Below are 144179 nucleotides of genomic sequence, written 5' to 3'. Positions count from 1 at the left end.
AGAGGGTGAAGAAACATACATAAAAAAAGGAGTTCGAAAAAAACTAGACCAAAGGTTCCATGCAACAACTTGCCTTAAGAATAATGACAAAAGCATCAAAATAGGTAGAAACGTTAAAAGAAGCAAAAATAAACTAAGAAGAACACGAAAATAACAAAATGCAGAGCTTGAAAAAACAGATGAATGCGTTTTATAAGAAGGGGTATTGCGTCTAGAAATAAATAGGGTTTAGCGAATTTTATAATTAGGAAGGATAAGCTAAGACAATTTTCATATTGTATAAATCATAAGTAGGGTATGCGGTCATTATAATTAGATAGGTAAAAATCATAACATTTGTAAAAAGCGGAAACAACGGTACGATGCGTAAGACGTGACACCACTGAGCCAACACTATCCCGTTCATGGAGAACCGGATGCAAGTCGTAAAATAGATCCATGCAACCGCATTCGATTGCTGCTCTCCACGGCCTAGAACAAAACAGCCTCGCCGACAACGTTACGATCGAGGACGCTCGTCTTTTTTTCCCCGGAGGAATTATGGGATGCGTTACCCCAGCTAAGCTCCTCGATCACCACATGTAAACCTAAACTTCAATGCGTATCAACCGGGGCGATGCAAGCCACGCGAGGTGCAGAGCGTAGCGAATGTCAGGATCTCGTTCTCTTTTGGTGAATAAACGCTCGACGAACAACACGAATATAATTATATGTTAAAAATAACATAAGTACACAGAAAAAAAAATCTTTCACAACGGATCCAAAAACAAAATGGTTAATTGAAGTGCAATTCTTATACGCCCTCCAATAAACGTTGCGTAGCCCTGTAACCGGGCCATTTTAACTAGTACTATCAAATGAGCCTTTCTCATTATATGAAACTAATATAAATGCTAATTTTAATTACAGATTTTGGTTTACTCGTAGTTTTCTTTCATATGTTTTAGTTTCATAACATGAAGCGATTTTTTTAATGTAAAATATATGGTTTAATATATATAGCCATAATAGGACCCCTCTTATAGCCATATTAGGAAGACTAGTGCCATAATTGGTACATTAAGAAGCAGAAGTAATTTGAATTTTTCAGCAATTAATGATTAAAATCAATCAAATTAAAAAATATGTGCAGGTTTTACACATTTCAGACATCCAAAATGCATTGAGGAACGTGAGATTGGGTAAAAGACGAATTAATGCAGCCGCGAAAAGTGCGTATTGATGACAAACTATGTCCATAATTGGTACACTTACCCTACTTATTTTTATAGAGACTTTGAGGTCTAGCTCATTCGCCTCTTTTGGTGGATTATATATCATCTAGTGACATTGTCTCTTTCAGGTAACTTATTACTTTCATTTCTGTTGTTGTATCATTCTGTAGGTCGTGTTCCGATGTTGTATTGATCCAGCAATTGTCTCTTTCAGGTAATCCATTACTTTCGCTTGTAGTGTGTCGTTTTCAGAAGCTGTACGGTTTGCTTTGGTAAGTTGGTCTGAGTTGAGTTATGACTCTTATGTTTTCATATTTTATAGAACACACGATCAGGTGCATGTGAATACGAACACTCCAAGCCAACGGAGCGATTTTTTCGTAATTCCGGATTTAATAAAAAAGCTACCATCATTTGATGGTAATAAAAAACAACAATTGGCTTGGATTTCCAAAGTTGAAACCACTCTGAATATTTTCAGACCTATAGTCTTCTTCTTCTTCTTCTATGGCTCAACAACCGTTGTCGGTCAAGGCCTGCCTGTACCCACTTGTGGGCTTGGCTTTCAGTGACTAATTGGTTCCCCCCCATAGCACGATAGTCAGTCCTACGTATGGCGGCATGTTCTATTTGGGGATTGAACCCATGACGGGCATGTTGTTAAGTCGTTAAGACCTATAGTATCTGCCGGTATATTTAAAATGTACGAAATTGACGTATGTGGAAAATGAATAGGAAAGGCAAATGATGTCGTCTGCCAAGAGGGAAACCCTCATAAATTCCATGAGATAAAGGCAATATTAATAAATTCGGCGATCGCCAAGAAATTTCCACTTACAAATGCCAATTATCGCAATGGAAATTGACTAAAAATATGGCAATACACAAGTATTATCATGGTCACAAAGAAATAGTCGAAAAAAAAATTGCTAAACAAAATTCATTATTCAGCAAAAATTGGGAAGCAATAAGTCATTTTATAGAAGAAGATTCGTTGGCCGCATTTATGGCAGGCCTGCAAGACGATTATTTTGGCTATGTACATGCTACTCGACCTAAATACGTAAATGACGCTTACACATTTTTATGTAAGCTTAAAAATAAACGTGATTATGATGCAAATGTGCAGACAGGTTCTAAAACATTTTTCAATGAAAAACCGACCATTAAATTTACAACATAATTCGCGTTATCCAAATGCAAATCGTACACACACTAACACGGTAAAAAAAACATTACACTCCTATGGAAACGTACACAATTTGCTCAAAGCTAAACCCTTAATAAATCAACAAATAATCATGAAATTTTGGAAAACAATAGTGAACAAAACAGTGATGAAAATTTTTGCTTTGCTTCAGAACCGAAATTTCCGGAATAGCCCTGAACAAGCATAACTTTCTTCCTTATATTAAAATTTTAGATAAATATCATCAAAGAACATAACATATACGTATTGATTCTGGTGCGAATGAAAATCTATTACGATAAGGAATATTAAAAACATCACAAGAATGTCATCATACATCCGTAAAGAACATGTAGGGGAAGGTAAAGACGGACACTGCGGGTAAGATGGACACTTCTCATAAATGCATGAAAAAGGCAATTTTCGTGTAATTCAACAATGTACAATCCAAACTGAAGGTAAAACAACACATTTGGGAACATTTTACATGTAATATATGCGAAATTGGTTAAATTCATGAACAAAACAAATTTTCAATCGTACTCACCTTTGTGGATCTAATTTGTTTGCTGCGGGTCTTAAGCTCTGTAACTTGCATTGTTTATATTTTCAGAAGTTTTTTTTACATAAACGATTTGTCATGATTGTTAAGCAAAAAAACTGGCGAAAGAACGAGAATGAAGAATTGAAAAATCTTGTTTTCTGGTGGTTCAAACATCCTGACACCAAAGCGGGAAAGACGGACACTTTGTCATAGGGAAAGATGGACACCAAATTTGTTGAGTTATTTTACTTCTTATATCAATTGGTGATGAATATATTGCTTGAAACATTTCAAATAAGGGTATTTTGAAGATATAAACCATTACGCAACTAGAAAAGGTAATAAATAAGCGAGAAATGAAACACCGGTCAAAATAGCAGTCATGCGTTATGATATTACTCGCTCGATGCTGATGAGGTTCTTCACTCAATCCAATATTTTGTTACGACTTGGACAACTTTAATAAAAAAAGATAAATTACTGATATCAAATCGTTCAGGAATAGATGAGAGATTCTATGGGTTTACAGATTTCAAAAAGTTCAATCTTCAATATAAGAAATGGCTGGACCTATTCACAAGCCCCTCAAATATGCTGTGGTCACGGACTTTCCGCGGAATAATTTCCTAAAGCGATGTTTTAAATTGTTGTTCTGTGAGCTGGTGCAACCTCCACTGTTAGTGCGCGATATTAAAAAAGATGCCTTAGATTCTGCATTCTACGTTCTATTAGAAGCGGTGCTTACAATTCCTAAATTCACGGCTGAATGAATCGTCGTTGCAATTGACCAAGAATTGGTTTATAAACGTACCAGGACGTGGAAAGCGATAGAATTTGTTAAAATACTGTAAAACTTATGGAGATGTTCTAGCTACTTTTTACTACTTTCGGGTGCACGTAATGAATCGGCTTGTTGCTCGCTTGGTGGTCACTCGTAGAAGAAGTTTTATTTTCTAACGTAAAATATAATTCTAATCCTATATCCTATATGGTAGTAGTGCAGTCGTTAGCTATGTTAGTGTTAGTGAGTGAAAGAGTGCTACACGTTACGCGCGATGCGTTCTGTATGTGTTAACTATGCGTAACGCGTCTTAAGGAGCGGTTACACGTTGTGTCACCACAAACTCTTCACTTTCCAACGTTTTCTACAGGTGTCCATCTTACCCTTCATGGTGCCTATCTTTCCCATATCAGGTGTCCGACTTACCCGATCATTTCAAAACTGCACGAAAAAAACATGTTTTTCATTCACGTAAAAAACGCAAAAATCAATGGAAACTTTAAAGTTTCTACACATTTTCTGATAAAACATGAGTGTAAGATAATGTATGCACATTTTCATGGTCGTTGCACCTATATATCCCTAGATTTTTACCATTTCCCTTAACGTGTCCGTCTTTACCTACCTTCCCCTATGGTAACTTTACATTTTCCTCACAAGGCGACACTTGAGATCAAAGTTGCCCACTATCGAACTTTACGAAAAAAAGTTTCACGATTTTTTCGATGGTTTAATTGGTACGGAAACATTATCAACCCTCGAATCTATTCTTAACTATAAAAACGAAACTTTAACTTTACTGAATCAAACAATAGAATTTCATAAACACCCTATAGAACCATTATCAACAGAATTCTTCATGTTGAACTGTTTACCTCACATAGAAGAAAATAAACTAGGTGATCAAATAAAAACAGACCATCTTAATGAATTTGAAAAGATAAAACTGATTCAAACAATTAATAAACACAAACAAATTATTCACGAAGAAAACGAAAAGCTGTCCGCTGCAATTAAAATGAAACATCATATTAAAACTACAACAGATAAACCTATCTACACAAAGTCATATAGATATCCACACGCTCATAAAAAGATACAGTCAGTCCAAAAAGTATTCGTCTAGCTCAGGTATGTCAAACTGGCGGCCCACGGGCCGCATGCGGCCCGCGTCGATTCTGAATGCGGCCCGCGAGAGTATTTTGAGAATTGATAAAAGCACTGCAAACCATAAATCTGTTATTACTATTTGTCAAAGTGTATTAAATTTTCAAGAGAAGAACAATCCTTTTGTTGGTATATTTTTCGAAGCTAACATGAATGTACTTATAACATCTCATAAACTTATTCTACACAAAGGTACATTTCAATCGAGACCCTTAAGAATCATTGAATCGAATGCAAGCTCAGTCGTATTATGTTTCGATTAAATTCTGAATATTAGCATAATTTTGTGCACACTCGATTGCACATTCTGTATGGAAAAAAAAATTGCGTCAACTGTCTACAAACGAAAACGGAATGAAAATAACTTGATACACACTAGGAAATTTTTCAACAACTAGTCATTGATTGTCGGAATCGCATCCACGGCTCAAAACCATTTCCGATCATAGCTATTCCAACTTCGAATCCGGCCAAATCAAACCAACAGTTCCGTTCGGAGCCGTCCGAAGCCTATAGAGCCGTTTAGAGCCATTCGGAACCGTTGGAGTCATCGGTTGTCCCGCCGAAATTGACAATCTTCATGCCCCCGACTGCCAAGTAAAGGATTCATCCGAATCCGAATTTTTTCCCACTTTAGAATGTTACATCATTGATATTCGATTGGAGCCTCTTCTGTTTTTTGTCATAATCATGCCACCGTAAATGTTAATAAAAATGATTGTAGCCAAATTGAAATTATTTGTACCCAACATTCTGCAAGACGAATTAATGTTATTTCCAACCTCCCCAAAAATCAAAACCAAAAGCCTAAAGGATTTAGATTAAGGATAAAAATAATCGAAATGCCTAAGCTTTGCAATACAAAGCTTATTAATAGATTAGCTCCCACAGTCCTCAATTACTCAATTCGCAAATCATCTCCCTTTAAGTGTCAAAAATAGAATTGCCGATCTGTATGGGATCACACACCACGACTCTTCGTGAGATAAAATTATCGTAATTTAAAAAAAAGTTATTCGTAAAATACGGGTTCTTGTTATAAGAAATGAATATATCACCAGAACACTTGGAACTTGGAAATTAGCGAAAAATAATGTTTAAACACGTGTTATAACAATTTTTCTCTTGATCTGTCAAAAAATTGTAAGAAAATATTTTTGTTATTCATCCAGTGATGGATAGCTCGGATTGTTTGAAAAAGAATCACTGTAGGCTGCTAGACTTCTCCTACTTAAGTGAAAAAGTGTGTTTGACAGATATTTTCTAGCAGAACTGCCGTAAGAGAACGGGAGTAATGAAAAATGTTCTATTTTAATAATAACATTGAAAGTACATTAAAAATTTTTCTCATATAAAAAAGAGCACATATAAAAATAACATCGCGAATTTGTAGATAACAAACGATTCCAGATAAGAAGCGAGGAGTACAAAAAGACAATTTGTTTAACAATAAAAATCTAAAAAAGTATTTTACATAAACATTGGGGTATATTTTCCATTCTCAACTTTGCGGCCCGCGAATCACTGAAAATTTGTACTAGCGGCCCTCTGATGAGATGAGTTTGACACTGCTGGTCTAGCTGAATATTTTGCAGAAATAGGCGAATTATGGCCGCAACAGGCATGAGACGATAAAAGTAATGATGAGGTTTGATAAAGGGACCATCAATACACTCGTTTTGCCAAAAAATAAGCATTTAAATAGTGCAATATCAACCAAAATACATAAAAAACTAAAAAAATCGTTTGATGGGCGCGCAAAAAGTATTCGTCTATCAGACTTTTGGCGTAATATGCGTATGAAAACAAAGGTTATGGAATCAAAAAATGTCCTGATCTTGTTTCTTATTGCATTTATGACTATTGGTGACTACTTGCAAAACGCAAGAACTCATTTGAACCTTTAAAAAGGCGTATTTTTGATCCACTCATCCTACAAGACTTGTTCCAATTATTCTCTGGTAGAAAAATGGCATTTCCAGACTACGTGGCCAAGTTCCATTGGAAAAATGGCAACTGATATCATATTGAGAGTCTACTAAATCATTTTCATCAGTTTGGTTTCAGCTGGTTTGGCGTTTCGGGCAAATGACAATGCCCTGTATGTTCTCCAGCTCGACTGTTCTTGAAACATGTGATACATTTTAAGTAAAATTTCTCAGAACTGGGACTCAAAGTACTTAAAAACTGCATTAATATGTTTCTCCATCTTGTCTCCTATCAATTTGAATCATTTTTTTAGTTCAACTTTCCTCACGGAGTCCTAGTATCATGACATCATGGTGCTACCGTTACACGAGATTTTGCTGCTACATCTTAGTAGACAGTTTTCGCTATGGTAGACGACGCCCGAATAACCTTGGCGATTTAAACATGTTTTAATATGTTAGTAGAGCTCAATTTGAAATAAATTCCAGAATTATTTGATGCACCTTAACAGATTTGGCCACTTTCTGTGTATGATATTATTCAAACAAAACATGTTTGTAACAACTCACTCATTCAAGCTATTAAATGACCAGCTACGATGAAATGCAGCATGACCCATCAAACAAATGTGAACCATCTCTTTTCCTGATCTTATTGGCCATCACAAAATGCACTGATTTCTTGGTAAAATTTGATTTTTTGGACATTAAGGCCGGGCTACATTGATCGTACTCCGTAGTGTAATTTTGATTTTCACTAGCGCATCTGGCGGCGGCTGGTGGAAGCTTTTTTTGGTCGTCGGGGAAATGGTTGTGTTGGATCTCAAAGATAATTTGTTTTTTCACCGTTTTTTGATGCGAAAACTGCTGAAATACTTGCACAACATATTTATCTATCAATTACAAAGCTTTTCCAGTTCAGTTAAATTAAAAAACATGGAAAAATAACGTATTTTCTGAAGCGGCTCCAAATTGTTTGGCAAAATGCTTCGGTCAGCCGCCGCCAGATGCGCTAGTGAAAATCAAAATTACGCTTGAGAGTACGATCAATGTAGCCCGGCCTTTAAACCGCTTCTTTCGTTAGATTAACCGTCAAGGATGGCTGCTTTCATGGCAGTTTATCACACAATTAGTGTCAGAAAAATGGCCAAACTCTGATCAAATGAAGGAACAAGGCCTCCCAAACATTTTGTAATCTTCAAAAATTAGTAGGATAGGTTATGCATAAGTTAAAGATACGTTTTTTGCCATCATGCTCCAATCATTTAACTCCCCGCCTTTAGTGCCTCTCTGACCGCTTGAAGTGCAATTGAAACAACAGAAATGCATTAATTTAGAAAGAAGTCACCAGTAGATTGATAATAATAAATTTAATTCACGTCTACGTAGTGTTTGTCCAGTGTAAATGATTAAAAAGCTAGATAGACGAATACTTTTTGCGTGCCAATCAAATGATTTTTTTAGTTTTTATGTAATTTAGTTGTTATTGCACTATTTTAATGCTTATTTTATAGCAAAACATGTGTATTGATAGTCCCTTTATCAAACCCAATGATTAATTTTACCACCCCATGCCTATTGCGGCCATAGTTCCCCTTTTTCTGTAAAATATTCAGCTAGACGAATACTTTTTGGACTGACTGTAGTTAAAACGCAAATTCAGGAAATGCTCACCAGCGGGGTTATTAAATACTCGAATTCACCTTGGAATGCAATTATTTGGGTCGTCTCAAAAAAAAGCGACGCTACAGGAGCAGAAAATTTTTGAGTGGTTATTGACTATATGAAACTTAACGACGTTAAAATTGACGACAAGTATCCGATTCCTCAAATCGACGATATTTTCGACAATCTGGGATAGTCAGAATATTTTTCTACCTTCGACCTAAAGAGTGGTTTTTACCAAATAGAACTGGAATCTTCGTTAAAAGAAAAAACAGCATTTAGCACAGAATGTGACCATTACGAATTTTTGCGAATGCCATTTGGCCGTAAGAATGCTCCTTCGACTTTCCATAGGGCAATGAACAACATTATAGGAGAACTCATAGGTGTATCTGATCTGATGATGCTATGTGTATCTAGACGATGTGATAGTCTTCTTCTTCTTCTTTTGGCACAACAACCGCTGTCGGTCAAGGCCTGCCTGTACCCTTCACTGCTTACACTTCTACACTTCACTGCTTAGTTTACATCCATACAATGGCATCCGCTTTGGTTATGGAAAACGCAACGCCGACTTAATTGTTAGTGTTTTACAGGGTTTCGAATCATATAATGGACTACTTGATCTACTCGGTGGAATGTTTGAAATGGTAAGGGGATGTTTGCAACGTTGCTATGGAGGTTTGCAGGCATATAGGGGAATCTGTCAAACACTTAGGAGAAGTGTGCAAAACAGCTATGGAGTTTTGCATCCAACTATGGAGCGCTCGGTTGTAGCGCTGTAGAAATTGAACCTAGATTTTTTCAAAAAAGCTCCGCGTGATGATTTAAGAGTTTGGAGTGATTAAACACATGTTTTAGGACTCTTAGCAAGAAATTGTAATTAATCCGTAATACAATTTATTCGCAATAACTATTCATTATGTAGCTGTTTCCTACGTCCTATCCGATTACTATCCGTGTGTTCAAAGTATAATCAAAGTAATCTAGGATTAATTTCTACAGCGCTACATCCGAGCGCTCCATAGCTGGATGCAACACTCCATAGCTGTTTTGCTCACTTCTCCTAAGCGTTTGACATATTCCCCTATATGCCTGCAAACCTCCATAGCAACGTTGCATACATCCTCTTACCATTTCAAACATTCCACCGAGTGGATCAAGTAGTCCATTATATGATTCGAAACCCTGTAAAAGGTATCGAAAAGAATGATACAAATTACAGTGTTGGGTCTTTGTCGTACACCAACTTTATTATTACGCACTATAATCACGCACAGATAAACGGAACGGAATAACCTCACGAGCGTACAGTTTGGCGGTCGGAATGATAGAGAAAGACGATCGCCCGGTGCGATCGTTTATCCCTGCTCTCCTGTGGTTCGTGGATGTTCGGTCCCTACGTTGTCGTCCTGCTACTCCCTATCATTTCTGGTGCCATCTAGAGGACGCTAGTATAACGTCGTGATTGCACTGCCGGCGCTGACAGTGCTGAACACAAAAACGTAGCGCCTTACGGGTACGCGGTATGTGGTATGATCACCATAACAGTCAGAATTTAATAATTGAACTTTTTCCGTGGTCTTTCAAGTTTTTTCTATACATGGGCCAATTTTTTAGTTTAAGCATAGCTAAAAAATGTCTTCTTCGTGTAAGTTAAGTTTTCCAAAAAGTGGTCCAAAGAACTGTCCAGCAAGCCTCAACGTCAGCAAATAGGTGGCATACTTTAGGTAGCCGCCAATGTAAATCCGGATGTATGAAAACGTAGCGAGAACATTCATACAAAAAAGTAGCTGAAACAAATAACCTATTTTAAGGAGTAACGGGTCATGCCGGCCTATACAGGCTTCCGATACTTATTAACACTTAGCCGAATAGTCAATCCTTCCTAAGGGCGACGGTCCATGGGATGGGCATGTTGTTAAAACGACCGAGTTGACGATAGTACCGCGGGATTCTTCGATACAACAAGAAATAAAAATAGGAAAACTGGACTGAATGGCTGAATTAGTGAGTCAGATTTAGGTTACTATTCAGGTCCCGAAATATAAAAGGGAGCAGTATCAGGGACCGGAACCGGATCTATTCCATGACTGATAAGGAATCTTAATCAGTTCAGGATCAGTATGGGGTTCAGTTTTAGTACCGGAAGGAATATGTTGCAGGATCTGCATGGGATCAGGATCAGTTCCAGGACTGTTATGAGTTCAGTGTAAGTTCTGGTGTGGGTTCGGGATCAATTCCAAGGCCGGTACGGTTGGAGCCGATATACCGGTATATATATATATATATATATATATATATATATATATATATATATATATATATATATATATATATATACAATTTCAGTACCGGTAGGGTAAATGTAGCAATAGTGGTACAATTTGTAGGAGTACAGATGTGCTTTAATAGATTTAAAGTGTCGGAAAGGTAAATTTATGAATATTTTAATACATAGCAATTGGAATATGTTTTATCATTGCAATCACAACCGTTTTTACCATGAAACAAATTTAAAAAAAAAAGTTGTTCCTATGATGGTTGTATGGTTCCTATAGTCGTCGTATTGTGTTACTATAGTGTTGGTAACCAAAGATTCCTCAAAAACTGAGTATGAGGCCCTTCACGATTCTAGTCAGTTTTTGGTAGGGAGTTTGACAGTTGGAGGCTGAAATCATGTAAACAATACAAAACAACCATCCATACAAAACCACATAAAAAACTAGCCTGCAATTTTCAGTCTAGATTATTCTAGCCTCAAAGCTAGGATTGGATTTGAGTACCTGCTCGAAAACACGGTGTTGTTTACATTTACCCCAAGGTGCATTAAAGAGATCACGTGGTGGAATCTAGAATCAAAGTGTATGTAGTGCAGGTGGTCTCATAGCATGTTTTTAAAACCAAATTTGAATATCACTTTTTAACAGAATGGGTTAAAACTTTTGTTCAAACAAGCTTTCTTGGGGCTTGACAAATACTCAAAACACTCTTAAAATCTTCATTCAGAAGCAGAAGCGATAAAAATGTATATATGTATATTATACACATTTAGATAGCTGCTCGAAAACTGCTTAACAATGCAAACAGCCGACAGGCTGATATTTCAGCTACGAACTTAAAACGGAAAGGGCCGGAAAGGGATATAACCCGCCACGCAAACAATGAGACCCCAAATTTTGAGTGATTCAGGCCGAGGGGTATGAGGAAGCTTGAGGAAGCAAGGAGAAACGCGCTGCGATGAGAGTTCGCATTCTGTTTTACACGCGCGCTTCACTAACACCAATACAAATACCGTGCTTTGACGAGCCGTCTGTGAATGTGTGTGTCTTCTTTCAGCGAGCTCAACTTGGAGCTGCTCGTCACATCGTGTTGTCTCGCTTATACTACAGCATCGAACCATCGCTCTTACGCGTACAACACCACCAGTACAGCGCGACGCTTTGCCGGAGATGGTTGTGCGCGTTTCGTTCTAAGTCCCGCGCGCAGTGTTTGTGCGTTGATGCGCATTTCGTTATAAGTCTCGTGCGCCGGTGTGGTTTGGTGAAGTGTGCAGTGAATAAACAGTGTGCACAGACGCACATGCAGTGCGTGGATCGACAGGTAAGAATTTACTGAACAGAGTCAACGCAGATTGTCGACAAGTTTCCCGCAGCCTGGCTCGACCCGGTATGACGTCATTCGTGAGTATGAAGGATTCTAAATGTGTACTTTAGTGTGTACTTTATGTTTCAATAAAGTGTTTAATGTAATAAAAAATGACAGTGTTTGTGTTTAGTTTTAGAATAAGTGCATGAAAGAAAACGAAAAACGAAAGAAACAACTATCTTTACATGTGTTGGTAGCATGGCTCGAAAGAACACAAACACATTGAGAACTGCAGAGCGCACCGTGCGTTACGGGTGGGGAGGGGGATGGCTCGCGCGAGGGTGTAACTCATTCGTCGAAGAGACACTGTATTTCGACAGCGTCACTCAAATCACTCAAAAAATACACTCATTTTGCCGGACGGGGCGGGACTTAGAACGAAACGCGCACAACCATCTCCGACAAAGCGTCGCGCTGTACTGGTGGTTTTGTACGCGTAGGAGGGGGGACATACGGAGCGATGGTTCGATGCTGTAGTATAAGCGAGACAACACGATGTGACAAGCAGCTCCAAGTTGAGCTCGCTGAAAGAAAACACACAGATTCACAGACGGCGTCTGTCAAAGCACGGTATTTGTATTGGTGTTAGTCAAGCGCGCGTGTAAAACAGAATGCGAACTCTCATCGCAGCGCGTTTCTCCTTGCTTCCTCAAGCTTCTTCATACCCCTCGGCCCGAATAACTCAAAATTTGGGGTCTCATTGTTTGCGTGGTTAGTTTTGAAACTGTTTTCGTATAAATAGCAAGAATCACATCCATAATATTGATTTCTTACATAATTGACCGTAAAAAATGTGTAAATTTGAGAGATAAAAATATTGACTAAAACTGTATTAAGACTGCCGTCTACCCATGCCAGGAAGTGTGTGCGAACTCAATTAGATATGCGAATTTCGGCCTTTTTTGGTAAATTACTTACAGGAAACTCATTTCTCCTGGAAAAATCTAAAATGTCCTATTTTTACTAATTATATAATTATGGCCACTATAAGTACATCCCTGTCTTGTGTACCTATAATGGCACTATGGTAAAAACATATAAAAATGCGTAAATATGTTGTTAAATGTTGTCATTTAAAGCGCCTACAAAAATATGAGTTTCGTTATAAAAACCTAAGTATTTTGGAAAATGTTCACACATTTCACAAAATATGGGGTTTTTTTGTCACTTTAATGGAATGGCCCAATTTTAAAACTTTTATAGCCTTTTTAAAAGACCAGACAACATTTCACAAGCGCATTTTAGAGCCATACCACCACTTAATGAACGTTTACTCTATATGGTCTAGATATATTTCAGATCCGGTATGGGAAAGGGATTAACTTCACAATCGGTATGGTTTCAGGATCAGTTACAGGACCAGTAAGGGGTTAGGACCACTTACAGGATCTCATGATTAATCCTAAACCTATACGGGAATAGAATCCTGTCCAGCACCAGAATAAGTTCTATAAAATTTTAGGTTCAACCTGGGTTCGGGATATGTCCCAGGAGCTGTTTGAATTATAAATCATTTTCTTTTAATCACTTGGAATTTAAACCACATGTAATTTGCGTTCTCTTTTAAGAAATCCGTTGCACGCATTCTTAGGTTATTATAGGGTAAATGTACCAGTATTGGGCAGGTTAGTGCAGCAGTTTCACAAAAACTGCTCGTACACTTACAATTTTTATTACTTTTCATGAAAGTGACATTAGTTTGAACGATAAACTATCGTATTATGATGTGCTATTTTTTATTTGCCGATTTAAATGTATTTTTTACAGATATTCGTGAAAATACAAACACTGTTTTTGTTCCTATTTTCGGCAGTTTGATCCTATTTTCGGCAGGGTTTGCTCCTATTTTCGGCAACGCGAAAACGTGTCGGAAAATGTTTTAATATATGGCAATAGATAGACAAAAATGTTTAAAACAGTTTCACACTCTCACTTTCTTAAGATTGGAGTTGAAAAGTATTTAAATTATGATTTTTATGTTGCCTGTTTTGGACATTTTGCTGGCAATTTTTTTTTTTACATTTACTGTGTACCTATTGAAACGACTAAACTACTTTTTCGGAAACGCACTACTTCTATTATTAAATAAAATCAACGTTTCTACTGCAACACTTTATTAACTTCCACTTAAATCCACCACCAGAATGAGTCCGCGAAAAATGTTCGCGTCTTTTCAACCGCCATCGCTCCGCCGAACCTCCGATCCACGAGCCCGCACAGTAGCCGTCGATTTTGATGCGGCCGCCTTAAGACGCATCTACACGTATCATACCGATATCTACATCTAAACGAAGCTTAACTGATCGATATTTCCTTATCGTAGCGGCCGAGGTCGCTACACTATTTTCGGCAGCATTTAAAGAGAAAAATAACTTGTTTTTCGTGATTTTAAAATTCCAAGCGGGCTAGAATAACTGCTGCAGGCATACAATCTTTCATAAAAAACACACTTTAATTGTGTTAGTGCTCTGGTTATTTTAATAATGAAACCTGCCGCACTATTGGCTGACAGCAAATCTGCCGAAAAAATGTGAACTCCGCACATTTTGTTTGATATTTTGAAAAATATGCAAGGAAATGATGTGATACTTCGTACATGAAGAACAAATGAGTATATCTTTATTTAAAAAATATGTGTGGAGACTATTTTCAACGCGTTTTTTCGTAATTACACGTTTTTAGTTACCCTTCCGAAAACAGTCACACTGCCGAATACTGGTGCTAGTATTCGGCTAGTTTATTAAACTAGTTTATTAAAAAAAATTCTAAAAATTCTAAAATCTTTCGGTGGAGTCAAGAATTAGAAAATTATGTATTTATTTATTTATTTATTTATTTAAATCAAAATTATCGGGCAGTATGCCTAAATAACTGAATGCTTACAATGTACATGTTTAAAGTATGGCCCTAGAACTAACTTGAATTTACTGACGCAGCTGACTAACGGATTGATTGAAATCTGCTGATAACCCTAACCTATTATAAACATCATTTTGAGCAGTGGATAATTGGCACCAAAACCAGTCGATCTAAAAGGGCTTCTTAGTAGCTTTCTACTTCTAAGACCTCTAGAGAGAGTAGAAAAGCAAATAAAATTTAAATTTTAATGTCAGGTGCATCAAAATCTCCAATTAATAATTTGTGCATAAAAGTTATTTGAGCAGTAGTTCTCCTATGCTGTAAAGTCTCTAAGCTAAATAATAAACAGCGAACATTATACGAAGGACGTGGAATTTGGTTTAACCAGCCAAGACGATGAAACATAACACGTGTGATTTTTTCTGATTTTTTTTCAATTTTATCTATGTATGTAATCTGATGGGGACACCAAACTACACTGGCAAATTCCAGGATGGGACGGACTAAAGAACAATATAATGTTTTTAATGAACAATCCTAATAGTTTAAGAGCTTTAGTGACGATACTTTGATAATGGCTAGATAAACTAAGCTTACTGTCTAAAATAACTCCTAAGTCCCGAACCTGAGAAAAACGTGGAACGCTGTCTTCATTGATTTTGTAGTTATAAATAATATGATTTTTTTTCTTTGAGAATGTTTTACAACTACATTTGCTTACATTAAGTAACATTTCATTATTAAAACACCATGCAGAAAAATAGTTTAACGAGTCTTGTAACATTTCACAGTCGTCAGAATATTTAACAGGTAGGAACATTTTAAGATCGTCAGCATATAATAACAATTTAACATGAGGAATAGCGAACACGACATCGTTAATAAATATAATAAATAGTAAAGGTCCTAATATACTCCCTTGAGGAACACCAGATAAATTATCGAATGTGGCAGATAAGCTAGTTCCTATCTTAACGTTAATACAACGATCAGTTAAAAAACTTCTTAACCACTCAACAACATTTGTGTGAACACCTTCTTCTTCTTATTTGGCTCAACAACCGATGTCGGTTAAGGCCTGCCTGTACCCACTTGTGGGCTTGGCTTTCAGTGACTAATTGATTCCCCCCCATAGCAGGATAGTCAGTCCTACGTATGGCGGCGCGATCTATTTGGGGATTGAACCCATGACGGGCATGTTGTTAAGTCGTTCGAGTTGACGACTGTACTACGAGACCGGCTGTGTGAACACCATACTTTGATAATTTAGATAGCAATAGAAAGTAATTAACCTTGTCAAAAGCAGCGTAGAAGTCAGTGTAAATGACGTCAACCTGTAATCCCTTGTCAATATAGGAGTGGCAAAAGTTAAGTAAGCATATTAGATTGGTCTCGATCGATCGTTTCGACATAAAGCCATGTTGAACATTAGAAATTAACGGTGAAAAAGCTTGGAGCATATGACGAGACATTATGTTTTCGAACAGTTTACTGCACGCACATAATATTGAAATTCCTCTATAATTGCACACATTAGTTTTATCAGATTTTTTATAAATAGGAAACATTCACGATGATTTCCAAAGACGCGGGAGCCATTTCCATTGCAAGGGGAATATTGTAAGGACCAGGTGCGTAGGAAAGCTTCAACAACGAAATAGCAGATTCCACCTCATCATCGTTGATTAGTGGTGTGCATAAATTAACCTCAACATTTATGAAGGATAAAGCCGATGTTGAGTTATAGTCAATCGTTGGTGTACCGTCCCGTGATCTTCAACATTTGGCCAAACGTAGTGCAGAATTTGTCCATGGTGGATGACCACGAACCGTTGGATGAATTGTTCAAACGATTCATTAATTTGAGAAACAAAATTCAGCCACACTGTCTTTCATGTCGTCATAATCAGTGATAGAGTCCCAGTTGACTTGATTAAGTGCAGAAACGAGATCAGTGAAATCAGTTCGTCTAAAATTGAAATCTGCTTGACGTGGGGGTTGAGATGACGGTATACTGCATTGCGGGAGCGTGAAGTATGTAAGTAACGCTGGATGATGTCCATCAGGTTCAACAATACTTTCGATGCATAATTCGATTGGCCTCATATAATAAGCAACTTTGTCATTCCCAAACACTAGATCTAACATATTGTTATTGTGGTTCAGAACAGTGTTAAGTTGGCGGAGACCTTCAAAGCTTAGTTCATCGTTCAAAATTATGATTATGATGTGACCTATAAGGAAGGTAAAGCAAACGTAGTCACCGATGCCCTTGTAGAATATCTGCTATACAGAACTTATTAAAATACACACTATCAGCTATAGACACATTGTAACACACATCGGAAAGCCAAATCACACCATTGCAATACATTCATTATAACACTTCAGCAAATCAATGCACACCATAGCAACATACCTAGACCATACTGTCCATAGAAAAAACCATTGAGACACATTTATCGAAAACAACCGAAACGCGCAACATAAGCAATTCAAGCGTTACTGCAGCAAAGTGGACAAACTAGGTGAACCGAGAACGCATAGCAACTTATTAAGTTGTTATTGTTATTGGCTGTGACAGCTATTCGAACAGCATGTTTTCGAATCATCCGTTCGAATGGCGCAAAGCTTTCGAAATGCTTCTAAAGCGAGACAGCCGTTGGATAGAAGAGCATAACCAGTTTGCGCATTAAAGGGACGAATCAGAAAATAGGTCGGCCGCGGTCAGCATAAGGGTCAACTGAGGTCGTTAAGAAAAGGGACGCGCGCAAGCGTAAACAAAGTTAGTAGCAAAATCAAGAGCAAAGGAGAAACTGCGGAAAACGTTTTTTAAAGTTTCGAAATATAAAACAGTTCCCACTATTAAAAGGAAAATTTCGCCAAGAGTTTTATTTAAGCCCTTTACTTGATTGATCGTTGCAACAATAACATTTCATTAGGACAAAACATATTCAAAAACCAAATGTACGAAACCCATAACATATCTTGAGTAGAAATAAAACCAATTCCGACCGTGGCAAGTCAGATTCGTTCGGACTGTCAGGATAGGACTATGCCCATCCAACATCTATTGACTTCTCATTTAAAGAGTTTAGTTTTGTCCCCTACCCAAGTTAAGGCCTCTAAAAAAACCAACGTTTCCAGTAAGGGTACGCGATGGTACGCGTTGATCAGTTGTGATGGTACGCTCATCACATTACATGGCGACCGTAACTAACTTCCGAACATACTACACCCTTATTAGGAAACTAGAAATGAACAACAATGAGACCAACTCAGATAATGTATTGCAAACAACACATTCAGATACGAACACACGCCATTCCGCAGAGACTTCAAAAGACTTCTTTCTACACTTTACCGAAAGACCAGTGAATTCTTATAGAAACCAGATATTCTTCAAACTAGCGCAACAAGAACAAATTTACGAAAAATCTCCTTTTCCCAGACACCATAGAACAACCATTTGTAAAAATTCATTTATTTCCGAGGAGATTGAATTGTATCTGAGGAAATTCCACGATGGAAAACAAAGCACAATATACGCCCCTGAAAGCCTGTTACAACTGATCCAAGAAGCATGTAGGACATATTCTACAGATGTACTTTCTCATTTGGTAATAGCTCCGAATCTTGTCGAGGGCGTCGTGTTAGACGACGATAAATACGAAATCATACAGCCAGCTCATAATCGTGCGCACAGAGGCATCCAAGAGATCGAGCAGCAACTGAAAAAATCGTATTATTTTCCTAAAATGGTTCAGCATATTCGAGAATATGTTAATTCCTGTAAAATATGTGCCCAACACAAATACATATAATGTTTGGCCATATGATATAAAAATTTCGCCAAGCCTAATAACAAAAGCTCCGTTAGAAAGAATCCACATGGATATTTTTGGCATAGACAAGAACTATTTCTTATCGTTTGTGTGTGCATTCTCTAAACATTTGCAACTCCAACGGCCAGGTAGAGAAAACGCACAGTACAATTAGAAATTTTCAACACAAATCAGCAAAAACTTACATCACTCAATACAGCCGATAACATTACTGCTTACTATATCTTTGTACAACAATAGTGTACATTCGGCAACAAATTTCACACCTAGCGATATATATATATATATATATAGAATATATATATATATATATATATTCTGTTACTTAGTGTTGATACATTTTGAGCACTTACATCTTAGCTCTTTCTCTTCGTTATTCATTTCCATTTTCTTTTTTGCTTCTTCTAGATTGCATATTACTTTATCAAATATCTCTGTTGAGTGAGTCATAATTATCCTAGGGTCTAATGTGTTGGTTTGATTAAACACAATTTCGCTAGGTGTGAAATTTGTTGCCGAATGTACACTATTGTTGTACAAAGATATAGTAAGCAGTAATGTTATCGGCTGTATTGAGTGATGTAAGTTTTTGCTGATTTGTGTTGAAAATTTCTAATTGTACTGTGCGTTTTCTCTACCTGGCCGTTGGAGTTGCAAATGTTTAGAGAATGCACACACAAACGATAAGAAATAGTTCTTGTCTATGCCAAAAATATCCATGTGGATTCTTTCTAACGGAGCTTTTGTTATTAGGCTTGGCGAAATTTTTATATCATATGGCCAAACATTATATGTATTTGTGTTGGGCACATATTTTACAGGAATTAACATATTCTCGAATATGCTGAACCATTTTAGGAAAATAATACGATTTTTTCAGTTGCTGCTCGATCTCTTGGATGCCTCTGTGCGCACGATTATGAGCTGGCTGTATGATTTCGTATTTATCGTCGTCTAACACGACGCCCTCGACAAGATTCGGAGCTATTACCAAATGAGAAAGTACATCTGTAGAATATGTCCTACATGCTTCTTGGATCAGTTGTAACAGGCTTTCAGGGGCGTATATTGTGCTTTGTTTTCCATCGTGGAATTTCCTCAGATACAATTCAATCTCCTCGGAAATAAATGAATTTTTACAAATGGTTGTTCTATGGTGTCTGGGAAAAGGAGATTTTTCGTAAATTTGTTCTTGTTGCGCTAGTTTGAAGAATATCTGGTTTCTATAAGAATTCACTGGTCTTTCGGTAAAGTGTAGAAAGAAGTCTTTGAAGTCTCTGCGGAATGGCGTGTGTTCGTATCTGAATGTGTTGTTTGCAATACATTATCTGAGTTGGTCTCATTGTTGTTCATTTCTAGTTTCCTAATAAGGGTGTAGTATGTTCGGAAGTTAGTTACGGTCGCCATGTAATGTGATGAGCGTACCATCACAACTGATCAACGCGTACCATCGCGTACCCTTACTGGAAACGTTGGTTTTTTTAGAGGCCTTAACTTGGGTAGGGGGACAAAACTAAACTCTTTAAATGAGAAGTCAATAGATGTTGGATGGGCATAGTCCTATCCTGACAGTCCGAACGAATCTGACTTGCCACGGTCGGAATTGGTTTTATTTCTACTCAAGATATGTTATGGGTTTCGTACATTTGGTTTTTGAATATGTTTTTGTCCTAATGAAATGTTATTGTTGCAACGATCAATCAAGTAAAGGGCTTAAATAAAACTCTTGGCGAAATTTTCCTTTTAATAGTGGGAACTGTTTTATATTTCGAAACTTTAAAAAACGTTTTCCGCAGTTTCTCCTTTGCTCTTGATTTTGCTACTAACTTTGTTTACGCTTGCGCGCGTCCCTTTTCTTAACGACCTCAGTTGACCCTTATGCTGACCGCGGCCGACCTATTTTCTGATTCGTCCCTTTAATGCGCAAACTGGTTATGCTCTTCTATCCAACGGCTGTCTCGCTTTAGAAGCATTTCGAAAGCTTTGCGCCATTCGAACGGATGATTCGAAAACATGCTGTTCGAATAGCTGTCACAGCCAATAACAATAACAACTTAATAAGTTGCTATGCGTTCTCGGTTCACCTAGTTTGTCCACTTTGCTGCAGTAACGCTTGAATTGCTTATGTTGCGCGTTTCGGTTGTTTTCGATAAATGTGTCTCAATGGTTTTTTCTATGGACAGTATGGTCTAGGTATGTTGCTATGGTGTGCATTGATTTGCTGAAGTGTTATAATGAATGTATTGCAATGGTGTGATTTGGCTTTCCGATGTGTGTTACAATGTGTCTATAGCTGATAGTGTGTATTTTAATAAGTTCTGTATAGCAGATATTCTACAAGGGCATCGGTGACTACGTTTGCTTTACCTTCCTTATAGGTCACATCATAATCATAATTTTGAACGATGAACTAAGCTTTGAAGGTCTCCGCCAACTTAACACTGTTCTGAACCACAATAACAATATGTTAGATCTAGTGTTTGGGAATGACAAAGTTGCTTATTATATGAGGCCAATCGAATTATGCATCGAAAGTATTGTTGAACCTGATGGACATCATCCAGCGTTACTTACATACTTCACGCTCCCGCAATGCAGTATACCGTCATCTCAACCCCACGTCAAGCAGATTTCAATTTTAGACGAACTGATTTCACTGATCTCGTTTCTGCACTTAATCAAGTCAACTGGGACTCTATCACTGATTATGACGACATGAAAGACAGTGTGGCTGAATTTTGTTTCTCAAATTAATGAATCGTTTGAACAATTCATCCAACGGTTCGTGGTCATCCACCATGGACAAATTCTGCACTACGTTTGGCCAAATGTTGAAGATCACGGGACGGTACACCAACGATTGACTATAACTCAACATCGGCTTTATCCTTCATAAATGTTGAGGTTAATTTATGCACACCACTAATCAACGATGATGAGGTGGAATCTGCTATTTCGTTGTTGAAGCTTTCCTACGCACCTGGTCCTTACAATATTCAAAATGTATCAACACTAAGTAACAGAATATATATATATATCTATATATATATATATATATATATATATATATATATATATATATATATATATATATATATATATATATATATATGTATATATATATATATATATATATATATATATATTTATATATATATATATATATATATATATATATATATATATATATATATATATATATATATATATATAAATATATATATATATAAATATTTATATATATATATATATATATATATATATATATATATATATATATATATATATATATCTATATATATATATATATATATATCCATATCCAAGAAGCATATTCTTTTCTAGCATATTTATATATATTTATATATATATCTGACAAGAAGCATTCTTTTCTGGTGTTGGAAACGCCATCAGCTCACATCCCCACTTCACCTAAGGAAATCTCATAGTGGAAAATGCCGGACGTGGCATTATCTGACGCCAACTTTAATTTGCCTGGGCATATCGACATCGTCATCAGAGGCGATAATTTCTGGGAGCTTCACACCGGTTGCAAGCGCTCTATTGGCAGAGGCAAACCGTGGCTGGTGGAGGCGCACTTCGGCTGGGTGGTATCCGGCAACACGCAGCACTCATCAACTGGCCCGCGGGTGTGCCATCTCGCAACACGTGACATCCCCCTGGAGGAAATTATGCAGCGCTTTTGGGAAAGCGAAACCATAGCCGAGGATCCTGTGCTATCGGTCGAAGAGGATGCCTGCGAGAAACACTACACATCGACAACCGTTCGTAATTTGTTATTTTTTATTTGTTATTTATTAATTAAAATTCAACGGACCGCAAGTGGCCCACTTGAAGCGAATTCATTTACATTCATTCATTATAACATAGTCACATTTCGGTCATTCATTTGTCACGCTTAGTCTTAAGTAACATAATTAACATGTAAAAGGTCGCACGACACGAATACTATTTAACAATGCGGTGCGCGACATGTCAGGTTGATGACTCAGATAAGGTAATTCAGCGGAAAGGTATGTTGTTAGTTTCCCTTTTAATCCTAATCCAAATGTCGTTTTAGGGGAATCTAAAGCAACAGCCGATCGTAGACTCCGTTGTATGGAACGTCGTTTGGTGAATAATCCTACAATGAGAGACGAATATGTTAAGTTCATGCGGGAATATGAACAGTTGGGTCACATGAAGAGACTTACCGGTCCGGTAGACGATTCGACTCAGCATTATTACCTTCCTCATCATGCCGTGGTAAAGGAGTCGAGTACTACAACGAAGGTTCGGGTCGTCTTTGACGCGTCGTGCAAGACGTCCAGTGGCTATTCCTTGAATGACAGACGTTTGGTCGGTCCAGTCGTTCAGGACGATCTGTTCTCCATCATTCTTCGGTTCCGTTTGCATGCCATCGCCCTGACTGCTGACGTGGAGAAAATGTACCGTCAGATTCTACATCACCCTGACGAAAGAAACCTGCTACGTATCCGATACAGAGAGAGCCCTACAGACGAGATATCCACCTTCGAGCAACAAACAGTCACGTATGGTACAGCATCTGCTCCATTTTTGGCAACTAGAACTCTACGGCAGATTGCTATCGATAACAGCGACACATACCCGCAAGCTGTAAACGCTGCTATAAATGATTTTTATGTGGATGATTTGTTAACGGGATCAAACGACATTAACGAAGCCATTGAAATGCGCACACAAATTTCACAAATGTTGGAATAAGCAGGATTCTCACAAAAAAAATGGGCATCGAATCAGTCAGAAGCACTAGTAAACATTCCTGCCGAAGACATAGCAATCCAACCAACGCATGAGTGGCAAGAATCAAACCATGTTTCCACACTTGGAATCGTTTGGGAACCAACAGCAGACACGTTTCGGTTCCGTATTGATATGCCTCCTATCACAACCATAATTACCAAAAGGCTAGTTTTATCCGGTTATTATGGTTATTTATCCGGCAGGCCAAGACCGCAAAGCGGTTGTAGCGCCGGATAATTCAAAATTCAATTCAAATTTTATCCTACATTGCTAAAATTTTCGACCCTCTCGGCTTGCTTGGTCCTATTATCATCATTGCGAAAATGTTTATGCTACAGTTATGGGCGCTAAAGAAGGATGGAAAGTCATTTGACTGGGATAGCGAGCTACCATTACACCTACAACGTGAATGGTTAAAATTTCATTCAACCTTGGGATCACTCCGTGATATACGCATTCCACGTTATATTTTCCAATGCACAGCTACAAATGTGCAAATACATATATTCGCAGACGCTTCACAATTAGCATATGGTGCTTGTTGCTATATTCGTGCTGAAAGCATAGAGGGAGTCAGTGTTCGATTGCTAACGGCCAAATCAAAGGTGGTAGCTTTATCTAATTCAAATTCGATCGCTCGATTGGAATTGTGTGCAGCACGATTGGCAACAGTCCTTCATCAGAAGGTGCAACATTCACTTAAAATTTCTTCTACTACTATCTGCTGGACGGACTCTATGACGGTACTACACTGGCTAAACTCTGCCTCCAATCGATGGAAGCCATTCGTAGCAAACAGGGTTGCTAAAATGCAACAAACACCTAACATACAGTACTGGAAACATGTTCCTGGCATCGATAATCCAGCTGACGATATTTCGCGCGGTATGACGCCGGAAAAAAACTATTAGTGTGTGAGCGCTGGTGGCACGGGCCACATTGGTTATCGCGAGGCATGGAAGAATAGCCACAAGATCCACCATCACTAAATGTGTCAGGGAACGCAGAAGAGGAGAGGTTGGCATCACGGATTGCAACAACATCAACAATCTGCGAGTTTCGCAACGGATTATTTTCACGGTATTCGGTTTACCACAAGCTTCAACGAGTTGTTGCATATTGCCTGCGCTTCATTCATAACATAAAACACCGCCAGCAAACTAAACCAAATGCGAAATCCGTTCCACTACTCACGGTCGATGGGCTCACACAGGCAGAGCTGAAATTGTGCTATTTGTCACAATTAGACACATTTTCCGATGAAAGACATTATCTACAAAAAGGCAAAGAGATCCCTAAACAGTCTAAACTGAAATGGCTATCACCCTTGATCGATAGTGAGGGTATCCTATGCATTGGTGGCCGGCTCAGCAACGCACAGCTGGCAGATTCAACTAAGCATTCTATTATCTTATCTGCAAAGCATCCATTATTGGCACTACTGGCAATTTCAGTGCATCTACAAAAGCTACACACCGGGCCTCAAATGCTTCTTACAACGCTACGCCAACGATTTTGGCTCACAGGAGGTCGCAATTTGTGCAAGTCGGTGTACCACAGTTGTCACTCTTGTTTTAAAGCTAAACCTACCCTCGTCAAACAAAGCATTGCTGATCTACCAACGTCAAGAGTCACTCCAACTTTTTTGTATGCGGTGTAGACTATTGTTGACCAATATACCTAAAGGCAACTATACAAAACAAGAGTCCAATCAAAGCATATATTGCGATATTTGTATGCTTTTCTACTAGAGCCGTTCATATTGAACTCGTAGCCGATCTCACCACCACATCATTTTTAAATGCACTACGCCGTTTAGTTGCACGTCGCGGACAAATTAGTGAGCTACACTATGATAATGCCACTACATTTAAGGGAGCATCACACGAGCTGAACCGCATTTACAAAATGCTCAAGCGGTACCAGACGTCGATCACACCGGAACGCCAGACAATCGATTGAAAGAGTACCAGTTGGTGCAGAAACACATGCAAAACATTTGGGCTAGATGGTATCCGGAGTATCTTCAACAACTGCAAGCGCGTGCCAAACATTGCAACGGGCAATCGGTACACTGGTGGACATAAAAATAGGAACTTTTTTCTGTGACCGAAAGACATAGTTCTTGTCAGAAATATTTGGTAGCCCTGAAAAGGACTGTTTAAGTGGTTGTTGGGAGGAGGTGTTGCGGTGTTCCACTGAGCGAAAACACATTCTAACGGTCAATCTGGTGACCGTTATTCGCTATCACTTCCTGACAGCGTTTGGCCATATCGCCGATGAGATTACGGCATTCGCTTCTGTCCATAGATCATCGGCTGAACGTGCAGGCTGGTTCTTAAGCTGACGCTTGAGAGTTGACCACAGATTTTCAATCAGGTTGAGGTCAGGACTCAACGCAGGCCACGGTAGAACTTGCACATCCTGGTTTGCCAAATAACATTTAACTGTTCGCGATGTGTGCTTAGAGTCGTTATCATGCTGAAAGATGTAATGCTCTTCGTCTCCGAATTGTTGTCGGGCGTATGGCAACATCTTACGACTAAGTATTTTTCTATACCCTTCCGAGTTCAGTGTCCCGTTGATACGGAACAAAGGACCCGTGCCGTGCCAGGAGAAGCAACCCCACACCATTACGTGGCCGCCTCCGTGACTAAGGGTTTTTATCGTATTTTTCGGATGATACGCCTGATTAGGAAAGCGCCAGACGTATTTAATGCCGTCCGAACCATCCAGATTGATTCTGGACTCATCCGAAAAAATGATTTTGCTCCACCAAAAGATGGATGCAGCTAAATGTTCTTCGGCAAACCGAATGCGCGCTTCTACGTGGTGCGGCTGCAGCATACGAACCTTCCTCGGTCTCCGGGCACAGAACCCAGCGGCGTGTAAACGGCGAGACACCGTTTTCGCCGAAACTTGCAAACCAAGCTCCTGCTTGATACGAGGGCAAGTTTTGAAAGGATCCGCCCTGATCATCTCAACAATCCGCGCGTCAACGTCGGCCGTTGTTTTTCGCGGACGACCTGTCGATTTACCCGTAGCCTCGCTACGAATGGCGTTGTCCACAAACGTCCGCGAACGGCCGAACGTTTTGCAGATTGTCTTGATTGGCACGTTCTCACGATACAGCCCCTGAATGTGTTTTCGCTCCTCTGGTGTGCAGTGCTTTCCGCGACCCATGATGATTTTGTGGAATTTTTAAACAGCAACCTTTCACCTTGACCACTGATGGAAGAATGAAGCGCAACACGATTTGGCTCTCCTTTTATACTGCCGCAAAACGCTGCCGGCACTCAAAACTCAGATAAGTAGCGCACCAAAAATGAGAGTATAAAAGGCAAAATTCGGCTATTGCAAATTCAGTACGCCTCGAACTGTTGGCGATGACACACCTAGTGTATGCAAAAAAAAACACACAAAATTTTTTTTCCTATTTTTATGTCCACCAGTGTATCACTGCAAGAAAACCAGCTTGTGATCATCAAGGAAGACAACATGCATCCTACCTCGTGGCCGATGGGCCGCATCGTTGCAGTTCACCCAGGTAAGGACGGAGTCGTTCGCGTGGTTACACTGCGCACAGCTGCCGGAAAACAAATCGTACGCGCAGCTAATCGTTTGGCAATTCTACCAAACCCCGACGTACTCAGCAATTTGGAGAAGAAAGGAGACACTGGCACTGAGTTACGTAAACTGCCGTGAACTACACTATATTGTTTTTGTACACACCGCACTTGTTTACGTTTGACACTTGTCAGTGATAGCAGGACAGGATACGTACATACACACATACACACACGTACATATGGAACGGAAGCTAGAATCAACGCATTCGCTCTACGCTTGGTTAGCTTTTTTTTATTATTTTCATTTTTCAATTAGTCTTGAATTTTAAAGGTGGCCGGTAATGTTGGATTTTGGGTTAATATAAATATTTCAAATATGAATTTAAATAGGAAAACACGCAGGAATTAGAAGGAACTAAACCATAGGATATAGATAAAACTACTTGACTAATTAGGACTGCATGAAATGAACTGCTCGAACTACACGAATGAACTTTGTAATGACTTATGTAATGAACTATGGGACAAACGAATACACAGTTGCATACAAACCGGCGATTAAGGTGCACTCTTTTCATTCTCATCAAATTTATACTAAGCTCACAGTCCAGTACTTTAGTGAATATATTTCCTAATGTGAATATATTTCCTAGTGAATATATTTTCCTAACCTATATATATATATATATATATATATGTATATATATATATATATATATATATATATATATATATATATATATATATATATATATATATATATATATATATATATATATATATATATATATATATATATATAAATGACGTTTGACGTTTAATTGTTCGGCCGCATTTCCGTCGTGCTCCGTGATTTTTCAATAATTCTCTTGTGTTTTCTGCGTCGCATCGCATTGTTGCCTTTTCTACGGACTATTAAACTGTTTAACATCATCGCTTCGTCTTGGCGAATTGTTTAGTTGCATCACAACTGTGGTTTCCTGCTGTTTTTTCCTGCTCGGCTTAGCAGTGTTGTGCTGTGATTACGCGTGATTTCGCGATGGCGGCTATTTGCTTCTCGTGTGCTGAACCGCTAGAGGCCACCGGCTGCATCATCAGTTGTGCATATTGTGACGCTACGTTCCACCGCGGCTGTTGCAAATTGCCCCCGAGCTGATTGACGCAGTATTATCCAATGTCGACCTGCACTGGAGCTGCATTGGCTGCACTAACATGCTTAAAAATCCGCGCTGCCGTTCGGTAAAAGAAATAGGCGCCCAGGTCGGTTTCCAAGCCGCCCTCAACTCAGCTGTAGCAGCTATTGGCAAGCTCGTTGAGCCTATTGTCGCCGAAGTTCGCAGTGGTTTTACCCTCCTTCAAACTGCATCCACGCCTCACAATCGGAACTCTGATCCTCGACCAGCTACTGGTAGAAAGCGGAGGCGTATAATCGAGGATTCGGCATCTCCTGGTGTAAACAAAATTGTAAACAGTCGCGGCAACACCCTTTGTGCCGCGTCATCGCCAAACGCATACACCAACACCACGATTGCCGTCCAGCCGGCACCTACACAACCGCATGAACTGGTGGGAACCGATCCGTTATCATCACCGCTTCAAGCTGCACCTCGTGAGCCATTCACAGATAGGATCTGGATCCGCCTATCCCGCTTATCAACGGCCGTCACTGTGGAACATGTGGTCGCTTCTGTAAAGCGTCGCTTAGCCACCGATGACGTTATAGCGTATTGCCTGCTGAGAAGAGGGGTTAGTGTGGACAGCATGAATTGGCTTTCATTCAAAGTGAGGGTCCCGGCTATCCTTCGAGATGCGGCACTCACACCATCCACCTGGCCCGTCGGTATCGGTGTACGTGAGTTTTTTCAATCCCGTCAACACGACCACCAAACCTCATCTCCTATAGCCACCCGAAACCGCTTTACTACACGCACACCAGCTACTAGTACTGAACACCGCTACACCACACGCACACCAACAACGACTCACCGTTTAGCCGCACGCACGTCTACTCCACCTGATCCTGAAACAACATCATCACAACAGTGTCACCCCCCGGTGAATGATACCTTGGAAGCACCCAACTCAACACTTGTTTCTGGACCGCCCCAAAACCACCGTGCTTCATCTCCGCACCTACACCAGTCTACAATCGATCGCTTTTTTCTCAACTAGACGAAGTTCCGCTCATTGCACGCAACAAACACGCCAAGCCTCATGCTCTGACAACGCAGCTCAATTGACTTACCGTTTACCCGCTTTATCCAACCGCCACAATGACAACGCTACCTCTGAGTATTTAAGCTGCTATTATCAAAACGTTAGAGGTTTGCGTACTAAAACAAAAGAATTTCACTTAGCTGTATCGGAGGCTGACTTCGACCTCATCGCACTCACGGAAACTTGGCTTGTTGACAACATTCCATCTGCTCTTCTCTTCAACAACAACTTCTCTGTTTACCGCTGTGATCGCTCTCTCAGCGGCTCTAGCTCTCGCGGTGGTGGTGTTTTGCTAGCCGTTTCTAACGCATACGAGTCGATAGAATTACCTTCCCGTGATCGTTCTCTCGAGTATATTTGTGTGCGCGTCGCCTGTAATAACGCACATCTGTACGTCATGGTAGTATACATTCCACCGCAGCTTAGCTCCGAGATATCGACTCTTCGCTCTCTACATGATTGTATCAGCAGCTTCACTCTCACACTGAAGCCTTCGGATCTGCTGTTTGTTATTGGCGATTTCAATCAGCCTAGCATAAGCTGGTCCACAGCTGATCCTTCGTCCTCGCCAGCATACTCATCAATCACGCACTATGAACCAACTGCGCGCTCACTGGCCAACAACACCTTTGTGGATGGATTTAAATTTAACGGATTAGTGCAACTTAATCACATCAATAATTCGCACGGACGCATGCTTGACCTGCTCTACGCTAACAATGCTGCAGCTAAATTGTGTTCGCCTGTCTTTCCAAGTGTTGTTCCGCTTGTACCTCTTGACTCCTACCATCCGGCGTTAGACTTCAATATACGTATTAACTCGTCGACCCGACGCAATTCGACGACTCGACAAAACTCGACGACAACCGCATTTTATCGTTATAACTTTGCTAAAGCTGACTATGTGAAACTGAACGACATGATATCAATGTTTAACAATAGCTTTCATTGTTCCAATTTTATTTCACTTGACGAAGCAGTATGTTCATTCTCGTCCTTCATGCTGCAAGCCTTTGTTGTATGCGTCCCAGTTCAGCGTCCTAAACCTAACCCCCCCCTGGGCGGACCGCACACTCAAACGACTCAAACGTGTAAAAAGAGCTGCTTATCGTCACTACCAAACGCGCCGCTGCCAAAGATCTCGCTCGATCTACTTTGACACGCACTCTTTATACTGCAGCTATAACAGGTTTCGATATCGCAGATATTTGAGTAAAATTCAACGTAACCTCTGCAGGTGGCCTGACTCGTTTTGGCGCTTCTACAACAGCAAAACAAAATCCACGCATACACCGAAATCCATTACGTACAAAGGAGCAACAAGTGCCAACACTAATGAAATGTGCAATCTCTTCGCGGATCGCTTCGCAGATTGCTTTTCACCGGCCATGAATGATACCGATACCATTGATGCTGCTCTCGTCAACACTCCGGCTGGAGCAATTAACATGAGCACTCCTTTCATCGACAGTGAGATCGTTTTATCTGCCCTAGCGCAACTAAAGCCTTCCTTCGCTCCTGGACCCGACGGAATTCCTTCTACCGTGCTGAAACGCTGTCAAACGACAGTAGCACCTATCCTTGCAAAATTGTTCAATGCATCGCTAGCCAATGGCTACTTTCCTAAAGCATGGAGGAAATCTTGGATGGTTCCTATTTACAAAAAGGGCGACAGGACAGATGCCATCAACTACCGGGGTATTACATCCTTGTGTGCTATTGCCAAGGTGTTCGAACTAGTGATATACAAAAATCTGCTACATGCATGCCGCAGCTATCTAAGTCCGTATCAACATGGATTCGTGCCAAAAAAGTCGACTACCACGAACCTGGTTGAATTTGTAACCTATTGCACTAGTCAAATTGATGCCGGAGCTCAAGTCGATGCAATTTATACCGATCTAAAAGCAGCATTCGACTCTCTTCCGCACGCAATTCTTCTCGCTAAACTCGATAAGCTAGGAGTTCCCAGCCCGCTCGTACAGTGGCTTAAGTCGTACCTAATTAATCGCACATACATCGTGAAAATTGATAAGCACATGTCCAAAGAAATAGTCAGCAGCTCGGGTGTGCCACAAGGAAGCAACATTGGCCCGCTTCTCTTCATATTATTTATCAACGATGTTACCCTCGCTTTACCTCCCGACAGTATCAGTCTGTTTGCCGACGACGCAAAAATTTTTGCGCCTATTAACAACACAGGTGATTGTACATTCCTGCAAGACTGCATCGAAATTTTCTGTTCGTGGTGCAAGCGTAATGGACTGACTATCTGCATCGAGAAATGCTACTGTGTGTCTTTTAGTCGATGCAGGAGCCCAGTGACTGGGACCTACTTCATGGACGGCACTGCAGTTAATCGACAGAATCATGCCAAAGACCTGGGCGTTCTGCTTGACTCTAGTTTGAACTTTAAATAGCATATCGATGACGTTGTAGCCAGAGGAAATCAATTACTTGGCGTGGTTATCCGGACAACTAATGAATTCCGCAACCCCATGTGCATCAAAGCTGTGTACAACTGTATCGTTCGTTCGGTTCTGGAATATTCGTGCGTAGTCTGGAGCCCAACTACCGCTTCTTCAATTGCTCGAATTGAGGCGATTCAACGTAAGCTCACGAGATATGCCCTACGCCTACTTCCCTGGCAGGATCGCAATAATCTTCCTCCGTATGCTGCGCGGTGCCGTCTTCTAGGCCTTGAACCTCTTTCGGTCAGAAGACGCAATGCACAGTGTTCTTTCATCGCTGGATTGCTAAATGGCTCTATCGACTCATCGCCATTGTTGCATCGAGTCGACATCTATGCACCATCCCGAACACTTAGGTCTAGAGAAACTCTACGGCTCGCTCAACCCCGTTCCAGTGCTGGTCGGTCAGACCCTATGTTCCGCATGTCGGCTGTCTTCAACACTGTCTCGGATTGCTTCGACTTCGACATCTCAACTCAGTGCTTCAAGGAACGTCTCCGGCTTTTGCCGTGGCCACAGTGAATTGCGATGCAAGTCTTGTTTTTGCTATGTATTTTTTTTTAATGAACTGTTACATCTTAATTAGGCCATACGGCCCGTTGAAGATTAATAAATAGTAATAATATATATATATATATATATATATATATATATATATATATATATATATATATATATATATATATATATATATATATATATATATATATATATATATATATATATATATATATATAGGGTTTCACACTTTATCTCAAGACCACGGGACCCCTTCCCGAATCTGTCTTAGCCAAAGCCAAGATTGCGGTATGATGCTTGAAAACGTTGATGATACCTGAATTCATCGGATGCAATGCTGAATCTGCGGCACATTTCTCGAAACACACTGGTCCGCGCTGAGGACATGCGGTCGAATATTTGTTTACACGGATAACCTTTGTGTACATCAGTGTACTGAAAACTGTGAATTATTTTTTCGTGTTTTTACCAGAAAAGATTATTTAAACAGTTCAAACTACTTTCTTAACACTTGTAAATATTTTAATTAAACAAATATGCATTCACTCATTTTATTAAATTGTCTTTTTTTGGTAAATAAAAAACGAAAAAAAACGAAAAAACGAAAACCTGTTTAGTTTCGTATGACCCTAGAAATTCGCTTGCCAATTTTTTGCCTGCCACAAACTTTGTTCGTTTTATCGCTACTAGATCGCCTACACTATACCCTGGCTCTGTCTTTCGTTTTTTATCGTACTGCTTTTTATACTCTAACTGAGCCCTTCCGATTGCTTCTTTCGCTTCTAATCTTATTTCCTGTCGTTCTTCCTCAAATCTTTCGTACATTTCCTCCTGTATTAGTTTCTCCAATTCCCCTGTTATAATATGTCTCATTTCTACTCCAAACATGATCTTAAAAGGTGTTTTCTTAGTTGATGCATTAAAGTGAGAATTCAAAGCTTGCTGGACTTGGTCAACCCATTTGAACCATTTTGTCGAATCTTCCGCAGAAAGTTTTGCTAAAGCTGCTATTACTGTTCGGTTTACTCTTTCTGCTTGACCGTTTCCCCTTGGCACACCGGTGGTACACACTACATGTTCTATTCCATTTTCTTTTATAAAATCTGCAAAAACTAATGAAGTAAAGGCTGCTCCTCTATCAGTCACTATACGTTCTGGACTTCCAAAAATCGCTGTCCAATTTTCTAGCTTCCTAATCGTTTCCTGAGCATTAGTTGTTTTAGTGGGGTACAGCCATTCAAATTTTGAAAATCCGTCCACCACTGTGAGAATATATTGGTATTATTTTCCTGTTGCATCCATGGGTCCGACATGATCTACATGCAATGTTTGCAAAGGTCTATCTCTTTCTCAATGGGATGCAAATATCCTTCTTTATTCCCTAACTTTTTATTGTACATAATGCACCGTACGCAGTTATCAATTACTTGCTTCAATTTTTGTTCCAAATGAGGTATCCACTACTTTTGCTTCAACCCATGAACAGTTTTCTGAGTGGCGAAATGTCCATTACTATGTTCAATACTAATTATTTCCTTTTCCATCACTTTAGGTATAACTAATAAATCAATACCGTCAATAGTTTTAAAACTAATCCGCCTTTTAGTTTATAAGATTCGTAGGGCCTGCTAGCAAGTATCTCTCGTATAGCTTTGATAGTTTCATCTTTCTTTTGCGCTTCACCTATTTTCGCTGTTACATCGTCGTTCACTATCATTACACGCACAGGATAACGACTTAAACAATCTACATGTTTCAATCTGGTTCCTGGCCGATGTTCCGTATCAAAAGTAAAGTCTTGTAAATATACTACCCACGACAACACTTCCTGAGGCACTTCCGATTTTTGAAACGTTTGCTTAAATGCAATACAATCAGTCACTAATTTAAATCGCATCCCCAACAAATAATGACGAAATTTTTTCACTGCTAAGTAAACCGCTTTCGCTTACAAAACGTAGCTATGCTTTTTCGCTTCCGCATCTGTCGTCTTCTTACTCCAAAACGCTACCGGGTGCAGCTTTCCGTGAAAACGCTAGAGTAACACCGCACCATACCCTTCCTTCGACGCGTCTGTATGCACTTCCGTCTCCGCTTTCCTCTCGTACAGCCGCAACACCGGTTCACTCGCCAAAATCTCCTTCAGCAGATTAATAGCGTGCATCTCTTCGTGACCCATCACGAACACTGATCTTTTCCGGACTTGGCGAAATGGTACCGTTTTCAACGTAGTGTCCTAAGAAAAACACTGACGACTGCATAAACTTACACTTTTTCCAGTTCACCGCTAGCCCGTGCGCCGCTGCCGTTAAAAGCACTCGTTTCGTTTTTAACAAACATTTTTCCTCCGATTCTGCGTACACGATCAAATCGTCCATATAGATTTCTAACACTCCTTCGTTGATAAGATTTAGAAACACATGGTTTACAAAACGCATAAAAACTGCAGGCGAGTTGCACAACCCAAAAGGCGCTCGATTAAACTCGTAAAAACCCTTTTTCGTTACAAACGCGGTGTATTTTTTGCTCGCCTCCTTGATCGGAACATGGAAAAAACCGTTTTCCAAGTCCATCACTGAAAACCACTTTGCATTCTGGAGCTTCTGCAACACTTCGTCGATCACCGGGATTGGAAACCCATCTTTTAATATCATCGCGTTTAGTTTCCTAAAATCCACGCACACGCGATTGCTGCCGTCCTTTTTTTTACCACCACTACGCGACTGGCAAAATCGGACTTTGTTAACCATTCTTCTACCTGATCGTCAACCGCTTTTTCTTCAGGGTACGCCAAACGCCCTGGCGTGTGTCGAAAAGGAACAATGCGCTCGTTCGGTACTATTGTTAACTTCACTGGACTTTGAACAATCTTACCTTCACAACGTGCTTCTTCATATTCACTCACAATACTCGCAATTGTTTCACGAAACTTGGGTGACACAGTTATTTTATCCGGCTCGCACAACAACACTTCACTAATACACTAACTCTCTTCCGCGTTATTATTACTGGGGCGTACTTTTATACCCTGTTGTGTTACCGTTGCTTCCATGTCTTTTAACGCGTCTCGCCCAATGACTGCGTCGTATCCCATGCTGCTGGCGGGCACCATATAGAATTGTATTCTCTGATGAATGTGTTGATCGATTGTCACGTTAGTTTCAACTTTGCCCAATGCTGCGGTTCGTTTTCCACCGAACCCGTTGAAACACATTGTTGTTGGTGTGACGTTCAAGCAACTTACTGTGTTTTGTGCTACCTCGGACAAAAGGTTAAACTGGCTACCCGTGTCGAACAAAGTGTTCAATTCTTTTCACCGATCTTCATCCTGATCATTCCTCCTTTGTCGCTGCTGATCAAATTTGCGTTCCCCGAAAAATTGGGTCTTTCGCTGCACTCCCTGGCTCGGTGCCCTGGCTTGCCACACGCAAAACAAACTGGCCCGGCTGCTTTGTTTGGGCAATCTTTGACGATATGTCCCGTTTTACCGCAGCTACGGCATTTCATACTGGCTGGAGGTGCATATTTTGTTTTATTACTGTCAGGGTTCTTAGCAGGAATTTGACGTTTAGATCGTTGCTCGCGAATTTGCTCTGCCAATTTCTCATAAGTTCGCATTTGGCTTTTCAGTTGTTTAATCGTTTTTGCAGCGATCAAACAGGTTTTGTTCATTGGATCATCGTCTATTCCTTGTACTATGTACTCACAAAGGGATTGTTCATCGACATGTCCCTTTTTCCCGGTTTCGCACATAGATATATTCTGAACATGATTCATCCGACTTCTTTTTTCTACGGCGAAGTGATTCGTGTACCGTTGCACTGGACACTTTCTCCTCGAATTCTTCCACAAGCGCGTGCTTCAAATCGATCCACGACGATACTTCCGGAATGCTTCTGACAAAAGCCTTGGCTGCGCCCTGGAGAACTCGTTTTGCGTAAATGAGCTTGTGAAGATCATGCCATTTGAACAGTTTGCTACTTGTCTCAAACTCGATCACCCATGCGCATACGTCTTCCTTTCCGGAGAATGTAGGCAAATAATCCTGTACATCTTTGAAGTGAATGGACACGCCCCGGGCCTCACGATCTACGCTCTCTTGTGACGACGTGCTTGACCCTTCTACCGCATCCAAATAATCACCCACCCTCGTGGTGTCCTGATTTCCACTTTCACTGTGCTTCACTATTCTGCCAGCTAATTCCTCCTTCGAACCGCTTGTGTGTAGCCCTAAGGCCTCACACCTTTTTACCAAGCCGACTCGGGTAAATTGCTCCATCAACTCTTCGATGCTCGCCGGGATATAGCAAAATTGCGTTATCCCACTTCTGACACCAAATGTAAAGAATCGAAAAGTAAAAAACGCTCAACACAGACACTTGTTCCTCTTGCAGCCAAAACAATTCTGATGTTTTATTCCAAATCCATCTCCTTTTATAGACATTTTATTGGTCGCGTTCTTATCACTGTCTCACTCTTGTTTCCCTCTGTTTCTTTCTACTTTGCCTGTGGTACATTTTACTGCGGTACGTTTGTACAGCGGCACATCCAAGCAAAAATTGAACCTAACATATATTTATGTATATATATATATATATATATATATATATATATATATATATATATATATATATATATATATATATATATATATATATATATATATATATATATATATATATATATATATATATATATATATATATATATATATATATATATATATATATATATACCACCACTAAATATATAAATATATATATTAGTGTTGGGCATTGTGCGCGAGTGCGCACTGTGCGCACAGCACACCTCAATGTGCGCTTTGCACAGCATACTTTGTACTGTGCGAGCACACTTCGCGTGCGTGCGCACTCCGCACTTTTCGCACACTTCGCACAGTGCGCGTACTTTTCGCACACACTCTCTCTTTTTCTCTCTCTCTCTCTCTCTCTCTCTCTCTCTCTCTAATGATATGTCATTGGTTGCTTTGTGTACGTTCGACATACATTTGACAATGTTGTTTTGAGATTTTACGAATTGGAAATTAAGCTTACAGTTGAAGCTTGAGTCAGTTAGAGAAACCCCGTATTTTACAACCTGGTTTGAGAACCTGTACGACAAAAGGCGGTTTGTCAAAATATGCTCAGTATTACACCACCTGACTTCCTATAATATCCCGCTGCGCAAAGCGACGGAAGAAATCATCCCGTTCGGAGAATTTTATCATGCCTTCTTTTTCGGCTCCAAAGGCAAATTTGTCAAGCACCTCATCGAGCTACCCGTCCCTGGCTCCGCCTCATACCCCTCGCATGAACGCGCTGTCGATGGTTTGGATGTGTGGGTGCGTCAGATGGCCAAAATGCCGTTAACAAACATTGCGGCGATGAAGTTGCATTTTCACAAATCAAACCAAAAAAGCGCAATGAGTTCAAACACTGCAATATAAAAATGACTAAGGAATCGCTCGTTTACGCTGGAGGTTTTGCTGTACAACGCGCTGAACCCTAATTCGCATTGACACGTTCTGCCTGACGCTGATTTTCATCAACTTTCCTTTCTGCCGGCATCTAGAACGCAAGCTGATTGTAAACCGGCATACTGGAAAGTCCACTGGCAGTCCCTGGCAGCGGCGGATCTAACGGTAGGCGGACTAGGCGGTCGCCTGGGGCCCCGCCGATTTAGGGTCCCCGTAGATCGCCATTCTGTAGTATGCCGTATGGACAGAGTACTAGCGAGAAGGGCCCCCGGAAGGATGGCCGATGGGGCCCCGAGGTTGGCGAAACATTTGCACCCCCCCCCCCCCCCTCCGTCAGCAAAAATGTTAGAGTTTGCGACAGATGATTTGTGAAGGATGTGATTTGCGAAGGGGCCCCCGCTGAATCAATTGCAGCCCCCCCCCCGTCAGCAAAAATTTAAGAGTTTGCGACTGATGATCGAAGGGGGCCCCGACGGCACTTCAAGTTTATTGTTCAATCTCCCAACAGCAACTTTAGTGCCGCTACCACCCCCCCACCCCCACCCCCCACCAACAATTACCATTTACAGAGGGCCTCAACTCGTCGTTCCGCCTAGGGCCCCCGATACCCTTGATCCGCCACTGGTCCCTGGGGCCTGCCATCGAACTGAACGTGCTAAGCATTAAGCATAACTTTGTTACACTAAGCTTTTGCTTTCGTATGGTGTAGATTACACAGATATGCTGAGGCATCTGCGCGTGGATGAGAGCGTGCATGTGTGTGCAACACTTTCGCCAAATGTTTTTTCTTCCGGAATGTTATGATCGATCGAAGCAAGGTGTTCATGACAGTGGAGGAGTGGGGGAATCGGGGACGCCCTAGGCGGAAAGACGAGTTGAGGCCCCTGTAAATGGTAGCTGATAACGGGGAGGAGGACCCCCTGGCCTACAGCTGTTATGAGATTTAACATTATACTTAAATTGCCGGCGGGGGGGGGGGGATTGGCGATGGAATCCCTACGATCATCGGTCACAGGTCCTAAAATTGTTGTCGGCATGAGGGATGGGGGGGGGGTGCAGATGGTTCTCTAGCGACGGAGCCCCAACGACCATCTTTCCGGCGGCCCTTGTCGCTAGTACTCTGCATACTACAGACCAAGGTGGATTAAAAATATCAGGTGGTGGATTAGGGCCTTTGGGGGGTCGCCATAGTTGAGGGACTTTACGTCATTTTATAACCGTTAACTATTGGTTTCCGCACACAAAGCTTAGCAAATAGAACAGAATTCTTTGTTATTATGTGCATTTTTGTGTGTCTCTTGGTTTTATCGAAAAAATGAGATATATTAACAAAAGATTTGATGATTTGTTTACGCACGAAATTTAAAATCATGTGAGTAAGAGTTCTAATCTCGCGTAAATTGTTCATGCGGCTCGTAGATAATCAGGAATTAATGTGAAAATTGAAAAAAAGTAATGCTTTCTTAATTTTTATCATCAAAAATGTCGAAAACACAATGAATTATAGAATAAATTCACGGAATAACACAAAATAAACACTTTAATCCATGTTTTAATGTTAAATAAGAACTCGCGAAGTCCAAAATATATTTTTAAAGAATGTTTAATCGAAAAAATGGGGTAGATAAATTATATGAACAAATTTAATAAATGTAAACAAAGTTTGAATCCTGGGGACCTTACGTCAAGTGACGAATTGTCAAAATGCACTAGAGTCCACCACCTGATATTTTTAAATCCACCTTGCTCCAGACTAATCCAGAAATCCAGACTAGAGATCTTCGGCGACGTATAAGGCGTCTACCGTTAGATCCGCCGCTGGTTCATGATGGTGTTTTTTTGTTGTGGACGTGCATCCTTCCTCCTGCCTGCAGCGTATGCATCGGGAAGGAGACAATGTGGCAGTATGTAAGTTACCCGCTAGATAGGAGCGGTCCCGCGGCACCGCAGTCATTCCTCACATCTGCATGCCCGTCGTGGGTTCTAACCGCGTATGAACCGTCCACCGTTACAAGAGCTGACTTATCCGGCTACGTGGTACTCTAGGCCTGAAAAGGCCGGCATGATCGCGTAGGCCATTACCCCAATAATAGTAATTATAATAAGAAGAAGAACTTAGCATAGCAGTCCACACTCGGGGAAGGTTTTTGTTTTGACTTTCTTGCTGCCGGGTCTACTGCTGTGGCGCGACAAATGCACGGAATGCACTCGACCAAAACATGAACCTACCGATCCGAACCCATTCCAAGGCATTGCCGGTCAATCACCGTCATGATAACTACTCCAAATCAACAAGCCATCAGATTCTGGACGGACAGGTGCAGCACCATTCGCGCACCGTAGTAAACAAATCCAGAATCCCCCTTTGTATGGATTCAATTCAAAATGTTGTTTCCACTTGCGTCCGCTAACTGAATTTGAAATAAATGTGCAATATATCACACGCACGTTTGCTTAGATCGTGTGTCTTTTTAATACCCCCAACAGCAGAGCCGATCGCAAAGATACCAATGCCAATGGTTGTGTTGTCTCTCAGGTAGCGAGATCGAATATGCATGGACTGTAGCCGCAGCGGATGAAAATGTTTGCATCAGAATCAAATAGTTTTGGGGTTTCCAAACGCACGCACACACACAAACACACAAACACGCGCGCTCAAACTCACACACACACACGCGCACGCACACATGCACGTACGCGCGCACGCGAGCACGCACGCACGAAAGCGCGCACGCCAGCACGCACCCACGAAAGCGCGCGCGCGAGCACGCGCCCCCGAAAGTCGCGCACGCGATCACGCACCCTCCGCCATCCCCCCCCCCCTCCCGCACGAGCAAGTACGGCTTATCGGAAGAAAGGCTGATTCAGCTATCTTGCGCATCCTCATCCAAAGGGCCGGGCGGGGAGGGGGATCGCGGCTTGGTAGAGTGAACGGTCACTGTCCCCGTGCTGTGGGTGTGCGTGTGTGTGACGAGATCCAAAAACTCGAGACAGATTTCTGTACATTTAAAACAAATATTTTATTGTCACTATACACTGTGCTACATGATGCTTAGAAGGTCGTTGAAGCATCAAACATGTTCAAATTAAAAAAAAATTTGATTGGTGTTAGACGTTCTCCTACGCTTGTTTTAAATAGGCTTCTTCACCCTCGATTGCCACGGGCATCGAATGGTCTCATCAGCAGCGGCACGAAATAAAATAAACCATCAATACACCGATAACACTTTAAATCCCAATCCCGCTTCTCCCGCATCGTTTCAAGGTCACACACAAATTAATAAATGCTAACACCTACCAATAACAATACACAACCGCAATGCACATATATGAATCAACGCATACACCGCAACACCCAATCAGCTGGCGGCGGAAGGCATAGTCGGAAGCGCAAGTAAGGCAAGGCAGGGTGAGGGAGGGAGAAGAAGCGGATGAGAAAATGGGCGCCAATATTTTTAATTTTTTGACTGTTTTTTTTTTTGCTCCGCAGCCTAAAATAGTTCGTAAATTTCGCCCATAGAGTTTCCCGTTTTGGAACCTTTTCGCAAGGTACCCAACGACCTGTCGTAAACGCGCGTTTTGAAATATGTAAGATATTGGTTTGGGTTTCAACCGATCGCGTTCGGTTCGGCAAGCAAAGGATAAAAAGGGCGACAGGACACGTAGAAGGTCTCTAAACCAAAAGAGGGAATCGAAGACTAATTTTTTTTCAAACGTAGAACAATAAATCGTTTCGGCAAAGAATTTACACCGCGTTGGTTTACATTTCGCAACAGGTCGCTAAACCTGCGCAGGCCTGCTCAGGAAACTGCTCGAATTTGCACTGCGGGGGCCCTCTCATCGCAGCATCTCGTCAACAGTGCTGGTTACAAATCAAGCTTCCTTCCTGCTCTTTCTTCATCGGTGCAATCTACATACCCCCTTCTCTCGCCAAAAATCAAAATACGCTCAGTGCACTTGATGCAACGATCGATATTATAGTGACGAGATGAAAAAATATGATCGTATGCTGCTTTTTGGAGACTTTAATCGAGCGGATATTTCATGGATACATGACACAACACATTAGTATTTTCGTGCACAAGTTTCCCCTACATCCGTTGATGCGTTTTTCGACATTATTCGTTTTTATAACATGCGTCAGCTCAGTGGCATTTTAAATTATCGGAATGTTCAATTAGACCCAATTTTCTACTACTCTCCTCATGATAACTATGCGTCTCATGTCAGTGTTCCTTCATTAGCCGCGTCTCCTCTATTACCTGAAGATCAGCATCACCCAGCATTAGAATTGTGTACTTCTATTAATCACACATCCGTTAATCAGTTGTCGTCTCATGTTAGGAGTAATACAGGGAACCTCAATCGCTCATATAATTTCGCTGGACGAAGCGGTCTCTATTTTCACACAGCTAGTGTCTTCAGCTTTCCCGTTGTGCTGTCCTTTACGTAAAGCCCATACTTTTCCTCCCTGGTTCAATTCAATCCTTGAATCCATGAAACGTGATAAGCAGCGCTACTTACGCGACTATCGGGAATACCGTAATCCATACACTAAACGACTGTTCAAATATGCAGCAACGGCGTATCGCATTTATAATCGGGCCCGTTATAAGTCCTACATAGCTTTCTTGCAATACCGATTTACTTTTCACCCAACACAGTTCTGGAGCTATAGCTCTTCCCTTCGTAACAATCAGCGTCTGCCCAGTACCATGTCTTATGGTTCGTCAATAGCATGTTCCGAACAAGAGTTTTGTGCACTTTTCGCTGATCGCTTCTGCAACGCCTACTCTGATTACATCAATGGTGAGGAATTGTTAGAGGATAGACTTTCTACTACACGTCGCGATGTTTTGTGTTCCCGTTCCCTAAATTGAACCGTCGAAAATGTTGCAACAGCTATCTTCTTCTTCTTCTTTGGCTCAACAACCGATGTCGGCCAAGGCCTGCCTGTACCCACTTGTGGGCTTGGCTTTCAGTGACTAATCGATTCCCCCCCATAGCAGGATAGTCAGTCCTACGTATGGCGGCGCGATCTATTTGGGGATTGAACCCATGACGGGCATGCTGTTAAGTCGTACGAGTTGACGACTATACTACGAGACCGGCAACAGCTATATTGTCCTTAAAACTTTCTTATTCTCCTGGCCCAGATGGTATACCTGCAATCATCCTTAAAAAGTGCACCAACGCTATTGCTCCCATAATGACATTCATTTTCAATCTCTCCTTTCAACATAAATGTTTCCCTGTTCTATGGAAAACAGGTTGGCTACGTCCTATTTTTAAAAAAAGGCAGTAAATCTGAAGTAAGCAACTATCGTGGTATTTCCTTACTTCCCGCCAGTGGCGGATCAAGGGTATCGGGGGCCCTAGGCGGAACGACGAGTTGAGGCCCTCTGTAAATGGTAAATGTTGTTGGGGGGGGTGGTAGCGGCACTAAAGTTGCTGTTGGGAGATTGAACAGTAAACTTGAAATGCCGTCGGCTCCCCGTTCGATCATCAGTCGCAAACTCTTCAATTTTTACTGACGGGGGGGGGGGTGCAATTGATTCACCGGGGGCCCCTTCGCAAATAAAATCCTTCACAAATCATCTGTCGCAAACTCTTAAACTTTTGCTGACGGGGGGGGGGGGCAATTGTTTCGCCAACCTCGGGGCCCCATCGGCCATCCTTCCGGGGGCCCTTGTCGCTAGCACTCTGTCCATACGGCATACTATAGAATGGACATCTACGGGGCCCCTAAATCGGCGGGGCCCCAGGCGACCGCCTAGTCTGCCTACCGTTATATCCGCCGCTGCTTCCCGCTAGTGGTAAGGTATTGGAAATCATCGTTCTTTCTGAGCTTTTGTTTTATCGAAACAGTATATAACGTTTAATCAGCATGGATTTATGACAAAACGTTCCACTACCTCTAGCCTTATGTCGTTCATATCCAAATTGTTCCAGTACTTGGATACAGGTTACCAAGTTGATACAGTGTATACTGATAATAAATCTGCTTTTGATAGAGTATCTCATAAACTATTGTTGATGAAGCTCTCTAAATTAGGCTTATCTACGTCTTTCGTTCACTGGATTGGGTCTTACCTCTCTAACAGAAATCTTCATGTAAATTACGGATCGTCCTTTTCTTTACCGTTTTACAATTCCTCTGGTGTCCCTCAAGGAAGTGTACTGAGTCCCCTCTTGTTTCTGTTATTCATAAATGACATTAGTTTTATTCTCCCATCTCCTAACCAACTTCTATATGCAGATGACATTAAAATATTTGTTCCAGTGATGCAAGAGGATGATTGCAGCGCACTCCAATCTCTCCCTCTCTTCCTGGTGTGCGTCAAACTTCTTAGAGCTCTGTTCTAGTAAATGTAGCGTCATCTCTTTTTGTCGTCGTCATTTCCCTCTTATTCGCAATTAGGTTCTTAATAACACTGTTATCAACAGGGTGTCACGTGTTCGCGACTTAGGTGTTATGTTACACGAAAGGCTATCATTCGATAGTCATCTTGAATTGGTCATCGATAAAGCTTATTCAAACCTTGGCCTTATTTTTCGCATGACGTCGGGCTTCATTGATTTGAGGTGCCTTAAGGCATTGTATTGTTGTAGGTTGGAATAACAAACTCGAAGGCGTGCAAAAGCGCTTCACTAGGTGCTTATATTGTCGCCTCTTTGAAAATTCCACCACCACATTACCGTCATACAGTGATCGTTGCATATTATTCAATCTCGACAACCTCGAATCTAGACGAACTAAAGCATGTGTGTCATTTGTCAGCAAATTGTTACTAGGGAATGTAGATGCTCCAGACTTGCTTTTCCAACTTAGTTGGTATGTTCCTTCCAGGTGTTTAAGAAATCCGACTGCTCTTGCAATACCTTTCCGCAATACAGCGATTGGCATTAACGACCCATGGCTAATTTGTTTGCGTCAATTCAATGAACATTACCGTGATTTTATTTTCTAATTTTATGTTTCGGCTCTTTGTTATTCTTTCTAATTATGTCTCTGTTATTCTTAATTTCTTTTTTGTTTTAAATATTTTCTTCTTATTCGCTGCTTATTTTCCTTTCACTATGGATTTCCATTCTGTTACATCCTTTTCTATTTCCCCTTAGTTTAGTTAAGTTACAATTAGTTCAGTACCAATAGGGCCAACTAGGTTTTAAGCAATTATATGTTCAACCCCAGAGGCAGACATATTGAAATTAATAAATGAAATGAAATGAAATAAGCTGTCGAAAGAGGCAAACTTAAAGTAAACGCTAAATTACTGTGATATATCACTTTGTTTCAAAATGAACAGTCGCCTGTTCGTTGGCCTTAACAAGCATAGCAATCAGATTTATTTGATGTATTTGATAAATTGATCAGATATAGTAAAAATTAATTAAATTAATTGGTGTTCTTGTGCGACTTATTTAGAATTAGTTATTAATTTATTTTGCAAGCACTGACGCAATACAGGGTTTCGAATCATATAAGGGAATAGTTCAATCACTTAGGGGAATGTAGCAAATCGGAAGGGGAATATTGCATACAAGCTGTGGATGTTTGCAATCACTTAGGGGAGTTTTGCAATAGATTAGGGGAATGTTACCTTAGGGAAACACCTTAAAATATTTTCGTCAATCTAACTAACTTATCATGTTTAATTATGGCTCCGCAGCAGGATTTCTTTAGTTTATCATGTGTACAGCAGAATTCCACACGAAAACAACTCCAAACGATGTTTTTAAAAAAACATCATCGGTATCAATTCCAAGCTTTTTACACCGGCACCCACCGTCTGATGACAGCTCCCCAGTACGCTTGCAACATTCCCCTAATCGATTGCAAAACTCCCCTAAGTGATTGCAAACATCCACAGCTTGCTTGCAACATTCCCCTACCGATTTGCAACATTCCCCTAAGTGGTTGAACTATTCCCTTATATGATTCGAAACCCTGTATTATCATTATTACCAAAAGAAATATTTTGAACCTGTGGTTGCGTTAGTGATATGACCTGATTAGTTGTATATTGCAACAAGTTTATTTGTTAAATAGTATAACAGCAGTTTTTAGGCAATATATTGGTTTTAGGAAAATAGACTATAATAACACGAGCACTAGAAAACGAAACCAAACTTAAAATTACTATATATACAACCAGCTTAGATAAAGTGGTCATCTTATAAGTAAGAAGAGAGTATTAGTATGGAACTGTTACCATATTAAATCAGTGAAATAATACCTTAACGTATTCCTTCAACTTGTAGCGACCAGAGTTCCATCTGGTGCATACACCTAGAACCACGACCAAAAATGTTCGACGGGCGAACTAGAGCGAGACAACCAGTGACAGCACGCTTCACCGCCTCGATTATCCGGTGGCTTGCTACACACATTCTCTTCTCCGGCCACTCTCGATCGAGCAACAGCAATTTTCGCGTCTCTCCCGAACTCACCGTTCCGCGGCTTAGTAAAAAAACGAATAAACCGAACTCTAGTAAAACGTAAAACGTAGTTCGCAAAGCGTGTTGCGTATCATTTCTTTAAAAAATTAGGGACCACATTCATGGCGCCCCTAAAACTGGTAACCCCGAAGTGATCCGCAACCGACGCCGTTAATTCGTACGTGAGTGTGTGTGTGTACTACGCATCGCAAACTTTTCCATCGAGCTTTTGACGGCTGACGCAATCGACGCAATTCCTGGAAGCGGATCGACGACATTCTCCGCTGGTGGTCTCCTCGACGCCGATTACCGCCTCGCAAGCTGTTTCTACACCTCGTGCTACTGGGAATTTTTTCCGTTTGTGTGCGCTTCCATCTACGGGTGCGATCAAGAAAGAAGACACCAACGTCGAGTTGCGCACGCAAATTATCCAGCCGTAGCAGTAGTGACACATCGCCGCCATCACGATTTTTTCGCTCGAAGGCGAACCCGCTTGGATCCAGCCGCCAATAAAGACAACGCCGCCATTTTGTGTGCACCATTTCATTCAAGTGAGGAAACGCCAATTTTTCCACCCGAGAAGGAAGACGACGCACGCTGCTTCTGAAGCGTTTGCACACCGATCGACCGCAACGACGACACCCTGGTTACGTGAACAATTAAGGTAAGATCCACCCTTTTTATTCACTACTAACCCCGACGCGGAAGGATGCAGCGTAGCCCGCAACAAGGTGCAGCGCCGGTCGCCAGCCCCGCAGCTGGACTCCCCACACCGAGTCTACACTTAATCGATATAACCCCCCTCGCTAGTGACGCCTCTACCGACATTCCGGAGTTCCAAGTCGAGACCGTGAACGCCATGCGTCTCAAGCCGCCCGAATTGGATACTGCTGACATCCATACGTTCTTCTACGCCTTGAAGAACTGGTTCGACGCCTGGAATATTTCTCCGCACCATCATATTAGACGTTTTAACATCCTGAAAACACAGATCCCTACGCGAATTCTTCCCGAGTTGCGTCCCATTCTCGACAGCGTACCAAATACCGACCGCTACGAATCCGCGAAGAAAGCCATCATACAACATTTCGAAGAGTCTCAGCGAAGCCGCCTACACCGTTTGCTATCCGAAATGAGCCTCGGCGACCGTAAGCCTTCACAACTGCTAGCCGAGATGCGGCGAACAGCAAACGGTGTAATGACCGACTCCATGTTGATCGATCTTTGGATCGGTCGGCTGCCGCCCTACGTTCAGTCCGCCGTAATCGCTTCCTCTCAGAACGCCAACGAGAAAGTTAAGGTGGCCGATTCAGTGATCGACTCTTTCGCCTTGTACAATCGCTCCAAACCTTCGCCGAGGTACGGAATGAGGAGGTTAACCGCCTTTCACGACAGGTTGCCGAGCTGAGTCAACGCTTAGAAACTCTAATGAACCAGAACCAAGCTCGTGAACGCTCACGGGCCCGCTCAAGCTCTCGCAATCGCAACACGAACCAGGCTACTAATCCTAACACTAACGGCTATTGTTTCTACCACGACCGATACGGACAGCAAGCGCGTAACTGCCGCGCTCCGTGCTCGTTCAACAGCCGTCCTCAAAATAATGGCACTCCTATTACTTCTGCATGACGCAACGCGGGAGACGTCCAGCTTCTAGTCGATTCGATATCATCGGCCAGTCATCGCCTTATTATCAAAGGCTATAAAACTAACCAACCCTTCCTTATCGACACCGGCCTCGACGTCTCCGTAATACCTCGACAGCACAGCTCCGTTCCTTACAAACCATCGACCATGAAACTATTTGCCGCTAATAGTACGCCTATTCAAGTGTATGGAGAGTCACTCTACACATTGGATCTTGGTCTTCGACGAGCCTTTCTGTGGAACTTCGTGATCGCAGACGTGGGTACCGCAATAATAGGAGCCGATTTCCTCCAGCATTTTCACTTTTTAGTGGACCTGCGCGACAAAAGCCTCGTAGACGCCTTAACCAACTTACGAACGCCTGGTGTTCCTGATCCACATCCTGGGGAGCCAACCGTAAAGGTGTGCGATTCGACCTCGCCAATCGCCACCTTGTTGAGGGAGTTCCCTGGGTTGACTGCACGGACCGCGCCCGGAACGCTCCTGCAATCCGACGTCACGCACCGCATAGAGACTACTGGACAACCGACCTTCGCCCATCCACGTAGGTTGTCCTCCGAAAAATATGCTGCAGCTCGCGCCGAGTTCGAGTCTCTCGTACAGCTAGGAGTGTGCCGACCATCTAACAGCAGCTGGGCCAGTCCTCTGCACATGACGAAAAAAGCAGACGGGACGTGGCGACCCTGTGGCGACTACAGGACCCTCAACGCGAAAACAATTCCCGACCGTTACTTTAAACACAGTTTGAGTGCGAGAGCGTACAGCCACAAGGTGAAAGTTTTAGTTGAACTATTTATTCTCCTGAAGACAAATACAAATAAATCCAAATAAAATAGCAATAAAACTTTAAAACGGTGTCACCTGCTGCTCGCTTCTCTCGCAACTGGCTTGAAGCGCGTGCAACCGTTTCCCTGTCATTTTCCCTAGCTGTCATTTGCACTTCATCTCGTTTATACGTCCGGGTTGGACTCATCAATAGCACTGCCTTTTCCTAACATTCCCCCGCCCGTGACCAACCATATTTGGTCACCCTAAGTTGCTATGTTGAGCAGTGTTAGCTTAGCTACTGGGCTCCTAACTGCTCCTGTATTGGTGCGTACCCACGCTTGCCTTATATGACCATCAGGTCCTGCCATAATTCGCTCAACTATTCCTTTCTTCCACTGGTTCCTGATTGTTCCATCCACTACCAGTACCAAATCTCCTTTCCTAATTTCCCGCACGTTTTCAAACCACTTACTCTGTCGCGAGATCACCGGTAAATATTCCTTAATCCACCGCCTCCATATTCCGTCGAGCATATGCTGCGCTAACTTCCAATTTCCCTTCAAGCTATCCCTATAGTTCGTAGGTAACACTGGCTGCTGCTTTACACCTGAAGAACTCCCTAACAGGAAGTGATTCGGTGTGATTGCCTCTTGGTTCTCCGGGTCCAAGGGAACATAAGTCAACGGTCTAGAGTTGATCATCGCCTCTGCGTCTAAAATCACTGTCTCAAACGTCTCGTCGTCGGGTGCGTGCTTTACCTCCATCACCGTGCTAATCGCCGCTTTTACGGAACGTACCATACGCTCCCATACGCCGCCCATGTGTGGAGCGCCAGGCGGGTTGAAGGTCCAACGGGTGTGCGCATTCGTGAAAATCGCCGCCAGAGTTTCATTGCGCTCCTCGATCTCCCTCCGCAGCTGCCTGCTAGCACCCAAGAAATTGGTCCCGTTGTCGCTGAAGATTTCTACCGGTGCACCTCTTCTAGCCACAAATCGTCTTACCGTCAACACGCACGATTCCGTCGATAGACTGTGCACCACCTCCAAGTTAATCGCGCGCACAGTCAGACACGTGAATAAAGCGATCCAACGCTTCTCATTCGATCTTCCTCTCTTGACCAACTTCTTCTTCTTCTTCTTTGGCTCAACAACCGCTGTCGGTCAAGGCCTGCCTGTACCACTTGTGGGCTTGGCTTTCAGTGACTAATTTCCCCCCATAGCAGGATAGTCAGTCCTACGTATGGCGGCACGGTCCATTTGGGGATCGAACCCATGACGAGCATGTTGTTAAGTCGTACGAGTTGACGACTGTACTACGAGACCGGCTCGGCTTGACCAACACTGGTCCAAAATAATCCAGCCCGACGTAGCTGAAGGGTCTAACAAAGGGCGTAAGCCTCTCCTTTGGTAACGGTGCCATTGGCGGAACTTGTGGTAGTGACCGCCTGATCTTACAGAAGACGCAGTTCTTCACCGTCTTCGTTACCAACGCTCTCAGCTTCGGGATCTGAAATTGTTGCCGCAACTCATTCGTCACTGTTTCGTTGTTCGCATGACGATACAAACGATGATACCGCTCTACCATCAACTCAGCCAGTCGGGAATTCCTCGGCAGTATAACGGGATACTTAGCAGAATAAAGAACATCCACTGCACCTATCCTCCCTCGCATTCGCAATACGCCTTCATCGTCCACAAACGGCAATAGATGGTAAATGTGGCTTTGCTTCGATACCGTTCTTCCTCCAGGTTTTCCATCGTTATCGTCCAAACTCAGAATGCGAACTTCTTCCGGATAGTACTCGAGCTGAGTCTGCTTCCACATAATGTTATCCGCTTCATAGAGTTCTTCTTGTCATAGAACTCCTCCTAAAATAGGTTCGCCACGATACTTTCGTCTCAGATTGCCCACATACCTGATAATCCAATCAATCATCCTTTGTAGCCTCTCCAATCGGCTGAAACGTTCATACCGGATAGGTAATAGTCCGGTGTTAGAGTCCTCCACGTGAAGATTTACCTGCCGTAAATCTTCTGACGGGTTGTCGCTATTGAACCTCTGTGATGGCCAATCATCCTTCCCATGGAGTAAGAACTCTGGCCCTTGAAACCAGTTGCCACCAAAGTCGAAATTCGGCTTTCCCTTCCACTTCGTGGCCTCGTCTGCCGGGTTGTGGTCAGTAGGCACCCATCTCCACTCGTCAGCCGATGTGCTCTCCAGTATTTCGACCACCCTATGAGCCACGAAGGGTTTGTAGTTTCTTGGATCCGACCTTATCCACGACAACGTAACTGTGCTGTCCGACCAAAGCCCTCGTCGTCTCACATTAATCGGATGATGCTCCTGCGTGTAGCGTAAAAATCTCGCTCCCAACACGCAAGCCTGAAGCTCAAGCTTCGGAATAGTAAGTGGCTTCAGTGGCGCCACCTTAGCTTTCCCACCGATGAGTGTGCACTGAGGTTCTCCAGCATCATCAAATATCCTCAGATATAAGACGCATGCATAAGCGTGCTGACTTGCATCGACAAACAAACGCCATTCGCCATTCTCGTACATCTTCTTCGATGCTGCCGCAAAGTAACTGCGCGGAATGCGTAGGTCTGCTATTGCCGGAAGCAGATCAATCCATCTACGCCAACGGTTCAACTGCGTGTTGTTAATCTCTTCGTCCCACTGCGTGCCAGTTCGCCAAAGATCTTGTATCAGGATCTTGCTGTGGATCACGAACATCGCAAGCAGCCCAAGAGGATCATAAAGGGACATCACACATCGCAATACCTCTCTTTTCGTTGGAATCCTCTCTGCTATCAAGAGGTCAGACACCGCCGTGCACGACCTAGTGCAAAATCCAAGCTCGTCAAATGCAGGGTTCCATCGCATTCCCAATACTCGTTCCGCCTCGTCTCCCATGGACGATAAACATTTGATGTCGCCATTTGCTTCGCCAAGACATCTCATCAATTCCATACTGTTTGAGGTCCAATTCCTCAACTCGAATCCGCCGTTCCTAAATATCTCCCTTACGTCATGGGATACCTGACATGCTTCTTCTTCCGTCTCGAAGCTGTCCAGAAAGTCATCTACGTAAGTGCTTTCGATAATTCCCTCCACCGCTCGTCGGAATTGTTCCATGTGCTCTAGTGCGTTTCGGTTCTTGACATACTGCGCTGTTGCGGGTGAACACGCAGACCCGAACGTTACGACGTCCACGATGTAGGTTTCTAACTCGTCCGTTGGTTCGTAACGCCACAAGAAACGCTGCGCGTGTTTGTCTTCCTTTCGTATCATAATCTGCAAAAACATCTCCTTCACATCTGCACACGCCGCCACTGCGTACAGACGAAATCGGAAGAGTACGCCAAATAACGAGCTCAACTCGTCTGGTCCCTTCAGCAGCATGTCGTTCAACGATGTTCCATGCGCCTTAGCTGCCGCGTCCCAAATCAGCCGAACCTTTCCAGGTTTATTTGGGTTGGTAACCACCCCTATTGGTAGGTACCATACGCGTCGCTGGTCAGTCTCCTCCAGTTCACGCACCGTAGCCTTGTGAACATACTGCTTGCTTAACAAATCTCGAACTTGTCGATGTACTTGCTCCTTAAGATGTCCATCTCGCTCCTGGCACAGTCCGTACCGAGTGGATGGCAAACCGCTTTGTAGAATCAACAGGTCCCACCTTCAGGTTTACTCGTCTGGATCCAGCCTCGACCCTTGTAGTGTTGCCTGTCCAACGGATGCAAAGTGGCTCCACCTTGCCCTCAACGCCTAATTGTTCCGCCAAATCGTCATCCACCAGCGTCATGGACGAGCCTTCATCCAAAAACGCAAACGTCGTCACCGTAGCAGCCGGTCCATACACGGTGACAGGCACTATTCGAAAGAGCGCTTTCGATGATGATGACACGTATTGGTGATGGTTACTCTCCGCAATGACACGACCATCGATTCCTCCTTCACGGTTTTCTATATTATTCTGCTCGCTGCCGATCTCGCGAGACTCCTCAGCGCCGTGTAGCAACGCGTGATGTCGGCGCGTGCATCCACCAATGCTGCAAACCGCTCTGTTTTGGCACGTCCGCCAATTGTGCCGCTCCAGACAGCTAAAACATAAAGAAAGTGCACGGGCCTTCCGCCAGCGGTCCTTCACCGCCATTGCTCCAAACGCGAAGCATTTGCTCACAAGGTGTCCCCGATTGTTACACACAAAACAAGATTGTCCTACCTGAATGGCTCTTGTTCCCGATGTGGTCGCTCCCTGGTTTTCAACGTGCGTATGCACGTAACCCTTGGTGTTAGGTTTCTTCCTGTCGGCTTTCAATGAGGATGAATCCAGCCTGATTAACGTCTCAACATCGTCCATCCATTCCGTCATGAATCCGCCAAACACGATTAGATCCGGTTCGGTCACGCCTCGTATGTGCCGTGCCCAACTGTACTGCTCGCTCGTTGGCAACTTTTCCACGATCTCTTGCAGCAGCAACGGGTTGGTCAAGTGTGCCCGTAGACCAGCAGCCTGCATGTGATCTACCATGCTCCGCACTGCCTCGCCGAACGCCACAACAGTATCAGGCTTCTCCTGCAAGGTGCAGGCATCCGACGCACTTTCCCAATCAGCGCTGTAATGAGATGTTCCGGCCGACCATAGCGCGATCGCAGCGTCGCAATCACTTGTGGCACCACCTCCGGTAGCACTAAACGGCTTCGCACAACTTCTAGTGCAGGACCTTTGAGCGCCTTCTGCAGCCGTATCATGTTTTCCCAGTTAGAAAAACCACATTTCTCCGTTGTGTAGTCGTAGTGCGCAGAAACACGGGCCATTCCGCCGGGTCCCCTGAAAACTCGGGTAATTCGGTAGGCACGTTTCGATTAACACTTTCTGGTCGCGGGGCGGGACCACGCTCATCCCGCTGCGAACCTCGCATCGATTCTCCATCCGGCCGGGACGGTGTCACAGTCGATGCTCCCGAAATCGCATTCACACCCAACTCCTCGGACAACAAGTCCTCCTCCTCCTTCACAAACTTCAGCTGCAACTCGAGCTCCATCCGTTTCCTATCCGCCTCCTGCCGCCGCTTCATAATGGCTAGCCAATTAGCCACACTGTCGGATATCTTAGCAGGAGTGAGGTTAGGTTTGCTCACCGCGTTGTAGCTTGTCCCACTTGAAGAAGGCAGGGATGTTTCTGCCGCTTGTTGGATAACCTCAACCAGTTTGAGGTTATGATTATCAGCCACGTTTTGCGTAACCTCCTCCAGATTGAGGTTAGCATTTGCAGCTTCCCTTTGTTCTGCGCGTTTGACCGGCGCTCTCTGAATCAAGCCAGACCGTTCCTTTGCTTGGCAAGCCACGCACAACCATTTCCGCTGTTCCACTGCTTCCGTGGGTTCCGTCAATCCGGCGCACGAAAAATGCCACCATAAATTGCACCCGTCACATGCAACAAAATCCGGATCATCCCGCTGATCACCGCAAGCCTGGCAGTGATCGTTCCTTTTTGGGCCCATTTCACCTTTGGAACCGTTTTAAAGGCTTTTTAATGTAAACACAGTTTGAGTGCGAGAGCGTACAGCCACAAGGCGAAAGTTTTAGTTGAACTATTTATTCTCCTGAAGACAAATACAAATAAATCCAAATAAAATAGCAATAAAACTTTAAAACGGTGTCACCTGCTGCTCGCTTCTCTCGTAACTGGTTTGAAGCGCGTGCAACCGTTTCCCTGTCATTTTCCCTAGCTGTCATTTGCACTTCATCTCGTTTATACGTCCGGGTTGGACTCATCAATAGCACTGCCTTTTCCTAACAGTTACCCACTACCTTTCTTGCAGGATTTTACTATGCATTTGCAGGGAAAAACCATCTTTTCTAAGGTTGATCTGCACAAGGCATATCACCAAATCCCGATACATCCCGAAGATATACCGAAGACGGCGATCACAGCCCCCTTCGGATTGTTCGAGTTCACTACGATGCCCTTCGGCCTACGAAACGCTGCGCAGACTTTTCAGCGACTCATTCACGATGTCCTCCGAGGTCTTGACTTCGTGTTCCCATACATAGACGATATGATTGTCGCCTCGTCGTCAGAGGAAGAACACCACGAACACCTGCGCCAGCTATTTCAGCGTCTCAAACAACACCACCTGGCCATCAATCCGGCCAAATGTGAATTCAACCGAAGTGAAATTGCCTTTCTTGGCCATTTGGTCAACGCAGAAGGGATACGTCCTCTCCCGGAACGGGTACGAGCAATCAGCGAGTTGAGTAAACCAGCGACGATAATGGAGCTGAAGAAATTCCTTGCGATGATCAATTATTATCGACGCTTCTTGCCACATGCCCTGACGACACAAAGCATCCTACTTGAGATGACACCGGGGAACAAGAAGGACAAGACATCGCTAAAGTGGACGCCCGAATCTAGCAAGGCATTCGACCGATGTAAAGAGCAGCTACAACAAGCCGCGCTTTTAGCTCACCCTGCCTTAAATGCAGAGTTGTCACTCTGGACAGACGCTTGTGACTTCGCCGCTGGAGCCGTTCTCCACCAACGTATCGACGGCCAACTCCAGCCCTTAGGATTTTTCTCCAAAAAGTTCGAGAAGGCACAGCTCAACTACTCAACATACGACCGCGAGTTGACTGCTATTTATCTGGCTGTACGACACTTTTCTGTATCAGTTAGAGGGTCGTGAATTCTCCATCTACATGGACCACAAACCTCTAACTTTCGCTTTTCGCCAGACACTCGACAGCTCCTCACCGCGTCGAGCCAGACAACTCGACTTCATTGGGCAATTCTCCACCGACATTCGCCACGTATCGGGAGAAGAAAACATCACCGCCGACCTACTCTCACGGATCAAAATTGTAAACGCATCACCGGCAATCGATTTTGAACGTCTCGCCGAAGAGTAAACAAACGACCCTGAGCTCGCCGACATACTCAGCGGTAAAACACGAACCGACCTTTTCCTTCAAAAAACGCCGATACCAGGAAGCACCCAATCGCTATATGCCGACTGCCCTGGTGGAATAATTCGACCGTACATCACAAGATCATTCCGAAATCAGCTTCTACACGCCGTACACGACCTTAGCCATCCTGGAGCGAGAGCCACTGCCAAATTAATGACAGAGCGATTTGTTTGGCTGGATATCAAAAGGACGCTCAGGAATTCGCCAGAAACTGCTTGGCATGCCAACGCGCTAAGATAGGCAGACACACGAAAAGCCCGCTCGTACCGTACCCGGCAACGCAAGACAGGTTCAGCCATATAAACATCGATATCATCGGGCCATTTCCAATTAGCAATGGCAACCGATACTGCCTCACGATCATAGACCGATACACCCGCTGGCCGGAAGCTATACCGATTCCAGACATCACCGCGACTACGGTTGTATCAGCACTGCTGTACCATTGGATTGCACGATTCGGAGTTCCGTCTCACGTGACAACCGATCAGGGACGACAATTCGAGTCCGCCCTGTTCAAGGAGTTGACGCGAGCTCTTGAAACAAAACACATTCGAAGGACCGCGTATCACCCGCAGGCAAACGGGTTGATCGAGAGATGGCATCGCACTCTCAAAGCTGCAATTTGCTGTAAAGATACATCGAAGTGGAGCGAGCATCTCCCACTCATACTGCTTGGATTACGCACTACAATTTGCAACAAGTTGCGCTGCCACCGGTCAAAGTCCAGGAGGACGACATTGTGTCACGCACACTGTCGCACACACTAAGCAGCGCAAGGCTTAGTGTGTGCCGAGCGCACGATGCGAGTGTGTTTGCGAGCCGATCGAGCAGGAGTTCTCGGCAGGGGCGCTCGGTGCGGCTGGTGCGCGTCCACCGCACTTCTGGTTTTGAAAGTGTTTATCGTTTGTTCATTGTGTTTTATTATTTATTTTGTATGAGTGTAAATAAAATATTTAAGTACAAAAGTTCCAAATACAACAGTGGCGACGATGATGGGATCCTCTTCGCGTAGGGGGGGATCCTATAAAGGACCTACGCAGCACGGAGACCACCATCGCGCCACCGCCATCGCGCAGGATGAGCTCGCTTGGGCTTGCGCGAAGTCCCGAAGAGATCTTCACTCCGGTGCAGCATATTCCGGCTAAAGCGAGGGGACATTCCGCCTTGGACCAAAGACACACGGTGATGGGCGTGGCGGTGATGCCACGCTGCAGGGTCATCGGACACACTGGTGCAGTATTGTCGTTGCGGCATCACGGCCGCCCCTGCTGCACCAGCATCCTCGTCGAGCCCGGTGAGCAGGCACAGTGCTGAGGCATATCGGCTGCCCCCTGTGCATCTTCATCGCCGGCGCTCCAGCTGCACAGGTGCATCTCGACGGCGACACCACTATCGCCCCTGTGCAGCAACATCGTATGTGTCCCAAGTCACAGTCGTCTTGCGCGGCATCACGGTCGCCCCCTGTGTACCCTCATCGTCAACGACATCATCATCTTGCGCGTCCTGCACAGCAGTTCACCGGCAGCGACATCACGGTCGCCCCTGTGCAGCGGTACCAGCTGAGCGGTCCAACCGCGCGCGGCACAACGGCCGCCCCCTGTTCAGCCGCACATCGACGCCCCAACGGCAGCAGCATCCGGAGAGCTGCCTCAAGAGCATCATCGGCGTCCGGGGCAACTACGTACGACTGCGGCAGCTGCAGTGGCACCAACAACAACACCAACAACAACAACACCGACACCACAGCGGCTGCAACGGAATGAGCGAGCGCAGCACATCGGCTGCCCCCTGTTGCAACCCACAACGCTCATCCCGTTTGAGCGTATGGCATGGAGGCCGGTCTGCACTCACCCCCGTTACATAACGTCCCATGAGCCGTACGCTTGCCACGCCGGTTTTATTCGTAATAAAACCGCTGCGTCGGCTTAAGCCGTACCGGTTAAATTAAAACTGGGAGATGGTGTGGACAGACCGCTGTTAGGATTGGCAATATCCTACACTTCGATCCTTGAACCCGACTGGATAAACCTACAATCAACCGGACTCCAAACTGACAGCAAGTGTGTGTCCGCGCCAGAGTGACCAGAAATACCGATTTAACTGTATTCCTACCGATTTTTGATATGCCTACCGATTCACAGATGAGCCCCCTAAAACTACCGATTTTTCATTTATCCTACCGAAAATCACAGATTTTTTCGTAATACTAACCAAAAAGTCATATAACCATTTCCCAAATCACTTAATGTATAAAACTGTATATGGAAATCACTAGCAACCAGAACCAGAAGTTCAACAGAGACAACTAAGGCCCGTGTCTGCACCTCATGAAGTCGAACGCGCTGATAAAATTTTATATGCAATTTGACAGATAATGTAACCCGGCGCCCTAGCAGCAATAGAACACGACATCGAACATGAAAAATACAGGACTTCACATGTTCGATTTGTGGGTTATCACATCGAACATGTAAAATCCCATATATTTGTCATGTTCGATGTCGCGTTCGATTGCTGCCAGAGCGTCCCAATCATTGGGCCTCATCGCGAACGAAAGTCGATAAAATTTATCCGATCGGTTAATTTGCTCGAATCCACCGGTGGAATTTATTTTCCACCGGTGGATAATTTTCTCCACCGGTGGAATTTATTTTCCACCGGTGGATAATTTTCTCCACCGGTGGATAATTTCTCCACCGGTGGATAACTCTTTCCGATTCGAGTAGCCATTGATTTTGCGTTTTGTTGTTTTGCGGAATGAATAAAATAGTAAATTTGGCTTATTTACGGACCATCTAGTGAAGAATCCACACCAGGCCTTAGACAGTACTGACTGTAGGCCTATTCAAACAATCCGGGTAAAGTGTAAAACGGGTTGTAGGCTGAACAAGTCTAGTTGAAACAAAATCGTATGAACTGGAGGACGAGGTTTGAATCCTTTCTGAGCTTGCCACCTTCACTGACGCTTGTCCTGTGCCATATACCATGTGCGTCCATCACATCCAGCCACCGCGAACGTTGGATCCGTGAACGTCCGTATTTTACGCCCTCGTGCAAAAATATAATGAAACAACGCGGTACACTTATTCCGTGCAATAAGGAGTGTCCGAAACCGCTCACGGTCTCTCGCCCTCGCCAGTCCATTATCCTGGCCTTAATGACTGACACCTTCAAGTCCTCTGGCCACTTAAATTTAAACCTACTACGCCCTCTCCGCAATTGCGGATTTAACCGTAAGCGGACTGATTGGCCGCAGGAGGCTCCGTGGATATAAAGTCCAGCATATATGGTGTGTACAGTAGTCTCATCGTGGACCTCCATGAATGATAGAGGCTCCATGGACGAAGGGACTCAAAGACTACAGGGGCCCATATATGAGGGATTCCGACCAATACCCTGGGGAGGCTCCCCCAAGAAAAAAAATTTGAGTGTATTTGATTCAAAGCCAAGAGATGAAATCTCCCCCCACCCCCTCTCCCTGCACAACACCTGGGACGATCGTTTCCATGCCTTGAACAAGGACCGTCCACTGAAGACTGGCGAGCTTGATACGACAATGAGTGTGCTTCCACACGTACGATGATGATTGCGTCAGATTTGATAAAAATAAAATAACTACGTTAAAATTGTAATGTATGTGATTCAGAAGAGAAGCTATTCAAGTGTACATATTCGTTTAAATGGATAAACAAAAAAAATTCATTGAGTGACACGTTTGTCACGAGGCGTGGAACATAGCGATGTGTGTGTCAATCCGAACACTCCCGGGCTGTACCCTTCCATAAGCGACCCTGAGTTTTTGGGGATAGTCCGGAAGGTACAAGTAGGCACAACACCTTCGATAGGTGCAAAACAACGCAAACGATTCCGACCGGAACTCGCCGCTCCAACGGATATGAGTTGCTTATAATTTCTTGTACATAGTGATAATACTGGTTTTCCCAATCTCGTTGCATTTACGTGTCGGAACGGATTCTAACATGCCATAAGGCCATAACATAAGGATGGATAAAAGAGAAGGATTAGCAGAAAAGGATTTTTTTTATTTCTTATTTCTTAGCTTGAACTATAAAAACTAGATACCTGTTATCAACCTAAATTTATGTGTTTTGATTATTTATTTAAAAAAATAGGTAAATTTGTATTTTCTAAAAAATAATATTTTAGCTAAATCGAGTGATAAAACATCTTAAATAACTCAAACAGCGATAAAACATCCTTTTTGCGAGCTGTGAAACATGGTTTTTAATATTATTTAGTTTTACACTGTTATATCAGCTGGGGTGGAGCAGTAGATATGGCTATCCGACTGAAATGGTTTTTTTTATATGAAGTTTTCAACTGCATATCCCTCTGCTCGACTTTTTAACCACGTTGCTATGGCGGCAAACACCATTCCACTCCACTGCCAAACCGATCGGTTAGCGAAGATTCTGATTGAGAAAACGCAATTGGATAACATTGGAATTTTGCTAACCGATCGGCTAAATTATCCACTCCGTTATCGACTTTCGTTCGCGATGAGGCCTGTTATATCTGAGCTACACTTCTGGCAGCACTGGAGCTGTCATACGCTATTCCCCATACACACCGTGGTATGAACAACTACCTTCCATACACACCGTGGTATGAATAGCTAGATTCTATATACACTGCGATCGCTTCCGCTACCGTTCTACGACACTTGAAGAAGAGAAGCCGAACTACAAGCACTACAGGACTACAAATATATTTAGATAGAGATAAAACAGTTCGGTTGTACAATTTACTTAATTACGGTTCCGCCCCATCTACAACAATTTGGCGACGAGAAGTACGAAGCTACGTGAATGTGCTAGGCGCAATACATATACAAACAAGTTGCTGCATCGTGAATTTGGCTGTCTACTGCGTAATTTTACATCACAATGGCGCTTCCTAACCCGGTTGTCGACGATCCGGCAGTCGCCAGTCCCGCTTTGCCTGCTGTGAGTGGTGCTGCGGTACCAGTTACATTTCATTTCGAGCCATTCAATCCTGCTTCATCGAAATTTGACCGATGGTTAAATCGACTACAAATTTCATTCCGGATTTACCACGTGCGTGAAGCCGATAAACGCGATTTTCTGCTACACTACATGGGCGGCCCTACATACGATGTGCTGTGCAATAAGCTGAAAAATGCTGAGCCACATACAAAAACGTACGACGAGATTGTAGCTCTACTGAAGGAACATTACAGTCCTACTCCTTTGGAAATACTGGAGAATTTCAAGTTCGCGAGCCGTAAACAGCTAGAGCAAGAAACTCTAAGCGATTACCTGATGCATTTGGAGAAGCTCGCCCAAACATGCAATTTCGGGGACTACATGGACAAGGCCCTCCGGAACCAGTTCGTTTTTGGCATCCAGAACCGTGTGATACAGTCTCGATTGCTGGAAGTGCGCGACTTAACCTTGACAAAGGCAAAGGAGATCGCATTCGGAATGGAAATGTCTCATCGTGGAACCGATGAAATGCACAACTCACGTCAAAAAAGTGAGGTTCAGCACATCGAGCATGGAGCAAACAAAACTAAAAAAAGTTTCCAGTCATCGAGCCAAGCCAGTTCCAGTCAAAGTTCCGGTCGCCTGTCGAACAAGCAGAATGGTGGAAATAAACGATGTTATCGTTGCGGGGATCCTGACCACTACGCAGACAAATGCAAACATAAAGCTACGATCTGCAAATACTGCAAGAAAGCGGGGCATCTTGAGAGGATGTGTCTCACCAAGACCAACGAGAAGGGGACGGATGACGCACATCACCTGGAGGAGCAGCCGTGTGTTATGAAGGATGTGTTACACCTGAACGCGATCCAAGGTATTGCTGGTAAGTTTTTGTTGAGTCTGTGGATAAATCAAAAACAGCTAACGTTCGAGGTCGACACTGGTTCACCCGTATCTTTAATCAACCTACAAGACAAACGAAAATACTTTAACAATTTTGACATTTCTCCTACTAACATTCGACTCGTGAGTTACTGCGATAATGACATTGGTGTGCTTGGGAAAATAACGGTAAAAGTAGTTGCAAATGGTGAGGAATTTACATTGCCTCTACATGTCGCAGAATCTAGTAGACATCCGTTGTTAGGGCGTGATTGGCTACTTGCTTTGAATTTAGATTTCAATCGTGTATTCCAACCAGGTACACATTCAGTTTCCTACTGTAGTGGCAAAAATCAGTCTACCACTAATGCATTGAATAACTTACTTACAAAATTTTCACGTGTCTTTGATGAACGTGTTGGTAAAATTGAAGGAATACAAGCTACACTTACTGTTAGGAAAAATACAAAACCGGTATACATAAAAGCTAGGCCAGTGGCATTTGCAGTGCGCAGCACGGTTGATAAGGAAATTGATCATTTCGTGAAAGAAGGCATATGGGAAAAAGTGGACCACTCAGAGTGGGCCACACCTGTTGTTGCTGTTAGGAAAGCCGGAGGCAAAGTGCGGTTGTGCGGCGATTACAAAATTACTCTTAACCCAAACTTACTGGTGGATGAACATCCTCTTCCGACGGTCGAAGAACTTTTTGCTACTGTTGCGGGAGGGGAGACATTCTCAAAATTGGACCTTTCGCAAGCTTACTTACAACTCGAAGTTCGACCCGAGGATAGGGACTTACTTACATTGAGCACTCATAGAGGCTTGTTTCGTCCCACTCGACTCATGTATGGAGTTGCTTCCGCACCTGCAATTTTTCAACGTCTGATGGAGGAAATTTTGCAGGGCATACCTGGCGTTACTGTCTTCATTGATGACATTCGCGTTACTGGTTCTGATACAAAAATGCATTTACTTAGACTTGAGGAAGTACTTAACAGATTAGATAAATATGGATTGCGTGTCAATAGAGAAAAGTGTGACTTTTTCTCTGATCGAATTGAGTACTGCGGGTACATGGTGGACAAGCAAGGAATCCACAAACTCCGCGAAAAGATTGATGCAATACAAAACATGCCTATTCCTAAAAATAAGGAGCAAGTACGGTCTTTTGTTGGACTCATTAACTACTATGGTAGATTTTTCCCTAACCTCAGTACTATTTTGTACCCACTGAATAATTTACTTAAAGATGACGTTCCATTTGTGTGGAGTGCTGATTGTGATAAATCGTTTACATTGGTAAAAAGGGAGATGCAATCCGATAGGTTTTTAGTACATTATGACCCGTCACTTCCGGTAATTTTAGCTACTGACGCGTCCCCATACGGGGTTGGGGCAGTTCTTAGTCAGCAGTATCTTGATGGAACTGAACGGCCATTACAGTACGCATCTCAGACCCTTACTCGAACGCAACAAAAATATTCTCAGATCGATAAGGAAGCCTACTCGATCATTTTTGGTGTTCGCAAGTTTCATCAATACCTTTACGGTCGCAAATTTATTCTGGTAACAGACAATAAACCTATCAGCCAAATCTTTTCGGAATCTAAAGGACTTCCTACTATGTCCGCAATGCGCATGCAGCATTACGCGGCATTCCTACAGGCGTTCGATTATAAGATTCGACATCGCCGTTCGTCGGAACATTTCAATGCCGATGCTATGTCTCGCCTACCGGTTTCAACTACTGACCCTGAATCGGAAATTGAAGAACCGGAGGTAGTCGAGGTAAATGCAATACAAACACTCCCACTGACTGTAGATGAATTGAGTGCAGCTACCCTAGCGGATGTGAATGTTCGCGAATTGCTACGTGCCCTAAGAACTGGAAACTCAGTTGAAGGGAAACATAGATTTGGTGTGAATCAGGAAGAATTCAACTTACATAAAGATTGCTTGATGCGTGGTAGCCGAGTATACATACCACCTGCATTGCGAAGAAAGGTGCTTGAAGAACTCCATTCAACACATTTCGGTATAACACGAATCAAATCACTTGCTCGGAGTTATTGTTGGTGGGAAGGCATAGACAGAGACATCGAAAACCTGGTCAACGATTGTGCTTCCTGTCAGGCTGCAAAGGCTAATCCTCCCAAAGTCACTTTTCATTGTTGGGAAACACCTACGGAACCGTTTCAGCGTGTTCATGCGGACTATGCTGGCCCATTCATGGGACTTTACTACCTCATATTAATTGACGCATACTCGAAGTGGCCTATGGTCTACGTTGTGAAAAACATGACTACGGAAACGACAATTCGTTTGTGCCGGGAGTTTTTCAGTACTTATGGATTACCTTCTGTCTTTGTGAGTGACAACGGTCCTCAATTTACCTCTACTGAATTTTCAAGATTTCTTAAACTAAACGGAATTACTCATAAACTTAGTGCTCCGTACCATCCAGCCACTAATGGACAGGCTGAAAGATTTATACAAACAATGAAATCTAAACTAAAGTCGCTACAATGTGATCGAGGGGAAGTTCACAGTGAAATTTGCAATATACTGCTCTCATACCGTAAAATGATTCACCCAGCCACCGGATTTTCACCTTCAAAATTAGTGTTCGGTCGTCAGATCCGTTCAAGGCTGGATCTCATGATACCATCAAACGATCCAAACTCAAATGAAGTTCAGTCTAAAATACGTGCATTGACTACTGGATCAAAAGTTGCAGCTCGAGAATACGTTCACGGAAACAAGTGGGAGTTTGGGACAATTAAAGAACGTCTAGGTAAACTCCACTATTTAGTGAAACTAAATGACGGGCGGACCTGGAAAAGGCATATCGATCAACTACGTAGTGTTGGTGCAGGGCTATCGGAATCTACTAAGGAAGAAATTTCTTTGCGCCGTGAAGAGATTGGTGGTAAAAATTTCTACGACAACACTATCGCAGTCACTCCAGACATTACTACAAATACATACAACTACGATAACACTTATACATCCACTGACATGTCCCTCGCTGCTATCCCGACTGCTCCTAATCTTGAAAAGGGTATCCAACTACCGATTTCTAACGAAACAGCTGCAATTGACCAACCCACAAGGTCAGCGGACTTGCCGGTGGACCAAAGGTTGCGTCGTTCTCTGCGGACCATCAAGCCTCCGCAAAGGCTCAACCTATAACAACGAATTCTATTTTGCGCGGAAGAGCTGTTATATCTGAGCTACACTTCTGGCAGCACTGGAGCTGTCATACGCTATTCCCCATACACACCGTGGTATGAACAACTACCTTCCATACACACCGTGGTATGAATAGCTAGATTCTATATACACTGCGATCGCTTCCGCTACCGTTCTACGACACTTGAAGAAGAGAAGCCGAACTACAAGCACTACAGGACTACAAATATATTTAGATAGAGATAAAACAGTTCGGTTGTACAATTTACTTAATTACGGTTCCGCCCCATCTACAACAAGGCCCATTGTTGGGTTGAATTCCCTAGTACAATTTTCAGATCGACACTTCAGAAAGGCCTCATGTGACTGGTATGAACCAAATCTAAACTATGTCCTTTAAATAAATGAAAGATGTTATTTTCTCGTGCTGCTCTTCATGGGACATATTAGCTTCCATCTCCGACAACACCCCCCCCCCCCCGCTCAACACTTCAAAGCCTACCGAAAACTACCGTAAAATCTGAAACTCCTACCAAAAACTACCGATAAAATGTTGATGCGCCTACCGAAAACCACAAAAATAATCTGGCCACTCTGGTCCGCGTTTTCGTAGCGTCACGTTCTGTCTCTTTCTACAACCACGTTACTTCTTTTGTATTCTATATTCGACGCATTAACCTTGTATCGTGAAGTGTGAAAAAAGCTTGAACTCAAATTCTAAATCTTTTCCATCAATCTTATTAGGTTATAGGCCCAGGTATTCGCTGGTGATAACAATACACTTTGTTAGATGGATAAAGATATGGAATATGTGCGTGTACCCATGTTCGATGGATCTAACTATCCGCAATGGAAGTACCGAATGTCGGTGCTACTGGAGGAGCACGAGCTCATGTCTTGCGTGGAGCAGGAAGCGACGGATGATCATCGTCTTATAGTAAACGAGAAGGGCAATGCTCAAGTCAAGGAGGCTGCAGTGAAATTGTCCGAGCAGAGGTTAAATAAGGAAAGGCGTTGCAAGTCGCTGCTGATTTCTCGGATTAGTGACAACATGCTTGAGTATATCTAAGATCAGCAGACACCCAGGGCTATTTGGTTGGCCTTGGAGCGTGTGTTTCAACGAAAAAGCATCGCCAGTCGACTTTACCTGCAAAAGAAGCTTCTCACACTACGGCACGACGGAGGAAGGTTGCAGGATCATTTCCTAACCTTTAAGCGAATCGTCCGGGACTACAAGTCAACCGGAGCAAAGCTGGAGGAAATCGATATCGTTTGTTATTTACTTTTGACGCTTGGGCCAGCGTATGCGACAATAATTACGGCTCTAGAAACGATGCCGGAAGACAAGAACGATGTAGAAGAACGTCTAACACTAATCTTTTTTTTTAATTTGAACATGTTTGATGCTTCAACGACCTGCTAAGCATCATGTAGCACAGTGTAAAGTGGCTATAATTTTTTTTTTTTTAATGTGCCGAAACCTGTCTCGAGTTTTCGGGTCTCGACACACGCACACGCACAGCGTGGGGAAATTGACCGTTCACTCTATCGTGTCGCGATCCCCCACCCCGCCCGGCACTTTGGATCAGGGTGCGCAACAAGATAGCTGAACCAGCCGTTCTACCGATAGCCGTACTCGCTCGTGCGTGTGCGTGACTTCGTAGGTGCGTTCTCACGTGCGCGCGTTCATAGGTGCGTTATCGCGTGCGCGCATTCGTGGATGCGTGGATTCGTTACCTGAGAGACAACACAACCATTGGATTGGTAACATCATCTTTGCGACTGGCTCTGCTGTTGGGGGTATTAAAAAGACACACGATCTAAGCAAACGTGCGTGTGATATGTAGCACGTTTCTTTCCAATTCAGCTAGCAGATGCAAGTGGAAACAACATTTTGAATTGAATTCATACAAAAGAGAGTTCTGATTTTGTTTATTACGGTGAGCGTATGGTGCTGCACCTGTCCGTCCAGAATCTGGCGACTTGTTGGCTTGGAGTCGGTATCGTGACGCTATGCAACCGGCGCTGCCTTGGAATGGGTTTGGATCGGTAGGTTCATGTTTTGGTCGAGTGCATTCCGTGCATTTGTCGCGCCACAGCGGTAGACCCGGCAGCACCAAAGTCAAAACAAAAACCTTCTCCGAGTGTGGACTGCTATGCTAAGTTCTTCTTATTATTATAATTATTATTATTGGGGTAATGGCCTACGCGATCATGCCGGCCTTTTCAGGACTTGAGTACCACGTAGCCAGATAGTCAGCCCTTGCTACGGCGGACGGTTCATACGCGGTTAGAACCCACGACGGGCATGCAGATGTGCGGCATGATGGCAGTGCCGCGGGCCCGCTCCTATCCAGCGTGCATCTTGCATACTGCCACACTGTCTCCTGCTCGAAGTTACCACACTGTAAATATCTTATTAGTAATTGTATAGGTTATTAGATACATAGCTAAGTAGTATTGCGTTGATAGTGTTAGGTTTAATTATAAGTATGCGTGAACCACATATGTAATAGATATTTTCGTAGAATAAACTCAGTCTGTAAGCAACCTCCGAAGAGAAGCGACTCGACTCGATAACTGGCGCCCGAATCAAAAGAAAAAAATTAGTAAACGTATAAGCTCCTAGTACTGGAGTGAAGCTACCTATAGCTGTCTTTCTTCAACCAGAGAATACGACATCCAGCCTTAGAGCTATCGCCTTCCAATTGGTGATTTGCGATGTTGTAGCGCGAATAGGTGCACTAATTTATTCATCGTGAAAGACCGTTCGATCATTTTTTTGTAATCTACGTCTACCTAGTTAGAATCTAGTTAGAAAAAAAGATGGAACAACACCAAGAAGAAATTAAATTCTTCATACAAATGGGACAGGTCCCTGACATCCTTAAAATATTCCCGGAATTTGACGGTAACCCGAAACATCTCAACACCTGGATACAACTACTATTCCGCATTTGCAAATTGCCCGACGCAATTTGGAATAATAGAACGTACAGTGCGTAGAAAAATAATTGGTGCGGCATCGGACGCTTTACATGCCAGTAATGTAGGATTTGATTGGTCAGCAATCAAAGAAGTGTTGAAAAAGAAGTGGTGAAAAAGTTCAGTGATCGTCGTGATTAGATGAGTTTAGATTAAGAACTTACTACAATTAAGCGTAAGAACTATGAAAATATCGAATTATACTTCGGTAGAGTGAACGAACTTCTTACATTTATTACAAACCATATTCAAAATAATGTTAAGTATAATTCTCCTAACAATGCGTTTTTAAATTACTTTAAAGATAAAGCCGTAGATATTTTTATAAGGGGATTAAATAGTGACTTAGGAATATTAGTTAAAACAACTGCGCCAGACAGCTTGAATAAGGCATATGAACTTTGTGTGGAGCTCGAAAAATTACGATAAGGTACATCGGCACAAGGTTTCCTACCAACACAAAAGTTCCCTCCGAAACAAAAACCGCACGCACCAATACCGAGCGAAACGCACACGCGTCAAGAGCCGATGGAAGTAGATCGTACCATGCGTACACATTTGCATTATCAAAACCGGCCGGCTCAAGCTTACGCTCACCAAGAGAATGATAGCACGGCAGCTCAGTGTAGCCCATGTTTTTTGGGACAGGCTCCAATACCAACAGCCTGCCAAGGTAAAAAACAGTGGGTTAGTGTTGCCGTTTATTAAAGTGCCTACAGAACATGGTTTTATTAAACTCCTAGTTGATAGTGGTGCAAATATAAACATTATTTCGGAGAAGTGGGCAAATGTGATAGGGAGTGAAACAGTTAGAAGTGAAACAAAACAGTTTAAAAGTGTTGCCGGGATAGGAAGTGCTTCGCAAGTAGTTTTTCTTGATATTTTCTCTCCAGTGCTAGAACTAATGTCTAACTAATGTCGAATGTCGAATAAGAACCACAGATGATGCACCGGTGTATCAAAAAAAGCTATCCCTACCCCGTCGCTTATAAAAACGAAGTGGAACAGCAAATTTCAAAGATGTTAGCGGACGGTTCGTCCTTCACGATCCGCCTGGAACTCGCCACTTTGGGTCGTTCAAAAAAAAGGAAACAGTGAATGTTCTGACGGAGAGAAAAAGCTACGATTAGTGATCGATTACAGGCGTTGTTGTTTACCAACAGCGGTTCTAGTTTGACAGCTGCGTTGTGGTGAAGTGAGAGAGAGGGACAGGTAGCACAGGCGAAACAAACACGGGCGAAATAGAGAGAGTAGGAATGGTTCATCCTGAAGGAGCTTCGCGTGCAACGGATGAACCTGCGCAAATTAAGTGGAATGACCGCAATCGGGTTTGCGTGAAGTTTTAAAACGGGCACGAAGACGAAAATCGACCTCTTTCTACCATCGCGCCAAGAGAAGAAAGTTCAGTGAATTTTTAATACAGTTTAATGAAATTAAGTGAATTAAGAAAACTGATGTTTCAACTTTAAATTCGCGAAAGAAAGAGCTTTGTTGCTGGACGCAACAATTTAAAAATTCACTACTTACGTTTCACGAGTCCTGGTAAGACGCGAACCCGCAGCACCTTAGCGAAACCGCAATATCAGTGACGTGAAGCAAGAAGGAAACCTCACGGCTTGGAAAATGGAGGATAAGCAGTGTGGTGTGTGCAATGGTGCAAGTACGGAAAATGCAGTGGAGTGCGATCGATGCGAAGGAATGTTTCATCTTGCGTGCGTGAACGAAGATGAAACCGTGTACAGTAGGGATTGGACATGCCATCTGTGCACTCCTGAAACACCGCCCCCCGCTTCATCTACCCTTCATCGTGCGACGCCCGCAGTAGCGACCCAACCAGCCCCGGTAGCAGTGGATACGAACATAGTGAATCTGGAACCATCCACCAGAGCAAGATCGACGGAAGTGATCACGCCCGTATCGAATCCTCCGAATGATCCATCAAAAGCAAGACCCACTCAAACTGTTGATTCTCCATTGGACAATCTTAGCAGAACCTTCCAACGTTTCTTGGAAGAAGCACGCGAGCCACGCAGGCAAGAGCCTGACGTGATACAACGGCTCGAATCCGTGCTAAACACCTTTGTTCAACGGATGAATCAAGAACAAAATCCGCAAGGATCACGCCGGGACAATCTCGGATCTACGGCGTCTTGTTCGAGTGATACAACCTTGAACATTAATCAGAGTCAGATACTAGCTAGACATTCCGCCAACGCCCAGCTACCGACGTTCACCGGTAACCCAGAGGAGTGGTCCGTGTTCGAAAACGCGTTTTATGAGACGACGGAACTATGTGGTTTCTCTGACGGAGAAAATATTATAAGGCTGCAACAAGCATTAAAAGGAGAAGCGTTTAAAACAGTCCAGGGGAGACTCAGGAAAGCAGCTAACCTCAAAGAAGTCATGCAAGAGCTCAAATCATCGTTCGGACGTCCAGAAGTAGTTGTGAAAACGTTGTTGAGCCAGATTCGACGACAGGTACCCCCGAGAGCAGAAAAGTTGGAGACGCTTGTGCAGTTCGCCGTATCCGTGGACGAAATGTGTGCTGCTGTGAGAAACAACGGGGTCGAGGAGCGTTATGATGGACCCGTGTTGGATGAGCTCGTTGGCCGTCTCCCTCCGATGATTAAGCTGATGTGGGGCATACACAGTCTTACGTTGTCAAAGGTCAACCTGGCTGCATTCGGAAAGTGGATGCAAACCATTAAGCATGCAGCCCAAGCGGTAACGAGCCCTGCAAATCTTATCGAACCACGATGCAGTAAGTATTTGCACATGCATACTACTAATCCCTCCTCGCAGAACTCCACAGAAGCCGTTTGTGCATGCGATAACGGCTGCGCTCGCTTATACGAATGTGACGGATACTGGCAGAAAAGCGTAGCAGATCGCTGGGACATCATTAAGCGGAACTACTTGTGTAAATGTTGTTTGAAAAAACATCGTGCGCCCTGTAAAGAGACGAGAGTATGCGGCAAAGACGGATGTACTGTAAAACACCACCCGTCACTACACAATTCGGCAGGTAAGGGAAGACACGAAGCAAATTTCTCTCACTCTACAGCCACCGACGAGAATATACTATTGCGATACGTGCCAGTTGAGCTGCAGGCTGTAGGAAAGACGATCAGAACAGTTGCTTTTCTCGACGAAGGAGCGTCAGTATCGCTAATCGAACATTCGCTAGTTGACGAGCTGGAACTTGAAGGGACAAACCGACCTCTTTGTTTGAAATGGACTGGAGGACAACATCGCACTGAACGAGATTCAAAACAGGTGAGCGTAAATATAGTAGGAATATCCAGTGGTGCTCAGACCTTTGAAGCCTCTAATGTACGAACGGTGAAAAGTCTTGGGTTGCCCTCGCAACGCGTTAAAATGGATCGTTTACGAACAAAATATCAGCATTTAGCATCCATTCCATTAGCACCATATGCTTCTGTACCTCCACGCATTCTCATAGGAATGAATAACTATCATCTCACTGTTCCATTAAAGACGATAGAAGGAAAAACAAATGAACCCGTCGCAACAAAGACGAGGCTAGGATGGGTAGTTTCGGGTTGCGATTCGTCGTCAACGTCTAACAACAGCAACATTTTGGCATTTCATCAAGCACATATTTGTGATTGTGCAGAAATAGAAACCAAAATTGATCAAGCTCTAAAAGGTAGTTTTGCGCTCGAAGAACCCACATGTAAAGGTGGCATAAACACTCTTTCAAATGATGAGGAACGGGCGAGTGTATTGCTGCGTAAACACACCTCACTACAAGGTGAGAGGTATGTCACTGGATTGTTGTGGCGCTATGATGACGTAAAACTGCCAAACAATCGAGCAATGGCTCTCAAACGCTTGGAATGTTTAGAACGCCGCTTGGCAAAAGATGAGCACCTTCGAGAGATGATGGACCGAGTGCTGAAAGACCATGTTGAAAAGGAATATATTAGAAAATTATCAAATGAAGAGCATAAATTTAAGCATCCTAGAAAGTGGTATCTACCAATCTTTCCTGTATGTAACCCCAATAAACCAAATAAGGTTAGAGTAGTATGGGATGCAGCTGCAACAGTGAACGGAATTTCGCTTAATTCCATGTTATTGACTGGGCCAGACCTTCTTTCAACACTGCCGACTGTCCTAAGTCGGTTTAGAGAATATCGTGTTGCTATTGCCGCTGACATTCAAGAAATGTACCATCAGGTCATGATTAAAGAAGAGGATCTGATTAGCCAAAGATTCCTATGGCGAACGGACCGGTCGCAAGTTTAGCCCGATGAATATGTGATGCTGAGGATGACCTTTGGGTCAGCCTGTTCACCAACTTCCGCCCAATTTGTAAAGAATGTAAACGCGGACCGTTTCGCGGCCCGCTATCCTCTAGCCGTCGAATGTATTAAGCGTCATCACTACGTCGACGATATGCTTGCCAGCATAGAGAGTGTGACCGAGGCCACGAAGCTAGCACAAGATGTGAAATTTATTCACTCACAAGGAGGATTCAAGCTTCACAATTGGATGTCGAATTATGGCCAAGTATTAGATGGCGTTGGTAGTAGCAACAGCCGGGAGAAGGATATGAACCTCGATCCAACAGCTTGTACCCAGAAGGTCTTGGGAATGTGGTGGAACTCAAACGAAGATACGTTCCAATTCAAAGTGCCGTAAAAGGATGTAGATGTTCTACAAGGGATCGTGATACCAACCAAACGGCAAGTACTGAGCACGCTTATGACAATCTACGATCCGTTAGGCTTGATAGCAGGCTTTTTACTGTTCCTCAAAGTCTTATTGCAAGAAGTTTCTCGTTCTGGAATTGGGTGGGACGATCAAATACCCAATTCTCTGCAAGACAAATGGAAGGAGTGGTTAACTTGCATACCCCATCTGCAATCTATCAAGATTCCGCGATGTTACCGCACGTCCATCAGCTTAGAGAACTGCACGACACAGCTTAATATTTTTGTAGACGCCGGGAGAGACGGTTTCGCAGCCGTGGCGTACTTCCGATTCGAATCCGAAGATCAACGGGAAGTTGTGTTGATCGGCGCAAAAACTCGAGTAGCTCTGTTAAAATATACATCGATTCCCCGATTAGAGCTGCAAGCTGCAGTATTGGGAGTTAGACTGATGACAGGTATTCATCAATCACACCGGATAAAGATCCATAGACGCTTCTTGTGGACCGATTCAAAAGACGTTTTTTGTTGGCTCAACTCGGATCATCGAAATTATAGCGTCTACGTAGCTAATCGAGTAGGCGAAATATTAGAAAACTCGTCAGTAAAGGAATGGCAGTGGGTGCCGACTAAAAACAACGTAGCCGACGAAGGTACAAAATGGTCCAACCTTAACCGACACTGCACGACCGGAATGTGGTTTAAAGGACCAGCGTTCCTACAGCAACCGGAAAACGAGTGGCAAGTGCAAAGCTTCAGACCTTCAACTACTGAGGAGGAGTTACGCCAGACGGTTTCATATCATCGTGAATTATCCCCAGTAATTATCTTTGACAGATTTTCTGATTGGAAACGCCTGCATCGAGCCATCGCCTACATGTGGAGGTACATCAATAATTCTCGTCTGCCAAAAATGTCTCGATATTTTGGACCCCTTACGCACCTCGAGCTACAAGCTGAGCAATCGATCATCAAGGAAGCGCAACGATTAGAGTTTCCAGAAGAATATCAGCTGCTTCTGCATGACAAATCAGGTACAAAGGGATCTAAAATGATTAACAAGAAAAGTTCTCTTTATAGACGTAGTGCATACATGGACGATGACGGTATCTTACGAGTACGAGGAAGAATCGATGCTTGTCGTTACGTAAGCCATGACATGAAGAGGCCAATTATTCTTCCCAAAAAATCCTGGCTCACCGATCTGATTGTAACGGAGTACCACTGGAAATATAAACATCAAAATCATCAAACCGTAATGAATGAAGTGCAGCAAAAGTTCGATATTCCTGGCCTACGAAGCGCGTGCCACAGAGTTCGAAATAATTGCTTTAGATGTAGCCTTCATAAAGCTTACCCTAAACCTCCAGTGATGAATGAGTTGCCGTTAGCTCGAGTGTCGCCGTACGCCAGACCGTTCTCCTACACAGGGATAGATTACTTCGGACCTTTTTTGGTCGCTGTTGGACGGAGACAGGAAAAGCGCTGGGGTGTGCTGTTCACGTGTCTAACAATACGGGCCATACACATAGAGGTGGCTCACAGCTTGAACACCAGCGCTTGCATCATCGCTATTCGCAATTTTATCGCACGTAGAGGAACTCCGATTGAAATCAGAACTGATCGTGGGACTAATTTCGTTGGCGCTGATCGTGAGTTGAAAGATGCGGCGAAGCAGATAAACACCGAGGAGCTGATAGATGAAATGTACCTCCCCGATACGACGTGGATATTCAACCCCCCCGGAGCACCACATTTCGGTGGTGCATGGGAGAGATTAATCCAATCAGTTAAACGCACCCTCTCCGGCATGCAATTTACCAAAACACCGACAGATACCGTTTTCGCCAATTGGTTAATTGAAGTAGAAAACATTATCAACTCTCGCCCACTAACACATGTATCGGTTGATAGTGAGGAAGAAGCCGTGTTAACGCCAAACAATTTTCTCTTGGGTTCATCTTCTGGAATAAAACCATTAACATCTCTTGATGATTCTTCCGCAGCCCTCAGGAACAACTGGAAGACGTCACAACTGTACGCAGATCAATTTTGGAAAAAATGGTTAGCTTATTATCTCCCTACGCTCACCCGTCGCAGCAAATGGTTTGAGACCCAGCCGCCATTGCAATTAGGAGACCTCGTGCTGATTGTCGATGACGCCCTACCAAGAGGATGCTGGCCTAAGGGAAGAATCGTACAGCTCGTACCTTCGAAGGACGGAACAACTCGGCGTGTGCACGTACAGCTTGCGAACAAAAAGATTATAGAGCGACCGGTAGTAAAAATCGCTGTAATAAACGTAGAACCGCACGAAAGAGTTTAACGCAGTCAAACACCGGGGCCAGTGTTGTTTACCAACAGCGGTTCTAGTTTGACAGCTGCGTTGTGGTGAAGTGAGAGAGAGGGACAGGTAGCACAGGCGAAACAAACACGGGCGAAATAGATAGAGTAGGAATGGTTCATCCCGAAGGAGCTTCGCGTGCAACGGATGAACCTGCGCAAATTAAGTGGAATGACCGCAATCGGGTTAGCGTGAAGTTTTAAAACGGGCACGAAGACGAAAATCGACCTCTTTCTACCATTGCGCCAAGAGAAGAAAAGTTCAGTGAATTTTTAATACAGTTTAATGAAATTAAGTGAATTAAGAAAACTGATGTTTCAACTTTAAATTCGCGAAAGAAAGAGCTTTGTTGCTGAACGCAACAGGCGTCTTAATCAAAAAACCATTTCTGAAAAATACCTTATCCCAGACATACAAAATATTCTTGACCAGTTAGGTGGGAATAAATATTTCACTACACTCGACCTTGCTTCTAGAGTGAACCCTCTCTTATTTGAGAGGCGATGGGACTGTCGAATAAGAGAGGTTTTCAAATTAGAGAGGTTGAAAGTGAATGAAAGGTCCATACAAACAAGAAAGAGACAGAACATTTAGTATATGCAGCCTTAACTGTTGCTATAGGAAACTGTGTATACGTTTGCCAATTTGAGCATACATCATTCAATAACCATGGCAACACCATACACAAATAAGAGGGACACAGATTTCAGAGGTTTTCCAAATTAGAAGAACAAAAATGTACTGGAAATCAAGGGACTGTGCAAAATGTTCAAATAAGAAGGGGTTTTCAAATTGGAGAGGTGTCAAATAAGAGAGGGTTCACTGTAGTTTCCATCAAATTAAAGTCAATGATCTCGAAATAGAAAAAACGGCATTCTCTGTTAATAGCGGAAAGAATGAGTTTTTACGAATGCCATTTGGCTTGAAAAATGCGCCACCCATTTTCCAACGTGCAATAGACGATGTGTTTCGTGAACACATAGGCAAAATTTGCTATGTGTACATAGACGATCTTGTGGTTTTTGGACGCAATTTAACCGAACATATCCACAACTTAAAAGTAATTTTGTCCACTTTGGAAAAAGCGAATCTTAAAGTTCAGCTACAAAAATCGAAACTTCTTTGTCTAAGTGTGGAATATCTCGGTTATATAATTACGTTGGATGGAATAAGACCTAACCAAGCTAAGATATCGGCCATAAAAAACTGGCCAAAACCAACTAATACAAAGGAATTAAGAAGCTTTTTAGGCATAGTTGGCTACTATCGACGGTTTATCAAAGGGTATGCTGATCTAACTAAACCCTTGTCTAACCATTTACGAGGAAAAAATAATTCTTATTCTTTACCAATCGAACTAACATCAGAAGAGTTAAAATGTTTCGAAAGTATGAAATAGGTAATATCAGGAAACGATATTCTTACGTACCCAGACTTCGACAAACCGTTTCTGATAACAACTGATGCCTCTAACTACGCCATAGGCGCAGTGATCAGTCAAGGTGAAGTGGGGAAGGATAAGCCAATACATTTTGCCTCGAGAACGCTTAACAAAAGAGAAGAAAATTTTTCAGCGACTGAAAAATAGATGTTGGCAATTTATTGGTCGCTGAAAGTTTTTCGTAACTACATCTACGGTCAAAAGTTTAAAATCATAACAGACCATCAGCCTCTAACATTTTCACTATCGTCAAAAAACGTTAGCACCAAACTAAAGCGGTGGAAATCTTACTTAGAGGAACACGACTACGAAATGGTGTATACACCTGGTAAAAATAACGTGGTTGCTGACGCACTCAGTCGCGTACAGATATTTTGTCTAACATCAACTCAGCACTCTGCTGAAGAAGACAGTTCAGACATGATTGAATGTACAGAAGCTCCTCTTAACGCTTTCAAGCTTCAAATAGTGTTAGAGAAGGATGCTAATGAGGATACTCTAGTTTCCTATCCATTTCCCGGGTTCAAAAAAGTAATGATTAGAATGAACAATTTCACAGAACAATCTCAAACGGATATTATTAGGAAATACTTCATTCCTAATAAATTAACCGGGTTGAATTGTTCAGAAGAAATCTTAGGAAAATTTCAAAATATCTTCAAAGTATATTCAAGCACAAGAATGTATAAGATACGTTTAACGCAAAATATTTTGAGGGATATTACGAACACAGAAGAACAAGAGAACATTATACAAGTTGAACACGAAAGGGCCCATCGAGGCATAGAAGAAAACAAACGTAAAATTTTGAGGAAATTTTATTTTCCCAAAATTACACAAAAAATTAGGAATTTCATTAAAGTTTGCGATGCGTGCAATACATGCAAATATGATAGACGCCCATTGAAAGTAGAAATACAGGAAACACCTATACCAAACCATCCTTTTGATATTTTGCACTTGGACATATACCAGATAGACGGGGAAAACTTTCTTTCAAGCGTTGATAAATTTTCGAAATTTGGGCGAATGATCCCCATTAAATCAATTCGATTCATATTAGAAAAGCTTTCGAACAAACGATTACATCATATATAATTCCGTCTATTGTAGTAACGGATAACGAGAAATCTTTTCTATCAGCAGAAATTCGAGGGATAATGCTAGACCTTAATATAACAGCTTACATCACACCAAGCAATAAATCAGAAGTTAATGGTCAAGTAGAACGCTTCCATTCTACGATTACCGAAATGTATCGCATACAAAAACGTCTGCAACCTAACTACTCAACTAAAAGGCGTATGGCTACGGCACCAGCGATCCAGTGAGCGAGGACAATCTCGGCATGAAGCTGCTGGAGAGCCCCGAGCGGTGGAACAACATCCAGGAAGCTGCACGTAGAATCACGAAGGTGTTGCAACAGCTTTGGCGTGAGGACGAGCTGCAGCTCAATCTCCAGGCACACCTAGCAGCACTACCGACGAGAGCAGCAGCGGTAGACACCGGTCCGCTGGATGGTGAGCAGATGTCGGGTGATGGGGTGGCGGAACTCTTTAGATCCAACCGAGGTCGAACCAGACGGACCAGAAGAGGTCGCCGGAGGGCGGAGGAACGGGCGGAAGTTCGCCTTGCATCCGCAATGGCAGCAGCCGAACGGGAACGTGAAGACTCTATCCTGATGGCGGTGGTGCGGGCGGAGGAAGCAGGAGAAGCACCACCACCCATCCCCATGAGAAGACGCGGACTGCCTCCTTCTCCGAGAACGGTAAGAGCGCGGCACGAACGGAGACTGTACCTGCAACGTCTCTACCGTCAACGCGCCAGGGAAGGGACTCTACCACCAGTCCCACATGGTAGAAACCGGAGGAGCAGGTCGGCCCCTTCGGAAGCCGATATCATCCGACGGCGGATGAGAAGGCGTGAGATGGAGCGGTTACGCCGAGTAGCGCGTAGGGTGCCGTCTAACCAGGGAGTGCGTGAGGCGCTATCCGCAGACGCCCTGGCAGCCATCACGGAAGCGACAACCTCCGGCCGTTAAAAAAAAAGGAGGATTATGGGGTAGGAAGTCTATAGGAAAGCGAAAGGTACGGCGCAGAAGAAAACAAAATGCGTTGGGGTAGGAATTCCGTAAGGCGAATGAACAACGAAGGAAATATATATGAAATAATAAAGGCGATGCCACGAGCGACAAATACTCCTGGTCTCAAGCCCCGCTAGGGAACGGGTCCAGGAGCAAGAGATAGGGATTTTACGTTAAGTTAAGCTTATAAATAAATCCTTGAGTATTAAAAAAAAAGGCGTATGGCGATAGTAGTAGGAAAATACAACGACACTATACATAGTGTAACTAAGAAAACTCCAAAAGAAATCGTTTTAGGAATTTCTCAGAATTCAGCATCCGTTGAGGAAATTGACGAAGTTAGAAATAGGATTTATGATGAAGTAATTGTACAATTGAAAGAAGCTCAAAGCAAGCAATTAAAAACTCATAATAAACTAAGGCAAGTACCTCCGCAGTTAGAAGTAGGCCAAGAAATCTTTGTTATAGATAAAGTCTTTAAGGGAAAAGAAAAGCCCATATTTAAGAGAAGTTTCGTCCAAGTTGACAAACGTGTCACTGTTCAAAATGAAAATAACCAAAACATACACAAAACAAATGTCAAAAATTTGACCATCTCAAAATAACCATAAAACTATTTTTTTGGCTTCAAGGTTGAATCAGGAGAATCAACACTAGAAGGATTGGGCAGTTACCACACTGTAAATATCTTATTAGTAATTGTATAGGTTATTAGATACATAGCTAAGTAGTATTGCGTTGATAGTGTTAGGTTTAATTATAAGTATGCGTGAACCACATATGTAATAGATATTTTCGTAGAATAAACTCAGTCTGTAAGCAACCTCCGAAGAGAAGCGACTCGACTCGATAACTTCGATGCATACGCTGCAGGCAGGGGGAAGAATGCACCTCCAGAATAAAAAAAAAACAACGTCATGAACCAGCGGCGGAAATAACGGTAGGCGGACTAGGCGGTCGCCGAAGATCTCTAATCTGTAGTATGCCGTATGTTTACAAGTGGGCAGAGTATTAGCGACAAGAGCCCCCGGAAAGATGGTCGTTGGGGTGGAAAGATGGTACAATTTGCCCCGTGGGTGGAGAACCATTTGCCCCCGATTCCTCTTATCAGCCACTGTCAAGAACACCTTCCTTTCTTTGACCGATGGATCATAACATTTCGGAAGAAAGCACATTTGGCGACAGTTTTGCACACACACGCACACTCACACCCATGCGCAGACGGCACAGCATATCTGTGCAATCTACACCATACGATAGCAAAAGTTTTGGGTAACAAAGTTATGCTAAATGCTTTACATGTTTAGTTCGATGGCAGGCCCCAGGGACTGCCAGTGGACTTTCCAGTATGCCGGTTTCACAATCAGCCTACGTTGTATATGCTAGCAGAAAGGAAAGTTGATGAAAATCAGCGCCGGGATGAACGTGTTAATGTGCATTAGGGCTCTGCGCGTTGCACAGCAAACCCTCCAGCGTGAGCAAGCGATTCCTTAGTCACTCATTATGTTTTTTTGGTTTGATTTGAGAAAATTCAACTGTGAAAAATCGTCGCAATGTTTGTTAACGGCTTTTTTAAGCGCCACAGCAACTCATGAGCATTGTCCACACGCGAGAAAGAGATAGCGCTATGGAGGGAAAAAGCACGGACGACGGCTGACAGCGATAGGCCGTCTGACGCACCAACACATCCAAACCTTCGACAGCGCGCTCAGGCGAAGGGTATGAGGCGGAGCCAGGGACGGGTAGCTCGACTGCCCGCACGACAAAATCGAGCAGTTTTGTAGCTCGGATTTTCGATCGCTTTCTGCCAAAATCGATCGAAAAAGCGAGCAGAAATGTCAGGGAAAACGCTTGGATTCCGATCGAAGAAATATATCAATCCAAAAATTTCAGCGCTGTAAATTTCGAAATATTTCATTTATAAATTTGGCGTACAATTTTGAATGCGAAATATTTCACAGCCATGTTATGATTTTAAACTTTTGACCGTAGATGTAGTTACGAAAAACTTTCAGCGACCAATAAATTGCCAACATCTCTTTTTCAGTCGCTGAAAAATTTTCTTCTCTTTTGTTAAGCGTTCGCGAGGCAAAATGTATTGGCTTATCCTTCCCCACTTCACCTTGACTGATCACTGCGCCTATGGCGTAGTTAGAGGCATCAGTTGTTATCAGAAACGGTTTGTCGAAGTCTGGGTACGTAAGAATATCGTTTCCCGATATTACCTGTTTCATACTTTCGAAACATTTTAACTCTTCTGATGTTAGTTCGATTGGTGAAGAATCAGAATTATTTTTTCCTCGTAAATGGTTAGACAAGTGTTTAGTTAGATCAGCATACCCTTTGATAAACCGTCGATAGTAGCCAACCATGCCTAAAAAGCTTCTTAATTCCTTTGTATTAGTTGGTTTTGGCCAGTTTTTTATGGTCGATATCTTAGCTTGGTTAGGTCTTATTCCATCCAACGTAATTATATAACCGAGATATTCCACACTTAGACAAAGAAGTTTCGATTTTTGTAGCTGAACTTTAAGATTCGCTTTTTCCAAAGTGGACAAAATTACTTTTAAGTTGTGGATATGTTCGGTTAAATTGCGTCCAAAAACCACAAGATCGTCTATGTACACATAGCAAATTTTGCCTATGTGTTCACGAAACACATCGTCTATTGCACGTTGGAAAATGGGTGGCGCATTTTTCAAGCCAAATGGCATTCGTAAAAACTCATTCTTTCCGCTATTAACAGAGAATGCCGTTTTTTCTATGTCGAGATCATTGACTTTAATTTGATGGAAACTAGAAGCAAGGTCGAGTGTAGTGAAATATTTATTCCCACCTAACTGGTCAAGAATATTTTGTATGTCTGGGATAGGGTATTTTTCAGAGATGGTTTTCTGATTAAGACGCCTATAATCGATCACTAATCGTAACTTTTTCTCTCCGTCAGAACATTCACTGTTTCCTTTTTTTTGAACGACCCAAAGTGGCGAGTTCCAGGCGGATCGTGAAGGACGAATAATACCGTCCGCTAACATCTTTGAAATTTGCTGTTCCACTTCGTTTTTATAAGCGACGGGGTAGGGATAGCTTGATAGTCTGTCAAAATTTAATATGGAATTTGACAGATAACGTCGGACGTGCGATTTCGTCGTACGACAGAATTAAAAATAAAATATTTCGTCGGACGCCGCATCCGATGTTATCTGTCAAACTAAATGTGTGACATTTTTGAAGGAACAACCACAAACTAATTTTTCATAATTGTTAAACTATTAAAATCATCAAATACAGTAGAACGTCGATTATCCGGGGGCGGATAAACCGGTGGGCGGCTTAACCGTGCGCATAAATGTGACAGCTGTTCAAACATATGGCGAAAATTTGCAGCGATAGTCAAGTGGGCAACAAGTTTGTTGTGCAGCTCTGTAGTGTCTAGTGGTATTTACGAAATTCATTTTTGTTCATGAACAGTTGTTAAACCTATAGTTATTGATTAAAATAATATTCTACTAACGATTAATCGATTCATTTGAAGTGAATTAATCATAAAACTAGTGAATTTTATAATTTTTATATGAATTTGACATTTCTTGGACGATTATCCGTGCAAATCGGTTAACCGGCAATCTTCCGGTCAAGGTGTATGGATAATAGGAGGTGAAGTGCTTCAGAGCAATTTGACATTTCACGACTTGACATAACAATACTGGGGGCTCCGGTATTAAAATCGGGGAGGGCTGTAGGGGGGTATAGAAAATTGTATGCGATTTGACATAACAATACTCAATGATGGCGCCCGGAAAACGCGCTAACAATTCACCTCCTTAATAAAGACACCTTGCTTCCGGTCCCGAGCTGCCCGGATAATCGACTTTATACTGTAATAGCAATATGAATCGAAAATGCGTTTGACAGCACGTGTGATAAAATCGCATGCGACAAAGCACAGACAAGGCCCTCAGCTGTTTGAATCCCGCTGCGCAAATTCGAGCAGTTTCCTGCGCAGGAAATGTACCAAAGCCTGCGCTGGCCAGCCCCGCTGTGCAAAGCGATGGAAGAAATCATGGCGTTATGAGAATTTTATCATGCCTTCCACAAAGAGGCGAAAGAACTCCGCAGGAGCCAAAGCCTCTCTAAACCATACTAACAACAACAACATCATGCCTTCCTTTTCTCTCCAACGGCAAATTTGTCAAGCAGCCACCCGCTGCGCAAAGCGATCGAAAACTTCTCATACTCGAACTGCAAACATATTTCACAGTGCATGGCTGTGAAATATTTCGCATGCAAAATTGTTCGCCAAATTTATAAATGAAATATTTCGAAATTTTCAGCGCTGAAATTTTTGGATTGATATATTTCTTCGATCGGAATCCAAGCGTTTTCCCTGACATTTCTGCTCGCTTTTTCGATCGATTTTGGCAGAAAGCGATCGAAAATCCGAGCTACAAAACTGCTCGATTTTGTCGTGCGGGCAGTCGAGCTACCCGTCCCTGGCTCCGCCTCATACCCTTCGCCTGAGCGCGCTGTCGAAGGTTTGGATGTGTTGGTGCGTCAGACGGCCTATCGCTGTCAGCCGTCGTCCGTGCTTTTTCCCTCCATAGCGCTATCTCTTTCTCGCGTGTGGACAATGCTCATGAGTTGCTGTGGCGCTTAAAAAAGCCGTTAACAAACATTGCGACGATTTTTCACAGTTGAATTTTCTCAAATCAAACCAAAAAAGCATAATGAGTGACTAAGGAATCGCTTGCTCACGCTGGAGGGTTTGCTGTGCAACGCGCAGAGCCCTAATGCACATTAACACGTTCATCCCGGCGCTGATTTTCATCAACTTTCCTTTCTGCTAGCATATACAACGTAGGCTGATTGTGAAACCGGCATACTGGAAAGTCCACTGGCAGTCCCTGGGGCCTGCCATCGAACTAAACATGTAAAGCATTTAGCATAACTTTGTTACCCAAAGCTTTTGCTATCGTATGGTGTAGATTGCACAGATATGCTGTGCCGTCTGCGCATGGGTGTGAGTGTGCGTGTGTGTGCAAAACTGTCGCCAAATGTGTTTTCTTCCGAAATGTTATGATCCATCGGTCAAAGAAAGGAAGGTGTTCTTGACAGTGGCTGATAAGAGGAATCGGGGGCAAATGGTTCTCCACCCACGGGGCCCCAACGACCATCTTTCCGGGGGCTCTTGTCGCTAATACTCTGCCCACTTGTAAACATACGGCATACTACAGATTAGAGATCTTCGGCGACCGCCTAGTCCGCCTACCGTTATTTCCGCCGCTGGTTCATGACGTTGTTTTTTTTTATTCTGGAGGTGCATTCTTCCCCCTGCCTGCAGCGTATGCATCGAAGTTATCGAGTCGAGTCGCTTCTCTTCGGAGGTTGCTTACAGACTGAGTTTATTCTACGAAAATATCTATTACATATGTGTTTCACGCATACTTCTAATTAGATCTAACACTATCAACGCAATACTACTTAACGCTATATCTAATAACCTATACAAATACTAATAAGATATTTACAACGTGGTAACTGCCCCATCCTTCTAGTGTTGATTCTCCTGAATCAACTTTAGAGCCAAAAAAAATCGGTATATAGTTATTTGGAGATGATTAAGTTTTTGACATTTGTTTTGTGTATTTTAAAGTTATTTTCATTTTGAACAGTGACACGTTTGTCATCTTGCACGAAATTCCTCTTAAATATGGGCTTTTCTTTCCCCTTGAAGACTTTATCTTTTACAAAGATTTCTTGCCCTACTTCTAACTGCGGAGGTACTTGCCTTAGTTTATTATGAGTTTTTTGTTGCTTGCTTTGAGCTTGTTTCAATTGTACAATTACCTCATCATAAATCCTATTTCTAACTTCGTCAATTTCTTCAACGGATGCTGGATTTTGAGAAATACCTAAAAGGATTTCTTTTGGAGTTTTCTTAGTTACACTATGTATAGTGTCGTTGTATTTTCCTACTACTATCGCCATACGCCTTTTTTTTAATACTCAAGGATTTATTTATAAGCTTAACTTAACGTAAAATCCCTATCTCTTGCTCCTGGACCCGTTCCTAGCGGGGCTTGAGACCAGGAGTATTTGTCGCTCGTGGCATCGCCTTTATTATTTCATATATATTTCCTTCGTTGTTCATTCGCCTTACGGAATTCCTATCCCAACGCATTTTGTTTTCTTCTGCGCCGTACCTTTCGCTTTCCTATAGACTTCCTACCCCATAATCCTCCTTTTTTTTTTAACGGCCGGAGGTTGTCGCTTCCGTGATGGCTGCCAGGGCGTCTGCGGATAGCGCCTCACGCACTCCCTGGTTAGACGGCACCCTACGCGCTACTCGGCGTAACCGCTCCATCTCACGCCTTCTCATCCGCCGTCGGATGATATCGGCTTCCGAAGGGGCCGACCTGCTCCTCCGGTTTCTACCATGTGGGACTGGTGGTAGAGTCCCTTCCCTGGCGCGTTGACGGTAGAGACGTTGCTGGTACAGTCTCCGTTCGTGCCGCGCTCTTACCGTTCTCGGAGAAGGAGGCAGTCCGCGTCTTCTCATGGGGATGGGTGGTGGTGCTTCTCCTGCTTCCTCCGCCCGCACCGCCGCCATCAGGATAGAGTTGTCACGTTCCCGTTCGGCTGCTGCCATTGCGGATGCAAGGCGAACTTCCGCCCGTTCCTCCGCCCTCCGGCGACCTCTTCTGGTCCGTCTGGTTCGACCTCGGTTGGATCTAAAGAGTTCCGCCACCCCATCAACCGACATCTGCTCACCATCCAGCGGACCGGTGTCTACCGCTGCTGCTCTCGTCGATAGTGCTGCTAGGTGTGCCTGGAGATTGAGCTGCAGCTCGTCCTCACGCCAAAGCTGTTGCAACACCTTCGTGATTCTACGTGTAGCTTCCTGGATGTTGTTCCACCGCTCGGGGCTCTCCAGCAGCTTCATGCCGAGATTGTCCTCGCTCACTGGATCGCTGGTGCCGTAGCCATACGCCTTTTAGTTGAGTAGTTAGGTTGCAGACGTTTTTGTATGCGATACATTTCGGTAATCGTAGAATGGAAGCGTTCTACTTGACCATTAACTTCTGATTTATTGCTTGGTGTGATGTAAGCTGTTATATTAAGGTCTAGCATTATCCCTCGAATTTCTGCTGATAGAAAAGATTTCTCGTTATCCGTTACTACAATAGACGGAATTATATATGATGTAATCGTTTGTTCGAAAGCTTTTCTAATATGAATCGAATTGATTTAATGGGGATCATTCGCCCAAATTTCGAAAATTTATCAACGCTTGAAAGAAAGTTTTCCCCGTCTATCTGGTATATGTCCAAGTGCAAAATATCAAAAGGATGGTTTGGTATAGGTGTTTCCTGTATTTCTACTTTCAATGGGCGTCTATCACATTTGCATGTATTGCACGCATCGCAAACTTTAATGAAATTCCTAATTTTTTGTGTAATTTTGGGAAAATAAAATTTCCTCAAAATTTTACGTTTGTTTTCCTCTATGCCTCGATGGGCCCTTTCGTGTTCAACTTGTATAATGTTCTCTTGTTCTTCTGTGTTCGTAATATCCCTCAAAATATTTTGCGTTAAACGTATCTTATACATTCTTGTGCTTGAATATACTTTGAAGATATTTTGAAATTTTCCTAAGATTTCTTCTGAACAATTCAAACCGGTTTATTTATTAGGAATGAAGTATTTCCTAATAATATCCGTTAGAGATTGTTCTGTAAAATTGTTCATTCTAATCATTACTTTTTTGAACCCGGGAAATGGATAGGAAACTAGAGTATCCTCATTAGCATCCTTCTCTAACACTATTTGAAGCATGAAAGCGTTAAGAGGAGCTTCTGTACATTCAATCATGTCTGAACTGTCTTCTTCAGCAGAGTGTTAGACAAAATATCTGAACGTGACTGAGTGCGTCAGCAACCACGTTATTTTTACCAGGTGTATACACCATTTCGTAGTCGTGTTCCTCTAAGTAAGATTTCCACCGCTTTAGTTTGGTGCTAACGTTTTTTGACCATAGTGAAAATGTTAGAGGCTGATGGTCTGGTATGATTTTAAACTTTTGACCGTAGATGTAGTTACGAAAAACTTTCAGCGACCAATAAATTGCCAACATCTCTTTTTCAGTCGCTGAAAAATTTTCTTCTCTTTTGTTAAGCGTTCGCGAGGCAAAATGTATTGGCTTATCCTTCCCCACTTCACCTTGACTGATCACTGCGCCTATGGCGTAGTTAGAGGCATCCCAAATAGCCAGAATTTCTTAAGCAGCTCATTTTGGCACGCTAAAGATCGCTGCTCTAATTCGCCTTTTGCAGTAGATAAACAGCATCAAAGTTCTATGTGGGTCTTTCAAACAGCGCCTAAACAGCTTTCTTATGCCACGATGCCAGGGATTATTTTTCTTTGTGTTTTATTTTCAAGCAAGCGTCATCGATGAAATAAACAACAAGATTTTAGACGAAACAAATCACACATGTATATTTTTAAATCTTTCTTATTGATAAATTACACAAAATTTTACACAATTTACTGATAATTAACAATCACTTCACTCAATATTCATTCTTCAATTAACGAATCTAACTTGTGCAGCAGCAATGAGATGATTGCCGGCGTCAGTCTTCGACACTTTGACAAGAGCCACCTTGTACCGATGTCATGCATTAAAAAGCTATAAAGTTCCACCAAGTTCAGTACCCTTTCTTAACAAGCCTTCAAGTTTCCATCATGAACCCTACACATAGTGCTAATCAGCCGCAAAGTTCCAAAGAGTACCATGTGCCTGTTAAAAAGCTCCATAGTTCCACAAAGTACCGTCTATCTCTTAATCAGCCACAAAGTACGACATCGGAACGATTTTTCATTAAACAGCCCTAAATCAGCTATAAAGTACGAGCTGGCTATTTGGGATCAGTTGTTATCAGAAACGGTTTGTCGAAGTCTGGGTACGTAAGAATATCGTTTCCTGATATTACCTATTTCATACTTTCGAAACATTTTAACTCTTCTGATGTTAGTTCGATTGGTAAAGAATAAGAATTATTTTTTCCTCGTAAATGGTTAGACAAGGGTTTAGTTAGATCAGCATACCCTTTGATAAACCGTCGATAGTAGCCGACCATGCCTAAAAAACTTCTTAATTCCTTTGTGTTAGTTGGTTTTGGCCAGTTTTTTATGGTCGATATCTTAGCTTGGTTAGGTCTTATTCCATCCAACGTAATTATATAACCGAGATATTCCACACTTAGACAAAGAAGTTTCGATTTTTGTAGCTGAACTTTAAGATTCGCTTTTTCCAAAGTGGACAAAATTACTTTTAAGTTGTGGATATGTTCGGTTAAATTGCGTCCAAAAACCACAAGATCGTCTATGTACACATAGCAAATTTTGCCTATGTGTTCACGAAACACATCGTCTATTGCACGTTGGAAAATGGGTGGCGCATTTTTCAAGCCAAATGGCATTCGTAAAAACTCATACTTTCCGCTATTAACAGAGAATGCCGTTTTTTCTATGTCGAGATCATTGACTTTAATTTGATGGAAACTAGAAGCAAGGTCGAGTGTAGTGAAATATTTATTCCCACCTAACTGGTCAAGAATATTTTGTATGTCTGGGATAGGGTATTTTTCAGAAATGGTTTTTTGATTAAGACGCCTGTAATCGATCACTAATCGTAGCTTTTTCTCTCCGTCAGAACATTCACTGTTTCCTTTTTTTGAACGACCTAAAGTGGCGAGTTCCAGGCGGATCGTGAAGGACGAATAATACCGTCCGCTAACATCTTTGAAATTTGCTGTTCCACTTCGTTTTTATAAGCGACGGGGTAGGGATAGCTTGATAGTCTGTCAAAATTTAATATGGAATTTGACAGATAACGTCGGACGTGCGATTTCGTCGTATGACAGAATTAAAAATAAAATATTTCGTCGGACGCCGCATCCGATGTTATCTGTCAAACTAAATGTGTGACATTTTTGAAGGAACAACCACAAACTAATTTTTCATAATTGTTAAACTATTAAAATCATCAAATACAGTAGAACGTCGATTATCCGGGGGCGGATAAACCGGTGGGCGGCTTAACCGTGCGCATAAATGTGACAGCTGTTCAAACATATGGCGAAAATTTGCAGCGATAGTCAAGTGGGCAACCAGTTTGTTGTGCAGCTCTGTAGTGTCTAGTGGTATTTACGAAATTCATTTTTGTTCATGAACAGTTGTTAAACCTATAGTTATTGATTAAAATAATATTCTACTAACGATTAATCGATTCATTTGAAGTGAATTAATCATAAAACTAGTGAATTTTATAATTTTTATATGAATTTGACATTTCTTGGACGATTATCCGTGCAAATCGGTTAACCGGCAATCTTCCGGTCCCGAGCTGCCCGGATAATCGACTTTATACTGTAATAGCAATATGAATCGAAAAAGCGTTTGACAGCACGTGTGATAAAATCGCATGCGACAAAGCACAGACAAGGCCCTCAGCTGTTTGAATCCCGCTGCGCAAATTCGAGCAGTTTCCTGCGCAGGAAATGTACCAAAGCCTGCGCTGGCCAGCCCCGCTGTGCAAAGCGATGGAAGAAATCATGGCGTTATGAGAATTTTATCATGCCTTCCACAAGAGGCGAAAGAACTCCGCAGGAGCCAAAGCCTCTCTAAACCATACTAACAACAACAACATCATGTCAACGGCAAATTTGTCAAGCAGCCACCCGCTGCGCAAAGCGATCGAAAACTTCTCATACTCGAACTGCAAACATATTTCACAGTGCATGGCTGTGAAATATTTCGCATTAAAATTATTCGCCAAATTTATAAATGAAATATTTCGAAATTTTCAGCGCTGAAATTTTGGATTGATATATTTCTTCGATCGGAATCCAAGCGTTTTCCTGACATTTCTGCTCGCTTTTTCGATCGCTTTCTGCCAAAATCGATCGAAAAGCGAGCAGAAATGTCAGGGAAAACGCTTGGATTCCGATCGAAGAAATATATCAATCCAAAAATTTCAGCGCTGAAAATTTCGAAATATTTCATTTATAAATTTGGCGAACACCATGCGAAATATTTCACAGCCATGCACTGTGAAATATGTTTGCAGTTCGAGTATGAGAAGTTTTCGATCGCTTTGCGCAGCGGGTGGCTGCTTGACAAATTTGCCGTTGGAGAGAAAAGGAAGGCATGATGTTGTTGTTGTTAGTATGGTTTAGAGAGGCTTTGGCTCCTGCGGAGTTCTTTCGCCTCTTTGTGGAAGGCATGATAAAATTCTCATAACGCCATGATTTCTTCCATCGTTTTGCACAGCGGGGCTGGCCAACGCAGGCTTTGGTACATTTCCTGCGCAGGAAACTGCTCGAATTTGCGCAGCGGGATTCAAACAGCTGAGGGCCTTGTCTGTGCTTTGTCGCATGCGATTTTATCACACCCCAATTGACATTTTCGAGCACGAAAAATCGGGAATTCGAGCAAATTCCCTTAAACTGGAGCCTTAAACTTCCCTTAAACTGCACCAGTTTAAGGGAATTTAGAAAAGGCCTTTAAAATCAACTGTGATGCGGTTTTTCGTTGCTTTCTTCCAAATTCCATCGGAAATGATGTTTCCTATCGTTATGGTTGGTCATGTAGCCATTTTATACTTAAATAATATCGATTTTTTATAAAATAACGTCACACAAAATCCGCTTTTGTTTTTCATAAAATATCAAAGCTACGAATGTAAAAGCTCAACGTCATAGTCCATCGAAAGAAGAAAGTCTAATTTACGGACTCACCAAATCTTGGCGCTTTCAACTCACTTGATCACACACAAATTCACAATTTCAGGCGTATCGAGTACTAATCGAGCAGATATGGGAAAACAATTTCGAGCAAATGTCACTTGGGACGTGCTGTCAAACGCTTTTTCGATTCATATTGCTATTACAGTATAAAGTCGATTATCCGGGCAGCTCGGGACCGGAAGATTGCCGGTTAACCGATTTGCACGGATAATCGTCCAAGAAATGTCAAATTCATATAAAAATTATAAAATTCACTAGTTTTATGATTAATTCACTTCAAATGAATCGATTAATCGTTAGTAGAATATTATTTTAATCAATAACTATAGGTTTAACAACTGTTCATGAACAAAAATGAATTTCGTAAATACCACTAGACACTACAGAGCTACACAACAAACTGGTTGCCCACTTGACTATCGCTGCAAATTTTCGCCGTATGTTTGAACAGCTGTCACATTTATGCGCACGGTTAAGCCGCCCACCGGTTTATCCGCCCCCGGATAATCGACGTTCTACTGTATTTGATGATTTTAATAGTTTAACAATTATGAAAAATTAGTTTGTGGTTGTTCCTTCAAAAATGTCACACATTTAGTTTGACAGATAACATCGGATGCGGCGTCCGACGAAATATTTTATTTTTGATTCTGTCGTACGACGAAATCGCACGTCCGACGTTATCTGTCAAATTCCATATTAAATTTTGACAGACCTTCCGATAAAATCGCATCCGATGGAGCACAGATACGGGCCTGACAGGCTGAAATTTCAGCCTACCAACTTAAAACGGAAAAGACACCTATGTCGTTAGAGCGTATTGAATTTCTTGATAATGATGAATAAAAACAACAAGATAATCGAAAAATTAAATTTAATGTGAAAGGTGACAGAAAAATTATCCTGCCTTATTAAACGTCCGAGAGGTCTTTTCGTGCCTAAGTCTAATTTTGACAGATAAATGCCGATCGAGAAATGACAGTATTTTCCTCTGTCTAATAAGGCCTTTATTAGGGCAAGGATGCTGGGGCATCCGATAATTGTTGTGTTACTGCATTTCTCGATTTTTCCCTTCTTTTGTGCAGAAATCATGTTATTCACTGAAATCAGATGATTATTTCTTGCTTAATTTAGTATTTAACGATTGTTTGATTTCATTCGTTACCACAAGAGTTTCATTGCGTAGTAGATGTACACATAAATTTCTCTAAATTTAGAGCTACGAATGCGGCTCCTATCAAATGAATCGAACCAGTAATTAAAATATCGCAGGTTTCACCTTTAAATACAAAGTCTTCATCGATTTGCTTGAAAACAGATTCAATTGATTCATGTAGGAAACCCTTTTTATGTTGAATTGTCTGACTCCAATATTCATAATTTTGCCTGCACCGCTGTAATTGAAGCTCGAATGGAAAATTATGATTCATAGCATCTACGCACGTCACTGTATCGCGAGGAACACTAGGAGTAAAAAATGCAGCGTCGAATTTGATCATAGACGAAAGAGTAGAAAGTAGCTTTGCTGAGTCTCTGTCTCCTGTGGTATTAAAAATCAGAAGTCGTTTGTATTGGCTGAAAACGTTAAAAAACATTATGAAATTTTTATCTTTGATGCTCAATTTGCAACCTTACCTATGGGATTTCATATTATACCATCGGGCACATAAATGTATGCTTTCTAAGGTATGAGCTCCATCGAGATAAAGTGTCTTTTTTGTATCATACAGTATCCTCTGCAACCTTCCCGGCCAGAAACAGCGGTCAATGCCTTCCACTGTTTGTTTTGTAACAATTGATGTTATGTTTTCTTGTGATATTTCGGAAATATTCTTGTTCATCCAATTTGTAGCTATCTGAATAGCTAATGATGTGTTCAATTCAAGAATATCAAGGATATCACACGATTCGTTAATCAATTCTGGTTTCTTAGCCCACTGGTATGCTTTTAATTCTGATGGTACGACGAACAGATTTGCCTGTTAAATTAAAAAAAAATACAACAAAAATGTATTGTAGGAATGTTATTCGGTTATCATTTGGTCATGAAACAAACCTTTAACTTACGACATTCTTCCTTTATAATTTCCATACACTCAGAGGGTTGAACAACTGAAAACACATCAGAGCCACGTTTTATTATACCGGCTTTCTGCCATGCAATTTCTTCTAATGTATTGCCCAGCAGTTTTGTGTGCTCCAAACCAAGCGAAGTTATACCTACGGTACCAGTTTTAGGTAAAACATTCGTACAGTCATATCTACCTCCGATGCCCACCTCAATGACGCATACATCAACACTTTCTCGTAGAAACACATCCAAGGCCAAAATTGTCAAGAAACAAAATATGACGGCATATCTCTGCTATGCTCTCGATATGCAAGTAATTGTTTATAAATTTTCCAAAAATATAAACGAAATTTATCTCTCGATAGAGGCATTCCGTTAAGTCGAACACGTTCTTTAACCGAAACTAGATGCGGCGAACTAAAAAATCCGGTACGATAACCATTTGACCTCAAAATTGATTCTATCATAGCACAAGTAGATCCCTGTGTTGATGACACATGAAAGCATCACAATCATTAAGATAAGATTGGAAAGCATATAACATAGAGTATTACCTTTCCCTTTGTTCCAGACACGTGTATCACAGGAAGTTGGTTCAAATGATCCATGGAAACACCAATACGCAACAAATACTTGAGCGTGTCGTTTATATGCTTATTGTCTTCACTATGTTTTCGAAGAATTGAATCTTGAAGAACGCTGGAGTTGGATTGTAATGAGTTTAATGAAGAAATTGCATTCTGTAACAAGAACATACTTTATAATACGAACTTTTAAATCCTCAAGATAATGCTTACCTCGTAGCTCTCGTCTAGAGTAGATGCAACGTTGGAACCTTTCATTGTTGACAATAGGTGCGATTTAACGCTAGAAACATGCAACAAAGAAATCGAAGCCGTTTCACATGTAAATTTATTCATCATTTTTCTCCACCTCACAGTAAAATCAGCAATACGGAACATGAAATGTAGTGATTATGTATTTAGCTATAGCAATAGAAACAACCTATTATAATCGAGTTTAAAATTCCAGACGCATTATATGATTAACGATTGATTCGACAGAGCTCGTAAAATCTTTGAATCTTGTAAATGTGTTGTGTTTTTTCGACTTCCTCTTATCAAAATTCTCTTATCAACATGTTATTCCCATGAACATTCCCTGTAATATGATCATTTTAACACCATATGCAGGCTTATCCCAAGATTTACTATTGATGGCCCTATTAGACTGGGTAGGTCAAGGACTGTGTAGGAAACAAAGTGGGTAAAAAGGAGTCGTTATACAGAACATTTGGTAATCAAGGCTTTAGAAAAAAATACAAAACCAGGATTTACGGCAGTTGTCAAATGCGACGAATGTTGCTGGTATACGGGTATGATAAATGAATTGTTTTCCATTAAAAAATATTTGTATATCACTAACAACTTGTATTTTGCATCCACACTTTATAAATCGGCATTTTTCACGTGATATTGCGGCTGCTGCCTGTAAACAAATATCGACAACAGTTGTCAAACTGAATCTCAAAATGGCAACATGCCAAACGCTAAGAAGACACCTCCTCTATATTCCACCAAGGTGGATTAATTATATCAGGTGGTGGATTAGGGCCTTTGGAGGGTCGCCATAGTTGAGGGACTTTACGTCATTTTAAAACCGTTAACCATTGGTTTCCGCATACAAAGCTTAGCAAATAGAACAGATTTCTTTGTTACTACGTGCAATTTTGTGTGTCTCTTGGTTTTATCGAAAAAATGAGATATATTAACAAAAGATTTGATGATTTTTTTTTTGCATGAAATGTAAAATCATGTGAGTGAGAGTCCTAATCTCAGAGCGTTTCTACATACAGGCGTCCCCCGAGTTACGACCCCCTCGAGTTACGACGATTCGCAGATACGACGATTTTGATTTTGACAGTGAAAAGTTGTCAGTGAGAAGAAATTGATGTATTTTTTTGAATTTCTGTGCTGAAAGCCGTTATAAACACATTTCCAAAGATTCTACAACTAGCCGATCTTTGATATTTATATCGCGTAAATGACTTTCGGTGTAAAATTAATGCATTATCAAACATTATTTTAAATAAAAATCACGATATCATAGATTTCGCCTCTTCAACTTCGGGTTTAAGCTTAACATTGACAGATATTCGACATACGACTCTTTCGACTTACGCCTTGCTTTGGGCCATTTTTTTGGTCCCAAATACAGTCGTATCTCGGTGGACACCTGTACACCGAGACTGCAGCTGAGAGATGGCTGTGAGAGAATTGAGAACCGGTTTCTCACGCCGGTGTGTGTAGAAGCTCCGGCAAGCACCGAGATGAGACTTTTTAAAATTATGTTGTAAAAATCCATTTGAATCGCTAAAATGAAGTAAAAAAAAATCTTTTACTTTTTAGTAACATTTCTACGATTATTAGACTGCAAAAATACAAACAATAATTGATCGTTCGCCATAAACTGCCAATTTAATTTTTTCTCAGCTCCATCGTTCTTTGCATACTGAGGAGAATTCTCTCACCGAAAATACTGTCAGTCGCTGTCAGTTATTTTCTCAGCTGCATTCTCGGTGTATGTAGAAACGCTCTCGCGTAAATTGTCCATGCGGCTCGTAATAATGAGGAATTATAGTGAATATTGAAAAAAATAATGCTTTCTTAATTTTTATCATCAAAAATGTCGAAAACACAATGAATTATACACTCTTAAAAAATTTTGCCGAATCTCGGTTAATTTTTGCCGAGATTTGCACGACTGAGATCTCGGCATGGATCTCGGTTAAATTTCTGTTGCCGACATCTCGGTTAGGCAGCGGTCTAATCTTGTTGCGCGCAACATTGTTGCTTGGCAACATATTGCTGAGATGGTCTATGAATGTTGCTGGCAACATTTCGCTTTGAAATTGTTTAGCGTAAAAAAATTGCTAATTAACAGCTCAGAGTTTATTTTTTATCATTCACTTATTGAATGAAGTGTTGAAAAAACATAATATACACCAAAAAATGTATTATAAATGCTTAAAATCCAAATTTAGCGGATGTCAACAAAACGCACACTGCTGCTGTGTCATTTCATACACCCGATTACCATGGCCAAGGTAAATAGAAAATGTTGCCATAGAAAATGTTGCCAGACAAAAATCAAATTGGTTTGATTTTGGCCGGCAACAAAGTTGCGCTAGCTGTCAAAATCCATACATTTTGCCAGCAACAATATTGCGCGCAACAAGATTAGACCAGTGCCTTAATGACATTTTGTTTTGACGTTTACGTTTAACCGAGATTTTCGGTTAGAGCAAATCGAGATTTCGGCTAAATATAAAAAAAAAAATTTTCTTTATTTTAGTGGTTTTATTTGCGTATCAAGTGGGTTTATTTAGGTAACATAAATAAACAATATTATTTACTGGGAGAAATAGTCATAGCAGTCTGAGCCCATGATGATGGCCGGTGTACACCTTCTGCAGCATGATGTCACCATCGTGCCCCTTACTGTTGCAGGACGGCAGAAAGTCACCTTAATCTTATGAGATTTCTGGTGTGATGGGAAGCGTAGGGACAGGCGTCGGTTCAACCGCCGGATGGGGCACAGCGTTTGGATGTAGTATATGTACAGGAAAATGAGCCGGGCAAGGAGCGGGCACTGGTACAGGCACGGTTCTGTAAAGTGGGCAGAGTGAAACAAGTCTGAGTGAACCCTGTTTAGATTTTACGTGGTCGAGTGTTGATACTTACTTACTCGTGTAGGTGACTGGAAATGAATCCTGGAAGTCTGAACGGCCTGGCTAAGGTTGAACCAATCGGATTAGCTTCCACATATGATCCTTCAATAGAGACTGCTCCGAGCGACGCTCTGAAGAGCACCGGTTGCGTGCGCTGATGGAGTTTCCTAGCCCCAACCCCGTTCCATACCCGTGCTCGATCGCACGCTACTGACACTCGGTTTTTTTCACGCTGAGAGACTCATTTTCACTTATATTTTTACACTTTTAATTTTGCATCACAACATCACTCCGAAAGGTTTTCGTTTCATTAGCACGAGATTAACACAATGGCGAATGACAGATAGAATACCGAGCCTCGGCTAATCCAAATAGTAAAGCTGAATTCTCGGTTATTTTGACGGACGAGCTCGGTGACAGCTGTGTTAACGTATGTTCTCGGCAAGTTGTGTTGCCGAGTTTCGGTTCAAATATTTATTTAACTGATATTTCAGTTTTAAATGGTACTGATTTTCGGCTACTGGGATTTTTCAACTGACATATCAGCAAGAATCGAAAGAGCCGTCGGATTTCGGCAGTATTTTTAACCGAGGTCGTGAAATATTTTTAAGTGTGTAGAATAAATTCACGGAATAACACAAAATAAACACTTTAATCCATGTTTTAATGTTAAATAAGAACTCGCGAAGTCCAAAATAATTATCCAAAATATTTTTAATAATATTTAATCGAAAAAATGAAGTAGTTAAATTATATGAACAAATTTAATAAATGTAAACAAAGTTTGAATCCTGGGGACCTTACGTCAAGTGACGAATTGTCAAAATGCACTAGAGTCCACCACCTGATATTTTTAAATCCACCTTGCAAGTAACCAAAAGCTCTTTACACGCAGTTTGACATCTAAGAGCCCTTTTCATTTTATTCAAGGTGTGTTTATTTAGAAGGTGAATTATTAGCGCGTTTGCCGGGCGCCATCATTGAGTATTGTTATGTCAAATCGCATACAATTTTCTATACCCCCCTCCAGCCCTTCCAGATTTTAATACAGGAGTAAGGTGTTATAAATGACAAGGTGAAGTTGTTCAGAGCAAAATGACATTTCTCGACTTGACATTTCTCTTCCGGGGGCCCCGGTATAAAAATCGGGGAGGGCTGTTGCGGGGTAATGAAATTTGTATGCAGAAAGTGACAGATGTCCCCCACAATGTCGCCCAGCAAAAGCGATAAAAATCAACCTTCTAAATACATTATCCTTGTACCGGAGCAACCACCCAGCGAGTGAAAAAGTCACTTTTCGGCTGTGTTTTTGATTGATATTTCGTGCACGATTTGACAAACGAAGTAGTGTACGAGATTCAGACTTTTTTCGGCACATACCCAAACGAGTGAAAATGTCACTTTTCCGCTGTTTTTTCGATTGATATTTCGTGCACGATTTGACAAACGAAACAGTGTACGAGATTCAGACTTTTTTCGGCACATAACCACAACAGCGTGCAATGGCATATTTTCTATCTTCATTTCACGTCTAGCGTTACACATTTTGAGGTTAAATAGTTTTTAAATTGTTGGTATTTATATGAATGATACGATACGAAAGAACACAACTGATGCAAACTAAACGTCATACACAAAAAGAAATACACATAACCTGCTTCAACGCTTGGCTTGGAGAGCGAAAAGTTACGAATGGAAGAACCACACATACAATCATATATTGCTTGTCAAATTATGAGAGTGTATGAGTTATCGTCCGGAAATTTCCGCTTGGGCAGTATTGTTATGTCAAGTCGTGAAATGTCAATTTGCTCTGAAGCACTTCACCTCCTAATATCCATACACCTTGATTTTATTAGCATTTTATTTTTTTTTAAATTGAAATGATAAATCGGTTTAGTCATTGCAAAAAAATGTTCATTGATTCATTCATTCTACAGGAAGAGTATGTTCGCTTGTAGTTATGTTTGAGGGAATGATAATTTTTCCAGGGTTTTCTGCTGTCAAATAGCATCCATGAGGGCCAATCCTATTTTGGCTAAAATAACCTCGTTCCTACACAGTCCTTGGGTTCTACCACCTAATCTTCTAAATGCACCTTGATTGGTTCGCTGTGTCATTTGTAGATTGATTTGTTTTTCAGGTGACGTGGATGTTACCTTATATTATATTTTGGTTTGAGTGCAAAACACCTGTAGTGATTAATTCTAGAGAATGGCCCTCATGACGATGATTGCACGCTTTGTAGACGGCCTTCCGCTCGTGGGAACTATGCAGGAAGATGAGCAGGTAGTCTGAAATATTAATGGATTATTGTGTTATTTATTTATCAGATTCGTTCGTTGTATTGCAGTCCGGCCGAAGCATATTGGAGTATCAAAATCAAGCTAAATTGCTGTTTCGAAAACTGGGACCCAACTCACCAACCCGATGCAGCATAGAAACCGGGCCTTATTTGTTTCAGTGAGTTTTTGAATATATTTCAGTTTCGGGGAACTTAAACCTAGTAATTAACATTCGTTTTAGTTATTTGATCGAACATGATGTTTGCTATTTAGTTATGTGCGACAAGGTGTTTTCGAAACGAATCGCTTTCACCTATCTGGAAGATATCGCCCAGGAATTTCACAGTAACTATGGAAGGAGAGTAAATACAGTGACTAGACCGTACGCTTTTATTGAATTTGATATTTATATCCAGAAAGCCCGGAAAAACCTAACAGATCGTAGGAGAAATATAAATGCTATAAATAATCAGTTACAAGATGTGCAAAGGATTATGGTACGTACATAAACAATTTTAAGCACATGTTCCTGTAAGGGCCGTGGCAACGCTTATCGGATGTGATCTTCTCGGACGCTGCTTTCAAACGCTATTTTGGGTTATTTTGCAATTATTTGGATGATCTTAATAATTTAACCATTTAAAAAATTTATTGATCCTACGTCATTAAGTTCAAAGATAAAATGGGATTCCGATCCGACGGAATAAAAAAAGTTGATTCCGTCGTACGATGAAATCGCACGACCGACGTTACCTGTCAAATTCCATATAGATCTTGTCCTATAAAATCGCATCGGGTCAGCATTGCCACGGCCCTAACAACGAAATTTCAATTTTCTAATTGATTGATCGTCTAGGTACAAAATATTGATGATGTTTTGCAACGCGGGACTGTTCTATCTGAACTGGATACCAAAACACAAAATTTATCGATGCTCTCTCAGAAGTACAAGAAGGATGCTTCATATTTGAACCGCAAATCGCTGTACGTCAAGGGAGCAGTAGCTGGAATAATTTTAATTTTGTTTGTGTTATATTTTTGGGTCATTTGATAGTAATTTATATGTCATTCAAGCTATGTGTTGTATAATATAAGTGATATGAAAAGAATGATAACTCAGACTTGTTGATGTTTTTTAACAACTTTGTTTTTTTTTTATTACTATGTAAATACAAATGAATTCTTTATATTTCTACAACGTATATAAACAAATATTTTCAGAGTGATATAAAGCCGCAGATTCCTTGCTAAACAATCTGAGTATGCTCAAATTACAAAGATCAGGTTGTCCCCAAAATACATAGGGGAAAGCGGGGCAAAATTCAGTGACTTATGTGTTACCCCCCATAGCAGGATAGACTGACGTATGGCGGCACGGTCCATTCAGAGCTTGAACCCCCCCCCCCAATTAGTTTAAATGAATAGGTTTACAAATCAGTACCGCTACCGCGGAAACGCAGAGATGCTCATGCAGGATATCTCTGCGGAACTGTTATACGCGTTTGAACGCGCTCGCGGAAACGCGCGTCGTGTATTTGCGGCCTAAGATGTTTTAGGATCAATTATATCACCAAAAAATCAATTCTAATCGTTATGAATTAAATGAATTGTACTACAGTTAGATTTTTTTAAAATCAATTGGTTACGATTTATATCGTTTTGAAATGCTATTCTCATTCAATGTTGTATCGTCTGAATCTGAAGAGTCATTCTGCAACATTTCAAAACTGAAAAAATTTATCCTCTTGCTAAGGTTCTTGCGTTCATTTTTCGCATTACTCAAACTTCCATCATTATAAGGTTGCACTCCACTTGCACATATATGAAGAGTATGGTTGATATGACATATTTCGTCTTTCAGATCATCATCACTATCGACGATGTTGAACTGGTCCAGCTGATCATTAAGCACCACATAAATTGTCGGATATTCCACAATAGTTTTACCCCGTAAAGAATCGCGCAACGTATCGTGAATGTTCAGCAATGTTACTCGATCGTAACTTTGTTGAACTCCTTCTGCTTTAAGAAGTAATGAGACTCCTGCTACGCCTCGTGCTTGATAATTTGCCAGTTTGTCGACACCGGGGACGATGTGTTTCGATGAGGGTTGTAAATATGTGTCTACTATGTCACACAGTTTTGAATCTTCGCATATGTGTTTGTCAATATACACATAGTTTTCATTGGTCTGGGGGAAACACCATTCGATACGCCAAAATATTTTTTCAGTTTTAAAATCCAAAAAGGATGTATTTTTTTGCCGTTTGCTAAAATTTTGAAACATAAACTTTAGTACAATCCCGCGATCCAAAGCAGCTTGTTGAAGACGCATCATGTGAATTGGAAGATTTTTTTTGTGATAAGTGAAACGCTTCCTTTGATCGCGTTTACGGTCCTGAACGAATTTCGTACAATCTTCCAAAAAGTAATAATCGTTCATTAGATCCATTTTAGTCATTTTCACTAGCGGAATGTATTTTGTGCGGTCTCGAATGCCATTACATTTCAGTTCTGTTTTATGAATATTCAGACACTCCATGCTACATGTTTTTACATCACAACGAGGACAAGTGTATTTGGCCGCATTGGCAGTACAAGCTTCACAGTATCCTAATCTAGTAAGTAAATTCAAAAATTAACCTTAAATTCGTCAATCTGATGAGTAGCTTACCTCTTTCCAAGAATAGTTGAATGTTCAGCATTGGTCTCAATCGAAACTATACTCGCCATTCTTTACGTTTTCATGATATTTAAAATCATAGAGAAACCTCCCGATATTTAAGTCTGAGAGCTTCAACAATGTTCGCACGTGTAGAGTGACAGCGCCTTGGAAGTCGTTGCAGGCAAGGTGGATTAAAAATATCAGGTATAACAACAAGGTGTATGTATATAGAAGGTCAAGGTGGAATATAGAGGAGTGTCTTCTTAGGGCGGTGGCAACGCTTTTTCGCATGCGATTTTATCGGACGGCCTGTCAAATTTTTGTATGGGATTTGACAGATAACGTCGGACGACGAAATCGCACGTCCGACGTTATCTGTCAAATCCCATATAAATCGCGTCCAATAAAATCGCATCCGATGAGCGTTGCCACGGCCTTTACCGTAAAAGGCAGTGGTCTAATCTTGTTGCGCGCAACATTGTTGCTGGCTGGTATGGATTTTAACAGCTAGTGCAACTTTTTTCCGGCCAAATTCAAACCAATTTGATTTTTGTCCAACGGACGTCACACGATGCGTAAACTTTGGCGTAAACTGGATTTACAACCCTACCCAGCAAGGTGGATTAAAAATATCAGATGGTGGATTAGGGCCTTTGGGGCGTCGCCGTAGTTGAGGGACTTTACGTCATTTTTTAACCGTTAACCCAAAGTGGGTTTATTATACAGGTGGGCTTATCCCGAACAAATTGACAGTCGTACTGTAGAAAAATGAAAACGAAATGACAGGAGGGGATTCGATCATTTGTTGATGTATGCGTGTGAATTCCAATGGCTATTTTGGATGATGTGTCGTAGTGTGGGTGAAAAACTACGTATCACAATCGAATCCCCTCCTGTCATTCGTTCGTCCAATATGACCTTCCCGCCAAACCTATAAGCCCACCTAGTCCCTATACCCACTTTGCGTTAACCATTGGTTTCCGCACACAAAGCTTAGCAAATAGAACCCCAAGCGCCACAGATTAAGCTTAAGCGACTGGAAAATTGAATATCCATAGAAAAAAAATTAATGCTCCACAGCTTCATTGGTTTGATCAATAGATGGCGTATTACAACTCATCATTATATTGCTATCCTTTTCTTGCAATGTGTTTCGACAAGTTTCATCTTATCATGACGTATATAGCTTCTAACTTTCTGAGCAAAAATCTATGTGAATGGTCGTGTGGTCAGATACGTGGGTATCAACACCAACGACCATTACTCAAATCTCACTTGCTTCAGTGCTGAAGGTTTCTGTTGGAGTTTAGTATTTAAACAATCGTATCGCCGTTCTAGTTCTAGCGATGCATAAATTCAATGCGAAACCATACAACAGTACAAAGGAAATGAGAAAGCTCTCCTCCAAGCGATGAAGCTCAACTGGTTGGGGTATCCCACCAACAGAGAGCGCCACCAGCTTTTTCGCTATTTTTAGAATGCATGAGTCGTTTGCCGTCTGCTAAACGAAGTCTTTCTATATTCCGTTTAGGTAGAGAACTTGAGTCGTTTAGAAGCCGTTTAGTGGTCGTTTAGTGGATTTGTGGCACTTGGGACAGATTTCTTTGTTATTATGTGCATTTTTTTGTGTTTATTGGTTTTATAGAAAAAATGAGATATATTAACAAAAGATTTGATGATTTGTTTACGCACGAAATTTAAAATCTTGCGAGTAAGAGTTCTAATCTCACGTAAATTGTCCATGCGGCTCGTAAATAATGAGGAATTATAGTGAAAATTGAAAAAAATAACGCTTTCTTAATTTTTATCATCAAAAATGTCGAAAACACAATGAATTATAGAATAAATTCACGGAATAACACAAAATAACACACTTTAATCCATGTTTTAATGTTAAATAAGAACTCGCGAAGTCCAAAATAATTATCCAAAATAATTTTATTAATATATAATCGAAAAAATGGGGTAGATAAATTATATGAGCAAATTTAATAAATGTAAACAAAGTTTGAATCCTGCCCAAATAACCAGAATTGCTTAAGCAGCTAATTTTGGCACGCTAAAGATCGCTGCTCTAATTCGCCTTTTGCAGTAGATAAACAGCATCAAAGTTCTATGTGGGTCTTTCAAACAGCGCCTAAGCAGCTTCCTTATGCAACGATGCCAGGGATTATTTTTCTTTGTGTTTTATTTTCAAGCAAGCGTCATAGATTAAATAAACAACAAGATTTGTTTCGTTTAAACACATATGTATATTTTTAAATCCTTTGTATTGATGAATTACACAAAATTTTACACAATTTACTGTACAATCATAATCACTTCACTCAATATTCATTCTTCAATTAACGAATCTAACTTGTGCAGCAGCAATGATATTATTGCCGGCGTCCGTCTTTGACACTTTGACAAGAGTCGCCTTGTATCGATGTCATGCATTAAAAAGCTATAAAGTTCCACCAAGTTCAGTACCCTTTCTTAACAAGCCTTCAAGTTCCTTCATGAACCCTACTCATAGTGCTAATCAGCCGCAAAGTTCCAAAGAGTACCATGTGCCTGTTAAAAAGCTCCATAGTTCTGCAAAGTTCCGTCTATCTCTTAATCAGCCACAAAGTACGACATCGGAACGATTTTTCGTTAAACAGCCCTAATTCAGCTATAAAGTACGAGCTGGCTATTTGGGTGGGGACCTTACGTCAAGTGACGAATTGTCAAAATGCACTACCCAGTCAGACAAATCGGACTTAATTTACCCCTATCTTACCACTAAATTACCGGTAATTTAGGAATAACTTAATGGTAAATTAGCAGTCATTAATTTACCCATTCGAGCAGATTTGACAGATCCTATTCCTTCCTCTATTTTATTTTTATTTTTTTCGGCTAAATTGTTAATAAATAACACGAATTTTATTATATTACAGTTTAATGGTTATATTCAATCATTTTCCTTAACTTTTACAAACGATTACAATGATTTTTTTTATAGCAAACTCGACTTGATCAGCCGCTTCACCCGGAGAAGGTGGTGCACAAATAGCACTAATAAACACTATTTCTCGGCTGTTTTTTTACATTTTACAGTTTACCATTAAATTACTCCTAAATTACCGGTAATTTAGCGGTAAGATAGGGGTAAATTAAGTCCGATTTGTCTGACTGGGGAACACACCTCCTCTATAAAGAGTGACCAGAAATACCGATTTATCTGTATTCCTACCGATTTTTGATGTGCCTACCGATTCACAGATGAGTCCCCTAAAACTACCGATTTTTTATTTATCCTACCGAAAATCACAGATTTTTTCGTAATACTAACTAAAAAGTCGTATAACCGTTTCCCAAATCACTTAATGTATAAAATTCTATATGGAAATCACTAGCAACCAAGGATAATGTATTTAGAAGGTTGATTTTTATCGCTTTTGTTGGGCGACATTGTGGGGGACATCTGTCACTCTCTGCATACAAATTTCATTACCCCGCACCAGCCCTCCCCGATTTTTATACCGGGGCCCCCGGAAGAGAAATGTCAAGTAGAGAAATGTCATTTTGCTCTGAACAACTTCACCTTGTCATTTATAACACCTTGCTAGCAACCAGAACCAGAAGCACATCGAACATGTAAAATCCCATATATTTTTCATGTTCGATGTTGCGTTCGATTGCTGCTAGAACATCCCAATCATTTGTTGGGTTAAATTCCCTAGTACAATTTTCAGATCGACACTTCAGAAAGGCCTCATGTGACCGCTATGAACCAAATCTAAACTATCTAAATAAATCTAAATCTAAATAAATGAAAGATGTTATTTTCACGTGCTGCTCTTCATGGGACATATTAGCTTCCATCTCCGACAACCCCCCCCCCCCCCCGCTCAACACTTCAAAGCCTACCGAAAACTATCGAAAAATCTTAAACTCCTACCGAAAACTACCGATAAAATTTTGATGCGCCTACCGAAAACCGCAAAAATAATCTGGCCACTCTGCCTCTATATTCCACCTTGATTTGAATGGTATTATTCAGTAGTCCGTAGCTTTCGGATTATCCGTAATTGGAATATGTGGATAAAAAATCTTCAATGGATTGGGGTGATAAATAGTTAGGACTACGGCGAGTTTTATTGTAAGTACTACTTATACACGTTAATTTTTGTCCCTTCTTTTAAATACGCTTTGAAATGTCACCATACTTCTGTTATGTACTGATGAACATAGAAACACTCGTGGGCTGTCTCGTTTTTTGCACGTTTTTTCTTATAAATAAGCTTGAATCAAAGGCGCCTTACTTTTTGTTTTCCTTTAACCTCATGTATTTCTTTGCAGTTGTTTGCAGTACTCATCAATTTGATTATTCTAGGTCAAGGATTAGTTTTGTTTATTATTTGTCTTATCTCTGTTATTTCAATCGCATGGTGCCGTGTGGTGCTAAGGAAACAAGAACAAATAATGACGACATGCGATAATGAGTGTCAGAACTCTGTTAATATTCCTCGATTTTTTGCTTCCTACTTTCGATTTTGTAAAATTTTCGTTACAAATATGTCCTGGTGGTAACCTCCTGATTAAACATGATTAACACATTCAGACCGATGGCGACCCCTACGGACTGCCAATGAACCTTCACGTATGACGGTGGCTGTCCCTGGGGACTGTTATTCGCTGTTAGAAAAACAACAAACACTGCGAACAACTGTACTTTACCCTCATGAAGAGCAACGGTGTAGAAGTAGTAAAATTTCTTGTTCTAAGAATTATTGCGGTCGATAAAAATCTCATCGCACACAGATGGTAGTTTTCCACAGAGAAGTGTTGAAAACTGAGCAAAATATTAAATTATACTACATGCATATACAGTGTATCTTAACAGTGTTCGTCGATCTGAATTAAAAAAAAAATTGAATTTTGGTGACAAGAGGTGACCGACCCATGGTAAAAGAAGTGATGAGGTTTGATAAAGGCAGCATACAAATTGAAATAGTGCAAAAGCAATCAAAACACATCAAAAACTAAAAAAAAGTCGTTTGACGACGCACAACAAGTATTCGTCTATCCGGGTTTTGGCGTGATATGCATATTAAAAAAATGAAACCAAACCAATATTCAATCTGGTTTCTGAATACAATTATGACTATTAATGATAACAGATATTCCCCGGTATACGCTATACTCGATATACAGATATTCCCCGATATACGCTATTAACGCGGACCAGAGGCAATAGCGTATCTCAAATTTTAGCGTATGTAGAAATTCGAGGTTTTCAATGAAATTATAGCTAATTTTCGTATAATTTTGCTTTAAGTGGTAGGTTTTAGTCATTAAATTAGTTATTAAATCTGATTTCAACTGAAGATTACAATTTTGTACCTTTTAAAAACCGCATTTCGCAAAAAAAAATTAATTTTTTTAAAATGCATTTCGTGTGTATCGAGCGAAATCGTGCATATCGAGTATGGCGTATATCGAGGAATACCTGTACTTGATCAAAACGCTAGATCAATTGCAGCTTGAAAATGGTGTTTTTTCCCACTGCTCCTACACGATTTGTTGCAATAAATCACAATGCTGGGCACAATGCTAAATAACAATGCTTTGTATATTCTTCCGCCCAACAGGTCTTGAAATATGTGGAACTTTTTGAAGTACAATTTGTCAGAAATGGGTATAACTTTCAACTTCAACTTTCAATATCAGTTGTTAGAGGTAAAACGATAGTACTAAGCAGCCATCTGCATATTACATAATTTAGGCCAAACCTTTTAATGGTCCGAATTTAGTAAAATCAAACAATAGAGTAATTTTATAGAGGAGATAATTGTAATTTTGCCGGTCTCGTGGTACAGTCGTCAACTCGTACGACTTAACAACATGCCCGTCATGGATTCAAAAAAAGTGTTAGTGATTTTTTTTTCCTTAGAAGTGGTCTCAGGAAATGTCCAGGGTACCTCAAAGTCAGATAATGGGCCCTTTTCCGTAGGCTGAAATTTCTGCCTAACAGCTGTTTGCATTGTATAACAGTTTTAAAGCTGCTATCAAAGTGGCTATAATATCCATGTGGGCTTATGCCAAGGTGTATGTATTTAGAAGGTTGATTTTTATCGCATCTGTTTGTAAATGAAGATCTTAAGAGTGTTACCGTATTACTACATGATGCGCAATCTCAGATTGCGCATATATTCGTTTTATCAAAACATATGTCATTTCGCGTAGCCAACCCTGAGCTATAAACGTCATTTCCATACAATTTCAGATTGCGCCAAGATTGCGCATAAATTTTCAAGATTTTATGTCCGAGATATATAAATATTTTTTGACATATAAATATATCAAACCGATCCGTTTGACAGATAAATATATGCGCAATCTGAGATTGCGCATCGTCTATTGCTACGGTTAGTGTATCTATCGAGTTACCAGAAAACCTGTTAGGGCGGTGGCAACGCTTTTTCGCATGCGATTTTATCGGATGGCCTGTCAAATTTTTATATGGGATTTGACAGATAACGTCGGACGACGAAATCGCACGTCCGACATTATCTGTCAAATCCCATACAAATCTCGTCCGATAAAATCGCATCCGATGAGCGTTGCCACCGCCCTTAGAGCCATGGTGGATTAAAGAGATCAGGTGGTGGAATCTAGAGCATTTTTACAATTCGACACTTGACGTAAAGTGCCCAAGATTCAAATCGTTATTTACGTTTTCTTGCCTTGTTCATGTATTTATTTTTCTAATTTTACAACATTAGAACATAGTTTACAGTGTGTTATTTCGTGTTTATGAATTTCATTTCATGAATTTATTGTAAATTTTCATTTTAACATATTGAAAAAAACAACACATTGGTAGGATAACAACATAGAAATAATTTATTTCTCCAATTTTCACATTAAAGGCGGTGGCAACGCTCATCGGATGCGATTTTATCGGACGAGATTTATATGGAATTTGACAGATAACGTCGGACGTGCGATTTCGTCGTCCGACGTTATCTGTCAAATCCCATATAAAAATTTGACAGGCCATCCGATAAAATCGCATGCGAAAAAGCGTTGCCACCGCCCTAATTCCTCAATGATCTACAAGACCCATGGGAAATTTAAGTGAGAGTATTACTCTTACTCACATGGTTTTAAATTAGTTGATCAAATAAATCATCAACTCTTTTGTTGATATGTCTAATTTTTTTGTAAAATGAAATTAACTTACAAATACACTTCATAATCAAGAAATTTGTTCTAATTTTTATGCTTTGTGTTCGGAAACCAATGGTTACCGGTTTTAAAATGATGTAAGTTTCCTCAATTATGGCGACCCCCTAAAGGAACTTTTCCACCAACTGGTATCTTTAATGCACTTTGGCATGAAAGTTTTCACTCGTCCTGTCAAAAGTGACGTTCAAATTTGGTTATAAAAAAATAGATGACCGTATTACACGGCTTTACAAGTCAATGTGCAATTTGCAATGTTTGATACATATTTTGTCGCTCATGAAATTTACTTTGACTACTAAATCAGTTTTTGGACTGATCCAATGTTAATTTTATCCCATTCAAAAAGTGCTTGGCCTCCAGGGAAAGATAAACAAAAATGGTCTGGCACTCAAAGAGTTAAAGAGATTAGGTGGTGGAACCAGATGGTCTCATAGCCTGTTTTTTTTCAAAACATATGTCATTTCGCGTAGCCAAACCTGAGCTATAAACGTCATTTCCATACAATTTTAGATTGCGCCAAGATTGCGCATAATTTTTCAAGATTATATGTCCGAGATATAAAAATTTTTCTAATCAAAATGTGATTGATTTACCAACTGTTTGACTCTCATCACTGATCATCTCAGTGTTGTACGTGATCAAGCCTTCATTTCAGTCATGAGTGACTGAAACAGTGGCATTTGGCAGCACAGCCAGAACAAATCATGATTTGCGCCGGTATTAAGCTCAGCTTGTCAGTCAGAGTATCGGGTTTGACTTAAACACGTTGCGGTCGGGTTGTCATGACGCAATTTCATTGAGTATCAGCAATGGGCATAAAGTTACCTCTGATATGTTGATTGTTTTCGTTGTTGCAAATCTCGTGATGCTCATGACATTTTGCAGCACTGGATACAATGAATTTCACCATGACCCACGAACAATATAGACACATAAATACAGACATGAATTAATTTTGAATGGAGTCACTAGCAGGTTGATAATAATACATTAAATTCGTGTGTACGTATTGTTTGCCCAGCGTAAATGGGTCTAAAGCTAGATAGACCAATACTTTTTCGCGTCCATAAAACGACTTTTCTCGTGTTTTAGTTACTATCGCACTTTTGTATTGCTCAATTTTTAGCAAAACGTGTGAATTGATGGTTTATCAAACCTCATGATTACTTTTACCAACCCATGCCAATTACGACTATTATTCGCCTTTTTCTGTAAAATATTCAGCTAGACGAACGGAACGGGAAATCAGCGCTGAATGTGTTAATCAATAATTTACTTATTGTAGCAAAAAAAAAACGAATTCCAACAAAACATTTCTTCCCATCAAGGCAGAACTAACTACATGTGCGTCAATATTGAATAGCCGCAGAATGGAATAGAATGAGTTTTACACACACAACGAGATGTTTTGTTTACACCAGATTGATTAAAATCAACGGGGCACGGCCTAGATTAGTCAGTAGAAGTTCAACTCTTGTTGACTTACAAAGCACCATTTCGCATACAGAAAACGTCAACATATATGGAGTGAAAAGAAATTTCATTTATAAATCAATAAACAACAAGGATCTAATAATGGTGCATAGCAAGGCCGGTTCTTTTCTTGAACAGCCGAAGGTGAATCTTGTCTCTGCAAATGCAACTGTAGATCGAATGTTTCATTGTGCAACGAAATCAAATACCAGGTAAGCGTGGGATTTTTTGTTCCATAATGTTTAGCAACAGTTGGTTAACAGGAGACCAACTGTTTGAATATAACAACCAGAAGAATTTGTAACATACTTCGATGAAATCGCATCGGATGAGCCACTGCCACGGGCTTTATTTCCACGTCACACGAAGCGTAAACTTTTTCCATTTATTTGGAATTTTTATTTAAACATCAGTACAAAAGTGTATGCTTCGTGTTTTTTGTTGGGTCATCAGCTACTGCGTAAACTTGCTCTCAAATTTACTGGATTTGTTGTTGTTAGCCCACTTGCGGGTAATTTTAAACTTTAAGAAGTATTTATTTATATTTATATTTATATTTTACATATCGTTCACTTTTTGTTTACCATTTGGGGTAAATTCGTCCGTCAAAAGTTTACTCAATGATTAGATTTCACCCATTTGGACCTTAACCGTAGAGTTGGCAACCAAATTTACACACGAAAGTTGACAACCGGCATACCCGGGTATTCCACACGTTTGGACACAAAATATTGGGGGCCTTCACGATTCTAGTTAGTTTTTTGTATGGAGTTTGACAGTTGGAGGCTGAAATCATGTAAACACTCCATACAAAACCACACATAAGACTAGCCTGCAATTTTCAGTCTAGATTATTCTATCCCCAAAGCTAGAATTATTTTCGAGTACCTGCTCGAAAACACGGGTTTGTTTAGGCTGGAAATAGACGAACCGAGATCATCGCGGTACCGCGAAAATCGCGTATGACTTGAGCTGTCAATTATGTTATAAAATCTGACAGATAGGCGAGATAATCGCGGTTCGTGTATGGAACCATCCAAGGTCTGGTGACGATTGAATGTTCCAAGAAGAAATGTTTTTCTATCAATTTGCGAATCAAATTATTTATTTCACATAGTTTATGCAAAATAAAATACAAAACTCATTTCTCGACTTGAGTTTTCACACAAATCCGCCAGAAAAAGTAAAAATAATCGGTTCGCGCTACCGCGAAAATCTCAGCAATACCGAAGTTGAGTATCTCTGCGAAACAGCAGGCGCGATTGGAGGCGCGGAAGATTTGACAGCTCTACTGTTCTACAACTGTTATAAACAAGGCGCGAATTTCGCGGTACCGCGACGATCTCGGTTTGTCTATTTCCAGCCTTACATTTATCCTAAGGTGCATTAAAGAGATCAGGTGATGCAATTAGAATCAAAGTGTATGTAGTCGAGGTGGCATTTTTTATAACCAATTTTGAGCATCAATTTTGAACAGAACGAGTGAAAACTTTTGTTCAAACGAGCTTTCTGGAGGCTTGACGAATACTCAAAACACTCTTAAAATCTTCATTCAGGAGCAGAAGCGATAAAAATCAGCCTTCTAAATTCATACACCTTGGGACAAGCCCACCTGCCCAAACGTCCAAAACGCGATGAATGGGTAAAACTATGGACCTGAGATGGGGCCCTATCTCAGTACCCAAACTGGTACCCAAAGGCAGACAATTTTGGACTTATTTTTTGAGAGAGAGCTAAAAGCTGATTCCTTCCCCCTCTTCTCCACTTCTCTCTAGAATTCTATTTGTATGAGTTCTATGAGAAGAGGGGAAAGGGGGAAGGAGATGAGAAGTAAGTGAATTATTTTGATGAGGGAGGGGAGGGACACATTCACCAGTCACCGCCAATATCGAGAATTTGACATTGGCCGGTGGTGTTTGGTTCATCGGCGTTCCGTGTGGACCACGGATGCTTAAAGGAAATGCCCTGTATATTTCCGTACAGTATCTCATTGCGGCGGAACCTTACAAATGTTATTGCGCGGTCGAATCAGGAATCGCGCATCGGATCGATGGAAGAAGGGAGTACGAACGAGGGGGGAGAAGAGGAAGCACAGAGAAAAATGTTACACATTCGCTCATACATTCTTACAGCAGCAGGCAATTCGCAAGAACATGAAATCGGGAGAGTATATTTTAACGCTCGCGAATGAGTGCAAGCAGGTGCGGTATAGAAGATAGAGCAAGACAGCCTAGTTTTTGTTCAAGCTAGGTCCAAAATGTTTCCTTGGGTGTACATTATACTCACTTAGATAGCTGCTCGAAAACTGCTATACAATGCCAACAGCTGACAGGCTGAAATTTCAGCCTACGAACTTAAAACGGAAAGGGTTTAGCCTTAATGGTTTTCTAAGGTAAACAATGCTTTTTATCTTTTAATGCCGTAATTCGGACGTCACACGAAGCGTAAATTTTGCGTAACTAGATTTCAGTCATACAACCATATAATCATTTGTCAAATGATTACGTTACGCAGTTTATGCTCTCCCATACAAATCAAGCGTAATTTTTTTGATTTTACGCCTCGTGTTATGTGCGTATAGGCAAGTAATGTAGATCATATATTCTCTTTTTTTCATTTATTCATTTAGTTTTTTCATTTTATGATAAAACTAACGGTCTATGTGAAATTTTAAATTGCTAAAATTTGACTCGACAATAAGCACAATACGGAAAAAAGAAAAAGAGAAACGCCATTCTCCATACAAAATGTATGGAATACCCGGGTATTCCTGGGGTTTGCCAAAAAAAAGTTTAAAATAAATCAAAGTAAAATACTTACAGCTTGTTGAAAATTACATTTTATGCACCAAAAAATCTAAGTTTTGAAATCAAAAGTTGGGAGGCTACCAGGGTGGATTAAAAATATCCAGCTTGGAGGCTACGGAAAATTTCAGGCCAATTAAAACAATGAATCAAAAGTTATTGCAGTTTAAAGTTGAAAAAAATACCCGGGTTTCCAGTTGCCAACTGAAAGGTTAAATCATTTTGACGTAAAGATCGCCATATCACAGTGGGCAATTACGAACAAATGTCGGTATAAAATTATTATTAGGTTTTTACGCTATATGATATGAAATTTGCATAGGGTTCAAAAAAATTTGTTTATCTGTTTATTTTTTTATTTGTTTAAAAGTTACACCATCAAACTCATTTGGTTTAAACGGGTGATCTAATATTAGTTTACGCGTGTAAGTTTACCTGAAATTATTTTGCGATACAATTATCATGCCTAAAAATCTCTGTAAGATATTTAGTTTTTATATATTCGATAAAGTTAGCTTCAAAAGTGGGAGGTTAAAGAGGAAACATATCTTTCTGAACTTCGGAAACGAAGATAAATCTTGGAATTCTACTCCTATCACCCTCCTTCGATAGATAGACCTGTTTCCAGCTACATTCGAATCTCTTGCCATTCGCATCGATTCGCAAACCGCCTGCTTCGAATCGCATGCCACTACGATCGAAAGCGTGCAACCATGGTTGAAACGCATTCCACTACGGTCGAATCGTGTGCCATATCTGAAAGCAAGAGCATAGTAAACTGTTTGTTTACATTAGAAAGCTGTTTCTTTCTTCGCCGACGGCATATGGTTCGACCATAGTGGAACGCGATTCAACCGTACTGGCACGCGTTTCAACCGTGGATGCACGCATTCGATCGTAGTGGCATGCAATTCGAAGCAGGCGGTTTGCGATTCGAACGTACCTGGAAACAGGTTATTTTCCAATCTATGAACAATAACACCTAGCGCAAGAAGCGGTAAGGACTGGATATTAGGTAAAACAAATCTAACATGCTGTTCACAAATATTAAATCATTGCTTATGAATCTATGACTCCAGCATGGAGCCAATTTTTCGCATGTATTGTAATAAAGATAAAAACTTCATCAGGAATTAAGATATTTCAGCATTTAATCAGCATCAGCAAGCATTCAATAATTTAATACAGCTATAGAGGGGCAATAACCCAATCTAAAGGTGTTCCATGTATGGTAAAAGCCCGTTTTATCATTTTTATTATTCAAAATAATTATACTACTTTCTTTTTATTATGTTGCGATCTAATTGGATGCTAACAAATGATTCACTGTTATTGGCTTAACGAAATAGCCATCGAAATGGAGACGCCTAGCTGCTGGTTCTGTCTAAAAGGTGCTAAACAAAAATTAGAATATTTTTAAAATTCGTGCATAATCGAGGATAAAATCTTCACACAAAGCTTAAATAGATATAAGACTCATATCATATTAGCGTAGAAAGTTCACTTTTGTGTGTGTAAGTTGAACACTATGTTGTCGATCTTTATCATAATTTTTTTTATAGTTTATGAAATTACCTTTCCAAAACTGTGCTTTTTCTAAAATCGGACTAAAAATAACAAATCTACAGTACTTTGAATTTGACTGAAAAACTTTTTTTTCTTATATTTCTTAAATTCTTGACTTTAGTCGCCAATAACTCAGTCGTTTTCAGACCGTAAGTCGTTATATTTTGACTTTATCTTAGTTTGGTCCTACAAATTGGAAAAAGTATAGTATTGCTAAACGAATCCCAAATGTTTGTTTTTAAATTTATCCCGGCAAATGCACACTGTGTATGGGTGAATATCATTGTGCAGTGCCGTTAATAGGAATGATGTCTACGATTTAACTGCAAGAATATCTTCCTCTTTGCCAATACCTGATTCCACATAACCTTTCGATGTACGAAATGTAACCTATAATAATGTGTGAGTTATTCTGCTTAGCAAGGATGATAACATTGGTGATCTAAGCGATGTATAATGTCTTCTTAGTTAATTGTGATGATACTTGCCAAAATTAAACCTTTTTCAAAGCTTCCTATCCAGGCGTTACGATTGAAACGGTTATACCAGGTCAAGGTCCCTTCAACATTGAAGGTTGACAGCTTAAATATATATGTGTATATACATGTGTATATACATATATAACACAACATATTCTATGTTTTTTTTAGACTTTTCATAAAATATGGGTCAATAATGTTTATACTTACTGTTGACGAATGAGTATGCAACCCGCGTTACACTTTCTCTTGCTACGCGCCGACAGATGGCGTTGTCTGTCCGTCGCCATGCGTGTTGACACTAAACGTTCCACGTATGTAATGCGTCCCACCATTTGTAATTGTGTAATCTTGTAATCTTGTAATGTTTACGCATCGCTACAGCAGCACGACGACGATTAGTACACAACCATTTGTAAAATAAATTGAATTGAGAGATTAACACACAGCAACGATTAGAAGCTTGATTTTCTTTGAATTTCTCTATTCTCGCATCATCTAGTGTGCAAATCGCCTAAGGTCCTTAGCGGGTAGCCAAAGGTTGACACTTGCACACGTTCTTCGGTGTTCTGCGGTTCTGCGCTGTTATTTTTGGTTCCCTTCCTACCCTTTCCACTGGGTTGATCAAGTGGCTTGCCCGCTGGTCGCCTTCGGTTTCCCCCTACCCTTTCACCAAGGTTACTCAGTGGTTTCCACCGATAGCCTTCTGGTACCCTTCCTTCCCCTCCCCAAACCAAAAATCGCGGAGTAGGCCGCTCGTTACTCGTAACACCCCCCTACACTTACTTACTTACTTATCCGGCGCTACAACCGCTTTGCGGTCTTGGCCTGCCTCAGGAGTGTCCGAAACCGCTCACGGTCTCGCGCCTTCGTCTGCCAGTCCGTTATCCCGGCCTTAATGGCGGACGCCTCCACGCCATCTTGCCACCTGAATTTGGGCCTACCACGCCTCCTCTGTCCTTGTGGACGGCCTAAAAAGACTTTACGGGCTGGGTCGTCCGTTTCCATGCGTATAACATGGCCAGCCCACCGGAGCCTGGCGAGCTTTATACGCTGTAAAACAGTGAGGTCGCCGTACATCTCGTATAGCTCGTCATTATAGCGGCTCCTCCATTGTCCTTCCACACATACGGGGCCAAGTATCCTTCTGAGCATCTTCCTCTCGAACGCGGCTAAGAGGGTTTCGTCAGATTTGGACAGTGTCCATGTCTCAGAGGCGTGTGTGAGCACTGGTACTATATAGGTACTATATAGTCCCAGCTTCGTCCGTCGCGACAGGTTCTTTGAGGTGAACTGCTTTTTCAGGCTGTAGAATGACCGGTTGGCAGCCAGCATCCTTGCGCGCAACTCAGCTTCCATGCTATTGTCGTTGCTGACCTTTGATCCCAGATAGGTGAATTGTGGGACGACTTCAAAAGTGCGTTCACCTATCTGCACGTCACGCCTACGTTGATTCTGATTATTTGTTGGCGGGCCCGCTGATGTTGCCACCATCAGTTTGGTCTTTGCCTCGTTTATCTGCAATCCGAGGTTCTCTGCCGCCTGCTCGATCCCTTGGTAGGCTTCTGCTACATAGGAGAGCCGCAGACCAATGATGTCTATATCATCAGCGTATGCCAGGATCTGGGTTGACTTATAGAAGATGGTTCCCGTAGTCTCCACCCTCGAGTCACGGATGGCTCTCTCTAGCGCCAAGTTGAATAGGAGACAGGAAAGCCCGTCCCCCTGGCGCAGACCTTTTTTTTTTTTTTTTTTTTTTTGTTTTTTTTTTTTTTTGTTAACGAAGAGTGAGCATATTCCATCCCCCTCTCCGACTCACCCAACTCGGCCGGTACGCTTGTGGTGCGTATTACTTCATGCGGAGTCGTGTGTGCGGTTGCACCCTGGGTCACGACGCATCTTCTGCGGCGATTTGGTCTGATGATTCTGCTTATTACGCTGCTTTCCGTGGTGCGACGCGGTCCCTTTGGTCCTATCGCCCACGCTTCGGGTGGGCAATGGGGGGTCTGCATCGTTGGTCACCACTCCAAGCCCGTAAGGCAGTTCTCCTGAAACGAAATTTGGATAGAGGAAACAAGAAAAAGGAGAAAGAGATAGAAGAAAGCTGAAAATAGATGAGAGAAGAGAAAAAGAAAGCTGGAAGAAACGAAAAGAAAAGAGATAAAAGATAAGTAACTTTCCAGCTTATGGTGGCCCTTGCGGCACGGGTTGTTGCCGTGCCGCAGGGCCTGAGGGACCACCATTTGCGTCCCTCGCCCGCCTTCTGGCCCCTGGCGCAGACCCTTGGTGGTAGCAAAAGGTCCTGAGAGTTTTCCATCCACCCTCACCTGGCATGTGACGTTGGTCATAGTCATTCTAACTAGCCTTATCAGTTTGGCCGGGATTCCAAATGAGCTCATAGCGTCGTAAAGTTTTACCCTGGCTATGCTATCGTATGCGGCTTTGAAGTCTATGAAGAGATGGTATGTGTCGTTTTTGTATTCAGCCATCTTCTCCAAGATCTGCCGCATGGTGAAGATCTGATCAGTGGTTGATTTTCCGTTTCGGAATCCTCTTTGATAGTTTCCTACTATCTCTTCGACGTGCGGGACAAGGCGATCCTGAAGGATCAGGGAGAATATTTTATAGGCAGTATTCAACACCGTAATACCCCTGTAGTTGTTGCAGTCCAACCTATCTCCCTTCTTGTATATGGGGTAGATGATGCCGAGATTCCAATCACAAGGCATCGATTCGCTATCCCACACCTCAGTAACAATTTGATGAATCTCGTTTTCTAGTCGTGCACCTCCATTCTTGACCAGTTCGGCTGCAATTCCGTCGGTTCCGGGTGCCTTGTTATTTTTCAGCCGACGGATAGCCTTTCGTGTTTCTTCTATGCTAGGTGGCAGTAGCATGACATTATCTGCTAGTGGCGCTTCTAGCTGTTCGCTAAACTGGTCATTGAGTAATTCATCAAAGTACTGAGCCCACCGCGAAAGGACCTCTGGCTGGTTACTAACCAGATCTCCATCCTTGTTGCGACAGCAGGTTACCTTAGGTACAACGTTGTTTCGGTGACCTGCTATCACTTGGTAAAACTTTCGTGTCGGTCCGTACGCCTCTCTGGTTTGCTCGAGTTCCCGCATGTTTTGCTCTTCCAAAGCATGCTTCTTGGAGCGGTGAACTCGTTTCTCTTCGCGTCTAAGCCGTGAATATTCCTCTGCGCATGCCCGCGTTCTATGCCGTTGCTGCATTGCTCGGTATGCAGTATTCTTACGTTCGGTCACTTGTCTGCATTCATCGTCGAACCAGCCAGATTTGGTGTTGCCACGACGTGGTGGGAGTATATTTCTTGCACAGTTTATTATTTTTGTTTTTAGAGCGTTCCACCTCTCGCTCGTAGTTTCGTATCTGTCTTCTGGTAGTAGAGACTCTTCTAAAGCGGTTTTGAATTCCTGTTGGACAGCAATGTCCCTTAGAGAGTCCGTGTTGAGCCGAGCCTGCGTGTTTTCTCCGCCCCCATTGGCGCGGGGGCGGGCGATTCTACAACGTATCACTGAGCCAACCAAGTAGTGATCGGAATCGATATTGGCTCCTCGATATGTTCTGACATTTAACAGACTCGACTGTCGTCGGCGGCTTATTAACACGTGGTCGATCTGGTTGAAGGATTCTCCACCCGGGTGCGCCCATGTAATCTTGTGGATTTTTTTTGCGCGCAAATTTGGTACTTCCTACAACCAGATTGTTCGCTGCGGCGAACTGGACCAATCTACTACCATTATCATTACTGTGCTCATGCAGACTGTGACAGCCAGTGTATTGGCGGTACATTGGCTCCCTACCGACTTTTGCGTTGAAGTCCCCCAGGATTATTATGAGGTCATGCCTGGGGCACGCATCTACAATTCTAGCGAGGCGGCCGTAAAAAAGGTCCTTCTCCTCTTCCTCTTTATCTTCGGTAGGGGCGTGAACGTTTATGAGGCTTATATTAAAGAATTTGCCTCGCATGCGCAGGGTGCATAGCCTATCGTTTATAGCCTTGAAATCCATGATTGCGGGTTTCAACCGGGGACCTACGGCGAAACCCGTTCCGAGCACGCGGTGGCGGTCGTGGCAGCTGTAATATATGTCGTAGCAATGCTTACCACGCCTGTTGTGCACACCGTTCCCTAGCCACCGAATCTCTTGTAAAGCTACGAGGTCCATGCTCAGTGTGGCTAGGGCATCATCAAGTTTTTTCAAGGCTCCGGCTTCGCTTAGAGTGCGTACGTTCCATGAGCCCATTTTCAGAGTAGTCCGGGGGCATTGTGTATGGTCGGTATCGGGATGTCCGTTTCGAAAATTTCTGTGGCTTTCCTTAGTCGTTGATTCATGGGACTGGGTGACTGGACCCGCGCCCACGTGACCGTTTTGTTTAGCGTCGGGTTGCCCCCCCCCGACGTTCAGGCACCCAGTTTCCCGGGATACCCACTCCCCTCCTGGTTCGCCATGTGCCACCATCCGCCCAAGCGGTTGGGTCAAGCCCGTGTACCCAAGCTTGGACATGTGGTGACACATGTTACCACTCTGCACGACGAGGACGTGTCGGAATAGGAGTTGGATGGGAGAGCCTGTATTATCCCTCAATGGGGCTTCGGATCCCATCCCATTACAGAGCAAATAATGTTTATACAAAGTATAAATTTTTATAAGTTATTAAAAAACTACATATTATATTCATGTGTGTGTGTGTGTGTGTGTGTGTGTGTGTGTGTGTGTGTGTGTGTGTGTGTGTGTGTGTGTGTGTGTGTGTGTGTGTGTGTGTGTGTGTGTGTGTGTGTGTGTGTGTGTGTGTGTGTGTGTGTGTGTGTGTGTGTGTGTGTGTGTGTGTGTGTGTGTGTGTGTGTGTGTGTGTGTGTGTGTGTGTGTGTGTGTGTGTGTGTGTGTGTGTGTGTGTGTGTGTGTGTGTGTGTGTGTGTGTGTGTGTGTGTGTGTGTGTGTGTGTGTGTGTGTGTGTGTGTGTGTGTGTGTGTGTGTGTGTGTGTGTGTGTGTGTGTGTTTTTTTTTTTGTTTTTGTTTGTGTTTGTGTCACAATTATGTCGTTTCGGATAGATTGGTTAGTAGTTTTTTTGTTTTTTTGGGTTAGGTTTTTGTTGTAATTTGCAGGAACAACACCCTCGCGAGCAGTGTTTTTTTCGATATATTAACAATCTTACGGTCTTCCTCCGCCGTGGTCGTCCGAGGACGTCCGGGTGACTTGCGCGTTTCGGTTGTCCGAAGCGCGTTTGCCACATAAGTGCGTGATCGTTCCATCACGAATCGATCGTTTTGCGCTTGATGCCAGCAGCCGCCATTCGCTTTGAAATTTGAAAAAAGCAGGAGGTGAAAATGGAAGCAGGTGAAATCTGAACCTGTTTTTCTCAGCGTTCTTTTTGAACCGGTATAGAACGTCGTTTTCTTTTCTTTTGCTGGTTTCGGTATGGATAAACCTACACATTCTGTCTGTGTGATTGATAACAGCGCAAGTCATATTCTCTCAATCACTGAGATAACGGTACAACACCAGCGCTTTGTAGCCAGAAAAGGATAGAGATTTGTTATGAAGTGAAAAGCTAATCGCCAAAATTTAAAGAGACAATCCAGCGCTTGCGGTAAATGCAACCAATGAATTGCTTCTCTTTTGCCATATGGATGTTATTAGTATTGGTGAGTTATTTTAACTGGATTGTGGTATTCAATGATTCAATTGCTATGTGTTTGGTGCTAAGCTGTTTCATTGCGCATTCAACAAACCCACTTGAATGTATACCTGTGATCTTATTTGTGCAACTAAAAACTTAGGGTGCGCGACACGTTTAACCTTCCGTAATAATTTATTGAACACCGTTTATCGACCTGTGGAATAGCGCTACCCGACAGACAAAGAGAACGAAATTTTCAGGCGAGGGGTAGGTAGAAACACGCGGTGGGGGCCCGGCCCAAGATCGGATCCAAAGTCCGTTGTTTTGGGCTCGAAATTAAAAATGGCGGATGGAGCGCTACCACGGAGAGAATGCGCTCTCTTGCTTGCCTTTAAAATACACGAGGCGCTCTCGCTGTAAAGAACGCTCGCTCGCGCTGTTTCATCGTATTTTCCTCATACCCCTTCCTCCCCGTTTCTTTCGGCTTGCGCTGCGCTGAACTGGTACCCCCTCCCACTTGATTCGAGCGAATTGCGCTGCGCTGGACTGACACCCCCTCCCGCTCGTTTCTTTCGTAGCGCGCTGTGCGCTTCCCTTCATTCGGACTTGGTGCACCCGAATCAAAACAAAAACTTGAACACATCAAACTTGGTTTATATTTTATCACTTTTATTGCAAATAAAGGGGCATTTTCACACATAGCTTCACACAATCTTGCCACAAAATCACACACATTATTTATATAAAAAATCGTCGTATTTAAAATAGTCGCCTAACTGCATGGATACCGTTGTTGATGTTCAATACAGCAAACAAATATTAAAATGAAGCAACGCAAATCACACATTTAGGATAGATGATAAAAAATAAGCGCAGCTTCATTTCAATGTGCACAACACTTCAACACTTAGCGAAACTTCGATCGCCCGGGACTTAGGCTAACACGCGCGCAGCCTTTCGCGGCGAACGCTTGAGCTGAACTGACGATTTCGTGTGGTGGCAAGAAGGGGAGCGCACAGAGGAACACTCGCTGCACTAGTGCGAGCGAGACACCGATACCCGCATGCCGCTGCGAGAAAACCAAACTGAGCGTGCAGGCTGAAAGTGAACGCACACATTCACACATGTGTAATTGTGTGAGTGCAAAAACTGTGTAGAAACCAAAACACGCTCGCGCCTCCGAGCAATTCCGCGAATTTCCAACCGTCTCCCCATGCTTCTACATGCCCCTCGCCTGAAAGTCGCACACTTTTTCATTCTCATTGCTAGTAGGGTATTCTTATAGCCAATTAAAGTGCACTACTGGACAATTGGAAACTCCGTTAGTGCACCGTACAGTATAATGTCAACTCTACGGAAACAACTTAATACTCTATCCATTTGTTATAGACTGATGATTCGATGCTTGTTATTGCTATTGTGAAATATTATTTCAATAAGTGTAGTGTGCTTTGCAAAACATTCCTAATTTAAATCATTAATTAGAAGTGTAAAAAGAGAAAAATGATCAATATTAGTTAAAACCGAAAACAACAAAATGTCTCGACCTTTTAATATAAAATGCACTGTATAGCGGGGTACTTGAGTTAAGCTTTTTTCTTTTAGCAGTAGAATAGTTTTACACATTCAATAAGCAATTATTTAGCTTTGCTTGAATTGAAACTGTGAGATTATTGGGCATAAAAGATATTACACAGTATTAAATGAATACTTTCAAGTTATCCATACATAAAGCGAGAAAGTTAAAAAAGCGTAACCATCATAGGTTAATCATGACAAGACAGGTTTTTCTCCAGATTGGCAGGTTCGTTCCGATCCTCATTTTTCGGAACTATTCCCATTACTAGTTCAGACATTGCCAAATAAAGTGTAGGTATGTTCAAGGATTAAAAGGTGAACAAACATTAAATAAGAGGAAGGAGTTTTTATTAGGTAGAACTATGATTTTTAACAATCACTTTTCCTTACCCAGAATGGATCCGTTAATTTTTATCAGTGTAAGACAGCGATGTCAAATTAGTTTGACTCCGCGGTCCAAAATGAAACTGAAAATAGTAGCACGGGCTACAGCCTTTTTTTACCTGATATTATATGATACAAAAAACAAAATGTTAGCAGTTCTTTTCATTTTATTTTGGGATGAAAGTTATGTTGCAAAAGCTAAAACTTTGTTGTAAAAAAAAAGAAAAAAATATAACTGTAGCATATTATTTTCAATTGATCATAAGCCTCTGATATTTCTCAGATTTGTATAATTTTATATCAACTTTGACAAGATTCAGCACGTAAATATAATGTACAAAATCTGGCCGTGACTAACACGTTGGTTCCAATGCAGAGCGGAAAATTTTGTAAAGTAAAGTTGACATCGGTGTCATTTTTATCATCAATAATTTTGAGCTAGAATTGAAGTAGCGAATTATTACTTTTGATGCTGTCTAAAGTAAATTACAACAGGTCGTTCAGTCCAGTTCATATCTTCATTTTACAGAGAAGTACAAGGTGTCATACACTCCTTAGTATCCATTATATCTCCATTGAAATGTTCATTCTTTATGGCGACCAAAATCAGAGTCATACAGGGTTTTACAAGTCAGAATAGAATGTCAGCAAAACAATTTCAGAAGCTCAAGATGCAGTTTAGCTGTCAAAAGTTGTTGTTTCACTGCACCGATGCTATTGTCAATAGCGCAATTTGATTTTTAAATCGCTCAAGTTGTTTTTTTATTGGCCTTTCGCATCGTTTTGCAAATTCAAACACTCATTTTTAGATTATATGATTGAGATCTATGCTTTTATTCATTTAAGCATTATATTTATGAAATATTACGTTTTTATGGTAAAAATGGCGATTTTCTGTGCAAAAAAAGCTCAAGATTCACTTTAGCTGTCAAACGTTGTTGTTTCACTGCACCGATGCTATTTTTAATAGCGCAATTTGATTTTTAAATCGCTCAAGTTATTTTTTTAGAGGCCTTTCGCATCGTTTTGCAAATTCAAACACGAATTTTGAGATTATTTGTATACAAATCAATTATTTAGTGCATTTCTAGCGTTATATTTATGAAACATTACGTATTTATTGTAAAAATGAGTGTTTCTGTGCAAAAAGCTACGAGCACTTGCGTATGTAAACATGTACCATGTTTATGTAGCTTTTTGCACAGAAAATCGCCATTTTTACCATAAATACGTAATATTTCATAAATATAATGCTTAAATGAATAAAAGCATTGATCTCAATCATATAATCTAAAAATGAGTGTTTGAATTTGCAAAACGATGCGAAAGGCCTCTAAAAAAACAACTTGAGCGATTTAAAAATCAAATTGCGCTATTGAAAATAGCATCGGTGCGGTGAAACAACAACGTTTGACAGCTAAAGTGAATCTTGAGCTTCTGAAATTGTTTTGCTGACATTCTATTCTGACTTGTAAAACCCTGTAAGCCCACCTGTAGTTGATCTAATCATATTGGTTTTGGTAGGATGCCTGATGGAAATCTTTAGATCGTTTGTAACATCCTATCAAAAGTAACACGTGTTTGTGCTAACATCTGATTTCGTCTGTTTTGAACAAAAAGTGAGAAAGCTTGCGTTTTTAATTCCTGTTGGATGAGTGATTTTGTTAATTTGTACAAGTATTTTTTTTCTTGTCAAGTGCCTTGTTTGATGGCTTAACAATAAAAAAAGCAATGTTCGAAAACTTCATACATACGAGTAAGACATTCACGATTTTGTATTGAACATCCGTGAGTTAAGAATGGTTCATCAAATATTTGTTGCTAAACAAATTTAATTTCCGGAAAGGGTATAACATAATTTCCATTTGTTTTTATCCATTTTACTAAAATTGTGCGGATTTGAAAGCTTAGTTTCATCAAAATAACCATGTTTGATTTTCCTGCTATGACTATAAAAGTTTTTGGAAATAAAGTATACAGGCGTCCCCCGAGTTACGACCCCCTCGAGTTACGACGATTCGCAGATACGACGATTTTGATTTTGACAGTTAAAAGTTGTCATTGACAAGAAATTGATATATTTTTTTGAATATCTGGGCTGATAACCGTTATACACACATTTCCAAAGATCCCACAACTACCCTATCTTGAATATCTATATTGTGCACGGTTTTTAAAATATAATTATTACATTATCAAACATTATTTTAAATAAAATACACGATATCATAAACTTCAACTCTTCAACTTCGGTTATAAACTTAATATTCATAGATATTCGACATACGACTTTTTCGACTTACGCCTTGCTTTGGGACATTTTTTCGGTCCCAAATACAGTCGTATCTCGGGGGACACCTGTATAAAGATTTTATAAAGTTATTAGCTGATCCGACAAACTGAGTTATTCCGAAAAAACTAAAATATTCCATTATTGCTTTTTTACTCGGGATATTTGTATCGTGCCCGTATATCCCCTCAGGATCCGATCATCGAGTGTAAACCCCCAGCCACCTTACACCAAGTGTCAAAGTGCTGTATACAACACAACAACAATCCTGCTCTTAGTATGGGAGTTAGAAAATCATTGTTAAAATAATTTTAGTGTAATATTTGAACGATTTTTAAGTCTTAAAACCTATTCTCATACCACCATAAGGTGTGTGCAAATTTTCGTTGAAAATGATCCAGCCGTTTCGGAGGTTGCTCGCAACAAACACCGTGACACGAGATTTTTATATATATAGACTAGCTGGCCCGAGAAACTGAGTTATTACGAAAAAAACTAAAATATTCCATTATTGCTTTTTTACTTGGGATAGTTATATCGTGCCCGTATCCCCTCAGGATCCGATCATCGAGTGTAAACCGCCAGGCACCATACACCAAGTGTCAAAGTGCTGTAACAACAACAATGCTGCTCTTTGTATGAGAGTTAGAAAATCATTATTAAATTAAGTTTAGTATAACATCTGAACGATTTTTAAGTCTTAACCCCTATTCTCATACCACCATAAGGTGTGTGCAAAGTTTCGTTGAAAATGATCCAGCCGTTTCGGAGGTTGCTCGCAACAAACACCGTGACACGAGATTTTTATATATATATATATATACAGGCGGTCCCCGAGATACACGGTACCTCTTATACGCGGATTCGGAGATACGCGGTTTTCCAAATCTGACAGTTATTTGAGCAAATTGTATTGATTTGACACATCCATTGTGAAATACCAAATAATTTCCGTATTGATCGAATGTAAAATACCATTTCAAACGGTTTAAAACTGTACAATTCATTACAAACATATGAAATAATTAATTTGGTGGCTAAAACCACCCCCTACTTGTAAAATTGCACGAAAATTAGTGATATTTTAGCTGGAAATCACAAGATTCGACTTACGCGGAAATTCGAGATACGCGGTATTTTGCGGCGGATTTCGGTCCCCATTAACCGTGTATCTCGGGGACCGCCTGTATATATATATATATATATATATATATATAGATATAGATAAATTGGTAGGAAAAAAGTGATCGCGGGCCAAACCAAAAGACCTCGCGGACTATCAGTTTGACATCTCTGGTGTGAGGCATATTCTTACTAAATTTGAGCAAAATCAGTCGAGTGCTGCTTCATTTTAAACAAAATATTATTATCATTATAGTTTGATAAAATTATCAAAAATACTAAAATGGAAGGGGAAGTAGAGAGTGTAGGGGTAATAAGAGCACAACATATCATACCATGAACTACACAGCAAATTTTCTCATCCTGCTTCAGTAAAGTTTTTTTACTGAAACGGTTCAGTAATAGAATATTTTACTGATTTTCAGCATTAATGTCATGTTTTTACTGACTTCCAGCAAAATAATTTACTGAATTCATTTCAGTAATGCGCATTTTATTGAAAATCAGTAAAATAAGTGTCAAATTAGTCGTTTCACTGGATATCAGTAAAACAAATTACTGAAAATGCAGCAATTCATTCTGTCAAATCGGCCTGTCAGTTAGAACATCAAAAGAAAACAACGCGGTACCTACTTGCTCGTGATGTGCAAAAAGTTGATTTTGTAGGCGCTTACAGGCACCCTGGTGAAATTTCAGGTGATATTTCGGCTTACGGGATTAATTTAAAAGAATTGGCAGCCGTGTTGGTGTGTAAAATGTTTGCTTCAATCCACTGTGCTTGCTGAAATTGCGTGGTGTCTGTGAGCGCTTACTGAACCATCTACACTTGCGGCGGTGAAATACAGTATAAAAACTGTATAAAACAACACGAAAAATGTATGAATATGAACTGAGCGCCTGGCAATATCTGCGCATCAATAACAACTCAATTTAAAAGAAGTATTTCGTCATTTTTTAATCGCTACCAACTACTGAAAAATCAGTAATATGAGAATGGCTTTACTTGGATTTCAGTAAACGAGCTGTCATTTTGGTTAGCACCGGACATTCTAAATGATTCAATAAACATTCTTTTTACTGAAAGGAGTTAAAAAAATTTCAGTAAAATTTTATTGAAGTTCAGTAAAAAAAGTTTTCTGTGTAAACTACCTATGGGGCAAATTTGACTCAAATCAACGTTGTAGTCATTGCGTGATGCAAAACTGTTCATACAGACAAAACCGACAAAAAAAAAACGATTTTTTTATTGATTAGAAAGCTGACATATATTCATTACCTTTTCAAAATAGATTCCTAGCTTTTTTGAATCATAGGATCGCGAAAGAAAGTCGATACATTTTATCCGATTGAATAATATGCTTGATAATGTAAAATAATATACCAATGGAAATTGTTCTCCACTGGTGGATAACTCTTTCCAATTCTAGTAGCCATTGGTTTTGCCTATTTAATCCTTCCTGAACTTGCTGCTTTGCCTGACCCTTGGTCCTAGAGTGCCATGTGCGCCCATCAACTTTAGCCACCGCGAACGTTGGTTCCATGAACGTTCGTTTTATACGCTCTCGTACAAGAATATGTAGGAGCAGCGCGGTACAATTGTTCCATGTAATAAGGAATATCCGAAACCGCTCACGGCCTCTCGCCTTCGCCAGTTTATAATCCTGACCTTAATGGCTGACGCCTCCACGTCATCTGGCCACCTGAATTTAAACCTACTACGCCCCTCCGCATTGGCGGATTTAACGGTAAGCGGACAGAGTGGCCGCGTGTATGATAAGTTCAGCATATATGATGTGTACAGTAGTCTCATCGCGGGCCTCCGTGCACGATAGAGGATCTACGGACTCATAGGATAATGGGGGGTCCATAAACGAGGGTCCTGACCAACACCACCCTCCCCCAATATAACATTAAAGTGTATTTTATCCAAAGCTAAGGCAATGTTGGATTTATTCCCCCTCCCCCCTCCCCTCCGCTCGACACCTACAAGGGGACTCCCCACTCCTTTTACCGCTTAGGGCTTCCAACACTTTACAGGGTTTCGAATCATATAAGGGAATAGTTCAATCACTTAGGGGAATGTTACAAATCGGTAGGGGAATATTGCATGCAAGCTGTGGATGTTTGCAATCACTTAGGGGAATTTTGCAATCAATTAGGGGAATGTTGCAATCGTACTGTGGAGCTGTCATCAGACTGTGGGTGCCGGTGTAAAAAGCTACGAATTGATACCGATGATGTTTTTTTAAAACCAAGTTACAGTTTGGTTCTATCCTTGCATTTGCTGCAAGGATTTAACTATTTGATCTGTGAAATGTGATAGTTTCCAGATGGTTCTGTGATTATATAGTTTTGTATAGCAGACATGCTACAAAATGGTCAATGAAATAAGTAGCTTATTTGTTACGCCCATTTCACATCGCTTTATTATTGAAATCAGGACTAGTAATATTCAACCACTACGATCTCACAAGTAATACAAATGTGCTTTATAAGCCAGCAATCGATAAATATAAGAAATCAAAACAACAAACCGTATACATTAACTCCCATACACAAAAAAGGCGATCGTAGAAATGCAAAGTAAGTTTTTTAACCAATCATAAATACATAGAAACACTTTTTTTTAATTTCCGGATGAACTTTTAATCGTTAAACAACAGTGTAGAAATTTGCGACCAAATATTGACGGTTTCTTTAACAACACACTAGTGATAAAATAAAAGACTCGCGTTAATCTCGCTCCTTGCCTTAATCCTACTTTTGCCGGATCGCGCACACGCGCGTTAAAAAAATCCCGTGCTCTTTCTCCCGAATATTGATCGCAACTGGCCACTTCTTCTTGCGGTGCCACTCGCTTTCATTCGCTCAATATTCGGGAGCGGCTTTAACCTGGCTGATCGTGGTGGTCTAGTTCGGCTCTCACAACTGCTTTGGCAACAAACAGGAAGACTTAGCTTTGATAACAATTTCATGCAAATACGACGAACAGATCTAAAGATACAAGCTGTAGAATCCACATAACTGCATTCTCCAATATAAAATGTATTGTCGTTGGGTAGGCAATCGTTGAACAACGTGTATTTTTTGGTTGTAGTCACAACGGTTAAACGCTTTTTAACACTTTGAAAGCATGTCTGTTTTTTTCAGCCTTGGTTTGGACAGGAAATGTGATTTGATTATTTTTTATCACTCTAACCGATAAATTCCTCTCGGTATAGAATCTACATAAGGCAATCTGAATTCATTTTTGAGCCATGGTAGCTTCTGTCTAACGCTCTTCGACATAACGATTTCAATACCATCTACCAAACGTAGTAGCACTATTAGGAGTTACAAGTCTTTTTGTTGTATTTATTATAGATAAAATAGATTATCTGAAGTGTATTCTATTCTGAAAGCCTTTCCACATTGAACGCGATTGCAAACGCGATTGCCACTGCCATGCGGCCAACTTTAAAAAAAGTATTTCTGATTTTACGCATTTTTTGAATTTTTACGAAAAAATCATTTGATTTTTCAGCGAAAAGAAATCAATTTTAAAGAAGGGGTGAAAACCATTTTTGAAAATCGTTCCCCAGGAATTCGCGTAACTCGAATATCCGAGTAAGTCGAATATCTCATTCTTCGGCCATAGTACAACCGATTAGTTTGTATTTTTGATTAATTTTATTATTTTTATACATTTTATCATTTATTTTATACGATCCGTGCAGTAAATTCTGATATTTTATTACTCTAAAGTGAATAAAATTTATCTGCAAAAATGCAATTTATTTTGCATTGGACAATTCGTGAAGCAATTTTCACGGATTTGACATTTGGTCTGGCAAATTTTGAAAACTGCGTATCTCTTAATCCGCGTATATCGAGAACCGCGGTACTTGGGAACAGACTGTATTGATTTACAGGGGTTTTGATTATATTACAGGGTTTTCGGGGATTTTATAGACATGTTCAGCGAGTTGTAGATTCGTTCAGGCATATAATACACTTTTTCAGTGAGATATAAAATTGTTCGGAAGTAGGCGTTGACATGTTCGGTTATACTGTAGAGCTGTCACTTTCGTACTCCTTGGACTGCAGCTTGGATCATTCTCATCAGAAGGTAAACAAACGGTTTTCGTAAAAATATGTTTGTTTTAACTTATTCATGTATTAAACTTAAGGAATGATTATATTAGCTATTTTTAGGACTTTTGAGAGTGATAAATTGAAGCCTGCGGCACAGTGTGTAAACAAAACAAATGACAGCACTACAGAATCGCTGAACATGTCAACGCCTACTTCCGAACAATTGTATATCTCGCTGAAAGAGTCTTTATAGACATGTAGACTCATCATTTCGAACAATTCAATATCTCGCTAAAAGAATCAATTATATGCTCGAACAAATCAACAACTCTCTGAACATATCAATAATATCATCGAAAACCCTGTATATTATTTATTAAAAATTGAATGAGAAATAATTGCTCAATAAAGCGGTAAACTATAAGGAATTTAAAGATTGTGATGATTTTGTTTCTCTTGTTTCTCTAGTGCTTCTAAAATGGCTCAACTGATAGACGGTAAGCAGATTGCCAGGGAAATACAAGAAGAGCTGCGAAAAAAAATCGAGACATGGAAAGCTCAAGGACATCGTTCTCCCCAGCTGACTGCAATATTAATTGGAGATGATCCTGCTAGTACTACTTATGTTAACAACAAAATGAAGGTAAGTAAGGTATCACCTACTAAGGAAATTGAGACCGATTTTATACATTTTTATTAAGTAAATCCAATCCTGTCGTCCCTCCTAAATTTTAACTAAGTTAAATTCAAATTTCAAGAATGTGAGTAAAGCTGCCTTATAATTGATAACAAATCATCCAATAATGATGTAACGAATGAAATCCAATGCCAACGGCAAAAAAAATCAAAATTCAAATCTTTACCATCCTTGAATCGTAGATATAAACGTCTTTAAATGATTGACAGTTGTATCTCATGATTCTCATTCTCTCATGAGTGTCGAACGGATTTCGTCGTTCGAAGCCGGTACTCGCCCCGAGTGTGGCAGTATGCAAGTTGCCCGCTGGATAGGAGCGGTCCCGCGGTACCGCCATCATTCCGCTCATCTTAACAGCATGCCCGTCGTGTGTTCTAACCGCGTATGAACCGCCGTAGAAGGGCTGACTATCCGGCTACATGCTATTAAAGTCCTGAAAATTCCGGCATGATCGCGTAGGCTATTACGCCAACAATAATAATAACAATAAGAAGAACTAAGCACAGCAGTCCACACCTGGGAAAGAGTTTATCTTGACTTAGTTGCTGCAGGCTCTACCGCTACGATACGACAAATGAATAATATATAAAATATATATATTATATATATTATATATATATTTCGTGGAATATATATGTTGGAGCCTAATATATATAATGAGTCCAAGTATAGAGAACCTGTTTATTCTAACTCCAAATTACAACTGCCGGTAAACACGCTTCAAGCCCAGGTGGCCTGCGGGAGCCGCGTTGCGCTGACTTGCAACTGGAGACCGCTGTCGTCTGGTCCCACGGTCGATTGTCACTGGAGACCGCTGTCGTCTGGTCCCACGGTCGCTTGTCACTGGAGACCGCTGTCGTCTGGTGCATTAAGCGATGGACTGTGTGACTTCTCCGGGGGTTGAAGAAGGACGTCCTAGGCCTTGGCTATTCTTATGTTTTCTGCAACGATGCTTTCGTACTATCTTCTTCTGGCATAGGCACATGTAGGCTATTAGTATAATCAAGCTTGTTGTTGTTATCGAAAGACCTCCAATAATGCTTAATATCCAGTTTTTATGCTCATACTGTGACAGTTTCAAATGATCTATCATTTTTCTGTGTATCATGTTTTCTTCCTTCAGGGTCTGCAGGTTGAGTGAGCGGCTTCTGTTAACTTCCAGGTTTAGAAAAGCTCCTTGTATATCTTCTTCGGTGGATAATATTGATTTAGAAACGAATGTCCGATTGTTAAGGGTTACGCTACAATTATTAAACGTCAACAGACTGTTACCAGATATGTAGCGGTCATGCGGTCCACAATCAGAACGGAGTAAGAGCTTATATGCATTGTTGATCAACACCTTATTTTGGGCAATTAGATCGATAAGTGTGTTGTTGTCATTTGTAATGTGGCAGTGACTGACTTTCCCTTGTATAATGGAGACTGAACATTCGTCATAAATCTCTTGAAGGTACTCTTGGTACTGGACAAAATCGTTTGGTTTTGATGTGGTGTATAACTTTTCTGCTGTCTTTATGATTCTTGTAGGGATATTCACTATTCTAGTACCATTGATGATAAGCGGATGTATGGAGATTATATCGGAAACACCGGTTTCTAACTGTGGTACTTCAATGATGTACAAAAGAATATCTTTTTTGTTGCTATTTTCGTAGTGACATAGGCAAGCGCTTCTTCTGGAAAGAAAGTTGATATTCCTTGTTTTTGAATTATCGATTCAATCAATAATTTTTCCCTGAATGATAGAAGTTTGTTGTATGGTATGTTTGCTTTTGCCTTTAGTATGGCATCCTGGATATCTAGAATTATAGAGTTGAGGTTTTCTACATTTAGAAGAAACAATATCGTTTCGTACTCTTTCATTATGATATTTTTCAGTAAGGATTGTTTCGTTATTTCTTCTATGGTATCCACCAGCTTTTGAATCCAACGTTTAGCATGTCGTTGATTTGGACTTGTAGATTGTTAGCAGAAATGAGTTCATTCATTGATGTATTGATGAGCCGAAGATCGCCTGCGTCTGGTGAACCTGCTAGCCATTTCCATGCTGCTCCCAAGGTGTCCCAACGTTTTTTCTTATTTCGCTCTAGTGGCTTGATTTCATAAAAATTGTACATTAATGTTTCGACTCGGCGAGTGGCTATCTTGGTCAATGGTAATTTTTTATCTAAGCTTTTAGGCATATTGTTGAATTTCGTTATGCTTTCTGCTATTACTGTCAGATTAATGGGATGAACTACTTTAATAACGCCAGTTACGATTTTACATTCTTTTCTTTTAATCAAAAGTAAGGGATCATTTCCTAAGTTGCGTATTTCTAGCTTGCTTGTGGTTGCATTTGCCGTTAAAAACATGATTGTTGAAATCAGAACTAAAATCATCTGTAAAGATACACAGTAAAATTTATAAATTAGGTATTTTTCTTGAATCTTTTTATCTTGCTTTTGTTTCGTTTTATGTCTCTAATATTTTTTAATGTTTTATCAGTTATCTGATGTGCTGTAGTTTTATGAGCTCTCGGTTGGGTTTTGGTTCTTATATTTGGTAGTAAAAACTCGTCCTGATTCTCATCAATCTTAGGCGGATTTTCTTTTGTTGAATTAGATTGAATTACTCTATCATGTGACCTAAGGAGGTTGTTTTTGACTTCCTCAAAATTTTTCTGCGCATTGCTTCTGATCTCTTCTGGGTTTAGTTCACTATTTTGGTTGAATATTATTTCATTAGGTGTAAATTTAGTTGCGGAATGTATCGTTTCGTTGTACAGAGTTACGGCGATTTTTACTAGCTGTTTTGTTCCTGCACGTGGAAATTTGTGCTTATTGGTATTGTACAATTCTATTATTGTTGAATGGGTTCTTTCTATCTGGCCGTTGGACTCCGATGAAGATGCGTATTCTAAAGAAGTACCTAACTGGGTTAGAAAATTTTTAAATTGAAATGAGCGGAAAGTTGTCTCATGGTTTGTTATAATTTGACGTGGTGAACCGAAGGTGCTAAAATATTTTGTCATAGCCTTTTGTACATCTATTAGGTTTTTATGTTTAAGTGAATACATTTGCAGGTGTTTTGAAAAAGCGTCTATTACAGAGAGAAAGCTTTCGTGGTTTATTATGAAAATATCTATATACACTCTATCTAGCTGCTTTTCTGTTATGGGCCTTGGGCTTATTTTAATGTTGTAAGGCTTTCGCTCGTATTTATGTGTATTATACACTTCGCAACTATTTGTGAATTGTTTTATGCGTTGCTGCATTTTTGGGATAAAGTAAGATCTTTTTAATTTAGCTTCTACCTCAGTGATTCCTCTGTGAGCACGATTGTGTTCTGTTGATATTAATAGATTTTGCCTGTTTGTTTCTATGACGTCTTCTACTAGAAAGAAGCACATTACAAAATGTCCTTTAACTTTTAAATTTCTTTTGAATGCTTCTTGAATAGTTTGTATCAACATTTCAGGTGCGAGTATTCCAGTTTGTTTTCCGTTATGATATTTCAGTAAGTAGCCCGTTATATCCTGTATTGTGAATTCTGGTTGAATGACTATCGTTCTTTTGATGTTTCCGAAAGGAGACTCTACACTAATCGAACTAGAATGGTCAATTTTAAAAATGATTTGGTTTTTGTAGTAGTTCACTGGTCTCAGACTTGAATGAATGTAGAAATCCGACGAATCTTCCGCTGAATGAATCGTTTGTAATGAAGATGATTGTATTATCATATTCTCTGAACCGTTTGTGTTGTTGTGTGCTAAATAAGAAGAAGGGTTATTGTTTTCTTCATGCGATGGGTTATGGTTTTCATCGAGAAGAGGATTATTGTTCTCTTCACTTTGGCTGTCTCCGTATCTGTAATAGAAAAAATTATATTAGTTTCGTTTTTGTTACATTCTATTTTTCTGCTCAAGGCATCTGCCACGACATTTGTCTTTCCTTCCTTGTACATGATGGTGTAGTCATAATTCTCTAGTTAAATTCTCCAATTAAGAATCTTTAAATTTTTGTTACAGTTTTTTATGTACTGCAATGGTTTATGGTCTGTAAAAAGGGTGAATTTGTTACCATACAGGTATGGTTTAAATGTATTGATACCCCATATTATGGCCAATGCTTCTTTTTCTATGGTACTATAATTGGTCTCACACTTTGTAAGTGTGCGACTTGCAAATGCGATTGGTTGTTCTAGTTTGTCTTGAATTTGTGACAGTACGGCTCCTATTGCATAGTTGCTTGCATCTGTGGTTAAAATAAATGGTGAAGCAAAATCTGGATAGGCTAGTATTTGATCCGATGATATGATTTGCTTGATTGTTGAGAACGCTTTCTTATATTCTTCGTCTGTTACGTCTAAAGTTTGATTTTTCTTGAGATATTTTGTTATTGGTTTTACAATCTTAGAATAATCTTTAATAAATTTTCTATAATATTCTGAAAGTCCAAGAAATTGCTTTATTTGTTTAGCATTTTCGGGTAATTTCCAATCTAATATGTTTTTTTATTTTTTCTGGGTCAGGTTTTATTCCGTCTTGTGTGATAACATGTCCGAGAAATTCGGTTTCCCTTTTCATAAACTCACATTTGTCTAACTGTATTTTCAAATTAAAATCGGCAAGCCTTTTGAGAGTTGAAGTTGTCCAAATGCGATTTTATGTCGTTTCCTATCACGATTATGTCATCTAGGTAAACAAAGGCGATGGTTATAATGTAATCTCGTAGAATGTTATTCATTGCGCGTTGGAATGTAGCGGGTGCATTTTTCAATCCAAACGGCATTCTATTGAAATGGAAAAATGCGGTTTTTTCTTTATCTTCTGGGTCCATTTCTATCTGGTGGAATCCGGATTGTAAATCAATTGTAGTGAAATAATTAGCTTTTCCCAAACTGTCTAAAATTTCTTCGATCTGTGGGATCGGAATTTTTTCACTAATTGTTTTTTCCTTTAATTTCCTATAATCTATTACTACCCTAATTTTCCGTTTGCCTGACGCGTCACCTTTCTTGGGGACTACCCAAATAGGAGAAGAATATGGGCTAGCTGAATGGCTTATGATACCATCTTTGAGAAGTTCATTAATTTGCTCCTCAACATCTTTCTTAAATGAGAAAGGGAACCTATACGTTTTGGTGTAAACTGGTTGGTTATCTATCGTAGGAATTTTGTGTTGAATTTCTGGAGTGGCTGTTAATTTCTCTCCTGCTTTCAAAATAACCTTTTGATTTTCCAAAATTGTTTTGAAAAGTTTGTCCTTCTCGAATTCTGACAAGTGATTTGTGAAGTATTACAGAGAGAAAGCTTTCGTGGTTTATTATGAAAATATCTATATACACTCTATCTAGCTGCTTTTCTGTTATGGGCCTTGGGCTTATTTTAATGTTGTAAGGCTTTCGCTCGTATTTATGTGTATTATACACTTCGCAACTATTTGTGAATTGTTTTATGCGTTGCTGCATTTTTGGGATAAAGTAAGATCTTTTTAATTTAGCTTCTACCTCAGTGATTCCTCTGTGAGCACGATTGTGTTCTGTTGATATTAATAGATTTTGCCTGTTTGTTTCTATGACGTCTTCTACTAGAAAGAAGCACATTACAAAATGTCCTTTAACTTTTAAATTTCTTTTGAATGCTTCTTGAATAGTTTGTATCAACATTTCAGGTGCGAGTATTCCAGTTTGTTTTCCGTTATGATATTTCAGTAAGTAGCCCGTTATATCCTGTATTGTGAATTCTGGTTGAATGACTATCGTTCTTTTGATGTTTCCGAAAGGAGACTCTACACTAATCGAACTAGAATGGTCAATTTTAAAAATGATTTGGTTTTTGTAGTAGTTCACTGGTCTCAGACTTGAATGAATGTAGAAATCCGACGAATCTTCCGCTGAATGAATCGTTTGTAATGAAGATGATTGTATTATCATATTCTCTGAACCGTTTGTGTTGTTGTGTGCTAAATAAGAAGAAGGGTTATTGTTTTCTTCATGCGATGGGTTATGGTTTTCATCGAGAAGAGGATTATTGTTCTCTTCACTTTGGCTGTCTCCGTATCTGTAATAGAAAAAATTATATTAGTTTCGTTTTTGTTACATTCTATTTTTCTGCTCAAGGCATCTGCCACGACATTTGTCTTTCCTTCCTTGTACATGATGGTGTAGTCATAATTCTCTAGTTAAATTCTCCAATTAAGAATCTTTAAATTTTTGTTACAGTTTTTTATGTACTGCAATGGTTTATGGTCTGTAAAAAGGGTGAATTTGTTACCATACAGGTATGGTTTAAATGTATTGATACCCCATATTATGGCCAATGCTTCTTTTTCTATGGTACTATAATTGGTCTCACACTTTGTAAGTGTGCGACTTGCAAATGCGATTGGTTGTTCTAGTTTGTCTTGAATTTGTGACAGTACGGCTCCTATTGCATAGTTGCTTGCATCTGTGGTTAAAATAAATGGTGAAGCAAAATCTGGATAGGCTAGTATTTGATCCGATGATATGATTTGCTTGATTGTTGAGAACGCTTTCTTATATTCTTCGTCTGTTACGTCTAAAGTTTGATTTTTCTTGAGATATTTTGTTATTGGTTTTACAATCTTAGAATAATCTTTAATAAATTTTCTATAATATTCTGAAAGTCCAAGAAATTGCTTTATTTGTTTAGCATTTTCGGGTAATTTCCAATCTAATATGTTTTTTTATTTTTTCTGGGTCAGGTTTTATTCCGTCTTGTGTGATAACATGTCCGAGAAATTCGGTTTCCCTTTTCATAAACTCACATTTGTCTAACTGTATTTTCAAATTAAAATCGGCAAGCCTTTTGAGAGTTGAAGTTGTCCAAATGCGATTTTATGTCGTTTCCTATCACGATTATGTCATCTAGGTAAACAAAGGCGATGGTTATAATGTAATCTCGTAGAATGTTATTCATTGCGCGTTGGAATGTAGCGGGTGCATTTTTCAATCCAAACGGCATTCTATTGAAATGGAAAAATGCGGTTTTTTCTTTATCTTTTGGGTCCATTTCTATCTGGTGGAATCCGGATTGTAAATCAATTGTAGTGAAATAATTAGCTTTTCCCAAACTGTCTAAAATTTCTTCGATCTGTGGGATCGGAATTTTTTCACTAATCGTTTTTTCCTTTAATTTCCTATAATCTATTACTACCCTAATTTTCCGTTTGCCTGACGCGTCACCTTTCTTGGGGACTACCCAAATAGGAGAAGAATATGGGCTAGCTGAATGGCTTATGATACCATCTTTGAGAAGTTCATTAATTTGCTCCTCAACATCTTTCTTAAATGAGAAAGGGAACCTATACGTTTTGGTGTAAACTGGTTGGTTATCTATCGTAGGAATTTTGTGTTGAATTTCTGGAGTGGCTGTTAATTTCTCTCCTGCTTTCAAAATAACCTTTTGATTTTCCAAAATTGTTTTGAAAAGTTTGTCCTTCTCGAATTCTGACAAGTGATTTGTGAAGTATTACAGAGAGAAAGCTTTCGTGGTTTATTATGAAAATATCTATATACACTCTATCTAGCTGCTTTTCTGTTATGGGCCTTGGGCTTATTTTAATGTTGTAAGGCTTTCGCTCGTATTTATGTGTATTATACACTTCGCAACTATTTGTGAATTGTTTTATGCGTTGCTGCATTTTTGGGATAAAGTAAGATCTTTTTAATTTAGCTTCTACCTCAGTGATTCCTCTGTGAGCACGATTGTGTTCTGTTGATATTAATAGATTTTGCCTGTTTGTTTCTATGACGTCTTCTACTAGAAAGAAGCACATTACAAAATGTCCTTTAACTTTTAAATTTCTTTTGAATGCTTCTTGAATAGTTTGTATCAACATTTCAGGTGCGAGTATTCCAGTTTGTTTTCCGTTATGATATTTCAGTAAGTAGCCCGTTATATCCTGTATTGTGAATTCTGGTTGAATGACTATCGTTCTTTTGATGTTTCCGAAAGGAGACTCTACACTAATCGAACTAGAATGGTCAATTTTAAAAATGATTTGGTTTTTGTAGTAGTTCACTGGTCTCAGACTTGAATGAATGTAGAAATCCGACGAATCTTCCGCTGAATGAATCGTTTGTAATGAAGATGATTGTATTATCATATTCTCTGAACCGTTTGTGTTGTTGTGTGCTAAATAAGAAGAAGGGTTATTGTTTTCTTCATGCGATGGGTTATGGTTTTCATCGAGAAGAGGATTATTGTTCTCTTCACTTTGGCTGTCTCCGTATCTGTAATAGAAAAAATTATATTAGTTTCGTTTTTGTTACATTCTATTTTTCTGCTCAAGGCATCTGCCACGACATTTGTCTTTCCTTCCTTGTACATGATGGTGTAGTCATAATTCTCTAGTTAAATTCTCCAATTAAGAATCTTTAAATTTTTGTTACAGTTTTTTATGTACTGCAATGGTTTATGGTCTGTAAAAAGGGTGAATTTGTTACCATACAGGTATGGTTTAAATGTATTGATACCCCATATTATGGCCAATGCTTCTTTTTCTATGGTACTATAATTGGTCTCACACTTTGTAAGTGTGCGACTTGCAAATGCGATTGGTTGTTCTAGTTTGTCTTGAATTTGTGACAGTACGGCTCCTATTGCATAGTTGCTTGCATCTGTGGTTAAAATAAATGGTGAAGCAAAATCTGGATAGGCTAGTATTTGATCCGATGATATGATTTGCTTGATTGTTGAGAACGCTTTCTTATATTCTTCGTCTGTTACGTCTAAAGTTTGATTTTTCTTGAGATATTTTGTTATTGGTTTTACAATCTTAGAATAATCTTTAATAAATTTTCTATAATATTCTGAAAGTCCAAGAAATTGCTTTATTTGTTTAGCATTTTCGGGTAATTTCCAATCTAATATGTTTTTTTATTTTTTCTGGGTCAGGTTTTATTCCGTCTTGTGTGATAACATGTCCGAGAAATTCGGTTTCCCTTTTCATAAACTCACATTTGTCTAACTGTATTTTCAAATTAAAATCGGCAAGCCTTTTGAGAGTTGAAGTTGTCCAAATGCGATTTTATGTCGTTTCCTATCACGATTATGTCATCTAGGTAAACAAAGGCGATGGTTATAATGTAATCTCGTAGAATGTTATTCATTGCGCGTTGGAATGTAGCGGGTGCATTTTTCAATCCAAACGGCATTCTATTGAAATGGAAAAATGCGGTTTTTTCTTTATCTTTTGGGTCCATTTCTATCTGGTGGAATCCGGATTGTAAATCAATTGTAGTGAAATAATTAGCTTTTCCCAAACTGTCTAAAATTTCTTCGATCAGTGGGATCGGAATTTTTTCACTAATCGTTTTTTCCTTTAATTTCCTATAATCTATTACTACCCTAATTTTCCGTTTGCCTGACGCGTCACCTTTCTTGGGGACTACCCAAATAGGAGAAGAATATGGGCTAGCTGAATGGCTTATGATACCATCTTTGAGAAGTTCATTAATTTGCTCCTCAACATCTTTCTTAAATGAGAAAGGGAACCTATACGTTTTGGTGTAAACTGGTTGGTTATCTATCGTAGGAATTTTGTGTTGAATTTCTGGAGTGGCTGTTAATTTCTCTCCTGCTTTCAAAATAACCTTTTGATTTTCCAAAATTGTTTTGAAAAGTTTGTCCTTCTCGAATTCTGACAAGTGATTTGTTTGTATGCATTTATTCAGGTCATCCTCAGATAATCTGTTTTCTGATGCTGGGGCCCTTTCCGTTTGAAGCTCGTAGGCTGAAATTTCAGCCTGTCAGCTGTTTGCATTTTATAGCAGTTTTCGAGCATCTATCTTAATGGGTATAACATACAGATGAGCTTATCCCAAGGTGCATGAATTTAGAAGGCTGATTTTTATCGCTTCTGTTTTCTGAATGAAGATTTATTAAGACTGTTTTATGTATTCGTCAAGTCCCCAGAAAGCTCGTTGAAGCAAAAGTTTTCACTCGTTCTGTCAAAAAGTGGTATTCAAATTTGGTTATAAACAAAATGCTATGAGACCACCTGGACTACATACACTTTGATTCCAGATTCCATCACCTGATTTCTTTAATCCACCTTGGGATAAATGTAAACAACACCGTGTTTTCGAGCAGGTACTCGAATCTAATTCTAGCTTTTAGGCTAAAATTTTCTAGACTGAAAATCGCAGGCTAGTTTTTTGTGTGGTTTTGTATGGAGTGTTTACATGATTTCAGCCTCCAACTGTCAAACTCCATACAAAAAACTAACTAGAATTGTGAAGGCCCCCGCTATCGGTATCGGCGTTATGGTTTCAAAATTGTATACTTTTATGTCCAATAAGCTAGTAAACGTTGGTTTCGTCTTTTTACTTGTAAGAATTCTTACTGTGGTTTTTCCTTTATTTGAATTATATAGTCCGGGCTCAATGATTGTTGAGTCAGTAAGTTTCATGAAACTTGGAACAAACCAATCACTAGCAATTTCTGCAGAATAGGCGAACAATTTCTTTGCTGGGAAATACTTTTTAAATGACAATTTATTGCCTATAATTTCAATTTCTTCGGTATTGTAATTTATTATCGCTCTGTTCTTTGCCAATTCTTCCGATCCTATTAGGCCATCGAAAAAATTGTGAAACTTTAACACGTAATAAGTTTGTGCTGGAAGATTGCAACAGATAAGATTAGCTTTCCCCTTTTCTTTGATATTGTAAGTTCCAGCAACATTTGTAATGCTTTTGTTTTTTGTAGGGATGCAATTTTCTATAATACCTGGAGAAATTATGTTTTTATTTGCCCCGGTATCGATTAGTAGATTAATAGTCTTATTTGTTTTTGTATTCGTGCTACTTATGTAGGGCAAATAGTCTAAGTTATTCTGTGTGTCTTTTGTACCCAACAAAAATTCAAATCCACGTTTCCTTCTTCTTCAGACTCGGATGGGCTATCAGTATGATGCACTTCATTATTATGAAGCTGCTTTCGATTTAATGTTAATTTACTTTTTGTAGATTCCACTTCCATTGGTTGTGGAAACGATTGTTTGATTTCATTTTTATCGTTAGAACGATAAGTTGCAAGAAATTTATCTTTCGGTTTTGTTTCGTAGTTTTTCGAAAACTGTTTCCCATCTCTAGTTACCTTAATGGGATGGTTCTGATAAAAATGTTCTTTAGAAAATTCTTTTCTTTCTTTTGTCCTTTGTAGTTCCGCGTTAGCGGTGGCTTCATTACATCTAAATTTGCATACAAAGGCGTATGCTGCCTCTAAATCCTCTGGACACGCGGCTTGCGCATACCCAAAGTATGGCTGTTTCAAGCCGGATAAAAAGGCGGCTAACCCATCTTCGTCAATAAATGCGTTTATCGCATCCCAATTATTGCGAAACTTTTTCTTTCTGCTTTGCCTGGAATTTAATATTTTGGAGTATTTCATTAATTTTACTATAATATTTATGAATGGTCATGTTCTCCGTCATTTTTGTTTGCCAGAGTTGACTTTTGTAATAAGTCATTTCTTGACGATCTCCTAAGGCGTTTGTAAAAATCACTTTGATTTCGTCAAAATTTTGGGGGTTTCCTGCTAGGCATATTATATCCTTGGCTTTTCCCTCTATTTTATTAATAATTGCTGTTACAAAGATATTAAATTGCGGTTCTGGAACTAAATTTTTAAAAATGTTTAGCGTGTTTTCGGCTGTGCTCAGCCACGCTGATAATTGTTTCTTGTTTCCGTCATAAGTCGGAATCGACTTTATGGGATCGGGAATTCTGAAAAACGCTTCCGCACTAGCTATTACAGGTGTTACTAACATCGCTTGCTTGGACAGTAAAGAACGCGCTGGTTAAAAAGTTTATTATACTTATATTTATATTATATTACTTTGGTAGTATATTTGAAGTAATATCTGTTATATGAAGGATGCTTTAAAAATTCACAATAACGGTGAAATATTTGTGGTTACCCGATATTTATCAAAGAAATTATTATTTTACATTTATATTCTTGATTGTTGACCATTGATTGAAAATCAATAAATTTTTCATTTTTCAAAAAAAAAATAAAAACAACCATGTAGATTTGCAAGAACTGTATAGATTACACGGTTATTGAACATTTTGTTTATTTTGTTACAAAATGTAATGATCATACTTCTCAACTATTAGAATATATTCAGATTTAAAGTTGGTTTTCTTGGTTTACATATATGATAGCAATAACTCTCCACATCCTAGCCATCCCCCAACCCCCTCCCTGGGCACACAAGCTGTTACTAATAACAACTAAACACTATTTTTCGGTGCACTTTTAGGCTGCAGCTGATGTTGGAATCGAAAGTAAAACAGAACGCTTCGGTACTGAAATTACGGAAGAGCAACTTCTTGAACGTATTGACCAATTAAACAATGATGACGCAGTTGATGGAATTTTGATTCAGTTACCGGTACCTAATCATATTGATGAAAGAAAAGTGTGTAATGCAGTATCATGCGACAAAGATGTGGATGGCTTCAACGAACGTAATATTGGTCGACTTTGTTTGGATATGAATACCTTGATTCCGTGTACACCGTTAGGAGTGCAGGAACTAATTAAACGAACAGGAATTGAAACCTTTGGGAAGAATGCTGTTGTTGTAGGCAGATCAAAAAATGTGGGAATGCCAATAGCTATGTTGTTGCACGCAGATGGACGAAATGACACATGTGCCATGGACTGTACAGTAACTATATGCCACCGGTTTACTCCACCTCAAGAACTTAAAAGGTTTTGTCGAACAGCTGATATAATAGTGACGGCTACTGGTGTTCCGGGACTTATAACATCAGATATGATCAAAGAGGGAGCTGCTATAATTGATGTTGGTATAACTAGAATAACAGATCCATCAACAGGGAAAAAGAAGTTAGTAGGAGATGTTGATTTCGAAGGTAAGTTTCGTCTATCAAGTTTTATGTTAAAATGTTGACACTTTTTTCTTACTAGAGGTGCGCAAAAAAGCTGGCTTGATTACTCCAGTGCCGGGAGGAGTTGGACCTATGACTGTTGCGATGCTGATGAAAAATACAATAATTGCTGCTAAGAACTTGGCTAAGAAAAGAAATGAATCTTAAATGTTGTTATTATGTATTAAATAATATTGGAATTTCATGTAACAATCGTAACATATGTTCATTGTTTTTTTTATTACTCATTAACATCATATGTCAAATCTATTCGAATCTAGCGATTTTCACGCACCTATAGTTTGAAACCAAAATTACACACGTAAGTTGGCAACCGGCATACCCTTGTATTCCATATTCCATATTTGACGTATTCAGTAACGGGTTTCTTAGGTAAGCAATATCCGGCATCGCGAATAAAGGAATAATAAAGTCGTTTAAAGTTTATTTTGGTTAAACCGAGTTCTTTTGTTGTTCATTCTTATTAAAATAAACTATCATCAAAAGAGCTAACAATTGCACGATAATCACATACATGCGGACACCGCGATGCACGGTTTATTGGGGCTGAAAACGGCAGCATAATACCGCGTATCTCGAATTTCCGCGTAAGTCGAATCTCGTTATTTCTAGCCAAAATATGTTAACCGCGCGGCTACATGAGGTGAAATATACAGCGAAATTAACTATTTGACTAGTGAAATATCTGACAGGACCAGCTAAAGGGTTGGGGGAGACACAACATCCGCTTTCAAAATTCGATTAAAAATAATATCTTCTTAAGCAGAACATTCCCTAATTGGAAGAAATTATGAACTGTTGACTCAAAATTGATGAAGTACAGTCTGTTCCCGAGTTACGCGGTTTCTGCGTTCTCGGCGAATCCGCGTAACTCGAATATCCGGGTAAGTCGAATTTCACATTTTTTGAATAAACTACTATTCATTGATCAGAATTTTTGATTTTATTTAGTACTTTTATACACTTTATCATTTATTTGATATGATTTGTGCGAAAAATTCGAATATTTCTGGCTTTTAAGCGGTTTCAATTTGTTAGCAAAAATGCAATTCATACCGAACT

The 144179-nt window shown here is 40.9% G+C and overlaps 5 protein-coding genes, 2 long non-coding RNA genes and 1 pseudogene across 15 annotated transcripts; 4 read left to right on the top strand and 4 right to left on the bottom strand.

Moving 5' to 3' along the window:
- The first annotated feature begins 28206 nt into the window (after nucleotides 1-28206).
- Nucleotides 28207-29366, top strand: LOC120898055 (annotated as a pseudogene).
- A 37700-nt stretch (nucleotides 29367-67066) lies between these two features.
- On the bottom strand, nucleotides 67067-74427 carry LOC120898057. Its single transcript, XR_005738614.1, has 4 exons — nucleotides 73778-74427; nucleotides 73536-73644; nucleotides 73364-73466; nucleotides 67067-67171 (listed from the first exon to the last, which is right to left on the bottom strand). It is a non-coding gene; the product is annotated as an uncharacterized LOC120898057 (long non-coding RNA).
- Nucleotides 69016-74759, top strand: LOC120898048. 2 transcript variants are annotated; one of them, XM_040303381.1, is made up of 2 exons: nucleotides 69016-70766; nucleotides 74427-74759. In XM_040303381.1, the coding sequence occupies exons 1-2, from the start codon at nucleotides 69365-69367 to the stop codon at nucleotides 74744-74746; spliced, it is 1722 nt and encodes a 573-aa protein (XP_040159315.1). In that variant the 5' UTR covers nucleotides 69016-69364; the 3' UTR covers nucleotides 74747-74759. The 2 variants fall into 2 exon arrangements, with proteins under 2 accessions (XP_040159315.1, XP_040159316.1); XM_040303382.1 differs by having other exon boundaries at nucleotides 69016-71017; nucleotides 74427-74526.
- Nucleotides 74760-84377: 9618 nt separating this feature from the next.
- LOC120898053 (folylpolyglutamate synthase, mitochondrial) lies at nucleotides 84378-93497 on the bottom strand. 2 transcript variants are annotated; one of them, XM_040303393.1, is made up of 3 exons: nucleotides 92966-93497; nucleotides 92723-92908; nucleotides 92212-92317 (listed from the first exon to the last, which is right to left on the bottom strand). In XM_040303393.1, exons 1-3 carry the CDS (start codon nucleotides 93128-93130, stop codon nucleotides 92312-92314), a joined length of 357 nt encoding a protein of 118 aa, XP_040159327.1. In that variant the 5' UTR covers nucleotides 93131-93497; the 3' UTR covers nucleotides 92212-92311. The 2 variants fall into 2 exon arrangements, with proteins under 2 accessions (XP_040159325.1, XP_040159327.1); XM_040303391.1 differs by lacking the exons at nucleotides 92212-92317; nucleotides 92966-93497 and adding an exon at nucleotides 84378-85433 and having other exon boundaries at nucleotides 92723-92823.
- Nucleotides 93498-95516: 2019 nt separating this feature from the next.
- Nucleotides 95517-97622, bottom strand: LOC120898056. 2 transcript variants are annotated; one of them, XR_005738613.1, is made up of 3 exons: nucleotides 97553-97622; nucleotides 95912-96278; nucleotides 95517-95836 (listed from the first exon to the last, which is right to left on the bottom strand). It is a non-coding gene; the product is annotated as an uncharacterized LOC120898056 (long non-coding RNA). The 2 variants fall into 2 exon arrangements; XR_005738612.1 differs by having other exon boundaries at nucleotides 97279-97566.
- Nucleotides 97623-98008: 386 nt separating this feature from the next.
- Nucleotides 98009-99304, top strand: LOC120898054 (vesicle-trafficking protein SEC22b-B). 2 transcript variants are annotated; one of them, XM_040303394.1, is made up of 4 exons: nucleotides 98009-98190; nucleotides 98252-98361; nucleotides 98425-98680; nucleotides 99040-99304. In XM_040303394.1, exons 1-4 carry the CDS (start codon nucleotides 98113-98115, stop codon nucleotides 99232-99234), a joined length of 639 nt encoding a protein of 212 aa, XP_040159328.1. In that variant the 5' UTR covers nucleotides 98009-98112; the 3' UTR covers nucleotides 99235-99304. The 2 variants fall into 2 exon arrangements, with proteins under 2 accessions (XP_040159328.1, XP_040159329.1); XM_040303395.1 differs by having other exon boundaries at nucleotides 98014-98187.
- A 4-nt stretch (nucleotides 99305-99308) lies between these two features.
- On the bottom strand, nucleotides 99309-101019 carry LOC120898052 (box C/D snoRNA protein 1). Its single transcript, XM_040303390.1, has 2 exons — nucleotides 100858-101019; nucleotides 99309-100801 (listed from the first exon to the last, which is right to left on the bottom strand). Exons 1-2 carry the CDS (start codon nucleotides 100914-100916, stop codon nucleotides 99826-99828), a joined length of 1035 nt encoding a protein of 344 aa, XP_040159324.1. The 5' UTR covers nucleotides 100917-101019; the 3' UTR covers nucleotides 99309-99825.
- A 3835-nt stretch (nucleotides 101020-104854) lies between these two features.
- On the top strand, nucleotides 104855-143558 carry LOC120898050 (bifunctional methylenetetrahydrofolate dehydrogenase/cyclohydrolase, mitochondrial). 5 transcript variants are annotated; one of them, XM_040303383.1, is made up of 6 exons: nucleotides 104884-104977; nucleotides 105178-105211; nucleotides 109398-109754; nucleotides 129953-130127; nucleotides 142463-143081; nucleotides 143137-143558. In XM_040303383.1, exons 3-6 carry the CDS (start codon nucleotides 109450-109452, stop codon nucleotides 143262-143264), a joined length of 1227 nt encoding a protein of 408 aa, XP_040159317.1. In that variant the 5' UTR covers nucleotides 104884-104977; nucleotides 105178-105211; nucleotides 109398-109449; the 3' UTR covers nucleotides 143265-143558. The 5 variants fall into 5 exon arrangements, with proteins under 5 accessions (XP_040159322.1, XP_040159317.1, XP_040159320.1 ...); XM_040303386.1 differs by having other exon boundaries at nucleotides 104888-104977; nucleotides 109402-109754; XM_040303385.1 differs by having other exon boundaries at nucleotides 104898-104977; nucleotides 109355-109754.
- The last annotated feature ends 621 nt before the right edge of the window (nucleotides 143559-144179 follow it).

Source organism: Anopheles arabiensis, chromosome 2, assembly GCF_016920715.1.
Source record: "Anopheles arabiensis isolate DONGOLA chromosome 2, AaraD3, whole genome shotgun sequence".
Taxonomy (NCBI): Eukaryota; Metazoa; Arthropoda; class Insecta; order Diptera; family Culicidae; genus Anopheles; species Anopheles arabiensis.
This window is presented reverse-complemented; position numbering and strand designations above follow the sequence as displayed.

Bases quoted from the DNA above. Each gene is read 5' to 3' on its own strand.
- LOC120898050 (XM_040303383.1), top strand. From the start codon at position 109,450: ATGAGTTTTACACACACAACGAGATGTTTTGTTTACACCAGATTGATT. The intron at 130,128-142,462 runs GTAAGTAAGGTA...GTGCACTTTTAG, and splicing joins ATGTTAACAACAAAATGAAG to GCTGCAGCTGATGTTGGAAT. The intron at 143,082-143,136 runs GTAAGTTTCGTC...TTTTCTTACTAG, and splicing joins AGGAGATGTTGATTTCGAAG to AGGTGCGCAAAAAAGCTGGC.
- LOC120898054 (XM_040303394.1), top strand. From the start codon at position 98,113: ATGGCCCTCATGACGATGATTGCACGCTTTGTAGACGGCCTTCCGCTC. The intron at 98,191-98,251 runs GTCTGAAATATT...GTTGTATTGCAG, and splicing joins TGCAGGAAGATGAGCAGGTA to TCCGGCCGAAGCATATTGGA. The intron at 98,681-99,039 runs GTACGTACATAA...TTGATCGTCTAG, and splicing joins AAGATGTGCAAAGGATTATG to GTACAAAATATTGATGATGT.
- LOC120898048 (XM_040303381.1), top strand. From the start codon at position 69,365: ATGGAGGATAAGCAGTGTGGTGTGTGCAATGGTGCAAGTACGGAAAAT. The intron at 70,767-74,426 runs GTAAGGGAAGAC...ATTCTTCCGCAG, and splicing joins GTCACTACACAATTCGGCAG to CCCTCAGGAACAACTGGAAG.
- LOC120898053 (XM_040303391.1), bottom strand. From the start codon at position 85,231: ATGAAGCTGCTGGAGAGCCCCGAGCGGTGGAACAACATCCAGGAAGCT.
- LOC120898052 (XM_040303390.1), bottom strand. From the start codon at position 100,916: ATGGCGAGTATAGTTTCGATTGAGACCAATGCTGAACATTCAACTATT. The intron at 100,802-100,857 runs GTAAGCTACTCA...TTTACTTACTAG, and splicing joins TCAACTATTCTTGGAAAGAG to ATTAGGATACTGTGAAGCTT.